Source organism: Tyto alba, unplaced genomic scaffold, assembly GCF_018691265.1.
Source record: "Tyto alba isolate M040663 unplaced genomic scaffold, T.alba_DEE_v4.0 Super-Scaffold_27, whole genome shotgun sequence".
Lineage (NCBI taxonomy): Eukaryota > Metazoa > Chordata > Aves > Strigiformes > Tytonidae > Tyto > Tyto alba.
The window spans coordinates 7,727,483-7,849,545 of NW_024881301.1; the positions used below are offsets into that span (position 1 = coordinate 7,727,483).

Genomic DNA, 122,063 nt, shown 5'->3' on the forward strand with positions numbered 1-122,063 from the left:
CCGCTCCTTCCTCAACAGAGGGAGGACTCTTCACACTCTTCCCCTGCGCCAGTGTGGGGTCCCTCTCACAGGAGACAGTGAGACAGTCCTCCGTGAACTTTCTCCAGCATGAGCCCTTCCCACAGGCTGCAGCTCTTCATAAACTGCTCCAGCGTGGGTCCTTCCCATGGACCGCAGTCCTCCCAGCAACAGACTGCTCCAGCGCAGGCTTCCCTCAGAGTCCCGGCCTTCTTTGGGTTCAGCCACCTGCTCCACCGGCTGCAGGTGGGCATTTGCTACACCGTGGACCTCCATGGGCTGCAGAGGGATAGCCTGCCCTCTCACCATGGGCTGCAGGGCAGTCTCTGCTCAGCCGTACCACCCCCTCCTCCTTTTCTTCCACTGACCTTGATGTTTGCATGGGTATTTCCCTCACAATTTCCCCTCCTCTCAAGTTTGCCCTCTTAAATATGTTATCGCAGAGGCACAGCCACTGTCACTAATTGGCTCAGTCTTGGAGCAGAGGCAGGTCCGACTTGGACCCATGGGAGCTTCAAGATGCTCCTCACAGGAGCCACCTCTGTAGACCCCCTCCCCTGCTACCAAAACCTGCCACACACAAACCCAACACACCTGCCTGGAAGGAAGGAATTAACTTTAAGATGACACAGTCAATAGTGCCAACTTTATCATCCATAACACTCATGCAACAACACTTAAATGCCTGGGAGCTTCTAGAGATACCTCTTGCATCCTCACCCCCTGAACATGGCAAGCAGCCGTGACGAAGGCCGAAGGCTGCAGCAGGACTGAAGGAATGAATACCCTGCTCTGGTCTGCTGGTTGCCAGTGTACAGAGGCAACATAAAAGCAGATATGTGTTTGAGTTCCCGAATCTGCCATTATGCGAGATTTCCAAAGTCTCTATGACCAAAGATATGCTTAGTCTGATTAGCATTTGATAATCAGTCTTCATACCTATACCACTTCGCTATAGCTGGTGAGTGCAAAAAGGCAGCACCTTCTGAGACAGTGTCTGAGACACTGGAATAAGAGTGTGAATTTAGACAGCCATATAAATATAGATATCAATCAGAGATTTAGATAAATATTAAAATACTACCTCTTCTCTCTGTTTATACTGTAGGTGGTAGACAAGTGTGATGTTATGGACTTCATTAGTTTATGGCAGAAGTTGTCACTGCAATAGATTCCCTTTTGCTTGTTTTGCAACGTTATAAATTGGTTCTCTCTCACCTATGATTCTTAAATCACTCCTTCTCTATGTAATTCATTCATAAATGAAATGCCATTTCTGTTATCAATTTTGCTATCCTTCACCTTTTTCACAAGCACTGAAACAAGGTTCTTACATTTTTTTAAACTTGTAGCTATGCAAGCTATGCCCACTGCATCCTCTGCTTACGTGGAGTGCCTAGAAAATGGGGCAACTTGGTCCCCTGCTTTTGGGATCACACTGCATAGTGCTGAATAGTTTTTTATTTGTTTGTTTGTTTGTTTGTTTGTTTTCTGACATCAAAATCAAAACACAGTATTACTTTAGCTACTCTAGCTTTGTTTAGCACTTGTCAAATGCCAAATCCTGAACCTAGGATGGAATAATCCCATGGAAAAGCACAAGCTGGGCAGCAACTAGATGGAAAGCAGTTTGGCAGAAATGAGCGGGGTGGTGGGGCTGGGCAAAATGCTGAACATGAGTCAGAGGGCTGTGTCAGCAGGAGGGTAGCCAGAGTTAAGTTTATTCCTCTCTCTTTGGGACTTGTAAGATCACATCTGGAGTACTGTGTCCAGGTTTGGGCTCCCTAGAATAATAAGAATAAAAAAAGACACTGACTTACCGGAGCACGTTCAGTTCAGTGCCACCACGATGGCTGGGGCTGCTGGAGCATGTGAGCTGTGTTTGCTCAGCCCTAAGCAGAAATCTGGCTCTGGAGACATCTCACCGCTCTCTGCAGCTACCAAACGGGAGGGTGCGGAGAAGGGGGAGCCATGGTTTCCTCAGGCAGGCACAATGACGGCACAAGAGGCAACAGGCTCAAGCTGGAACATGGGAAAATCTTTTCAGATGCAGGCAAAAAAAAAAAACAAAAAAAAACAAAAACACAACAAGAAACCTGTAAGCGTGGTCAAAGAGTGGAACGGTTTGTGCAAAGAAGCTGTGAAATCTCCACCTCTGAAGCTATTCAAAACACAACAGGACAATTCCCTGAGCGCCGTGATCTACCCGGATTGTGCTTTCAGCAGAAAGTCAGACCGTGTGACCCCTCCGGAGGTCCCCGGCCAGCGTGTTAGCCCGTGATGCTATGACACCACGACTAGCCTGCATTTTTGTCAGCAGATGGCAATATCAGCTAAATTACATGTTTTATTACAGCAGCGCAATGTGTACTACCGGACCGGGACAGCAGTAAAGTGGAAGGGAAATGACAGAGAGGCTGCGTGGGAATGCATCGCGCCCCGCTTCCAGCGTGCCTCCTCACAGCCAGACCCCCAACTGATCCCCCCCAAAACAAACAGATCCCAAACAGAGGGGCAGAGTGCAGCCAAGCCCTTCCAAAACTGCCGATTGCAACATCGCTCAGGCCGCCTGATGCCAACGGCTGAGGAGCGGCAAACGCAGCGGCCTCGGCCCAACGCCCCGGGAGGGCGCTTTTGTAGCGGGCAGCCTGACCCGCCTCGCTTGGGGGTCGTGTCGATTGCGGCTGCACGGAAACAGCGCACGGGATTGCGAGGCGAACGCTCGGAAGTGATGAACGAGTAACTTTTTGAAGCAAAAATAAGACGCTTCTGTCAACGCCAGGATTTTTTTTTTTTTTTAAGGCGACTTTGACGCTTCTAAGATGCGTGATTAACATTTCGGCGCCCGTGCGAAGCCGCCGACCGGCTAGGCGGGGTTTTGCGCTCCGCAGAGCCTGACCCCGACAGCGGGCCGCGCAGCCCCCCGCCGTCCCCCTCTCCCCTCAGCGCCGCCGCCTGAGGCGCGGCCCGCCCGTGGCGTGAGGCGAAGCCCCGCCCCGCCGGCGGTTGGGGGGCGGGGCCGGGGGGCGGGGCGTTGGCGGCGGTTGGTGGCGGCGCGCGGGCGCGGCCGCCCCCCTTCCCGCCGCTCCTCGAAGGGGCAGGCGGCGGGGTCGGTAGCGCCGCCCGGCCTGGCGGCAGCGGCCCTTCCGGACCTGCGCGGGCGCGGCTGCCGCTCTGCCCGCCGCCTCCCGGTGCTGTGCCCGAGAGCCCTGCCGGCCCCCCTGCCCCCCGCGCAGCCATGGGGAGCCCGCACGGCAGCCCCGGCTGGGGTGGCCTCGGCCTGCTCGTCCTCTTCCTCCTTCTGTCGCCCGTGCGGGTGAGTCCCTCGCGGGGCGGGCGCCGTGGGGCGGCCGTGGCCGCCTCGGGGGCGGCCGGACCTCCTGGCACCGTCGGGAGGAGAAGGAGCGGCGGGTGCCCGCCGTGGGAAGCGGGATCCCCCCCCCGCCTTAACTCCGAGTGTTGCTTCAGGGCGGGGGGCTCCCGGGTGGGAAAACTGCGAGGGAGGCGGCTGTCCCGGCAGCCGCCAGCTGTGGGTTAGGCCGCTGGGCTCGGGGCGGCGCGAACCTGAAGCATCGTACCGGGGGGGGGGGGTGATCCCTCTCCTCGTCCGCCGGCGGGGTTTTCCCTCTCCTTTCCCTCCCTCCTCGCTTCGGGACGGAGGCGAGCGCCGGGGTGAGGCGGGACAGCCCGGTGACACAGCAGGCCCGCCCGGGAGCTCCTGCGGCGCCGAAGCCGGCGTGCTCGGGTTTAGCAAACTGCAACTTCTGCCCGGTCCCGGCCGGCGGGCATTGCGTCCCCCGGCAGCTGCTGCCGCGGCCGTGCCCGCCTTATGCAACGCCCGGGGCATGTGAGTAGCCGCGCAGTCACATGTCCGTGCGGAGGCTTGCCTGTGTCCCTCGGGGTCTGGCTCGGTTTGCTTCGCGTGTTTCTGATGCGAGGTGGCAGCTTCCTGGAAGTAATAGTCTGTCTGTGTCTGCTACTTACTGATGTGCCGATATTAAAACTATGCGTTTCCTTAAAATGAAGGAGTAGAATGTATTGGACTTCTTGATATGTTAGGAAAAAATATGGTAAAACATTTGCTCTTCTCAGACATGTTTTGTTTATGTTGTAGTCCAAGATAGGAATGAGATAGTCCACATTCCTCCGGAGAAACAAGGAGTGTCTTGAAACCTTAGTGTTGTTTGTTTTTCCTCTCTAACCAACATGGAAACATACTTTCCTGGGTCAAGTTTTATGCTTAATCCTTTTTGAACTCCCAAGTTTATCATCATGTGTGTGTCCTGAGGCTCTACTGTTCTTGTATCCTCTTCAAACAACATTTAAAGAGCTTGAACAGAAAACTAGGAACTCATTTACCTGTTACCACTGGAGAAGCTGATTGCTTAGTAATGACTCATGATCTTCAGGTGGGTAGGTATGGACTTCATACCTCACCAAAGTTTTTGGAGAGAGATACCATCTTGTAGCAGTGAGATGTCCTAGGATGGTAAGGAAAGGACAGGATATTTTCCTTTCGGTGACAAAAGCATACTGAGCTACAGGAGCTTGAAACAAATTCCTCTGAGATTTAGGGGAATCCTTGCAGAGGTTGTGGCTTTGTGGTCCATGAGAAGTAAACATTGCAAAATTACTTTAAGCATGCAGGTTTCAGTTTTATAATGTAAGAAGGCCAAATTGGATTACGGTGGGGTTTTTTGCCATTAGCTCTTATTTACAGCCTAACACTCCACAAAGTGGACCTTGGTATCTTTCAAATAGAAGCTGGTCCTACAGTTAGAATGAGCCTATAGAGTGTTAGGTGCTTGCAGAAGAGAAGCACTGTGAAGGTGAACCTGTTCTCTCCCTCACATATACTGGTAGTGTGCTTTTGGTTGTGGTGTGTATAAACCAAAGTGCCATATGTCATGTTTCTTCTTTTTAAAGAAGTCAGTGGACTAGAGTGGCATTTCAGTTTGCAATCTTTCGATTACATACACTTTCACAGTGAACTTGAAGTGTTCAGCCTGTATAGGATGTATCTTTCACTCCAAACAGTGCATGGTACAATACTTGTGCCCGCTAACCTCTTACTAGTTGATAGTTAACTACCCATTAAAACCATCCAAGAACTACATTGAAAATCTTGGCTCCTTTACTTCTGTTTCTGAATGTGGACTTACAGGAGGATGAAACCTTGAAACTCTTACTGTTCTCTTATGAACAGTCTAATGTACTGGATGGCATCTTGTGTGCTGAGTGGCAGCTGTTTCTGTTGATCCTTGTATAATTATACTAAAACACAAGCTGTCAAATTAGTGACTAAGCAAGGTTAGACACAGGTTTCCTATCAGCAGCTGAGATCCCAAGCTGTAGGATATATCTGAGTTTCTGAAATCCTGTGGGAAGATGTTAATGGCAGGTGCTGCTCTGCCTCAGACTTGCCAAGTGGCCTGCAGTGTGCTGTTACCTGACCATGGGCCGAAGTTCCAAAATGCCTGTGTGGAGCAGCTTGCTTGGCAGGGATGGCAACGTAGCTTCAGAACAAGACAGTAACCACTTTAAGCTACTTCCTGGAAAATCAGGAGTGACTTGTTCATAGTCTTTCTGGATGGAAAGTGAGGAAGCCTTCTTACAAGGGGAAAGGTGACTGAAGGGAATGACTGGTAGAACTGAGTAGTACTTTGCTGGGCAGCAGACAAAACAATCTGAGTGCTTTGCAGTATTATTACTGCTCCCCTGCAGGGCATCAGATGTATTTTGGTACAGATGGCCTTAGCTGCAGACGGCTGCTGGTTAGGGCACTGTGCTTTCTGATCACGCACGCAGTAAGTGTGTATTTTCCCAGGAAATCATTGCCAGCTAACACCAGCTTGCTCCTACAGATATTGAACTATTACCATTGCAGCTTCCTCTTTGTGCTTGACCTTGACTTTCCTGTGACATGTGAAATGTGTATGGATAACTCCAGAACTGGGGCTTGCTTTGCCTGACCAGGAGGAGCTAAAGATTTTTCTGTCTGAAATGAAACAATCCCTTACCTATGAGCAAAAGAGCAAGAGGAGCTTGGCAGACAAAGCTTGCCTCTGAATTGGGTGCCTTAGAACAAGTTACTGAAAGAAACAAAATAAGAGTAAGAATTAAACCTGTAAAGTTTTCTTTAGTCCATGGACCACCTCCTCTTCACGGGGAGGGCTGTGAGGTAACGTGCAACTTCTGGGATAGATCTGCAAATTTGACCTGGTCACCCGTTTCCATAAACCAGTCTTGCCACTTAAGGGTAATGTGGTATTGTGTTTCTGCAGACGGCAATTTCTCAACCTAGTGGGCAATATCAGCTATTAAGTGTGGTGTGGACTAGATATTGAGGGGATGTGGGCGACAGAGTATGTTGTTTCCTGGAATCTTTCTTCTTGCCCTGCAAGATCCCAGATGAAGGAAGGGGAAACAGCTATGTCTGATGCTGTTGCCTTTTCCATACACCAGTAATCTTAATTTGGAGAGCCAAACAGTGTTCACTTGTCATCTGGTATTTGCAAGGCTACAAATAGTTGCTGTTTCTGTATACAACATCATCATTGTTCTTTGTCTGCTCAACAGCTACATATTTGTTGTTGGTGATGGCCAGTGTTGCTGGAAGTGTTGAAGATTATTGATTTGTTTCAACATGCAGTTGAAGAAATTTAGACTGAAGTAAATGTGTTTATGATCTGTTGGAACACTAGTTTTATTACAGACAAATGATAATGCCCGGGAACCAGAAAGCTGTAACAGAAGCGTTGTAGAATGTTAATAGTCATGAAATGCCCATACTTGCTCATGTGCAAGTTCTTTATTAGGGCTCCTGGAGCTCTGAGCTGAGGTGAAATTTCTCTTTAGAGTAGGCCTATCAGAGGTAGGAATACACTTTTCTGAACTCTGGGTATGTACTGAAGGGTGCTGTTAGTGCACTTCCAGTTGGTTTCTAAGATGTTTTGGGGGCAGGAAGGCACAGCCTTAATCTAAGGTTATGTTGCTATTGCTTTGTAAACTACATAAGAAAGTCCCCTTTTAAAATACAGAGAACTTAGTCATGTGTTCTTTTTTATTTAAAAAAAAAACCCAAACCAAACAAAAAACCACCACCAACAACAAAAAACTCCCAACAACAAAAACAAACAAAAAACAAACAAAACACAACCCTGTCTTATTCTTATGGAGTATCTTGCCACATTTAGAAGGCAGTTGGTTTCACCACATCATTTCTCCGTTCATTTTGAGGCTAGGAGGGCTTCTACCCTTTTAAGATTTGGGTGAACAATCATCTTTCCTAAGTGCCTTAAAAGTCTGACTCTTCAAGCAGAAGCTTTGTTAAGTATGACTTATTTACAACCACACTTACTCATCCCTATCTCTTCCTACCAGTGTAGCAATGTTCTGCAAGAATGGAAAGAGCAAAGTACTTGTCTTACTCTGTAACTGAATCGAGCTTTTACTAGAGGGAGGGTTTTTGGGTGAAGAACTTCCAGCTATATCTTATCCGTGGTACTGGAGTAGTTACTTAGTTACTTGTAGTATCCCTGAATACTGTCTGAATGCTGGGAGACCAGCCCTCTGCGGTATTTTGTGGCTGACTCTGTGATGAGCATCCTGTTAACTTCTTAATGTCCAAGAGCACTATTGGTGACTTTGGGCTGCTGACTTCAAATAATTTGGTGATTTTTAGGCTTACTGATTTGCTTCAACCAACTGTAAACCAAGAATCACCAAAGCTTACTGTTTCAGGGAACAAATTCAGACTCTTATTAGTGAGATCCTGCAAGGTCATGGCATGAATATCTAATCTTAGACTGTCTCTGAAATTACATTCTTACTGTTAATACTGAAATAGAGTATTAAAACTTGCAGTTCTAGGTCTAAGTGCTCTTCTAGTAGTTAAAAGTAACTGATCTGTTGAGCTTTTCTGAATAGGCTGAAAGTTTTAGTGATAAACGTGTTGGGTTTTACATTGTAGGTTTTGCCGATGTGGAACTTGAGTAATATGGTTCTAAATTCTTTATTCAAATTACAAGTGTAAACAAATACTAGGCCAAAACATCTCAGCTTTATTTTCTTGTCTGTTCAGCTGAATACTTTTTGGTGCACAACCGAGTGTCATGTGTAAGTAAGTTGCCTTATGTTCTGTCCTGCAAATGATGGCAAAAAGCCTTTCAGATAAATTTATAGACATAATACAGCTTATATTTGATGTTGTATCTGTGTATCTATAACCAAGTAAGTGTTACCTTGAAATACAGATAACAGTTTTAAAACGATAGAACTATTGGTTAGCCTGACACAGTAGCTGAAATTTACTTCAAGTTTTTCTATGTAAGGAGTGCCCTGACAAGTTTTTTGTAGCTGGTAACTACATTACCAGTTTTCCTATGCTTTCTACTCTGGAAGAAGCTAAGTCTTTCTGAAAAGAGTAGGTTGATAACTTTGTGGATTTTAAACAAATAAGGATTAGGTAACCCACTTTCTATGCTTCATTAAGTCTTGGGGGTTTTTGTGTTGTTGGTTTGTTTTTTGTTTTTTGTTTTTTTTTTTAAAAAAAGTGTTCATGGAAATTATGATTACAAACCATTCTAAACATTGACGCCAGCCTGATATTGAAGAAATACCCAATTCTGTTCTCACAGGCAGTAGTAAGCAGCTCAAAATTTTTTGCCCTTTTGCAAAAAGAACAGTGAATCTGTGCTTCCTCTTGGAGGTGATTAATTCACTTCTGGCACCGGTACATATGAACAATAAACCATCCTCTTTCTTCAGTAGTAGATTATTTGCTATTAAAACTGGGGTATACAGGTGTGAGGGAGCAGAGGTGAAGATAGTGAATTCTAAATGTGCATCTAAGTGTTGACTTCTTAGATTAATTTGATGCACAAATTTACAATGTAGTTTCTGTAAATAGTCTCTGCGTTATGGGAACTTAGCTTTGGCTTATGCTCATGTCAAGCATCCAGTGTTTACAAGTGTAGTCTTAAGGCTGCTTTCCAAGTTGTATGTAAGAATATAGTGATACTTAGCATCTGGTTACAGGTTTAGCTAGAAGAAATTACAGTGTAGACAAATGAAATAACGATCTGGATGAGTGGTACTTAAATTCACTTTTGGACCTGGCTTATAGTAAGTAACTTTGAATTGTGCATGTTGCCTAGGTTAAGTTAAAGGCAAAACAGTTCTAACAGGGTCAGGTAAACTGGTGATGGTTGTCCCTGATAAAAAACAATTACTGATGTACTTTTTGAAGAATTGTCAGTGTTCAGCACAAAAATGGATGTTGTGGAGCCACTGTAACTCTGGGTACCTCTTGGGTAATACAAATACAGCCTTTCAGGGGCCTCTTGATCAGTAAACAATATTCATGGTCAAGCACAAAGCACAGCAGTCTGTCCTTGCAGTGTAAGCATATGGTGTTTCTACAAATGCTAGGTCAAGGTTGTTCAGGAGATAAAAATAGGTCAGTTGTCTCTCAAACTGTACCATGCAAACTTTTGATTAGCTGTGGTAGAAGTGTAGCAAATGTTTGTGCAGTCTGCTTTCCTCTTGCAGCTCAGGTGCATAAGAAGACCTTGGAGTTGTCTTAAAGCTTTTGCTGTAGATAACTTGTTATTGCATTAAATGTTTTAATTTTCAGAGTAAATATTTTGGTTTAGTATTACAGATGTCTCCCTGTCAGTACCCCTGAACAAAAATACAAGGCTTGCAAGGTGCTCTTGTCCTTTTTCAATTTCCTTTATGAGCATAATAAAGAACCATTTTCTGAGTTTTTCCATAGTCTCTTAAATCGAAACATCTTTAAAATGAAACTTGAAGCTTTTTACCTAGCACTGTAAGCCCATTTAAATGTTGCATGCTTAGTCTTGAAAGTGGTGATGGAGAGCATCCTTTGAGGTTGTGACAATACATGGCATTCTATGGTGAGTGCAGAGCTGTGGAGGTCAGTTTAACAATCCTCTTTATGCTGCTGCTTCCTCAGTCTGTCACTGTAAGTGACTGAGTTTGCAAGAAGGATTAAAAGGTGGCAGGAAGAACTGAAATATTGCATATAAGCAATACACTTCTCTCCATGTACTTTACACTCATGTGCTCTAAAGTGACAATTTAACCCACTAATCGTACATTGTCTTGTATGAATGAATTATATGTTAAACCACCTTATATTTGGAGGTGCTTTTTCAGTTGATTTAGATTTTTAAGTAACTACGCTACTGCGTCTTAACTACATTGAGTGCACATCCTGCTTCTAGACTGAGCAAGGAAGGATGGGGAGCTGAGCCAGAGATCAGTGGTGATGTGCACCATGTCAAAAACACATGCATTTTTTAATGGCTGTTTTATGTAGTACATGCTGATATTTAAATTTTCAGGAAGTTATATAATTTGGATTGTAAGTGACTTTTGGAATGGTATAACATAAACTCTGCAGTAGTTGAGAAATTTGGCAACTATTCCTTGCAGCTAATCAGTTATCTCATATTGATTAGGTACTTCCACAATTGTGTGTCTGGTATGGGGAATGTGGAATTGCTTCTGGAGACAAGAGATACAACTGTGCTTATGATGGACCACCAATAGCACTACCAGAGGATGGCTATGACTTAATGCAGGTGAGCTTCTTTTGGAGGTCTGCTGCTAACAAATAATTCTCCTAACTTTAGAGTTCTGTGTTGGATTCTGTTGGACCTGCTTTATGACTTTTACTTTTATCATCCTAACTTGATGAGAAAGTGAACAGATTATCTCTCATTTCTCAGGTATAGCTTGTGGCTTCAACTGTGTGAAGGTAATATACCTCAGTTTCTGTTCAGAGATATGAGAAGTCTCCAAAACATGTGATTACAGGCTTTCACAAACATAACCTTGACTATGGGATCGGTTTGCTTTCCTGCATGTTTTCCTCACTGATTTGAGCACTCTGTCAGACTGTTTTTTTAGGACTCTTCCAAACTATGATATATTTGGCAATTATGCCCTTCTGATCTCTAAAGAACAAGACTAAACTGTGTTTTCCAGCAGATGGTCATTCTTGATCCCTTCTTTAAATAGGAAGGCAGTAATTGACACTTGTTCACAAGGAGCAAACTTGAACAAAGTTCAGCCTCCTTAGCTGTGCCTATTGTGAGACCATTATTTCCTTATCTGGGATTTAGCTGTCAAAGTGAACAAAGCCACAGTCAAAAGAGAGTTTATTTGATGCACAATATAGGATAATATAGACAGACTTGCCTTCTGGCAGATCATAGTTCAAAGCTTTAAAGTGTGACATAGCTCTAGAGTTAAACAATGATTTGGCTGTTGGCAGGAGCGACTTAAATATGTAGTTGAGTTAACTACTGTTTTGTAATGTTTCTGAAGACTTCATGTACAGTTCTTTTGTGTTACTATCAGTTTTACTTGTATTAAATGCATTTGTCTCTTCTATAAACTGAGCATGAAATAGTTCTTTCAGGTCATCAATGATTTTGTGGTTAGTGTCTTGTCTTCCGAGACTTTAGTATCCGATACTATTTAGAAGGTATACTAGAGGGTAAGCTGCAGGAGTATTTTCAACTTGGATAAACATGTGCTGTCCTCTTACTAATAGCCTCTCAAATACCATTATCATTCTATATATAGACCCTGGTGACTAAAGATGATCTGAAGGAGCTTTTTAAGAGGAAGTGGTGCCTTGAATAAAAGAAGTGATTCTTCTCCCTATTTTCTAAAGAATCTCATTGGCTAGACTACCTTTTTTTTACTATGCATCTCCCAGAGCAACAGCTACTGTCTTCTGAAATATGCTTAAGCAGAACCCATAAATATAATGAGTTTAAGTCTTAAACATGCTTTTCCTTCATTTCCCCCTGATCTCAATACTGTTTTTATTGAAGGAACTCTGTCCAGGTTTATTCTTCGGCAATGTTAGTACTTGCTGTGATGTTCTTCAGCTTCAGACTTTGAAAAACAACTTGCAGCTGCCTCTGCAGTTTCTCTCCAGGTATGCTAATGAATAGTAAAGCAACTAGAGCTTTTTAACATAATAAGAAAGCACATTAAGACTCTTCTGTTCAAGTAAACTGTAGAAGAGATGGTAGTTTCATTTAAAGGCTTATTGGAGCAAGCTCTTGGAGAGACTTCCTCATCCATATTGGGACACTTTAATTTCATGAAACAACTGGTTGCAGTTTGGATTGAGCTAGTTGATAGAATAAACATTACCTTAGTTTGTCTCGAGCTGCTGTATTTGTAATGAAGCCTTCAGAAGAGGGTGGCATAAAATACTGTTCAGTCTTCTTGTTCTAACAGAAGTCTTCCTGCTAGCAGCAGCTAAGTTTTCCATCAAATTCTACTTACCTGTTATTTGAGGTAGGCAATTTTGCTAGCGTATGAAGTTGATGCTACTGATGAGTATTAAGTGATTTTAAGCACTGAATAATGTTGTATTGCTGAATGAAAACTTGCAGAATTTAAATACTTTTGTTCTGTGACTGAGTAGAATGTTTACACTTGCTGTGTAGGTCAAATAAGATATACCTTGCATCTTTACCTCTTAATCCAATTGCTGTTTATTGACTTTCCTACCCAGATGTCCATCGTGTTTTTACAACTTGATAAACCTCTTCTGTGAACTGACTTGCAGTCCAAATCAGTCTGACTTTTTGAATGTTACAAGCACCATACCTTATTATGATCCAGTTTTAAAAGAGAACAAAAGTAGCATCACAGAGCTGCAGTACTTTATTGGAGAACGCTTTGCAAATGGTGAGTAAATGGTGTGTTAGTTTACCTAGGTTTTTGTCAAGGTAACAAGACCAGTGCTTTCTCAGGAAGAATTGGAAGGGTGAAACAACTCTTTGACTATCTTCTGAAGTTCAAGGCATCAAACAGGTACCAGTAGGTCCCCCTTGAAACTGCTGGAACACTAACTTCTGCATGGGTGTAGGGAACACTACACTGACACTGTTAATAGTGTTTTTTAAGGCTCAGATGAGTCAGGACATCTATAGAAAGGGTTACTAGCTGATAACCCTGATTACTTTAACTTCAGAAAAACAAAGTTGTTGCCAAATGCTGAATGTCCAAAGCCTACCTGATACCTTTCCCTGAAGGGAACTTTAAGTACTGTTGTCTTTCAAACAGTAAAGTAGGTTCTAGCATAATGCGGATTCAGGTGGCCCACTCCAAGTAAGATAGCTGTAACAAAGCATTGCAACCTTGAATACTCTAAGTACAACTGAAATTATTATCTCACTATCTTAAGATGTTCTCTCTTGAAAGCTATAAGCATGTTCTTTGAACTTGGTGAGTCTGTAATTATTGGAAATACTCGGAATGCTCACTCAAATAATAATGCTGGCTTAATGATTCTTCTGTCTTCGTGCACTCTCTTAGCAATGTATAATGCCTGCAAAGATGTGGAGGCTCCATCAAGTAATGTTAAAGCACTGGGTCTGCTGTGTGGGAAGGATGTCAAGGACTGCAATGCAACCAACTGGATTGAGTACATGTTTAGTAAAGACAATGGACAAACTCCTTTCAGCATTATTCCTATCTTTTCAGGTAAGAAACTGAATAGTCCGTGCCCTTGAAGCTTCTGTCAAAGGCTGTGTGCTATAGCTAGTATACTGATTTGTTTAACAGCTGCCCAGCAATGAATGCCTGCAGTCAGAAACTTTCAAAGCAATGTAAGATAAACTGATTATCTTTTTTGATTTCTGCTTGGAAATCATACTTTGTGCCTGCTTTGTATGCAGTTTCTTGTTGTATAGATCTGCAAAACCCATTAAAGGATGGACTGAGCTTAGGCAACTGGATAGCTTGTATTCTTTGGGAAACTAGGGCAGCACCCTGATCCTTTAGGATTTCTCTGTAAGGAAATGTTACACGTTTCACAGTCTGAACAGATGAGGGGGATGACAAATCATTGCTGGGATGACAGAAGTATGTGCTTATTAGTTTTAGAACACTTCAGTCTGTAAAACATGATCGGTCATTTAATTAGTACACAACTGTAAATAGTAAGTACTTGCTGTGGAAAAGGTAGTGGCTTTGTCAGCTGTAAGACCAAGAAAAGCTACTCTATGTAGAGGCTAGAGGCTTTCATATAAAGGGTTAACTCATTTAACTGGGAAGCTTGTGTTGTGAAGGTCTGAATTTTTACCTGGTAGTAAACTGGCTCTGCAACTTGTGATTTGTCATAGATGTTCCTGTCCATGGAATGAATCCTATGAACAATGCTACCAAAGGCTGTAATGAATCTGTGGATGATTCAACAGGACCATGCAGCTGTCAGGACTGTTCAATTGTGTGTGGTCCAAAACCTCAACCCCCACCATTGCCTGCTCCTTGGCTTTTGTTTGGTTTGGATGCTATGTATGTCATCATGTGGATCTCCTACATGGGATTTCTACTCATATTTTTTGCAATAGTTTTTGGAGTCTGGTGTTACAGGTAAAGCATTCAAAATGCTCTGCTCTGAAGGTCACTTGCATTTTCCTAAAAACTTCCTTTGCCCAGGACAGAATGCTTATGTCTACTTCTTCACCCAGCCAAGAGTCATGTTCTGTGGTGGGTGCTTATACTTACGGGGGAATGTTTTAAAACCTAAAACCATGTGGTAGAAAGTGAGTGCAAAAGACAGTTTAGTTGCTGTGTGACTCATAGCATCCCTAGCTACAGGATCAAATACATAAATCTACAACTTTCATAAGCAGGAACCTGAGAGTATGCAGAAGTCTAGGGAAGTGCATATATTTGCTTCATCTGTTTGACATTACCCTTTAGCACAAAGGCTTAAAGTCTCAGAACTGTGTCTGTTCTTGCATGGTATGCGTTAAGACAGCAGACCACTGCCTGCCAGGAGCAGTGACCTGACTTCATGCTTAAATGTCAAACTTCTCTGGAAGTTGTGGGGTTTTACAATGCTTAAGAGTAAGTCAATGCACTACTAAACTAATATCTTAGAGAACCCATATGACTAAGTAAAAATGCAATCCTGATCTTTTCCTCAAATCACTTTTTCCTTAAGCTGAAACTGGAATGAGTTGGAAAATTCCAGTGATGGAGAGGCTTGTTTACCACATGCAGTGTTTCATTGAAACCTCCATTACTTCTGGCTGTTGTTACATGTGCAACAATGTGTTAACACACCGTACTTAGTTAGGAGATGTGGTTGAGGGGTTAAAAATCACTGAAAGATTACCTTATGGGATTGTAGGAACTCAATTCAGGATTGTTGGGAGAGAGCAAGATCCAGTGTTGGCAGCCATATGCAATCATAACAGTTTTTCTGCAGACTAATACTTAAAACAATCACTGTCCTATTGCAAATTAATTCATAAATACTTTTCCTTAGTCTCAAGTTCTGAAATAAAACTAAACAGAAGCTGAGCTTCCAGTGATTATAGGATCTTGTAAAGTAAGGGGCAGCAAGCCAGCTTCTATTTGGTGTGTGATACTCACTATTAAAGTGCACAAGTAGCTGTAGCTATAAATGCTTTGGTTAGATATGCTAGCAATCTGGAGCAGTGAAAACCTAATAATATTTCTTAATAATATTTTCCAGAGGCTTACATAATCTAATATCCTTAAATATGGTGGTACTTCTCAATGCAACTTTAATGTTGATCAGTTATGGCCAGGAATCTGAAATGCTATATAATAACTAAATCTGTGTGGAAAAGAATAGTGGGTACAACAAACTTATGACATGCTTAGCAGCCTTATCTTACTGGGCGACACACAGAGTAAACTATATTAAATAGTAAGGGTATTTGAGATGTCTGGTTCGTAGCCCCTGCTGTAATTGGAGAACTGATTAGATTACCATGAGGAAGCTGTTGAACTTATCCAGAGCAGGAGATACCAGGAATGAGTTTAAGTAATGTAGGTCTATCATAAATGTTCAGTGCTACAACTTCCCTGTCTATAGGACAGGAAGACAGTACCTTTTTTCCTTGCTTCTCCATTTCTTCAGGCTTAGTAGGTATGACTTAAGCAGTTTGATTAATGAAGTGAAATGTTTCTAACATAGAAATCTCTTCCAAATATTATCACTCTGTTATAATCAATTTAAAGAGATCCTCTGTTTTGTTAATGCTACAGATCATCTAAATATGCATAAAGAACATGTGCTTGATCCAGGCTGGAAAAGTTTATCAAGACAGCCAACATGACTGTAGGTTCCAAAGGATCATAAAACTGGAGATTGCTGTTCTTGAGTGGATGGGTGTAGGGGAAACGTGGTGTCTATAGTTTCTGGAGGAGTCAAATAATGAAATTTATTCCTAGCATTGGACCCTACTCTTACTGTACAAACCCCAGAAGATACCTTTTGGGGGGAGCAGGGTAACACAGCTTTTTGTCTTGCAGGAGGCGGCACTTTGTCTCAGAGTACACACCAATTGACAGTAATGTAGCCTTTTCTGTGAATTCCCATCGTGACAATGGTAAGTCTTAGATAGGAGCAATTAATTTATTAAATACTCAATAGCATCCCCTTCCTGTGGATGGGCTCTGGAATTTTAGCTTTGTTAGGCCATATAATCTGTTCTTACAGAGATTTGCTTCAGTCTTGTGGCCAGTATGCCTCTTCTTTTACAGTAGTACTTAACCCTCTTTAGCTGGATGCTGAGAGCCCTGGGTGCATAGTTTATAGATCTGGCTAAACTTATGGGAAGTTCTGGGGTGTTTTAATATCTGGGGCAGAGGGGGCAACATGATGCTAAAATCAATTTGATCATGTTCTGCATCCATTCAAAACACACCATGAATGTGTGGTTTAATTTGTGTAGCAGCTGAGGTAGCTCACTTTAATGCTTATGTATCTTTCAGCTGCCTCCTGCCTTTATTTGCTGTGCCTACTGCTGTCAGACAATCTTACCTTAGAAGGAGTAGTGCTAGGTACGAGCTGGTTTCTGCCCCATTGACATCAGTCAAGGATTGGTCCCTGGGTCTGACCATAAGCATAGACAGAGCTTCTGGTGCTTACTACGAACAGAACTAGAATACAATTTCATCTTTCCTCTTGGATTTCAAGAAAATGCCACTTCACTGACTTCTCATTTACTGTTTATTTCTTGTTCTTACAGGGAAAATTACCTGTGGTGAAAGGCTGGGTGAAAGATTTGAGAATGGCCTAAGGATGACATTCACATCATGGGGGGCTTTCTGTGTCAGAAATCCACGCCCTGTTATCCTTTTCTCTGTGGTCTTCATTGCAATGTGCTGCTCAGGCTTCGTATATATTAAAGCAACTACAAATCCTGTAGATCTGTGGTCAGCCCCAAGCAGCCAAGCTCGCAAGGAGAAGGAGTACTTTGACACACACTTTGGGCCTTTCTTTCGTACTGAACAACTTATTATTCAAGCGCCAAACAGCCATCCAGACACCTATTCGCCTTACCCATCAGGAGCGGATGTACCTTTTGGGCCTCCACTTACCAAAGAGATTCTCCATCAGGTAATTGGGACTTTCCAAGATCAAAGACCTAAGCGTACCTAACAGGTATAACCATATGGAGTTGGCTTCCATCTGTAACGGTACATGTCCCTCAAAACAATCACTAGATATTCATATTAAAAATCCTAGTCTTTTATAAAAGCTTTTTGCTGAAAACTTTTATGTTAGAGGTAGATTTGCAAGCTAAGTCCCAGTAAGCATTCTTAGCATGAACATGGGAATAATAGGTTTAATAATGCGCTTCTATTGACATGTGCCACTGTCACTGGAAACTTACAGGAATATAGCATGCACTTAAGTCCTACCTTGTAAGGAAAATGCTTTCTTGTGCTGCTCTTAAACTATGGTTTGGTTTTTTTAAAGGTACTGGATTTGCAGGATGCTATTGTCAACATAACTGCTTCTTTTGACAATGAGACTGTAATGCTGAAAGACATTTGCCTGGCTCCTCTTGCTCCCTACAACAGCAACTGCACTATACTGAGTGTACTCAACTACTTTCAGAACAGTCATTCTGTTCTAGATCACACTATTGGGGATGAGTTCTTTGTCTATGCTGACTACCACACTCACTTCTTATATTGTGTTCGGTAAGTAGTATGATTGTGTGCTTTTTCAAACTGTAGGCCACCTAGGTCTTTGTCGTGCTGGCAAACAAAACTACCTAGTTCTTACTGCCCCCTTGAACCTTTTTTTGCCCCCTTTTAAACTCTCAATACTGCGTGGAACTGCAGATTGGTATAGGTTGCTTGTGTGTCTGTGTCTTAGTACTTCAGAATGAGTTAACTGAAAACCTCATGAAAGTGTAAGCTTGGTTTGCAGACACTGGCTCTGGCTTACCTTAAAACATGTTTCAAACAGTTCTGAGAAGTAGAGTTCTGTAACAGAAGATGGTTTTTAAGCTTTCACTTCAGTTTATAGTTCAGTTTGGTAGAAGCTACTCCTTGTCTTAAAAGCTGTAAGGAAGACACCTTTAAAACTTTATTTAAATTCAGAACAAACAGCACAAGGACAATATGTCACTAGCAATCATATCTAATTTCTCTCTTGATAATCAGTTATAACACTACAGCTTTTTACTTTGTTCTGTGCCTCAGTTGTTAAGCAGGACCTCACAATTATTGCTGATTTCTTTAGGGCCCCAGCATCACTGAATGACACAAGCTTGCTTCATGATCCCTGCTTAGGAACATTTGGTGGACCTGTATTTCCATGGCTGGTGTTGGGAGGATATGATGGTAAGTGGCAAAACAGTACTGTAGTTTATGTCTTGAGAGTACGTACTTGTGTGCTGGTTTTGGCACTAAAGTTGCATTCTCATTTGACACAGATGATTAAATGCACTCCAGAGAAACTGGGGTTTTGTTAAACTTTCAGTAAGTAAGGATATTTTAAATAACTTCTCAGTAGATCAGTGCTGAGATTGAAGGCAGATTGCTCTGGAAGTGTGAAATGCAAGCAATTACTGAACATACTTGTCCTGTTGACAAGTATACAAATATTCAGTCTTCCTTGGGCCTGCTAAAGGATCTCTAATTTCTGGACACTAGATACACGTAAAGTATCTCAAGCTGATATGCTGATATGTGCATATATTTTGCATTTGAGTTAAAAGAAAATTTTGTCACTCATCTGACAAAACAGGTAAGTATAGACTAAGGTGTTCACAAAGGAAATCCTTCCATCATTACTTTAAAGCCAGACTTTTGCTCAAGCAATTTATCCAATTAAACATAACTTAATAGATGTATCAAACTCTCATGTACTAAAACAGCCTTTGAAGGCAAACACTTCTTGATTGAACTGTGTGGGTTTTGTACTTGCTCTGAGTAAAATCGTAAGTACACAAGATGCACGGTGTTTAGGAAACCACATCCTCTTTCTCTTTAAATGGAAAGTCATAAGCACTGGTTCTGTAGTAGGCCCTTGTCTAACCATGCAGCAAGTTAATGTTAGGGTGTCACAAACATGGTAAATAATTGCTTTTTAATACAATCTAGAGTGCTTATCAGTTTCTATTCTTATTTCAGTAGTGTGTTTGAGAACTCAGTGTTGTTAAACAGATTGAATGTAATGGAGTTGTGGGATGTGATTGTTTTGTACAATACTCATTTTAAATTTAATTGTACAAGCCTATATTGAAATACAAGCTCTATTTCATAATGCCTGACATCTTAATTTTTTTTCCTCCTCTATAGATGATAACTATAATAATGCTACAGCTCTTGTTATTACGTTTCCTGTCAACAACTACTACAATGATTCAAGAAAGCTAATGAAAGCCTTGGCATGGGAAAAAGAGTAAGTAGGCTTACTGTATGCTGAACTGCATACAGTAGAGAAGCTTTAAATGTAGACACATGAAAAACACCTGTAGTGTACTGACTGTGTCTCGGTATAACTACAGGGATGTTTTGAGAGGCAGCAGAACTGGTTACGGACAGACTATACTGGCCATAAGACTTTCACTTTATCTGGCATACTTCATTTGCTTTAGAGAGATAGGTTCTAGTCTTGTTAGTGACCATCTAGTCTAGTAGTCCTTGCTGATAAGTAACTTTAGAAAAAAATTGATATATCTTACTTTGGCTAGAATTACACAGGTAGACTCTTCAATCTGCTGGACCATTAACCACCAGTGGAAAGGTCCAGCATTATCCCGTAATTCTTAAGCTTTAATTTTTAAAAACTTCTTCCAGATGAGGACCTAAAGCTTTAGTACCTTTCACCATCTTGAAGAGCTGATGTTGGCTTACACAGGCCAACTGCTCTGGCTAACAATTCGGATAAAAACTACTGTACTAGAAAGTCTGAGACTAAGTACAACTAGTGTGTACCTGTGTCACGAGCACCTCTGTTCAGTTAGGGAAACTGAAATAAGGGCTAATAAATTGTTCAAGTACTGTAAGGAAGCTGTAGTTATATTTCACGTGTGTACTTCTGTGTTTAGCTTTGAGGAAAATTGCACTTACACTTTGAAGTAGCTTATGCTTATGCAAGATATCTGGTTGTCCTCAAACTTTGGAGAGAACATGGAAAGTATTTCAGCATAGTGTATTTCAAGTGCTTGGAGTGGAGATCCTAGGTCCCTCAAAATACTGTCTGGCCACAGTGCACTCTTGTACCACACAGATAACTTAAATTTGCCTTCAGCTGACTTTCAAGTATTTCTAATGCAAGATATTTTATCCTTTAAAGTGTGACTGACCTGGGGTTTTTTTTTGTTTTGGTGGTTTTTTTAGGTTTATTAACTTTTTGAAGAACTATGATAATCCAAACTTAACTCTATCATTTTCTGCTGAACGAAGTATTGAAGATGAAATCAATCGCGAAAGCAAGAGTGATGTTAGCACTGTGTTGATAAGCTATATTGTAATGTTTGTGTACATCTCCATAGCTTTGGGACATATCCAGAGCTGTAGAAGACTGTTGGTACGTGTGTAGTTCTCATTGCTATAAACACTGAAGCTACAGCTTGCTAACTAGTTTTTATTAGCTTTATGTGACTTAAATGTTGTAGAATGCTCATATTCAATCTTGTCTTAAAGCATTGAGTTCTCCTTGGGCAGGAGCTACTGCCCTTCTTGTCATACTTGATAATTCATGTGTACTTCATATCCTCAGCTAAATATTTTCACTTAAGATGTGCAGTTAACTTCAGCTTTAAGGCTTGTAGCTTCAATTTTTTTTTAAATATCTGGATCTTCTAAAGAACCAGAAGAGTAAGCTTTCTACTAACTACACTAAATGTAAGAATATGGCTTTTTACCTTTGCTATAATCTGTCCTATGTGATGATGCTGGTTTGGTTGACAGTTGTTGCAACTTTTTCAGGTGGATTCAAAGATCTCCCTGGGCATTGCAGGCATCCTGATTGTACTGAGCTCAGTGGCTTGTTCTATAGGCATTTTCAGCTACTTCGGAATCCCACTGACACTGATTGTGATAGAAGTAATTCCCTTCTTGGTGCTGGCTATTGGCGTGGACAACATTTTCATTATAGTCCAGACACTTCAGGTATTTATTCTTTCATACAGACTCTTCTAAACGTGCCTGCTGTCTGTGAACTTGGAACAGAAAGTTTTCCTGCATTCCAGTGCTCAGCCCAGTCTGAGCAGCTCTGAACTCTTACAGGATATCTAGTGGTTTTGAAGAGAGCCAAGGTTATAGGTACATTCAACCTCCACAAAAAAAAAAAAAAATTTTAGAAATCTCTGCTTTTTCTTATTGCTGGTTAACATCAAGCTCATTTAACATAGTTTCTGGTCCACATACTAATAATGTCCAAATTAATAATATTCTTAACATACTTATAGTAGTTGAAGAACTTGACGACTATTTTCATCACTTGTAATTTTGGTGTATTGTGAGCAGTAATCATGGACTAAATGACATGCGTAAGACCAGGGACTTCTGACACTAAGTCTTAGTGGGTAATCAGCTTTCTAGCTTGACAGGCTCAATAACCCACTGAAACTGGCACTGCCTTTGGCAAGTATGGAGATTTTACTGAAGTAGTGAACTTAGTATTGTATTTTAAGCTAGTTTTGAAGCAAGGCAACAGGGGATGTTCATGCTGCTTTTGTATTGGCAAATCTCTGCTTTTTTTTCATGTAACTCATGTTAGTTAATGAAGTGAAAACAACAAAATATAGTCTTGGATGTTTGAAAGGGGTGTTTTTTTGTTAAGCTATATGAAATGACTTTCTAAATTGCATGATTCCTAATTATAATAAATCACTGTCTTAAAATAGAGAGATGAGCGCCTTCAGGGTGAAACTCTGGATAAACAGATTGGCAGAGTCTTGGGAGATGTGGCACCCAGTATGTTTCTCTCCTCTGTTTCGGAGACTGTAGCATTCTTTCTTGGTAAGACAACTTTAATATTTGAAGATAAGAGCCTTATCATACCTTTGCGTTGCAAGAATAAATGCAAAATTAAAATATAAAAACAAAGCAAGAATTTGTAGAGGAAGTTTAGCATAGTTGTTCATTGCTATAATCAAGTTTAACTTGACCTCTGTGGGGATAGGCATTGCAGTACTTTAAGAGACTGGCACAGGTAAAAAGATACAATTTTTGAATCTGTCAAGCTCTTCAGCTTGAAAGGTTGGAGCTTTTTACTGATTTTTTTTTTTTCAGTGACTGACAAGTCTAAATTTGACCTTAGTGCATCCTGACATTTGATGTATTTCTAATTCCTGTATTGCATTCAGTCATCTTGACACTTCTCAGAAAAATGCCCCTATGACAGATTATGTTTGAGGTTCACTCTTACAGTATGTGTTAAAGGCATGTCTTATGTTGTTACCTTTCAAGTATAAATTGGCCTCCTTTCATAATGAATATGTTTACTTGGAGCGTAACTTGGAGTTCAACTTACTTCAGGAGTAAGGCACTCAATGTAAGATTTTGCTTGACATTACTCCTTAACTACTGTCTTACACATCTTGCACAAGACGAGTAACTTTGGCATTGAGAAATGTCTTAAAGCTAGTCACTCCTTTCCACAGCCCTTAATGCTGTCAAACAGGTCAAAGACAGCAGCCATAGCCAGGCTTATATCAGCAGTTTTCTTTACTCTGAAACGAAAGGCTCTTTTGTCCTGCTGTAAGGCTAGCACTTGCGTGGGATATCTGTCTAGAAAATGCTCGTGCATTTCTAAGAGAAGGGAGCTTGCTTAACAAACTGGGTCACTTCCTTCAGGGACACTGTCTACGATGCCAGCGGTTCGCACATTCTCCCTTTTTGCTGGAATGGCTGTGCTCATAGACTTTATTCTTCAAGTCACTTGCTTTGTAAGTCTCCTGGGCTTGGATATTAAGCGTCAAGAGGTGAGTATAAGTGCACCTGTAACTGCAGTGTAATAAGGATGGTTCTGCAGAACATTCCATACTAAATCTGGCATTTAATCCATATTTTCAGAGGAATAGACTGGATATTTTGTGTTGCATCAAAAGCAATGAAGAAATGAGTGGAGTCCAGCATTCTGAGAGCATCTTATTTCTGTTCTTCAAAAATTTGTATTCTCCATATCTGCTTAAGGATTGGATGAGACCAATAGTAGTACGTATACTCTGTTTAAAGTAAGCAGTCATCTAATCTTGAGCAAAAGTGTAGTGAGCTCAAGGTCTAAATACTGAAGAAAAAAAAAAAAGGTCAACACAGTGAAACAAGCTTCTAGTATTTTTGCTTTCAGCGTAAATATTGGAATAAGCATTTGTAACTGCAAGAGTGTTTCTAGTAAATAGAGGCTTGACCTTGGATTGTCCAAAGCCCAGATTTAAGAGTAGCATTACTGACAATCAGATCATTCTAGGCATGTGTCAAAAATCAGCACATTGGCTCCTACACTGCATTAATCTAGAGCGTTGTTGCTGAATCCATGATTCAGTTTGAAGCTACTGTGCTTATTTACAGGAGGTGTTTGGTATATTTTTCACTACTGCCTTCTAAATATAAATTTTCCCTTATGGCTCTAAAGGGAACTCTGAGTAGCTAGGATTTACTGCCACTGTTGTCGTAAGTCTGGGTAGCATACTTAAACTAGAGCCTCTTTGCATGGTTCCTATTAACTTCTCTTGCTTGTTGTTTCTGTGTAGTTTTCACTTCCATGAATTTGCTTGTTTGCAGATAGCAGTGTTTGTGGGTGTTCTGTCGTTCAGTACAGCAGTTATGCACAATGTAGAGATTGGACTGGATCAGTCTCTCTCAATGCCAGATGTGAGTCTTAAGATCATGTTGCTCTTCAGTAACTTGTGGCTGAAATGAAACCTTGATACCTTGTTGTGCTACCTCAACATTGTGTGATAGTAACTCAAAACTTTCCCCTTAAGGACTCCTACGTAATGGATTACTTCAGCCAACTCAGCAAGTACCTGCATGCAGGTCCTCCCGTCTACTTCGTCCTAGAAGAAGGGCACAACTACACCTCTTTGGAAGGGCAGAACATGGTGTGTGGTGGAATGGGATGTAATAACGATTCACTTGTCCAGCAAGTCTTCAATGCTGCGGAAATTGGTAGCTAGTAAGTTTTTGGTGCTTTTCTCTGCATAGTCACGTGGAAGAGATGTAGCTGATCAGTGTGTCCTTTTAACATGTTTCAAGCTCATCAGCTGATTGTACAACTGACACTATCGTACTTGCACTATACTGTCATTTTGGGAGCAGGGAGGAAGGGAAGAAGCTGTGGAAATATCCTAGAACAAGGATGAAACCTGTCTGGATTGGTGGGATAATACTGATGTACTTGGTTTTGGAAAAGGGATCCTTCAAGGAATCTGGGAATGGTAGGAAGAAAACCTCTCAGTATGGTTAAGCTCTCCTAGAAAATGACTTGTGTGTTCAGTTTCTAAACTTGTTGGATAAACTAACCTAGCCAAGGCTAAGCAGGAACTGTATCTGGAGTTCAGTAGCTAACAACTGAAGAAAGTCTCTTCCTGATTCCTTTTTCTGTAGTTTGGTGGGTTTACTTCAACCTAGCTGAAGGAGGAGCCTTGCTTGAAAACTGAGGCAACAATATCTGGAATAGGATGGGGCAGAGAGTGAACAGGGGAATGGAAAGCTGAGCTTAACAGTGGGACTTGAATGCAGGGAAGAAGCTCCTGCAGTTTGCTAGCTGCAGTGTTATGAGCAAGACTGGCTCTTGGATGGGGTTCTGGAGCAGGGTACTACATGGAGAGCTAAGTAGCTTGGACCAGAATTAGTTGACGTGGCATAAGTCAGCACTGGAGAGATCAAGGCGTGTGTTCTGGAATGAAACATAAATTTACTAATGATGCTTATGTTACATTATTTTTATTAGCACAAGGATAGGCTATGCCCCATCATCCTGGATTGATGACTACTTTGACTGGGTGAAGCCACAGTCATCCTGTTGCAGAGTCTACAATACCACTGGACAGTTTTGCAATGCTTCAGGTATTAGCATCTATCTTGTTGCTATGGGATTTGCTTGGTGTAAGTTTCACAGGCAAAACATTTCATCATGGTATGAGTCAGGTGAATTGCTGCTCTTATGTGAGCAGGCACCTCTTGAGTTGCCCTCTAATTTGTTTGAACTGCTGTTTGAGTGAATGTAAATATTCTACTGGAATGCTGCAGGTTGAAGACTGCCTATCTATACAGCCAATGTAATGACTATTCCATAAATAGTTGTAAAAACTTTGATCCTTCTGCTGGTTTCATTTGAGCACACAAACTTAGTGCTCTGTTTGTGTTCAGGTCCTTCAATCTGGTATAATTCTCATCAGGTCTAATGTAGATAGTGCACAAGTAACTGTTCTGATAGCCCTTTCTTTAGTAGTAATAAAGGGCTACAAATTTTATACAGAAGTTCAGTGCTGATCTGTTATTTAACCAGTGAAAATGCTTTTTATGGAATTGTTATCCTGTAGTATTGCAAGTCAGAAGTTGCTAGTGTTATGACAAAGAACACTCGATTCTGTAACTCACCTTCTTCCTGTATTTCTTCAGTCACTGATCCATCCTGCACACGTTGTCGACCACTGACTCAAGAAGGCAAGCAGAGACCACAGGGCAAAGACTTCATGACATTTTTGCCAATGTTCCTGTCAGACAACCCTAATCCTAAATGTGGTAAAGGGTAAGAGCCATATTCTATAGATCTTGTTTAGACGAGTATGTCAAAGATACTTGCTCTGCAAGTGTGACTTTTTCGTATGCAGGGTTGGATATCTAATGTCCTTCTAAAAGTCATTCAAACATTGACGTCTCACCTGTTCTATAGTGTTTTCTGAAACAAAACTGGGAGAACAAATACATCGTCAACTAAATGGAACAGCAGCTTTCCCCTGTGCAAAGAGAAACAACTTGTATAGTATGCCTGTTCTAGTATATCCTATGCAGTCTTGAAATATATTGTGCTCTGAAGCTTTTAGCAGTTTTGGAAACTGTTAGGAACAAGATTATAACTTATAAAAGCTAAGAAATTTAAAGGGTGCTCACTGACATCTAAAATGTTATTATTTTTATATAGAGGACATGCTGCTTATAACTCTGCTGTCAACTTTATAAACAACAAATCTGATGTTGGAGCTACTTACTTTATGACTTACCATACTGTACTGAAAACATCATCTGATTTTATTGATGCTATGAAGAAAGCTCGGGTCATAGCAGATAACATTACTGAAACCATGGGCATCAAAGAGAAGAACTACCGGGTATTTCCCTACAGGTATGCTTAGATATTTCTTGACTTAGTGACAAATACTCAACTTGCAACAACTGAGGAAAGGTACTGGCTAATAATATCTTAGAGACTTGAGTCTTGAGTTTTGTCTGACAGAAGGTACTACAGAGATTCTAGAACATCTAGTAAAACCACAAAAATATGAGTAAGATTCACAGCACTAACTTCTTTTTACTGTGGTTGGTAACTAACTAAAAATCACAAAACCTGTCCTTCACTGTAAAGGTAGTCCTGGCTTCAGCTTGGGCACTTCTATCTTTCACTGTAGTTTAATAATTTTAACTTAAGCAGATACATTGACCTGGGTCATTGCAAGCTGTAGTGTGAATGTATTGACTTCAAACTTAAGTTATTTAAACCTAAAGCAAAGGCAGCAGTGATGTCAGGTACTGCTTATCTAATGCTTGCATGATTAACATACTAAAGGCTCTATAAGAGTACCACAATGAAATTGAGCCAAAATTAGTATCTGTATGGCTGAAATACTAATCTCTCTGCTTCAGAGGATCCTGTCCATCCTTATGGTCTCACTGCAGAATCACAGAATACCAGCTTGGAATGGACCTCAAGGATCAAATAATGAATCAGTTCAGACCCTCTGCAGTAGTTCCTCCAGTTGCCACCATCGATCTGAGGAACTACCTTCTGGCAGCTGCTGTAGCTGCTTACATAGAAGTGAGGGAATTACCCTGACTTCCAGCTACAACCTTTATTAGAAGTGTTAGTGACGAGTTGTCATCTAACAGCCAGTGTTCCGCAGAAGTTGTTCTACTGATGCTAGGAAGCCAGTTCCTGTTGGTGACTCCTATGAGGAGGGAACTACTTTATCCTTAGCACAGAAGCTAATCTAACATTAGCATGTAGCAAGGAAGATGTCTAACTATACCTTCTCTTCTTTCCAGTGTGTTCTATGTCTTCTATGAACAATACCTGACAATTGTGCATGATGCTATCTTTAACCTCTGCATCTCCTTGGGATCAATATTTTTGGTGACAACTGTGCTGCTCGGTTTTGAAGTATGGGCTGCTGTTGTAGTTTCAATAACTATTGCTATGATAATCATCAACATGTTTGGAGTGATGTGGCTCTGGGGCATCAGCTTGAATGCAGTTTCATTAGTAAATCTTGTCATGGTAAGTAAATGAGATCCCTCTGCTTCTGTTTCCGAGTCTTGAACAGTTCTGTGTGCTTTCTGTATTCATGATAGAGTAATATTTTCTACTAAATGATGGGCACTTGAACAGTAATGGAACTATGTTAATACATCTAGGCAGTGTGTAGAAATCAGATTTATTCTGACAACTAGTCCCAGTACTGATAAGATACAGAAATTGAAGTGTAAGCTATATTGCATCTGGTAGTGGTCTCTTGTGTTCTGCAGCAACAGTTGCATGGCGATTACATAGGCTAGGTGCTGGTGTGCAGCAACAGAGGTTGCTCATGCCTACTGTAAGGATACATAGGTTACTGTTAAGGCTTCTGCTGTATTGATGTTCTGCAGAGCAGATCTGTGATGCGCTAGCACCAGTATTGTTCCCGTATAAAAGGGTGAAATGCTTGGGCAGAGAACGCCTTGGTGAAACACTCCAGCACTTGGGGACTAATAGAGGAGTGTGGGAGCCCTGGCCTACCTTGCTCTCTAGAGACTTGTGGCAGATCTGCAAAAGTTATGAGAGAGTAAACTGTTGCCCCGTGTTACAGCTGGGCATATGTTCATGCAAATCTACTTGCTAGATAAGTCTAAGACTTGCCAACTGTTCAGTCAGTGTTGTGAATGACTAATCTGCTGAACTCTTTTGGTATCAAATCAGAATGTATATTCAGTGTTATTTTAAAGCAATGTTATTGCTTTAATCTGTAAACTGATTTTAGTGTTCAGTATTCACTGCATGTGCTGTATTGAAGCCAGCTTTCTTCAACAAGAAACTTTTGTCCTCTAGAATGATCTCATATTCCAATTCCTGTTTAATCAAGTTGTCCATTAGTAATAACTAGCGGTAAAATGCTGTACAGTGCCTGCAACAGCCCCTAGAAAGCAAGTCATACCGACCTGGTAACTTCCAGTGGCACTTTAACTTGGGAACTGATCACAGCTGCTAGAGAACCTCTCTAGCCTGTCTGGAATTCTGAGTAGAGCCCTTACTGTCAAAGTGCTCATTTAAATGATGGTTTTGTGTATGTTTATTTCCTATTTGTTAGAGTTGTGGCATTGCTGTGGAATTCTGCAGTCACGTGACGAGAGCGTTCACTGTTAGTACGAAGGGCAGCAGAGTAGAGCGTGCGGAAGAAGCTCTGTCTCACATGGGCAGTTCAGTAAGTACCCACTGTATGGGGGGGAAATGAGTAGCCAAGTTACAACTGTACAGATTGTGCCAGTATCCTTAAGTCATAAGGCTGGTCTTGCCTTTTTCTCTTGGGAATATTGTATGAAAACTCTTAAAGGTCAACCTAGGCTTCTGTTAGTAATAGAGGTGGTGTTACTACTACCTAATAATAGGGAACAGATCTAAAAGCTTTAGCTGAACTAGTAGTTTGGATTAACCTTGATTTGTCCCATTAAAATTTAAGTGCTTCTCCCTTCCAAATACTCAGAGGTGACTAGGAAAGGTGGTGCTGAATATGGGATGCAATTGGAGCTTTGGGAATGCAGGCAGGGCTCGGTATTTAGCTAGTACTGTCATGTCACTTAGATAAGTGACCTGGATGGGGTTGGAATACGACTGTTCTGGCAATGTATGTACTGGACCCAGGTAAGGAACGTCCCTGGAATCTGAGTTACTTCAAGTAATGGTTTTAATCCGTGTCTGCCCGAAGTAAAAATTAAACTAAAACTAGATGGCTGTAGAGATGAGAGTGGGCCTTTAATCATACTGAGCCTGGCCTATGGTGCCAGGTTGTAGCGGGACTAAGTTGAACTCTTGTCTGTCCTGAGTAGGTGCTGGATTTGGATCTAAGGACTAACAGGGAAGGAAGTATACTACATATGGGAGCCTCAAATTACATGAGAATTGTAGCAAGTCTTCAATACTTAAAGCAAATAGATTACATGAAGCCCTATTTGTCCCTTAAACACTTTTTTTATTGACAGGTTTTCAGTGGTATTACACTGACCAAATTTGGAGGAATTGTAGTGCTGGCTTTCTCCAAATCTCAAATCTTCAAGATATTCTATTTCAGGATGTACTTAGCTATGGTTCTGCTGGGAGCAACACACGGACTAATCTTTCTTCCAGTTCTGCTTAGTTATATAGGTAAGATGTGACAGTCTGCTGTAAAACGTACTTCCAGAAAAAATAGCTGGCTACTTGTGGACACTTGCTCTCCATTAAATGGAAAGGATTGCAAGGGTAAACAGCACTGTGTGAACAAGCCCCTGTCATTCAGCTAGCCAGTCTGTTGGAGAGCAAGGGCTGACTGATGGCAGTGTGGGCTCAGTGATCAGTGTCTCTCAGACTGGGGACAGGATGGTGGGTGGAAACAACTGTGCTGTGGGACACTTCTGCATTTGCAGAAGTGGTTTTGCTTTGCAGTAAGGATGGTCCAAACACTGTCCTCCTGAATTGGGGAATTTATGCCAGTGGTGTAGTTCTTAAAGGTAGGCTTTAACTGAGCCTTACTAAGGGGGTTAAAGACTGATGGGGACTTGCCTGCTGCCCTTGCTGCTACTAGCAGCTATTAACAGCTGAGCAGAAATGTGTTTCAAGTCTCATCAGTGTTAAGCTGGACCTAAACAACTAAGATCATGCATGCTTCAATGACTGATTGTCACGTGATGTTGAGACTTTGGAATAACTGTTTTCTCTCACTTAGGCCCATCAATAAATAAAGCTAAAACTCGTGCTGTGCAAGAGAGGACCAGAGGTACAGAACGGGAGAGACTCCTCTACTTCTAGTTTTTAACAGTGTTCAGTGGGTTCCATGAACTGTGGCTTAGGCCCAACTCTTCGTAAGAACTGAAGCGCAGCGATGTTCTATGACTATCACACTGTAACCACCACTGACTTGACTCCTGCACAGATTCAACTAGAAGATATCAGCTGCAGCTTTGGACATAGCTTTACACTCAGGAAATGCTACGTGTGGCTCATGTAACAGTGTTACTAAAACTAAGTGTTAACAAGATTACTAAACCACTTCTGTTTTCAAGAGGTTGCATCTTTTTCTTCTAGAAACCTAAACCAGCTGTATTGCAAGTTGAATAGCTTTTTGTCAATGAAACAGAGGTGATGTGTATGAGAATGGACTGCTAAACCACTGACACTAATTTTAAATGCAGGTCAATGCAATTTTTGTCTCTATTTTTAGGGGGAAGCCATCACAAGTTGTAATATTTTTAGAAGTATTTGCCAAAATGTCTTGTATATACTTTATTATAAAATAGCAATTTTGTAGTTCAAAAATCTACTTAAATGCAATAAATTAAGTTTATACATTTCAGTGGAAGTCTTTCAGAATGTTGTGGGCTTCATGAGAGCTTGTTCGCCAAAAACTTGTTTGAAGAAGGTGACGTGTTCTTCACAGTGCTCACCTAGGAGGGGCAAAATAAAAGCTAATGTTAACTTTAAGACTCAGAAACCGAGAGGCCAGATTGTGTAGTTTCACTTACTTCAATTTTTAACTACCAGTAAGTACCAGTTCTTATCTTTAATGCCTTTAAGTAAAGAAGTTTAAGTTTTAAAGCTCTGGAATACTGAGGTATCCAGTCCTGTGACAAGCAGTCTTGTGGCGAAGCAGATGTCTGACCTAGTTCCTGTATCTAACCAGCACATTCACATCCACGAGAGTTCTTTACAGCTTGACAGTAAGGTCTTGGAGTGGGATTCTTTGCCTATAGCCTATCTGGTGATGAACATGGTGCTGGTGCAAGCAGTTTAGCCTGGTTTTTAAAGTGACAGGAACTGTGGTATAAAACAGGCCTTGAATTTTTGTAATCTGTGGAAACACAACTGAACTCAAAGGTTTCTTGACCCACTTCTTGGCTTCATGAGAAACCACTAATTGGAGATAATGGCTTTGCTAAACTAAGCAGTGCAAGCAACTGCAAACCAAACATGTTGGCTTAATCAGCAAGCTCCTGTTTGGCTCAGCCTCTCTCTACACCTGGGTACAGTATACACAGGGGCAAGAGAAGTTAAGTTTGGAACTGAGTTGAAAGGTAAGTCTAAAATGCAGGCTAAAATGCAGAAAGCAGCTTTCTCTTATAAAACAGACTTAGCTGGATGGGAAGTGAAACAACTCTTAGTTCTGTTTGTGCAACTGAGTATCTTGGTCTTACTGCTTACCTGGTGTGAAACTAGGGTTTCCCCGTAACCGCTGATTTCTTTGTTCAAAGAATCTGAATATAGTATAGAAAAGCATGTCATCTTCTGCTTGTTTTGCTGCATCAAGGAATTTGCGGGCTGAAATGCTGTCATGTCCTCCAATACCCCTGATGAATCTCAAGGCAGCCAAAACTTGGTGTTTGGACAACAGAACTTCCACTATTTCATCATTTGCTGTGGAAAGTCTCTGTGAAGTCAATCACAGCTGTAAGACTATGCTTCTACCAAATGACTGAGATGCTAGCTAGTCACTTCAAGCTTGGTCAGGTAAGCTGTTTGACAAGTCTAACCCACATGTAACATGGAGTTACTATAGTCTGAAATGCTTACTTTTAACATGTCCAGAGAGAGCTGATGTGCAGGAGGGTAAATGCTTTCCAGGGACAGTAACAGACAAGCCTAGGGCAGAAGTAGAAATAACCTTAAAATTCTGAAGCCTTCCCACCTCCATCACTAGAGCTTACTGAAGCAACTGGTCTTACATACCAAAGGCTTTGAGTCACTGAGCACATGGTACTGCAGAAACTGATGGAGCATGTAGAACAAGTTATGTTGAACAAGGGTTTTGATGACCAGCTCATACAAGTAGTGCTGTGAATGCAGGAGGAAGACCATCAAAGGTATGTCTCAATACCAGTTTTTACAATCTAGAAGGTAGTATTGCATAGGACTTAGAGACATGACTGTGACTGGTCTGAAACTCCATGTGATTTCATGGAGTGAGGTGATACACTTGGCACATAAGTACTTTACCTGAACTGCAATCTGGAACTGGTTAAGAGAGCGAATGTATTCCATCAAGACTGCTATAGTGAACTTATGAGGTGCTTCCTGGACAAGAAAAAAGTATTAGGTGGAACTTGCATAGCTTTCCTTGTTAATGATAACCCCGTAAGAACAGAAATCAAAATACCCAATCCTGACAATAAAGCCTTCAGCAGGCTACTTCAAGCAGTCAGCTTAAGTTTGCTGCTCTGAGACTACTGCCAAACTAGCACTTAAAATTAACTTACCTTCTTCTCTGTAAATACAGATAAAACGTGTGTGTACATGTCAGACTGGTCAATAACTGCTTGAGTGCGGACTGGACGTTTCAGGAGTGGATTACTTCTACTCAGGCCTGCTTCTACCACCTACAAGAAGAAAGCCTTTTTAAAAGAAAACTGTGGTGCTTTTTCCACAGGGAACGTAGTGAAAATGTATTTTGCTACTAAGCCAGTTCATATCTGTGGTCATGTTTCACTGGATGCATTCTGTTCAGTGTGGCTTTTGTATTAAATTTAACTGCTTCTAAAAATTATATAAATGTAGCTGCTATTACATGCTTCAAACCCAGGAGATGACTCAAACTTACTACACTGACATGGGCCCTCAGCTTTAGAAGGATGTTCCTTAGTACAGGGCTGTACTATGTGAGTTAGTGCTTGAAGTCACTAGTTCAACAGAAAAATCTGTGATGCAGCACTGATGTGTATGTTGTGCAGGGGTATAGTGCACTTTGAAAGCAGTGGTTTGGAAACTCCTTTGATAGCTTTGAATTCCAAGTTGCTCTTTGAGCTTCTACCTTCTCTGCTTTCAAGCACTAGGGTGTGTTACTTGTCATGTGGGAGATGAGCTATGGCAGCATCTGCCACAACAGAGTGCTAAGTGGGAGGCTTGCTGCACCTTGCACAGTAAACCTACTGTGAGCCTGAGGCAGCCACGACCTTGGAGTAAGCCTCAATTTCCTAAGTAGAAAAGAACAGGTATGCTGCAGCCTAAAATGCAAATAGCATCATCCTATTGCTGTAAGCTGCTGTAGCTGACATGGTTTACCATAGTATAGCTTTGCTCAGCTTCCAAGTACTTCTTATATTCATGATTCAGTTTGTCAAAAACAGTTGCAATCACAGATAGTGATCCCCTTTCTGGCTCACTGAGCACTGAAAGATAAAAAGAAAAAAGAACTATGAGGAGAAATAACCCGGGGCCTTAATGTTGCCTTTTTCAAAAGCTGATCTCTACTATAAACTTGATTCTAGACTTTAAAAGAAACACTCTCAGTTATGTCAGATGTATTTTAATTAAATGGGGGGGAGAGGGTAGGGTGTCAGATTCTTTCATGCTGTTAAGTAATTCCTTTAGAACAGTGACTGAGGTAGTTTAGGTAAGTGATGTTTTACAGGACTAAGCTATTTTCAGTAGGTGATCTCAAATCTAAGAACAGTCCAACTAACTTGCGCAAGTATTTATGAATAAGCAGAATTGTACTTTCAAGAGACGGGCAAAGCATGTGAACTTACTTTGGGAACATACAGACAGGATAACCATTTTGCATTCTTTCCTTTGCAGAAGGAAATCCATTAGTTTTCCTTTATCTAGCAAGAGGTTAACTACAGGTTCAAGTTTCACTTGAAGACTCCAGAGGTAACCTTGATTAGAAGGAATAAAAGTTAATTGCTTTATATAGTATAGCCTAGATATCCAACTTTTCTACCTTAAATAAGAACACATCTAGATTATGATGTATTTGCCTTCCTCAGTATGTTTTAGAGCAACATTACCCTGAAAAGCCGTAGTAAAGAGATGGAAGCAGTCTTCACTTACTACTGTCAAAAGTCATCATCTTACTAGGTACATCTGCTTACTTGCTTTGTTTAAAGCTGCTTTGTGTACTGAAGGTATAAACTAGCCCCGTTTACACTGAGTGTAGTAGTTAAACAGCTCACCACTTACCTTCACTTGCACTGATGATAATATCAGGTTGAAAGACAATCCAAGAAGAAGAATCTAAATGTTAAGGTTCTAACTTCCGTATTAACACTGATTCTAAATTGTTGCTACTCAATCCACATTACTGTACTGAAACAGACCCTGTTAATATACTTCAACCATTTACTGTCACAGCTCTCTTCTACACTGGGTATTGAACCATGTTCTTGGAATTGTGTCTTCAGTTTCATGGTGCACCCATTCAGTAATTCCATGCGAGCATCTCAAATGACCAAGAAATCCTGATGTAATATACTAGATTTTCATATTTATAACTATGAAAACATTAATCTCTTATGAAGAAACTATTTTGTCTTGAAGTAAATATAGCTGGACTTAATGGGTCAAGGTAACAAATGCTAGCTGCTTCCACACTTGATACACATAAGGAGGCTTCAGTAAGACTCTTACTGTTGTAAAGTACTTAAAGGATACAGAGTTTACATGGAACAGGAGACTGACTTGTCACAGAGGCTGGACCTGCAGAAAAATTAACATCAGGTAAAGAAGAGCAGGAGTCTAGCAGCTCTTCAACACCAACACTAACGAAGTATAAGCTTACACTGAGAAGGCAAGTATGGATTGTAAGAAGTCTAGCAGTTCTGCAACACACAGGCAAGAGAGATACACCCTCGCATATAGCCAGATCACCTACAAAGAAAATCTGATGCTGGGGAAGGCAAACATTCTTTAAAACGTGATTGTTTTGTTTTTCACTCCAGTGAAATCATGCATGCAGGATTACTCTATCTCTAGTACTATAATTCTAAATACACAATTTGCTGTATTTATATGTAATCACTTTAGTTCCTTAAAAAGCAAGACTGGTTTGTACTTTCTGATCCTAACCTTTAATACAAACTGCAACCCAAAGATGTTATACTTTATTAGTGGCTTCAAAATTAAGATTTTAAAGAGCAATTGTTCCTATAGAAGACAGTATTTCTTTTCTATAGGTAGCAGCGCTGCTTTGCCATATGCTGTCAGAACTATGCTCAGACTATTTCTAGCTACTTCCAGCTGGAAGGTATCTGCTACACTTCTAGGACAGGAAGACAGAAAGATAATCCAAGAAGAATCTTTAAGTACTGAAGTCCTAACATTGATCTTAGTATTGCCTCTAAGCTGATCCATGCTTGATTCTAAGCTTGGATTCATAACTTAGTAGGTTAAATAGTCATGACTTAAGCCAGAGAGCCATAAGTGCTTTCAAGTACGCACAAGTGTTTATAGCTATAACCCCTTTGTTTTTACACTTCAAAGTACTATGGGAACTATGGATCTTAAACAGCAATTCTTACTTTTCTATAGCATATACAAATTTGGGACAAAAAGTTGTTCTGAATTCCTTGTCTTTTTTCTTCCCTTACCCTCTCAAATGTGTATAATAAAAATACTAATAACCAGCATCCTAAAAACTGAAGCAGTCCTGTATGACAGCTGTTACATTTAGAGAACAGCATTAAGACACTTTTTATATTGCAGCTTTACCTGCTACAGGTATTTGATATGGTTGTATCGATCGAGGAGGAAGTACAAACTGATGGATGGTAGTAGACCCATCAAATTCTCCTTTTAGCTTGATGTCAAATATAACTGAAGTCTGCAATTGAGAGGAGGACATTAGTATTCAAACATGAATTACCACCCCTTCACATGTATTCAGGCTGCTTTTCACCTTTCCATCTTATGGTCTCCATTAAAATCAGAGAATGGTTTGGGGTGGAAGGGAAGATCAGGTTGCTCAAAGCCCCATCCAACCTGACCTTGAACACTTCCAATGATGGGGCTTCCACAACTTCCCTGGGCAACCCGTGCCAGGGTCTCACCACCTTCCTTGTAAAAAAACTTCCTCATGTACAGTCTAAACCTATCCTCCTTCAACTTAACACCACTGCCCCTTGACCTGTCACTACAGGCCTTGGTAAATGTCTCCCTGGGTCTGTTATACACTCCCTTGTAAGAGATTCATGTCAAATTCACTGCTTAGTTATGGACACTGGAAACTGTGAGGAAAATTCTGCATCTTCCTATGATACTCTCATACTTCTACCCTTCAGTCTTGTTCAACTCAAGTCACTAATGCTTCTGCCCAGTAAGGACAACATTCCTGGCTTTGCACAGTGGAAATGTGCTTTGCTTTCAGTGCTAATGAAGCATGACTTCCCTTATCATTATCTACCCAATTCTGTCTGATTTTTTTCAGTGTTTACATAGTTACATGTTTATAACTTGACTGAAATACCAGAAGGTTGATTGCTAATGTGTAGTATCAACATGAGTTATAATTGAAACAAACTAATCATCCTAATGAGATGGTACATGTCCCAGTTCTTGAAGCTGCCCAAGAGAAGATAATACAAGAAGCCAAAGCCTTTCCACATAGTAAGAGCAAAGTATGACTTTAGCTTTACCACTGATCATCCAAATGTTTGTGATATAGGAGGTACCCAGAATTAATAATTTAGCATCCAGTTTCACTCTATGACTTTGTATAATGTCTTAAAAGCCTACACAGTGCAGCAGCAAAATATCACAGGAAACTAATAAGGGGAAAAAAGTAACTTTGAATCTCTTATATGGTTTTGTTCCTGCAAATACTCTGGCTTTTGGCTAAGCTAAGCACATACAAAAGTATTTTCTAGAGCTAACAGGGACTGTTATTAAAATCTGCCTATCACTTTTAAAAGATAAGGCACAACATAGCATAAATCACACCTCAGTATCCTGATGATGTACTACCACCAAGTTATCCACAACATTCAGTGCAAACTTTCCAGTTCTGTTCAGCTTTAAAATATGTGTCTTCTTACAGGAGCCCTCCCTAGGGAAATAGAGATGAGACCTGGTCAGTAAGTCCGTTCAAACTAGAAGAGCAGAAGTCTCTTACGTACCTGTGAACTGTCACTAATGTTCTTCATTCTGCTCTTACCTTGGTAAGTGATAGAGGACTACTTCTGCTCCTGTACTGTTGGAAGTCCTTGAGTGATGCCTCAAGTAGAGAACATAAAGCTGCCCGTATCTGACAAGACAACAGAATTAAAGCATTATTTTCAACTAAGAGCTCTACCAGTCTGTTAGAGCCATACATTTTATCCTAAAAGAACAAATGTGAGATTACCCAAGTCAAGCGATCAATTAATTAGAAGTGAAAGAGGAAAACAGCACTTGATAAATCACAATATACAGTCCATGCTCATGCAAGTTAGGCCCCTAAGAACAACTCTACCAACACGTCGGTTCAAAATTGAAACATTCTCAAAATTTCTATACTGATCAGGAACAATTTCAGGTAAGACTCCTCAGGTAGCTTCCCCTCCCCACCGTGCCCCAACAGAGTTTTTTAGATGCTCCATTCTGGGCAGTAGCTGAAGCATTTTAAAGCAGTAGTACTACTAAAACAAGAAACAAGCACAACCATGTTAATGTTCTTGTCTTTTCCCAGCATCCCCAAACGGTCATACTTTTCCAAGAAAGGCTTGATGAGTTAGATACATACATTGTAGCCATAGCAATATCTCTTTCAGAAAGGCTGAGTTTGGAGGACTTGGGTGCTGCAGGTAACTCGATTTCAAATTTTGATAGTTTTGACATTGTTCCGCTCTGTTGAACAGCAAAAAACCCAAAGAAAGCCATTGTTAAGATGTAACAGAAAGGTCTCAAGTAACTTTTAATCGAACACTGCATCGATAGCACCCCCACGAGGTGAAGGATGGTTATAGCCAAAAAGAAAAAAATGTTTGACACTTTTTCCTACTGTGATCCTGAACTACTACTGGGAATTTTAGCAGCTTTAGCATCCTGATTTTGTAACATCAGCTAGCAAAACATTTACATTTTAATTAAGACAAGTTTGTATACAGATCCCATTTACAATTGGCCTGGAGATCTCAAACAGCAGTTCACTTCCTTTCTTTTTCCCAGCAAAATGTATGCTCCAACTTTTTAATAACTGCTTACTGGGAAGAGGACAATATCAGTCCTTCTTACCAGTCACAGTCTCCTTTTGCTCCTGCTAACTCCAGAACCTGCCTTATACTCAGAGCATATTCCTGGTCCTACCCAAGATTTCCTCTCCTTGCTCTTTTCCTATAGAATTTATATTTAATCAAGTTTTCAGAGTATCCAAAGTTCCTACTGAAATTCACTTCCCATTCTTATCAACTCATTCTTGAGTGCGAAATGTGAACACTACAGAAATACATCCTTTGCTGGAGCTCTGTTTTCAAAGATTATATTAGTACAGTACCTTTCTCAAGAAATCTTTAAAGATCACCTTCTGAACACAAAAACTATTTAGCTTCAAGCTACAGCTTGACCCAAAAAGTTAAAGGAGGGGAAGCATGACCCAAGTCCTTAAAAAAAAAAAAAAAAAAAAAAAACACAACTGAGAGCCTAGTAAGTTCCACCTAGCCACCTGTCATTTCAGGATCCAGTACAGACCCTACACAAGATCAAACCAGGAAACACATCTGAATAAGCTTCTTGTTAATCTCTTCCGTTAGACTACCAGAGAAATCTTCCTAATCCTTTGAGAGAAGCAAGATGAATTCTCTAGTTCTTTTCCTCATTTTCTAAATCATCTTCCATGATTAACTTCAAGCAGATTCTAGTTTTCACTACACACTTTTTCCAAGCCAAAAAGAAAATTATTTTCGCAGTAACCTTGAGTATCATCTACAGGGAAGAACACTAAGAGAAAAAAATACTGTAAACAAAGCCCTCTCATGCTTGGGACAATAGTAGTTTAAGCGCTACCTTTTTTCTTTCCTTTTCAAATTCATCCACTCACATTTGGAAGGCTGCAGTTATAATCACAAGTGAAAGGCCCTCAATTTTTCTTTATTACTGCACTACAGAGTGCAAATGCCCATATCAAAAGTAAGTAATATGTACTTACTGAAGTGAAAAAATACCTATCAAAAGGTATTTCAGTTATCAAATATTGGGCCACTAATTCTTTTTTTCCTTTCTCAAGTTCAACTGTCCAACATTACCTGGACACACTTCCTTCCAAAGAGGACATAAGGAAGAGATAATTACTTAATTTTAAGCCATCAGCTAGGAACTACCTTATAGATTTTTGCTTTGTCCTTTGATAATTGTCATACAAGGTTGTGAACACACACACCTCTTGGAAGAAATCCAGGAAAAGCAGTAAAATATTCAAGTGGAGAAGAAGCCTAGAAAGCACAGAAGCACACAAAATGCAAAGTTTGGAACATACCCCTTTACCTTGAAATAGAACGGCTGCAGGACATTGCCAAGGACAGTGGTCGACAGAAGAATAACAGAGCTCTCTGGACAATACATGTACCAGTTGACATTAATACTCTGATTCTTCAGAAGTTTTAAACTTCGTTTCTCTGGTAATACCTGGGAACACAGGATATTAGCATTCTATTGCCATCAGGATTGCAAGAGCGTAAATGGTACTGCACAGGAGCTAGGAATGTTAAGTAAGAAACAGTTAAACGTAAGGGTATTTACAGTGCTAGAATTAAAAATGAGAAACCTGACAATTACAGCTTAGGCCCCATTTCACTGTAGCTAAGGAAACGCAGATCAAATCCTCCTCAAATTCTGATGAGCTGAAAGGTGCTGTCTCTTCCCCCTAATCCAGGTCTGGGTGTAAATTCTGTCCGTAATGGAGAAAACACTTAGCTTGACACAACTAGTGAAGTTTTATTAATAAGTTATTACAGTATCTTTGCTGCCTTCACTCCACATCTTCCTTAATCTTTTATTTTAAGAACTAAGACAGTATATAAACTGATTATTTCTAAGGGCTTAAATATCTTCAAAAACACACTTACTTGATTTGGTCCTTTTACCTGCATGGTTGACATTCATAATCCTTTTAGGTGCTAAATATAATTTTCCCCCTCAATCAGCAGGAAATAATACTGCTTTTTCAGTTACTTTCTTTAATTACTGTTGCTGATTACTAGTACTATGTAAAACACTGTGTCTTAGCTCTAGGACTGGAGCTCCTGGAAAGTACACAACTTTGGAGGAAGATTATAATATCCCTCATCAGGAATGTCAGAAAGGGCTATGGATTCATTAGATTTCTTCAAAAACATACGCAAAGGTAATTACACATAACACAGAAGAACTCACACAATGAGGTCAACACAGGAGAAAGCTGCCAATCTGCAGAAGGGTATCACCATCTAGTCAATTATTTGTTCGTTGCTGGATTATAAGCATGCACATATCCTTCCCAATGCTGATTTGTTTTGCATGAAGTGATATTTCACATTAGATTTAAATACTCATTTCCATACAAGCCAAGAGCATGTATTCATTTAGAGATCCCAAGGCTTAAAACAGTTCTGCTATATACAGGGTGTTTGTTAGCTGTGCTAAACAAACTGTTAATGATAAATTCCCTCTGCCCCAATAACATATACCTCTCACAGAAAATATACTTGTAGTCTGCAGTCAAAATGGCAGAATTTATTTTTTTAGTAGTGCGCTTTCTCAATTAGAGAGCTAGAAGAAAGGAATTCAAAGATAATGTCACAAATTTACATTTTCAAATCTCTAAATATGTCCTATGGGATTTATTTGTATTACCTGGTAGAATTCAATTCCTTGATCTGTGATGAAGACTATTTCTGTAGAACTTGTCCAGCAGAATCCTAGAATATTGGCATTCTTTGTCTTTTAACAAACAAGCAAACAAACACTCTTTTACTTGGAAAAATCAACTATTCAGATAAGCTAGTATTACTAAAGGAAGAACGCGAGACCAAAGGCAATTTAGTTATCCAATCACTAGGGTTAATACTTTGGCCAACTAGATACCCAACGTGTATCAGCTACTTTTGTAAAGAATTCCAAAACTATGTATGAACACAACTACTGTATGACCTGAATTTTTGGCAGCATGTAAGATTTACAAGTTTATTACAGAGTCAAATTTCTTTTTGTCCTAAATACAACCAAGTTCTTCTGGTTCAAACCATACTGCCAATTCAACCAATTCCTGACATGAAAAGCAGGTTCCTCCTGTTGACAGAAATTAAGAACTAAGTGGAAATATTTGCCATGACTCCACTCAGAACACCACCATAAATGCTTTCCTAGAATGGTTTACTCAAACGCATAATCCTAAATAATGAAGCAGAGAGTGCTTCAGCTTTGAACCCTACAGGAATAAAGGGATCTGTGCAAATCAGGTGTTTAAAAATTTACTTTAGCCTTCTATTACCTTAAAATGTAATTTATCTTAGTTAAAAGTTGGAAAGTACCAAACAACGACAATGGTACTTGTTTCTGGTAAAATAATCATCAAAAAACTAGAAGGGTTGTTGAAAAATACCAAACACAGAATGCAAACCTAGTAATAGCTTACTATCGTTGAGCAGTGAAATTAGGGTAAAAGATCCACATTAACATATCTGCCATTAGTATAATTACTGTCCACTATTTCTGTATCATCTGCACTTTGTCTCTTCTCCTTCCCAAACCTCGACATTTGTTGCCCCGACAGCATTTCCAGTCCTGTCTAGGAAATAATTAAAGTGACTGGACCAGGAAGTCTTTGATGGTATTGTTAATACCTGTTCATTTACCTTAACTTAGATAGGTAGTAGTGATTACATATTTAATTTACTTCATGTTAGTGTTTTGGAAGGTATCTTGATTAGTTCTCTTGTAGAGTAGAGGCCACCAGTGTAAGTATCATTAGAGTTTCACTTAAGCATATAAGCTTGGGACATTTAACTTACCTTACATTCCTGGGTATATTCTAGCTGAGTGCTATCTGGAATAAAATTCAAAAAATCCTGCAAAAATGCCCATGAAGTATATTAGCAATTACGAAGCACAGACAGGATACATACACAGATACAAGAGAATAGATAATAGTTTATGAAGTTATTTTGGATGAGATATGTAGAAGAAAAACTTGACTTACTATATTCCATTTCATCCCTGCCATGGAATTATTTATAGGAGTTGGCTCCCCCCACACTTTTTCTTAAATGATGATACTAGCAAAACAACGTCGCCTGTTCAGCCTCTCAGTATGATAAGAGGAATTTTCACTACAGCTGTTGTTAGCTACCAGACCTCTTGAACTTTTGTCTCAGAGGCCTCTACTCTGGTACTGTAAGTAAAAGATTTCCAGCTCCAATTCCCTATCTGCAGGGTGTAGGTTTCTTACCACACTCTTCAAAGTTCTCTGCACAGCCAGTATCTTGTTCCCCAAGGAAAATTTGATGCACTTCACTTCTCCTTTGTCTTCCATCCTACACAGAAATAAGAAGTTATAGAAACAGCATCTAAAAATGTTTTTTATGGAACTCTCTAATATACCCTCAAAAAGACAATGAGAGGAAAAAAGTGTAATGCAAATTGAATATGTCAGGAGCGTTGCCTGACAAGTACAGAATTCAAAATTCAGACTGGACGATAATGGCAGTTCACTCTTCACAAGTCCTAAACAGATCTGTTACAGAAACATGGCTAAGGTCACACGAATTAGCACCTGAAGTTACTACAGATGTTCAACTCTGTTGGCCTATGATGTGGAACTATTCCAACCTGCATTCTCAGTTCTGTCCCAATGAGTCTGAAGTTCTGCAACACTCAGCAGCATCCTGCAACCAGCTCCTTCCAGAATTTCTGCTAAGTGACCCAAGCCTACTCGCTTCCCCAGTAGGGCATATCCTTAAGAATTTCTGATGCTAAAGGGAGAGTGAGGCTGTTTTCACATCATTTGGGGAAGAAAAAAAAAAAAAAAAAAAAAAAAAAAAAAGGCATTCTTACCAAACAAGCATCAATACAATTGACATGAATAAGGTAGTTCTACTTCCAGTATGTGCTATTCAGTCCAGACAAAGAGAGCATGAGAAAGTCAAGCTGGAAAACTCTGGAACCTCATGAAGTTCACTGAGTATTTTCAGCTCACTCAGGATTTGTGACAGGGGTAGTCAAAAAGTCTAATAGAAATAGCAATTTTCAGGACAGGCCCTGTGTAATACCTGACAGATCACAGTAAACACACCTCGACTGCAAATTGTTTCATCCATATCTGGATTGAAGCAACCTTCGAGCAAAGAATACTTCCTTACATATGGACAGCAGAGTGCAAAGAGCCATTGCTCTTAAAAGAGGCATATATAAAATAGCTTTCTAAAGACAAAGGGGTTTCATTGAAAGTATTGTTGTCGGATCCCACAAAAGAACATTTCAACAAAAAACAGAAGATAGAAGGCAATTGAGATTAAACAAAAAACAGAATGCAAGAAACCTACATGTAGGAAACACTGTGCTTGAATCACAGGCATGAAATTCAGGAATTACAATTCTTCACACATTTAAGTTTACTTCGTTTTGTTTAATTTGCTACACTGTATCCTTCGATAAGTCGCTGCTGTTGTAGGAATCACAAATTTGAATCTCTACACTCAGATATATAACGTGTTTTAACAAAACATTGTTGTTTGGAACAAAAAAGCCAGTCTACTAACTTTTTTCCCCCAAAAGACAATAAATTCACAAAGGAAAAGCATGCCATCTTAATTGCAAGATTACATCTAATAACCAAATCATCACAACTACTTATAAGTTTTATAACTGAATTACAGTAGATCAGGACCGAGTACCACATAATTTCAAGATTACAGAATTCTATCCCAAGACACAGATGAAGGTGCCTTACCTGAAGGAAATGGGATTTCTATCCTCCAAACCTTTAACAACAACTCCTGTAGCTCCACCAGATCGAACAGCAAAAACCTATATAAAAAAATTTTAACATATTTGTAGCTTATTCAAATTCATAACCTTAACATGCTTTCTTTTCAATAAGCCATACCTTTAATTCTTTTACTAGACACAGTTTTTGTTTTTACACAGCTCACACTGAGATTCAGTAAATAATCAATTCCTTCCTCTGGAGCTCCAGGTTCACTTAGAGTTGACAGATTTCCAACTGTACTGTAACAGTCCTGTAGGCATATTCTGAACTACTAGGCAAGTTAAAACTGTAAATCTGTATAAGCTATTTTTAATACTCTAATTTTCCTAAGTCAGGTACCAGTAAAAGTATCTCAGACATCAGGGCACTGTTTTGAAACAAAAAGGAAATCAGCCTGAGGATTGGGAAGAGATGCAACTGATCCTGTCAGAACATGTTATTAGATAGGAATAGTGTAATAGTAATCTGTAGTTTTGCCTGTACCTAAGAAGTTTCAGCCGACTTGCACAAACAACGTAGAGACTTCCTTTAGCACAACTGCACAGATGTATGTATATGTGTACAAAACCTGCTAGAGCTATGCTGTTTGTTAAGTTGGAATAAGAGAACATAAACCAGAAGTCATGCTGCTACAAACTTTAACTGGCTTAGAAAAAGAAAGCCAGATGCTTTATTTGTTCTTGTACACGTAGAAGCACTAAACACACAAATGAGGCCTCAGAATAACGTATATTGCTTTGGAATAATAGCCATGCTACTGGTGTGGTGTGCTCATGCAGAAATAGAGGTGGCAAGACTATAAACTGCAAGCAAGTCCACAGCCTTACTAGAATGATACCTAGTTTAACTACTTTTATTATCGATGTAGACAGGAAATTAAGGTGACACTCTCTTAATCTTTGCAAGATGAGCAGATACCAAGGACAGATGTCCCAGAAGGCCACTGATGTGGGAAACTGTCACTGAATTGGTTACAAATGATTTAGAGACACACTGGAAACTAAACAACTTTAGAGTAGCAAGAAAACACAAAGAATTAAATTTACAGTTGAAAGTAAGTTTCAAGTGAGGTCTTAAAAAAGTTTCTTCATAATTATATCACATCCACAGAAACGACATGAATAATTCTGTGCAGAATGCAACTGCAAGAGACACATCCCAGAAACACTCCTCCCTCCCCAAGCAGGCCACTGCTCATGTCCACACTGCACGTGGCAAACCATGCCATTTATATGGGAAGGAAAGTTTGAACATTTCAATTCTGTAAACGCTGCGCTCACAGAAAGGCTACAGGAATTAGACAGCGTAATGCATCTATGTCTCTGTAAGCCCTGGGGCAGGGTCGATCTTTTAGCTATATTGAGTCAAATACTCAGAAGCCCATGGGAATATTAAGGGGAAACACACTTAAAAGAACTAAAGCCAAGAAATTAAAAGCAAAGCATCCACTCGGGTCCGAGCCACAAGGAAAGCTACAAGTAATAATTTTTACGAATACAGTGAACTTTAGAGATCGGAATGGGAAAAGTCTGAGAAATTAAGCTAACAGTGAAGTGACAAAGTTTGCCAGTAACGGTGGGGTATCTTGCATAGAAAGTAAGAGTGGTGACTCTGAGGAATTCTAGAAAGACCTTACAGCAGTGAGAGTAAAGGCAGGTGAATTCAACCTGGCAAACCTAGGTTGATGCATTTGACCCCGAAAGGTTCGACCATCTCTAGCAAGATGACAGGTCCCGCGCCAGCCACCCAGCAGCAAGACCTCGCACCGTAACAGCCCCCCAGAAGGGCAACCGCCAGGCTCGTGCTCAGCAGCCGAGGGGAGGGGAGGGGAGCGAACCCCGGGAAGGAGCCTCGCAGCGCTCCCTCTCCTCGGAGAGGCAACAGCGGGCAGGGCTGAGGCGAGAGGGCCGGGAGGCGCCAGCCCAGCCGGCAGGGCCGGGCGAGGCACGGAGGGGGCGCCCGGGACCCGCCGCCGCGCCCACCTGCTTGTTGGCCTCGTCGAAGAAGACGCAGTTGACGGGGTTGGCCTTCTCGAAGTGCACGGGCCGCGCGCACAGCGCCAGGTAGTAGCCGCCCTCCCCGCCTCTCGCTCGCCCTTCTCCTCCTCCTCCTCCTCCTCCTCCTCCGCCCGGCGCCTCTGCCTCCGCCGGCGGCTCGCGGCTCATGGCGGCGGCTCACGCGGCGCCCCAGCCACCCGGCAAAAACGGTCCCTTAACGAACCCACCCCACCTCCCCCCGGCCGGCCACTTCCTGTTTACACTCCCCCCACACGTGACGCGGGAGCCGGCCCCGCCTTAAAGGCGCAGGGCGCCGGGTGGGGGGGGGGGGTGGGAGGGATGCCCCGCCCCCCCCGCCGCGCTCTCCGCAGCCGCGGTTTCGTCCCCTCCCCGCTGACCGCCCACGGGCGGGAAGGCCCTGCGTGGGGCGGGGTCCCGCCGCGGCCGCGACCGTCCCGGCGCCTTCCCGCGCCCCGCCGGGGCCGCAGCCGGCGGTGGCGGGGGAGCCCGTCCCGCAGGTGGCCCGGCGGCCGCCCCGCTGGCCTCCTGGAGGGAAAAGACGCCGAGCCGAGACGTGGCACGTGGGAGAGAAACACGCCTGGCCCAACCGACCACAGCGCTTTCTCTAAAATAAACCCGAAGCTTTTAGGTGGGGATGAAAAGGAGCCAACCGCTCCAGAGCTCCGCCTTGGCGCGCCCGGCCTTACCGCGTGGGCGCGGAGCGGCCGCCGCTGCCCGTGTCCGCTTTGGGGCTCGAAACGGCTTTTTAGGGGCCAGTTGTAAAATCGATGAGAAAGGGAAGATACTCGGAAAACAGACGTTAGCTCAGGAACAATGTTGGTAATGCATTATTGAAGTTAAAATCTGGATTGTTTCTCAGCGTTTATGCTTACCTGTATTTTAGTTTGGACAACAAAATCGCAACAGGTCTTGGGCTTTTTTGCGTTTTTGGGGTTTTTTTTTTGTTTTTTTGTTTTTTTGTTGATGCACTGGCTAGTGGTTTAGGTTACTCATTGCAAAACCTATGGTGTAATTTAGAAATTATGAGATACCATCATCAATTGCATATTTGCTTATCAGTTTAGAAAGGGAAATAAATAAAGGACGTTAAAAATAGAGGGGAAAAAAAAAAGATTGAGATAATACCAATTTAAAATTTTTGAGATTAGACTGGAGTGGCACAATTTGGTACAGGAGAAATACAAATGTAAGTACCAGATACAGCATCACACGAAAAATTGCTTGCTGACTTGTGACCCAATTAGTCCAACTGCAGTAATTTCACATCAGCCTAGAGAAACTAAAGTCACATCTAGGAATTACAACAAAGCTAACTGTGCTGTAGAACCTTCCTGTGTGGTCAAACAATTCTGCGTTAATGAGAGAGGAAGCACAAGTATTTTCAGAGCATTTAAACTACCTTAAAGTTTATTATTTTTTACAAAATAAAAAATTCATTGCATGTTAGTAAAAAGTTTAGTTAGTCCAAGGTCAAAATTTAAGAAATTCTCCTGTTTAACCTTCTCCAGCTTCCCTACAGGACAGCAAACACTTTCTACAACTGTAATAGGAATGTTAAGATAGTAGAAACTGAGGTGCATGGTGGGGGTGAAATCAGCAGACAGGTGTATAAACACAAAACTTGAAACTATTGTGATAATTTTAGAATTGGCCATTAAAATAGTCATCATGTCATTGGCTTGATTAACTATGAAAAACCTAGGTTTACTTCTAAGATTCTAGTTGCTTAATAATAATCCTAGAACCTTTGATTTCAAAGGAGTCTGGGAAAATGCTTGTTTTAAAAACTTCTCATTTTCAACTACTTGACAATGGGCCCAGATGTCTTAAAATCTCAAAACAAATTCCTGAGCCAGTTCTACTACTGGAAGTAAAAAGATATTCAAACAATATAATCAGGTTTAGTAGCTTTAAATCACAGGCTTAAGGACCATTGCTTCTTTTATTGGGGTAGGGGTGTTAAAAATCTCTGCTAGACGGATTTTAGAAAGAAATTAAAAATTACATTAGCAACTGAGGCTTCGGTCTAAGCACAATGATACAAGCAAGTTCCTCTGTTTCAGATGACAGCTCTAAACAACCTCCTCTCACTTCCCCTGTCTGCTCACTCTCTTCTCACCTGATGCAAATATCATTAACAATCAGCATGCTTCCTAGACAAGCACATCAGAAGGTATCAACACCTGTTTTTTTTTTTTTTCCTCTAAGAAATTGAGTTCTGACACCTGTAAGAAGTGCTCTGAAGGTTCGGTTATATTTGACAATAGAAGCTTTTAGTCTTTCTAAAGGGGCTAGATAAGTGTAGTGCCTCCTCAGTACCTAGTCTGTTTTTCTCCCCGATACTATTAGTTTGGACAAACATTTCACTGAGCAATTAGGAACAGACTTCAGTCTCTGCAAGACGCAAGTTCCTTTATTTCAAAAGTAAAGGTTAAATGCAAGACAATTGTCTAATTTAGAAAAGGAAGGAGGATTCAAGTACTGGGATGAAACTGGCAAAAGCATCAAGGTTGTTGGCTGCTTATGTAGTACCCACCAAAGTAGTAATTTTTCTCTTGTTGTAATGATCTAGGGTAGTCATAGCCTAACGCTGCTTTAGTGCAGCACTGAGGATCAACAAACACCGGTACGATGCAAAGAATCACGCAAGAATGCAACCACAAGATCTTAGGTTTTTACTTCACCACTGGTTTTCCAACACACGAAAATAGAAAAAATAATAAATCACTTTCACAGCACACTGTGAGAATGTCACATGTAGCAACACTATATTCTGCTTGATAAAGAGCAGCATCAGAAACAACAATCAGTTAAAAAGTTGATCAGAATTTTTTAATTCCAAACCATCCCACTACATCAGTGCATCTTTAAAGCTGTTTTGGAGAGAAACATTGCTAGATTTTTAGAAATTACTAGAAGACTGATATTACAAATAAAACTATGAGAAAAGTACAAATTTGAGTATTCTCTTTGCACTTGTAAGCAAAACGGTTCATTTAAAAATGGTGATGATCAATATTTAGTTTTCATAGACTTATGACTATCTTTGGGGTGAGCAAGAATGATGTTCTACCCAGAATTTCAGTTTAGAGACAGGATTATTATAGAGAAGTTCTTTTTTTTTTTGGCTTGCACTGAGTTCTTGGAATCACTTGTATATTAAGAGTGAAGCTAACTCAATCTATTCTTTGTTACCTAACTTGGATGCAGCCCTCAGGATTCCCTAGCATGTCACCAAAGAAGTCCTCTGCTGGTTGGATTCAAATCTGTTTCTCATGTAATACCCAACTGTATTTACAGAGATAGAGCCACGCTCCAAGTACTTCAAATGAAAAGGTCCAGATTCTGCGTATATAAAGGTCATCAGTTTGTTAAATTTATGTTTTCATACAATTGCAGCACATAGTTTAATTTTTCATTTTGCCCTTGGTGGGTGGCATGAAAGGTTCACTGACATTATGTCCATACACAATTTTTAATTAGTTTTTCCAAGTAAAAATAGGAAAAAAAGAGGGTGCTTTCCCACTAAATACTTTAGATGATCTAGATGATTTTTTTTTTTTTTTTAACTAGAACATATAAGCCCTGAATCATGCAAAATATGACCACCACAGCTACATTAGACTAATGTAGCTGGGCAATTGGTGAAGTTGTCAGACCATCTGAAGAGGTAGTGACAGTCCATTCTCACAGTGCCAGCCTGATGTGTGGGCTAAGTTAAAAAACAAACAAACACTGAGGCATCACCGTATGCTTGCTGTGTTTCCCATTTTGGTATTCCCAGTCAACCACTCTTTCTTGACGTTGGTAGTTGACATTTACCACTGCACCAACATAGTTAGAAGCAGCAAATTTATGTTTCATTTTGTTAGCAGCTATACACTCAGTGCTATTCATCATATATAGGTGGGTCTCCATCACTTGAAAACACTGACAGTTTCTTTCCATGATTCTGCACATGATCTTCATTCATCTTCTCCAAAGCTTCGATCTAGAGAGCCAAAAATAAATCCATGCTGAAATCATAAAGCCATGCCTGCACCAGAATGTCCCTAAACAGTGTTAAACAGTAGCTTCAGAGGAGCAATCAGATAGGAATCACTGGAACAGCAATAGTGTACCGTCACGTGTAGGGAGCAACACACGCTGGAAGTACAGCTTGAAATACCTGTTCTCAACAAGTCAGTAGAACGAGTAGCACTCCTTTATAGTTTCATGCTGTGTAACTGAGACACACAAGTTGCAGGGAGGACTCTTAAGACTTCAGCTGTATTCCCCAAAAGGACAGAAGTGTCCCTTTCTCCAACTCTGAACACCTCTACTGTAACTCAGCCCATCCATCAGCATTGGAGAAATTCCAAACAATACTAAGATTACAAATCCACTGCAACCATTTTTAACGGTGAAAGTTGAAGACAGTTATAATACTTCCATGCTTCACGCAAAGTATAACACAGTACAGTAGTTTATTTTGATCTTCAGGTTGTTACGTTTGGATTATTTCCTCTTGTACTCCAGGGGAGATAATTTTAGTTCCTAGTGACTAAAGTCAGAGTCTTAAGTTTACGGACAGGCTGCTGAAATTCACCTCTATGTAAACAGCAATGCAAGTCTTTCCCATAAAACTTCAAGGAACAGAAGATGACATAAAAGAACAACAAACCGCACACCACACCCCAACGCTCACACCGCAGTGAGGGAGGGAACTGGGTTTTGATTAACTGACACATAAAGATCATGGAACAGTGACACTGTGTTCCCTTTATCTCTTCCTCATTTTGAAGACCTACCCCAGGAGTTAAGTAGTTTCAAGCTCTCACCTATTACATGTTGGACTAGCATACAACTACACTGTCATTAGGAATCAATTAGAGTAGAACTGCCATATTGCCCTTTCTTTGATTAGTAAATATTGAATGTTTGGCAACTTATTTTTATAAACATCTGATACCAGGATGCACGCCTTGAGGAGTTATAGCCAAAATTTGAAAATTAAAAGCCAAAAGGTGACCAGATTCCTAGTCCATACATACATTAGCATGATTTTAAGCCTGAAAGTTGAAAATGCTAGCCTAAACTTTTAATTCAAATAAGTTAAAATCCAAACCATGAAAAATAAGCAGTTGAACAATTACTATTTTTAATTCAGCCTTCCTTTCTCTGCACAACCTTTAACATACATAGGGAAATACAACAAAGCTAGATTTTAAACTAAAAACAATCACTAAATTTTCCTTAACACTGAAAGAAGCAACATGAAGCCTTTTAGACTTGGGAGCAGGACAATCAGGAAAGGGGGTAGAGAGGTCTGTCAATCTGAGTTTCTGAAAACATTTGTACTAGGCTGAAATAATCAAGTTTTGAAAAAGAGATGCAGAATGATTGCTGAAATTACACTCACACAGTAATCATACAAACTAAACATGAAAAGTTACAGCACTACAGTAGCTACCATAGCTAACCAAATTAAAACGGTAAGAGACAGAAAAAGCTGTACCTCTGCTTGGAAGTCTACTTCATTGTCAGCTGTAATATTTAAACCTGAGACAGCGTTGAAGAGTTCACGTTCATTAAGTGCTTCTGCCACACCTCCTTTCTGGAAGAACTAGTCAATAGAAAAAGCACACATCAAACACTTTGCTGCACAAACCAAAACACTCCTTTTCCTTCCCCAAGTTGCAACTATAATATTTAGTCAAAATAACATTTTTGCTTTTGTTGACCTACAGATACAAATAACTGAAAGAAGTTTTAAGTTCTAGTGGTACCATTTGATTTTTCCACGCTTTTTTCCACTTTTGGAGAACACCCTCAGTATGGGCAACACACAAAAGTTATCAACAGGCAGCAGTAATAATTTTTTACAGTGTTATATCAGTTGACTTTTAGTTAGCTCTGAATTGATTTTATCTTGAAAAATGTTCAGCGTAACAGAGGATTGTCAGATGCAGAGGTCCTACCTGTGAAACATTCTTACAGTCTCTGAACAAAAACTCAAGTCCGTGAGGATGGGTTGGCTCCACAGACTGACTGACATCAATAAGCCAGACCTGTAGTCACAGAGACAGCGATTCATTCTGTATTAACGTTTCACATTAGATGAAACATTTCTTTCCTACACTAAGAAGAATCTCACCTTCCCACCATGCCAAAGCATGTTGTATTCACTCAAATCTGCATGGACCAGGTTACACTCCTTATATAACTGTTGCATCATCTGCAAGGAACCAAATGAATTAATGAATTATGCTATACTCCTAATATTTGCATGACTACAACAACAACAAAAAAAGCCTTTCCCTAATCACCCACCCAATTTAAATATTTTTTTTCCAAGTCTTCAATAAAGTTTCATATAGGGAAAAGCAGCTCTGGTAAACTGCCAGCAAACTAAGCTTTTATCAGTGAGCTTAGCTTTGGCAAGTCAGAATCAGTCTGGTAAACTCCTGTCAGCTCTCTCAACCAGTCCAAGTGCATGAGACAGATAAACACATTCTCTAAATATATCTGTCATTCTCACCCCTATCACGCAGCAAAGAAGTCTCACAGTTTTAGATACTGAACCCCAACTAGTATGCATATTTATTGAAAACATGGTTGTGTTGCTCTACTGGTCTCAAGCTCTCAGGCACAGATCATTCATATTATTATTATGCTGGGTTGGTTGTGTTTTTTGTTTTGTTTTTTCCATGTTTTTTTGTTTTGGTTTGGTTTTTTCATGTCTGTAGGAAGCTAACAGTGAGTGGACAGTTAGCAGGTACATGTTTGAACCAATTACAGCAGATAATAGGAAAGTAAAGTACCCACCACGAGAAATTCTAATTCATTCTCTGATTTCCAAACTTATTAAAATGGGGGTAGGGAGGGGATTATCCACTGGAAAGTGCTTAAGCATTGTTAATTAAGTATTCAGTAAACCCAGAAAGACTTCAGGGAACTTACTAAAACACATACTGCTTTTCTAAAATGCATACTGCTTGGTCATTATTCCTCTGATGCTAAGTATCTCTGTGTCATCAAGTTCCAGCATGTTTTCCACTCAGATTAAAATTCAATTTATTATTTTTTTTAAGTGTGTAATTTCTTATTTATTCTAAGTCACACATTAAACAGCAGCAAAATAAGCCTTTGGACTCCGTATCTTGAAAGTGATGCAAGCATCCTGACAAATAAATAAATGCTGATTTATCCTTTAAGTCATTCCCTTAACAGAAAACACAACCCAGAATTGGAGGAGAAATCAGCATTGTCTTACATTAAGAATCTGATGGTAGGCTTTTTTCATATCTTCACTACTAAGTATTACATCCTTTAGTTTAGGAGCTGGGACTTGATCCTGGCCAATGAAAGACATAACCAAGACGTGTTTCTTAAGGATAACCACTTGAGGACAAGGAATTCCTGCATTTTGCATTCTGTGGATCAGAAAAGATACCAATTAAGAAAAACAAAACAAAAACCCCCAAACCCTACCTACAGTTCTAGTTTCTGCTTGCCCATTTTCAATCTTAGAGAGCTGTGGAAATCTTGATCCAGAGTCAAAAAGACTTTGGAATAAACCAAACTGAAGACTAAGTATATATATATATATATATATATATATATATATTTATTTATTTATTTATTTATTTATTTATTTCACAAAAGAAAATTCAGATCTTAAAGTCATAAGTGGATCTAGAAATGCTCACTGAAAACCAATCACTTTTACAGCTAGAGACTGTTAACTTCATGGGCTTGTAAATCGTGCTGCCAAATCACTGAAGATGCTGACAATTCACTAAACTGTAAGAAACCAGAGGCTTATTTAATCTGTGCCAGGTTGTCTATTATTTAGCTTAAAAATCAAATCTAAACTTCTATGCAGAGGTAGTGTATCTTCCTTAAATAGAGAATAGGAAACTGACAGACATTTGGCAACTACGCTTTTTTTGGTTTTCTTTACCTTGTTAAGTTATGCATTTCTTTCTCAGCCCACATACGAATAACCTTTCGTGGATTCAATTTACTGAAGCGGTCTTTAAATCTGTAGTCATCCTTAATGTATTTGTCACGGTTCTTGAATTCATTAAGAGTAGTTTTAAATACTTTGATGGCACATTCTGGAGGTATGACTTTATCTTCAGTTTCACTCCTCATGGAAAAAGTCAAATATATAACAAAGTTAGCTATTCACATCTTTACAAGCAAATGCATGGGGTCTTGGTTTTGTTTTTTTTTTTTTTGTGTTTTTTTTTGTTTGTTTTTTTTTTTTTGTTTTGTTTTTTTTTTTTTTTTTTTTTTTAATACTGCAAGATACAGCGATTTTTAATGTATGAGAGGAAAAGGTCTGATTTTCTCTCAAATTTGGAAGCCTTTGAGTTAAGTTTGTAAGAGTTCTATGATTAAGCTTATATATGAATGTTTGGGTTCTGGCATTTAGATTACATGTTGCTTATCAAATAGGTTCCATCTCCCAATCTGTTAATATTTTAATTAAATGTCATAGCTAATAACAGCCCTGTTAATGGATATACTCACTTAAAGAAATTACAAGTGAAAAAAAAAAAAGGTCTTGCATTAGAATAATAATGGTAGTATCACAACATTTTGTTAAGCACCACAAAGATGTTGCCCATTGGATAATACTAAGCAAAAGAACACTCCTGAACATCATTCAAGCAGAGGTCAATTTAAAAAAAAAAAAAAAAAAAGTACACCTTTTCACCCTACCCCCATCTTATCTCTCCCTCAACATCTAAACAGGATTATCTGTATCTGGGCTTTATTAATTCATTCTTAACTCACTTTAAAGTAGTGGTGTTTCAACACCCTTCAATCACTACTAACGTACTACAATCCTTCCAGCATGAGTCTTTAAAACTGGACTCTTGCATGACTTGCAAAGTGAACAGCATCCCAACACTATTCTCAAGGTAACCCAAAAGTAACAAAAGGCGCCTCCACTGAACTGCACAGCTGGAGCTGATAATGCACAGTGATCTGTATGGAAAGACAATCTTCAGGTAGCTGACGATCATCATGACAGGTCTGTAGCCTGGGGCAGGTAAGTGGAAGAAGTTCCTCAAAACCTCAAGACTTTTTTATAAAAGTAGTACATATTTTTCTGCAGAAAGCTTTAGTAGATTTAGTCCCTGTTCATGAAGCAGTCTTAAAGTGGGGATTTTTTTTACTTTCTGATTTTACTATTTTCTGCATACACATGAATACAAACTTTAAGTCTTGGGAATGAGAAAAGTATAGCTTGTTTAAGTATTGTTGTGGTTTCTGCTTTTTGAACCATCTCTGGTACTTAAAGCTGCTGTCAGCAACAAACAAGATACTTACTTTCCTCCATATGCATGAAAAACAACAGATTCTTTTCCTGTGCTGATGCAGCCTGTGATAGTCTCCAGCATCCCAGCATTGACCATCTTATACAGAAGTAAACGGGTTTTAGGATCCACTGCTTTCTCCTACAGGCAAGAAATGAATACCGAATACTCAATTCATTAAAATAATTCTTTGCTTTACAGTGAGTTTAGAGCGTACCACAAATTTTCAAATAGGTGGAAAGAATAATGTATTCAATTGATATAAAGAAAAAAAACCCCAAACAGATGAAGCAAAGCCAAACTGCTCCAGCACTGTCAACTTTAAGACTTAATACTCAGGTACCTTACCAGCTGGGTAGCACGTACAGCATTTTACCAATTCTGCATAAAGTCCAGACTGTGGCTCAAGAGCACTTTCTACAGTGTTTTCAAGTCTTTCAAAAATCATGTATCATAATATCCAAAATATTATATTCCTTTTGTATCAGTAACAATAAAGTGAAACACCCAACTTTGAACAAGTCCACAGCAGGAATTACCAGAGGCTCTGCTCTAAACCCACCCATAAAGCGTACCAACCGACTTCCTAAATTATTAAGTCAGTTTACCTGGTCACCTCATCTTCCTGAAACTTGTCAGGAAGACAGATATTTGGAGTCACATTGTTCAAAGGCAGGGGCTTAGTCCCCTGGATGGTTTCTATAAATAATTTCTAGGGAGTTTATCCACTGTAGCTGATTAAGAGACAAGCTGAGAAAGACAAAAGGAGGTAAAGAAATGGAAGCTGCTTGCTCTTATTTTGATATGGCTCTCACAGTAATGCAGCTCAAATAAAGAGAGCCTTTTGGCTGATACCATCTCCTTCAGCAATGTTAACATAATATTGCTTAACTGGTTTACTAAAAATGGAACGTTTCAAGGAATTACCAAAACAGTGTTCAGCTGTAACACAAGATAAAAAGTATATAGAGAGACTTTATCAAAAACATACAGCAGTGGAGTGCTCCTTCTTTTCATGGAGCCTTGCACTTCGACGTTCCTCCGAGTACGCGTGTTGCTTTAAGGCATTGAAGACTTGATTTGACAGTTTTAAATCCATCCCAATTCCATCCCCAACTTGGAATTCGGGTGCAAACTACAAGTAGAAATAATAGAAATTTAAGCACTGTTAGTAACCGACACCAAAAGTTGTCACAAGCAGAAATTTCTCACTCACTCTGATTTGCAAAAACCCAGGGTAGATTAGGACCTATGTGAAACCCACTTTGTGTCACACTGTCACTATGTTAAAAAACATATTGCTCTACACTCAGAACTCGAAGTTCTGCCCAAGTTGATATGGGATTACCTAACATCCTGTAAAAATAGCACTTGCAGCATTTCCTTATCTGCAGAAGTTACACCAGCTACATTAAAGAAAACAGAAGGTATGTACTATGGATAAACAGACTGAAAAGCCGTAAATCAAAAACTGACTGAAAGTAAGTTACTTGGCTTATCAGGCAAAATCATTATAAAAAATAAAGTTACACAGTAGCTATGCTTTTCAAAAATAGCTTTAGTGTATTCTTTGACTGTGTACCAAACTTGCCGATAGTTTTGTTTACCCAACACAGTTCAGTGCAAATTCTTGAATCGTGGTCATTAATAAACTATTATTAAACAAAAAACCTGCACAACTCTAACTGCCAATTTCAATAACTAATCCAAACACTGCATTGCTTTCAATAAATGGGAAAAAAAAAAAAAATCAGCACCATATACAGTAGCACAAATGGTTGACTTACAGTTGTACATACAAAATAAGTTTGCCTAAGTTTTCACTTACATTTTCCATGCGAGCAGTGTTCTTTCTTCCACATACCACTTCATCATGTTTAGTGGTAATGTCTTTTCCTTTTCCTATGAAGCCCTTTCTCGGTGTAGTAGTGGGTTTATCTACCAGCCGTGAGAAAAATAAATCAAGCTTTACATCTAAACAAACATAACTAATGCTCATAAAAGTTCCACAATGCCCACAAAAGTAACGATTTTATTTATTAAGCAGAATAAAATACCTTAATTGTATAATCTTAATGCAGTCTTCTCTTACCCTAACATAACAGCTTCTTTTGCTATGTTATGACTTACTTCCATGTCTTCTCTAAGGTGTCATGCACACTTTTGGTGTGTTAGATAGAGGAATATTCAGTATCATGTGCAGATGCTCCTAGCCAAATGCAGATGTCAGATATGCATATCCCACAACACTTCCCACATACGATAGTTATTTTGCCAGATTCAGCCACCGAAGCCAATATACTGGCAGACAGAAGCCTGACGTTACCTGCTCAGCTTCCACCTCCCAATTAGGTGACCTGATTTTACAAACAACTGATATGTCTCCTTACATACGAAGAACGCCTAATTTAACTATGTCATATTCCAAGGTCTATTAAACGAAGAAATTGTATTGTTTAAAACTGCCAGATACCTGCTCTGTAAGGATCATGACGAGTATCCTGCCAATCAACCTCATCCTCTGAGCTGTCACTGTCATAGGGATGCACCTTCCGATAATTTTCAAAGGATATGGAGACTTGAGAAACAAAATAAAGAAGCATATCCATGATTATCAGGGATTTGCTACTTCCTCACAGTTCTGTCAACTTAAGCAGAGTCTCAAGAATTTCTCCAAAGCAAAAATATTTCTTCTGATGAGGGTACCTTTGCTATCTCCATTGATCTTCTTCTCTTCACGACGAAGTTGTGCATCATATTCCCTGTCAAATTCCATCTGCAGCATCTGAGCTAGCATGAGGTCACTAGAAGTGTCAATATTTTCTCCTGTAATAAATGGTCCTTCAGCAACACTATATGAAAGGAAAACAGAAATTTATTAAACACGGTAATCTAAGCAGAAACACCGCTTTATACCATTTCATCACTCTATATAAAAGACCTCATGCAGACATGCATAGAAACTAATGGACCTCAACTGTCCACGCTTCCTCCAAGCCAACACTAAATATTAATAGAGCATGACTTCATTTCTTTTTGCCACTCCCTTACAATGCAAATATTACTTATACTTTTACTTGTATACCATTTTGTAAGAAATATTAGGGTCTACTTTTAAGATGTCCTTCACCAAAGAGAAGGAAGGCATGCAGGTGTATGTGTGTATATATATATTTATATATTTTTATAAACAAACAAACACAAATTTAGAAAAACAAACAATGAATGTTGCTTTGCTCTGCTTCACAAAAAAGACTGCAGGCAAAATTTGTGTGAGTTTAAAACTAGTAAGCTCTTGGCCTATGTTTAGAGCTTCCAAGCATTAGAAGGATACAGGTGATACACTTGACAGTTCTCAAAATAACATCGTTAACAACAGTTAACGATGAATCTCTAAAAGGGAAGAAAAAACCTGTTTCTGACAACATTTCTCAAAACGCATCTTACAGACTGGCTTAAAGCACCCAAAGCAATGCAAATAAATTATCAAGAAAAAAGGAAGGGTGACAGAGAAGAAAATCTAAGGAAGAGTTTTAACTGGTGAAGCCATCTTCACTGAAAAAGACCTGAAAAAGCAGAGTTGGGAGGCAATAGGCAAAGCATTTACTATATCGCTACACCTTAAGCACATTGTAAGGAAACGCACAAGAGATGGAAGATGGTTTCACAACTATGGAGATCACTAATCCAGGATTTAAACTTACGCAACCACTTCAGGAAAAGCAGCATTTTCTTCTTCCAGCTGTAGCTCCTTCGCTAGCTGTTCACTCATTACATCAGCAAGGGAACATGATATTGATGTTGTGTTAGGGGATCCCCACGGACACTGTAAATAAACATTTTACTCAAGTCAGCAAGAAATGAAGTGGCAACACAATAACCAGGATAACTAGCTATCACTGGCTCTAAAGTAAGCTCATGTAATCTTATAAGAGCTTGTCTTCTACGGATACTTAGGGAAGCACGATGAATTGAAGTACAGAAAATACCTCAAGGAATAGTTTCATTAATTCGACAGGGAGAACCGGGATTGAAAGGATGCTGATGGTCACTTACTAAAGGAGGGGGAAAAAAAGACTAAGTTTGTCAGCACCCTCTGAAGACAGGGGCAATCTTCCCAGGAAATCTGCTTTCAAGTGTACACACGGACTATGTAAAACTTCTCCTGGAATAACAACAGTATTAATGGCTTATGCACAACTTCCTCCCCGGTTTCTACAGCCCTGCAATGACAGCCATCCCTTCAAAACCGCAGAATCACGCACACAACTTTGCTTGGGGAGGCGGGGGCTGGGGAACGATGAATCCAACCGAGTTGTGACTCACTGACCCGACCGCCAAAGTCGCTTAGCGTCCATTCCCCGCTCACCGGCTGCGCTCGGAGAGAAGCGACTCGTTCGTCGGGGTCTAACAGCAGCTCTCTCCACCGAGAAGATAACCGCTAGCAGCGGCGAACCGCGCCATGCCCTGCCCGGCGCGGCTCGTTACTCACTTCAGCCGCCCGAATTGAGTTTATTCGTCAAATAACTGCGCCCCTCGGTTTGCCGACACCACTTCGCTGCCTCCTCTCGTCGGCCTCGGCCCGCTCGGAGGGAGCCGGGCGGGAGGGGGGCAGCCGCGGCCCGCGGCCACCTCCGCGCCCGCCCCGCTGCAGCCAGCGGGGGCCACTGCCCGCGCCCCGACACGCCTCTGCCCTCCTCCTCCTCCTCCTCCTCCTCCTCCTCCCGGGAGCCGGGCCGGCGGCCGCACCGCCGCGGCCCCCAAGCGCGGAGATGGCGGAGGCGGCCGGGCGCAGCACCGCGGGCCGCCGCCCAGGCCCGGCGGCGCCCAGCCCGCGATCACCTTGCTCTGCCAGGCGGCGCCCGGCCCGGCGTCGGGGGCGGCGGCGACTTCGACCGGGTCCATCTGCTCATGCACAGGCGGGCGGGGGGCGGCGGCGGGGCCCTCTCCTCGGGGCAGCGACGGTCCGAATGCGAAACCTTCCGGGTTCTCCCCCGTGCCGTCACCCACCGTCAGGCTCCCCCATTGGCCGGCGGCCCGCGGCCACGCCCGCCTTTCCGGTGATGTCACGGCGGGGTCAGCGGCGGCGTCGGTGAGGGAGGTGCTGGGTGTGAGGGCGGTGGCGGCAAAACGGGGTGACGTTTGCTTTTGTCTAAGCGAGTAACCGAGGGAAGCGGGGAAAATAAAGAAACCTGTAGGCGGGCAAAGTCATTTCATCCTGCTCCCCTACCTTGCTGCAAATACAAAATCAAATACTTCCTATGTCACCTGGCAGCTGTTACGCCTCAATTTCACAGGTAACGTTTACCTGGAAAACAGCACTGCGATTCAAATGCCGCATTTCCAGGACAGAGGCACGGGGGTACCGCGTTGCGGCAACGCGGTTGCAGTTTCCCATCTGCTCCAGCAGGCAGGGAGCGATGCCTAGAACCCCCCGCAGGCCGCAGCTGCGCTGATAATTGGGAAACCAGCCTGGCCGAGCTGGCTGGCTGCAGGAGCGGGAGCAGCGCTCAGGGGTCTCACAGCACCCCCCGGCCCGCTCGGGGCATTACACCCCCAGCAAAGCCGGCGTAGGCCCAGCAAAAGCCGTTCTCGTCGACTCTTGGGCGTACAAGAAGCAGCTTTGTCGGCCAAAGTTCACCTCGTTTGTCTCCAACAACCTGTAGTGATGTTAAGGCATCACAATCTCCCAAGACAAACTGTTCCGGCGTCCGTCGCTGCAGGAAGCGCCCAGCTCGAAGGCAGAGGGTTTGGAAGAGGGTAAGGGCCCCCGTCACAACGCACAGCCTGAAGGCGCGACACAGGCGTGTGCCTCGGAGGCGCCGGGGTGGCTTTGGCAATGCGGTGCCAGTGTGGTTCCTACCCACGCAGCCCTTAGCCCTGGCAGAAAGAGATTATTTCTTTCCCTTTGCAGCTGCCTTTTGGGGTGTGAAGATTGCTGCCGTGCCCCCTTAATCTTCTTCGGCTAAATTTATCAGTTTTATAAAGGAGCAGAATGTCAAAGCAATGTGCTGCCCCAAGAAAATCATTACTCTAGCACAGTTGTACAAGCACTGATTAAGGAAACAGGGTTTTGTAGTTTTTGATTCAAAAAGACATCAATGACTTAATAGTCCTATGTCTTTTTATCTTCAGAAATGTCTTCTATATTAGTCTCTTAAATATTACCCGATTAGGCCTTGATCCCATGACCTCTTCTATGAATGGATCAAACTTTGAACTGAATTGTATTAAGAAGAAATGATCTGTGAAATGACATGTAAACAAAATCATTTGCCATGCATTCACGTCTCCTAAAAAAAAAAGAAATCTAGATAGAACAGAAACTTCTCTTCATATCGCTCATAATTCAAGTTAGTCATGATGAACAATATTGTCAGAAATTTCTATCTTCATTCTTAATCCCTCACTGTAAGTGGCTTACAAAAAATCAAACCTGCCTTGGCATTTGGGTGTAGAAAGATGTGTCATCTTTGCCCGAGTCCCCCACTTTTAATAAGAAATACTACAAGAAAGAGAGATATCACTGTAATATTTTGCATGAAAATGATACTCCACCAGAAGTATTCTTATCACACGCTTACCTTAGACTTTGTAGATACCTGTAAACTTTTCTTAATATTTTTTTTAAAGCTTTACAGGCCGAATTTTTGGCACCCAATACAAAGTATACCTCTGTTTGCAAAATACACATTTGATGTGTTTACAGAAACACATGCTCCAAAGTGGAAATGCTGTATCACCTACCCTGCCATCTCTATTGCATCCACTGCAGTGGCATGTCAGTGATCTCTGTAGGCCTGGATGGACTAAACTTCTCAGTGCTGGAAATCTGATGTCTGTGTTGTGTCTGATGGAGCAAAATTTTTAAATTTGTCTTGGTGCTGTGGAGACCTTCAGCTGTTGTGCCCTGCTGACTTTGTCTTTTGAGGCTAAACATCGCAGTTTAGACAGGCTCATTTTATGGGCTGCATTTGGCCTCTGGTCCACCAGTTAGTGCCCCCCTCACTCCCCAGTTTAGGTCACAGTTCCTTATTTATAACAGCTTTGCTCTGTCCTCTAAAAATAGGGTGTACCTGTACAGAGAGAGCCCTGTGCTTTGCATTACCTGAGCAAAGTCAAACTGAGAACTGCAGAGACATGGCCTTGCTCACACCAGAAGTGGGAAGAATGAGGCTTACCTAGGGCATAATAAAAGAACGCCCAGTAACCGTGACTAGGTAGGGCACATCTTTCACTGATTCTTTATCTCCCTGGCATATTTATAGTTTACACATCACTGATGAATCATAGAATCACAGAACGGTTTGGGTTAGAACGGGCCTTTACAGGTCATCTAGTTCCAAGCCCCCTGCGATGGGCAAGGCCATCTTCAACTAAATCGGGTTGCTCAGAGCCCCATCTAACCTTGAATGTTTGCAGGGAGGGGGGCACCCACAACTTATGTGGGCACAACCTGTTCCAGCGTCTCATCGCCCTCATTGTAAAAAACTTCTCCCTAATATCTAGTCTAAATCTACTCTCCTTTAGTTTAAAACCATTGCCCCTTGTCATATCGCAACAGGCCCCACCAAAGAGTCCCTCCCCTCCTTTCCTGTAGCCCTTTACATACTGGCAGGCCACTATCAGGTCTCCCCGGAGGCTCCTCTCCTCCAGGCTGAACCCCCCCAACTCTCTCAGCCTGGCCTCCCAGGGGAGCTGCTCCAGCCCCCTGCTCATCTTGGTGGCCCCCTCTGGACCCACTCGAGCAGGTCCGTGTCCTTCTCATTCTGGGGGCCCCAGAGCTGGCCCCAGCACTGCAGGGGGGGTGAATCCCCTCCCTCGCGCTGCTGCCCACCCTCCTCCGGACGCAGCCCAGGGCACGGTGGCCCTTCTGGGCTGCGAGCGCCCGCTGCCGGCTCAGGCCCAGCTTCTCCCCCTGCGCCCCCCAGCGCCCCCGGCCGCAGCGGCCCTTTAAGGAGGCGGCGCCCGGCGGCGGGAGCCCGGTGCCGTTGGGGCGGCCGCGGCGCTGCGTGTCGCTGCCATGGCGGCCGCCGGCCGGGCCCGCGCACCCGGGCGTTGGCGGCGGGGCCCGCGGTGACAGATGTATTTGAAGAGGCCGGCGGGCGGCCTCGCCTTCTGCCTTTTCTACCTGGCGTCCTGCTTCACCAACAAGGTGAGGGCGGGCGCGGAGCCACCCCAGGCTCGGAGGGGCCGGGCGGGGCGGGGGGGGACGTGTGGGGGCTGCGCCCGAGGGGCGAGGTGACCGCAGGGACCCAGGAGGAGGAACGGCGATGTCCTCTGTTCGCCCAGCTCTGCTCAGGGAGAGCCGGCGGCTCAGGCCCTCCCGGAGGAGGGAGGGCTACCCCACGAGTGAAAACCCCCACCCAGCATTTCAGCCCGAAGGCCCACTGCCGCTCCTCCGCGTGTGCGCTCGAAATTGAGACCATGGCTGTCTTCTCCCGGTCTCGTTTTTCTCAGTCTGTGACATCTGTACCTTTCCACGGCACATACGTTTCACTGCTGGCATGTTTAGGAGAGCGAGGGTGTAACATCATATTATTCAAATTAATTATAGAGCTGTTATAGAGCCAGAAATTATGCTGCTTTGAAAGCACCAGTGATGCTGAATGTATTTGTTATTTGGTATCCAGCAACCACTGAATGCGCAGTCATTCCCAAAAGATCTGTTAGCTGGCACAAATACCAACTATCCAAGGGAAAAATATTAAATACTCAAAGCACTATAGTAGCAGTGAAGCAAGTATTAACCTCTGTGGACCCTTTGACAGCTTAATTAACCTGCAAATTAAGGACATGAAGTTGCTTTCTCACTGTGCAACTCAGTTGCCTGTTGATATGGCTGAAGGGCCTATGCAGAAGGAGAAGTAGGCTGAAGATGGCCACATTGTGAATAAAATTGTAGTTTAAACACAGTTTGATGTAGTTTGTTCCCTCTAGGAGGAGGAGATAGAGTAACTACTCCTTGCAGTACTATTTATCAGAGAGTATGTCCGTGTTTCTGGTGCAGATTTCTGAAAGAAAAGATGTTTTGAAGCAACTAGGATATGGATTTCCAGAGGGAGAGCTAGAGAAAAGCAGCATTTTGGAGGTGAAAATGAAATAAATCTCTTCTCAGCATCAGCCGCTGATTTCTGTTCAAAGGCACATTTGCCATTAAGGATGCCCAGAAATAGACTGAAGTCTAGATGTGAAGCAAAGTTCGTAGGGAGAGGTAATGCACTTGATTTGAGAGATGGCTGGGAGCAGTGATTAGTTAAACAGAAAGGAGCTAGAAGAGCTGCTGGATTGTATTATGCATTGGAAAAAGTACTTAACTGTACTTGAGAGGAAGTTGATACAGGGTCTCCATTTTCAAACCTGAATGCAGGTTTTAATGTAATAAAGTTAAAAATAACCAGAATATAGAGGTTTCAGCTGTTGCAGGTGGCTTGTAAATGCAAATGAAGGTACGGACATGTGCAGGTGTACTGTCCTGATTTAAAACCCATGTGGCAGTTCAGACAAGTGTATGTGTAACATGACCCGTTGTGAATCAGCATGCCTTGTCTCTGTATATTGATGCCAGCTTCTTAGTGACATCCCACACAGCATAAAAACTGGACCTTGCAAAGTGCTCAGTAGAGTTTCCTCTCTGTTGAAAGCCTTCAGCTCCTCCTTTTACCACTGACAACTGCTGGCTCCTGGAAGAAATGGCAAGTACCTTTCCTTTCCTCTGAGGAAGCTCCAGTCATTCTTTTCCTTTACAGAAATAGTATTCATATACTTCATTATGGAAAGTTGTTAGATCCTGATACACACCTTGAAAGACACACATATTTCTGCCCCATATTGGCATATACACATATATAGTGGGAAAAGACACTAGCATCCATATGTGCAGACCCTGACAAAGCATACTAAAGCAATAACCTGGAGGCTTTGCTCCTCTTCCCCCCCCCCCCCCCCCCCCGTATATTTCATCTCCAACAGGCTTTATGGACTGCTTAATGTTTTACATTAAGTGTAAATGGTGTGTGAACAGAACGTTAGGTCTGTAAGATGAGTTAATCATCCAGAGGCAATTAAGTTTATTGGTCTTGATTCTGCCGAAAGTTGCCTCTGTGGTATGGTATGACTGTAACTGACAAGTGCTTGTGTCTTTTTGTTCCTATTAATCCTGTTCCCATTCAGTGCAATGCATGGAGTGTGCTCAGAAATTGAAAGAGCAATTCAGAAGGTAGCCTTCTCTCCATTGTTCAGTATGTCCACTCACGTACTTTACTGTCTGCTACCTTCCACAGTGACTGGGGCAGCATCCAGCAGTTCTGGCACGGGAAGAGAAATTACTGAAATTTTTTTTTTGCTTTTTGCTTTTCTTTATTTTGGTAGAAACTTTTTGTGTTTTGTTGCTCTCATGATTGTTAATGTTATAACGCTGTAGGTGTTTGATGTCCATTAATTTGGTATTTGTTTTCCAGTATGTCCTGTCTGTCCTGAAATTTACCTACCCTACCCTTTTTCAAGGGTAAGTACCATTTTAAGAATACAGCTGTTTAAAAAATTACTTTCATCAGTAAATGTCTTGCTGTTCTATGCTGAAGCTAACTTTAATACCTCTTGTCATTACTGGCTTTTGCTGTCTAGAGAACATACTTCAAGAAGCCTTAGTAAAGCATTCATTAATGTGTATTGGTTATTTTTTAAACATCATTATGGTGATGTAATTAAGATATATAGACTCCATAATTTCCCATTTTTCTGAAAGTTTTACACTTCATCATAGAAAAGTAGCAATTATAGTACAGTCTGTCTTCTTTGGAAATGCCATTCATGGATAATGTGCAGGTGTGGTGTATTCTTTCGCTATGCTAATGGAAACCAACCTTAAACCCATCTTCAGGCATATACAAATACCATGTTGCTTATTTTCATGCTTAGCCTTTGTTGTAGCTCTGCATCACAAGTCACTATCATATCTTAATGATGAAATGATAAATTTAATGTTTTGTTAAGTATCCATATAACATCAGTGCTGTTAATAATTTGTGAGACATTTAGTGGAAATCTGGCCTCTTAGAGTGAAGACTTCCCCCATTTGTTCTTTTGAGATAATGGTAAAATCTGCAGACACTGGATATCTTTAATTCCTTTACTACTGCTTAGCATGACTTACATTTTTGCCTGACTTGCAGCCCCAAGGCTGCAATCAACTCTAAGAATAATTGTCTCGGGAAACTCCATTTTCTTTGAGTGTACTGAGCTTTATTAAATATGCAATGAATGCTTTCTTCAGTTTCGACAGACACACAGAGACTGTCTCTTGGACAAGGCTTTTATCATATGGGGAAGGGGTTTTGAGTAAAGTATGTGAAATACAAGTGTGGTAAATCAACAGCAAAAAAGCATATTTCAGTGGCAGTCTTATGGCACCCGTGTTACCACAGTTATTTCCTTTTTCTATTATTTGGAAGTGCATCTCAGCATCTTAACATTTTTCCATAAGTTCTGGCTTTTAAAAGTGACCTTTCCTTGAAAATTAAGTGGCTCAGATGCACTTTCATTTAGAGCTATGACAGATGAGCAAAGAGGGAAAATAATATTATTCTCAGTTCATGCTGTTACTGTTCATTGTCATTGGTTTTGTTCCCTATATAATCTAATACTATATTGCATTGTGCTAAGCATCTGGAACTAACTTCAACTTCTGTCCTTAAAACCTGAGACAAGAGGAAATTCTTCACAATAAAGTTGATGGGAATTATCACTGGCTTGGAATAGAGCATGGCCAAGCCTGCAGCAAACATCAGGGATACCTGGCTTTTAAGCTCTCGTATGCACCTCATCTAAAAAAGGTGAAGTGAGCTGGGATAGTAGCATTTAATAATCATTACACTCATGTGGACAATGAACTGGCTTTTCTCTGATGCTGTCCAACTGTATGTAATACTGCATAGAGTGGATATTTGTTTATTTTTGTATGTGTGAAAGAGACTTTAAATAATTGCTTAAATGCATTGCAATGAATGGGAATAATAAATAAACCCACTTCTATACCTGTTACAGATGTTAATGTGATTTAACACTATAATGCATTATCTCTGTCTGAACTACACTAGGTGTTCAAGGATTTTCACCCAGGAAACATGAAACACCTCTGTGAAAACCACTAGTTAAAGGAAGAAGGAACCTAATAACTTATTTTAAAGCTTAAAAAAAAATCATTGTTCATCACTACTCATTTTAAGTTACCTGCAAGAATTTGTAAGGGCTTATGTACTATTCCATAATAAACTAAGGAATGCCTTTATGGTAGGACAAGTCAATGCAAAATGTATATAATTGTTATATACCTTTTCAGTGAGAAAACTGCAGTATGGTGGTTTATATGCAAGGTTATCTGGCTGTGAAGATGTTCTCTCTAGAGGCTCTGAATCAGAGGCTTGTGCAGTGTAATGATGTTATTGTTGATGACACTTCACTTGGTGCTTGCTACACAAGCAATCTGAGTTTGAGGGAGTTTGTAATCTAAGCCCAGCATGAATAACCATGAGAAGTCATAGAGCTAATGTTTGAAACTGGTAGGACTACATATATCATCACTGGATCTTATTGCTTCAGCTGAAGCGAGTCTTTGAATCCTGAAATCATGTTTATTTGTTCTAATAGTAATGGTTTATGTATGAAAAGATATTAATCTCTTGTCACAAACCTTGCCTCACTTGCATCTTCAGATCATTGTGTCTGTAACATCGCTGTTATTATTGGATGATAAAATGAGGATTCAGTAACATGACTAAGGTAATTATGGTAGATGGTAATATACAAAGCATCTGAAACAGGAGGTGAAAGTACCAGAGCATTAGAAAACTTGGAGGAAATGAAGGCCCACAAAAATGAAGTATTCAAAGGGGGATAGTGTCATTCCTGGTAACCTAGAGAAACAGTAGATAACTAGTCATGGTTGTGCTGTGAGAAATCCTGTGGGGTCTAAGTCCATGCTCCAGATAATTTAAAAGCACAAAAGATTCAGAGGTGCTGTTTTGCTTCTATTTCAGGTGGCAGACATTAGTGGGTGGACTTCTGCTTCATGTCTCCTGGAAGCTGGGCTGGGTAGAGATAAACTTGTGTTCAAGGTACTGTGGGCTTTTCAGTATCTGCTAAATACTTATTTTCTGTAGATGGGTTATGACATAGTCAAGTTGGTTGTAGAAGTTACTGATTTGCTAAAATATAAGTCAGGGGATGTGTGTGTGTGTGTGTGGTTTGCTTCACAGGTGCAAGAGAGATCTTGTGTTCTAGTCTAATGAAAGTTCAATGACACACACTTCAACTGATTACTAATATAAAGCGAATTCAATTTAACCTTGGTAAGACAATCAAAAAAGCATCACACTTTTTCAACTGACTGTCCATGGTTCTTCCCTGGATTATTTTATAGTATTATAAAAGAAACCTTGCGTTAAGAGCATTGATACACCCTTCCCCAAAGATCATCTGCTTGGACTGAGTGTGACAGCAACTCAGAAAAGTCATCCAACGTACTGCACTCTGCTCAGGTGAATCCATTCTGCATTATGGAATGTGGCCTATCGTTTTTATTTTGCAAAATGGTATAATTTAGAAGATGTATGCCCACAGCAATTGTTGAATCTCCATCTCTGGAGATACTCAAAACTTTACTGGACAGTGAGCTGAGTAATGTGACTTGACTCTGAAACTGGGGGGAATTGAACTACACTGCCAGAGTTCCCTTATAATGTAACCTTTTTCAGTGATTCTGTATTAGCAAGTGGCAACTGATCAATTTTCTGTTTGGGATTCAAACAGTTGTCTTGCAAAACTGAATCTCCTAATTTGGAATGAAATCCTGTGTGTATGTCAGAAGAACCAGGCTATGTTCTTTTTTCATGTCCATGCAAGTCACTACATCACCACTGAAACTTAAGTGAAGTTGTAAATGGAAACACAATTTAACTTCCCGTCTTTTGCCTACAGTGTAGATAAAATGAAGAGATTGGTATAAAAGCTGTTAGTGATATGATAGTTAGAGGCGGGATTAGGGTCTAAACCTTGCTTTAGTGGCAGCCACTGGAATATATATATTATTATCAAATGTATATTGTTTATGCAGATTTTGTCTTCACAAAACAGTCTAAAGGAATACAGCAATCAATAATATCTTTTTCAGTTCAGCTTGTTGTCATTAGAGGAGTACTTTTGCTTTAAATCATGAAATGAAAGAAGTTGAATCTTTTTTTCCGTCTTGGAAAAGATATTTTATTTTTTTCAAAGATTGGAAGACATTAAAGAAAATACTGGACAAGAACCATTTTCTGCTATTGAAGAGGATGTTTTTATCTAAGAAAAATTCATGAAAAATGAGCTTGTGTTTTGACGAGGGAGACTTCAGGCCACTAGATGTCAGCACACTCTAGGAAAAGTGATTAAATACATCCTGAGAAACTTTGTTTCACTAGTACAGAATGACTGTTCTACAAGAGAGTGAAATAATTCATGTGTTTTGGCTATAATTCAACTAACTACTTAAGCATGAGTTTAAACCTGTATTTCTTCAGAAGAATTAGCCACATGCTTCAATGGTTTGCTGAGCTAGACTTGGAGGATATATCTCCTGTATTTTTAAAAAAAAAAAACCAAAAAACCAACAAAACTCCCAAAACATAACCAAACAAAAAAATTCCCAACAAACAAACATAATGTCTCAAAGCTTCTGTTTACTGATTCCTCTCAAGCTCCTTCCCCCTCCAAAGATGATTTTTCTTATTACTGGCACTGGGACACGGACATTTCCACACTCCACACCTCTCCTTACAGAATACTGGTCTCTGAATCTATCTGTTGGCTTAATTGTTTGGGGTTTGGTTTGGTTAGTTTGTTTTGGGTTTTTTTATGTGTCTGTAGGATACTTAAGAATACTGTATCCAGTCCCCAGTCTTGTCTTGCTTCACATAATACACTGCTACCCATTCATTTACTTATTTCCACAAAGTCTCAGTATTCTTCTCATGTGGACTGTTCTTACATGCTTTCTGAGCCAGTTCAGGTTATCCCAAAGTATCTCAGCGGAATTATTTTATTACAGAGATCACCACCCTTTGTCTAAAGTCCAGAATACTAGCTTCCCAATAAAGACCAAATAAAAACACATTACTTAGAGTAATTTCTCTTAGGTTTTGTGGACATGCTGGTTTTCATCTGCTTCCCCTCCCCGTACTCCCAGCTGTAAGGGACTCTGTTACCATCACTGTTGCTTCTAAAGGGTGGTGACTGTCTGCAAAACTTGTATCCAAAACAAGGGCTCTTGGAGCGCAGAGGAATATGCAAAGCATCTGCATAATGTTTCCAGCACTGCAATCTGCTGCCCAGCTTATGCCTAACACTTGTAGGCACATAAGTCCTTTCTGTTCTGGTTGGCATTTCTTATAGTGCTGAATTTTCCTCACAGCTAAGCAGCAGCTCTGAGCCTTGGTTAAACCAAAGTTCAAAAATGTGGTTTAGGGGAAGCTGCCCTTTAGTGACTTTAGTGGGCTTTGGATCTAGCTCTGCAAACACAACCTTATCAGTTCCTGTTTTGCATGTACATCACTATTGCCAACATAAGAAGCTACTAATTGGTTTACATACAAGACAGATTGTTGGTTCTGACACATTACATCAAACATCCATGCATTCTTTTTCAGTCCTAAAGTTCCCACTTGGCAACATAAAATTCTCCCCTTACATCATTGATCAGAAGTCCTTTCTGATTGCATTGGAGATTAAAGTATCTTTGGGATTCTTAGAATTTAGTGGTGGGGAACATGAAAGAGTGTTAAATTCGAAATGAAAATTCAGTTTTCATCGTGTGTTCCTTTCATCTTCCCAGTCCTCCTTTCTTTTCTTCCCTCCCCTTTCTTCCATTTGTTGCAGTTCAAATAGGATGGGGGTATTTTTGTTGGTGTCTGATGTGAACTTGTTGGTAATGAGGTATGACAGTTTCAAATCCTGGTGTTGGTGAAATTCCAGTTGAAGTAAATAATCTTAAAAGGAACAGTGTTTTTATAGGAAATCATGGTGACTACCCCAAAAAACAGAGAAAATATTTATGACGTTGAAAGGATCTAAAGATTACTCTATTTTTGTTACCCTGGGTTGTTGATTAAGTATCTTAGAAAATTATGTATTGAAAAAAAAAAAAAAAAGAGGAAATGTGATGTTTAGGTTTTTTTCTTTGTCTGTTTTTACATGAATCTTTGGGCATGTTTTATCTTCATTCAGACTGTTCTGATTTCATCATTTAGTGGTCTATTTCACCTGTCTTCCATGAAGTGTGGTAGTGTAGCAGTATCTATAATTAAGTTTTAAGTATAAATGCTAGTCGGAAGTATAATCCAAATTAAGGAACTACAAGGAGTTTGGTTTCATTTTGAGAGCCAGTATTATTCATTAACATTTTCTTGACTTTAGTTCAAAGCTTGGGAAGAGTGAATGGAGGTAGCAGTGTCTTAAGTCCTGGGAAATCTTTGGATCGGGCCTTTAGATCACTGCTACTCCTTTTCTCCCTTGCTCAAAATCTTATGTTATTCTCTCTGAAATCTACCACCTACCTGATCCCTTTTTCCCTTTAAGTATCAAGATCAAAAAAGGAAAAGTGCAAATTCTGAAGCCCCTTCTCAGAACCGAAACCTGACCCTACTGCAGTAACCATGGCTAAAAAAAAATATCAGATCAATCTGTGATGACTTCATTCCTCCATTAGTTGTCAAACTGCCTCTAGGAGCTTGGCTTAGTCAAAGGAGTATCATTAGGAAATCTCAAGAGACAGGCTCCCACAGAGACAATCTGATCTTTAGGAAGAATCTCTTTGTAAATCTGGCTGAGAAACGAATGTGTGGGTGGCCAAGTGTGTTTGTACATAGTGAAAATGTGTGCTGTCTGTGCAAGTACACCATTTTATGCCTTCATTTGTCAGTTTTTCTTCCTTTTACAGCACATCAAGGAAATTAGTTGAAATTTCTCTTCCGTAAAACCAGTAAGAGTAATTGCTATGAAACAAATGATTCTGCAAGGAGAGGAGCCAGGGAAAGAGTAAAAGAAAGAAAATATATCTGCAGATAGCTCCTTTCTGGGATTAGATGAAGTGATTCATTTCTGTCTCAGACTTCTTTACTACATGGGAGGAATACTGACCAATCAGACAATGAATTTAATATGCACACCTTTGAAATATATGTACATATATACATGTTATTATAATCCTTGCAAGCAACTGTTGCTGACTGTATGTAAACAGAATGTGGTGAAGTAATGGGATTTTAATTGTTTTCACAGGTCTGAAATCCTGTCATGGCTTCCTGCTTCAGTGCTGTTTGTTGGCATTATTTATGCTGGCTCTAGGGCACTGTCTAGATTGGTAAGAAACGCGCAAGTAGAAGTCAGTTCCTTATTACCTCTACTTTATGAGCAAAGAACATTCCCTTCATTCAAGATGTTTAATGCTGTTCCTGGGTTGGGAAAGAAGGGAAGAGGGGCTTAAATAGTACATATGTTATTAATGGTGCTAGAGCAGCAGTCCAGTCCTACAAAGAGTAGAGCAGTATCAAAAAGCCTCTCTGTGACAGTCCAAAGCACTCAGCATCTCTCCAGAGTACTCGGTGTCTCGCAGAACAGATCCTCAGTGGTCTGAATTGTGCAAGGAGGGAAGAAGCTGAAGAAGTTACTACTGGTAGCTTTGCGAAGAGGGGAGTAGGGCTGTGGGTTCTGTGGGAAATCCTTCTAGGAAAAGGATGAAGACCACTTCAGTGAGAAGCTTCTGATGCTTAACAGGATTTGAAAAAATAAATTGAAAGTTGGAAAGAGATTACGGAAAGAGTTAGGTTAATCAGTCTTATGATTCATTTGAATCACAACACCTACCAAATGTTTAGAGGATATCAGATCTGCTTTCATTAAAGTTCAATGCCTTTTACTTAAATAATACAGTCTTTCTTAAAAAAAAAAAAAAAGGCAGACATGAATTTTTAAAAAATGTTTTACTGCTGTTATGCAGTCTACGAGGCGAGATTCTGCACTAGTTCCTTTCTACATTCTGTCAATACATCCTAATCTTAATTCCAGAGCCAGCTCCCTTCTGCCAGCTCCTAAACCTCAAGAAGGATCAAAAGGGAATTTTTGACAAGATTCTGCTTGTAGTGATCCCTTGAACATCCCAGGGGAAAGGTAGGGCAGAAAAGGACAGGAGGTCCATGTCCACACAACCAAGGCTGGGTGCCTCATCTCAGACCCAAGGGACCTTTGGAAAGCACAGGCATGTGCTCAGAAGCTGCATGCCTCCAGATTAGCTCTGTGTCAGGGTGATTGCATTTACCTCCTCTTGGTTCCTTGTCAAAGCAAGTTCCACTGGGCTTCCTTGGTGTAAACTGAGCAAAGATCCCGAAGGAGAGCCCTGTTTGGAAACAGCAGTAAAGCCTTGGCAGCAGCATCTTTGCTGCCTGCTCACCTGGGATTTGGAGGAGATATGAATCACATCCTCTCTGCTATTCTTACTTCCTAGTCATCCTGTAAATCACCTCCTTTCCCTTCTGTCCTTGCTCTGGTCATTCAGGAGTGAGATGCACTGGAGTGGCAGAGGGGCTGTGAATGGTTTTGGTTTGTATCCCAAACCTTTCTTAAGGAGCATCTCGAATTTCTGAATGGCTTTTTGTTGTACATGAATGGGGATTTAGAGGCCTAATTCTGTGGCCATTTTAGGAGGAAAGACAAAAGGACAAGTAGTCTTAGGCCATAGTTACTCTGTAATGCCTTGTACTGGGGCTAAATTAAATTCTACATAGAAGCTTTACTTACAGTAACTTTGCATACAATAATTTTATGACACAATGAGAAGGAAAATGGACTCTCCCAAACTTGTACCTCAATTGGCTCACCTCAGCAGTGTATTTGAATTAAGTGGGTTTATTCCTAAAGCAGAAATCACGTGCACTTTTTTGATCAAAGCCAGGGAGATCCACTTTCAAACAATCCTGTATACTGGCAGGGCTACAATCTTAACCTCTATTTGTGCCTCTCCCTAGAGGTGCTGGCAGTTTCCAGTGCCCAGGAGTTCAGGGCTGGAACTGGAGGAGGGCTGCTGAGGTCTGGGCTGTGATGCATTAACTAAAGTATGCAAAGCTTCGAGGGGAGGTTTGTACGGAGTCTATTCCCCCTGCCTGCCCAACCAGTAAACCTTTCTTTTCGTAAGCATTAAGTCCACTCACAAATTTAAGAAATACTCACATCAAAGACAGTAGACATATGGAGAAGGTTAACTGGTCTAGGCAAACTGGAGCCACTGTTGGCTTCAAAACACATTTGGAAGAGCCAAAAGCAGAGGAGGAGGAAAGAAAAACCCAGTAAGTTGGCTTCACAAAAGGAAGAATGTAAATTCTGCTGTCAGCTTTCCTTGTGTATGGTTATTTCTTGTATTTCCTATTATTGCGTCAGGCTCAGGATGCTTATGTTAAATACTTCTGGTTTTATGTTCTCAGTTGTCCAGCAACAGGGTTGAGAATTGGTTTTCAGAATCGATGAAGCTGGGGCTGACAACTTTATGTTGGTTGTGTTTGTGTGATTTTCATTCCTTGCTAATTTAGAGGTGTTAAAAGTTATCTTGGTGTAACTGTTGTGTTTATGGATCCACCCAAGTTGTCAGTCATTATGACTTAAGATGTTTAATTAGTGATGTTTATCCAGCTTCATGGGAATGAAAAGAAAAATCCAGAAAATACAGATTTCTGAATACAAAGTCATATTTAAGAGATATTTGCTGTTTATATCACCTGATCCATCACTGAGAAGTTAACTCATTTGCTACTTGTGTGATTTAAATACTATACAAAAGTTGGGAAGTGCTACTTCCTAAAACTGCCTTAGTCTTTAGATTATCTTAATCGGAGCAGAGAATTGCTTCTGTTTCAACTGTCTGAGAGACCATGGATCTGATTTGAAGGAAGTATGATGAACCACTAATTCTGGTTGGGTTTGCCTGGGGCAGTGGGTGTTTGATTCATTATTGTTATCATTGGGGTTTGATTCTTAATGATTTCATGTTGGGATGGTATCCAGATACCTCAGTGGGTATAATTTCAACATCACTTATGTATGAACTATTACATTTCTACCCTAATTTCGGGCAGCTCTTCCTAGCAGTAACTGAAAGCAATCACCTAAAATCATCTCGCCCATAATTTTGTTGCTAGGAGTCAGACTGTATTCTTAGTAGCAGTAGACAGAGATGGGAAAAATAATGAGAACTATGTACTGTGGAGGCTGCAGATACCTGAGTAGAGATGTAAAACTAGAGGCAGAAGCCTAGGGCAAATCTCACCAAGGTAGCTGTGTACAAACAAACCACCTGAGCTCTAGGAAGTAGGAGAAAAAGCAAGCAGGGTCTGCATTTAAAGATGGCTGTGCCATGTAATGGTGATTGGAATGGGTCTGAGTCCTTTTTAGGAAACGTAACATGGATTTACAGCTTAAAAACCAAAACCACAAACATGTGGGACAGCTGTCCCTAAGAGGAGTGCCTCTTCCTCTGTGTGTGACTGTTCTGGGTTGATTTGGGCATTTTTGTTCTCTCCCAATGGCAGGCAATCCCGGTGTTCCTCACCATGCACAATGCATCAGAAGTTATAACCTGTGGGTTCCAGAAGTTTGTGCAGAAAGAGGTAATTGATCTATTAATTGACATATTTAAGGTACCTTCTGTGATATAATTGCCCTATAACAAGACACCTGATTTCTTTTAATATGGGCATTAGTGCCGTGTGCTTTTCTAGTCTTGCTGTGATAGCTAGTCATTAATGAGACCCAGAGAGAGCTTTGCTGTTGACAAGTGTCTGTATTGATGTTCTTTTCCTCTTTAGTTGATGAAACAGTACAAATGCATATTGACAGTTTGATCTGCATTTTTCAGACTGGCTTGGTCCTGCTTGTTTTTTCCTTTTGAAAATTAGTATTACCTTTCTCTCATGCCCCACGTAAGAATCTCATTGCTTGAGCTCAGAGGGAGAAGGACTGGGTCCTTAGATCTAACCAGTATAATATATCTAGTATTTGATATATTGTATGATTATAGAGAAATCACATCTCCACATGAAATGCAGGAAGAACAGTGCATTTTTGGATTTGTATTGAATGCTTGAGAATCTGTCCCAAGACCTATTAAAGTCAAGAGAGTAATTCTCGCTCTCCTTAGTAAGAGCTGGGTTTGTTTCTCATGAACTTCTTCTTTTTAGGCTATGAAATGCTTTTTTAATTGACCAGAGAGCTGCTGTGTGAGGTAACACTGGGAAATCATTCGTCACAAAGTCTTTTCTACAGTGGTCCCTGGCTTGCTGTGGGAGGGATCATCCATTCATTACCTCTGTTGTGTATATAGAAGATAAATAAATGGCCCATGTTTGCCACTCCTAACTAACCAAAGAGGTCGCTAAGGTTATGCCTGAGGGACGGAGCAGTGTGTACCATGGCATGTCCCTGTGGCATTGTCTTCTGATTAGTGTCCCTATCAAAGTGTTTCGTATTTTCCTTCTAGCTCACATGTTCATGTCTTCTCTCTTGGAAGACAAAAGCACTGTGGATGAGGATAATGCAAACACGGGTCTTGCTGGGAAGCTTCTGGAGAATAATTTTGGAGCAGAGGATTGGGAAACTCTGATGAATTTAGACCAAGACTGATTTGGCTGGAGTAGAACCTAATTAATCAGGAATACTCAATACCTGAGTACATGTAATATATGGTGTAGTTCAAGTGAAGTTTGAGGACCAGGTATAAAGTGCATGTCTGGTTTTAGGTTTACCTGCTGGTAAGTAATCTGAAAATATAAATCAAGTTGAAGTAGGTTAATCTGTATTCCTGGTTATTTTTTTAAATGAAATTTGCTAAGCAGTGCTCAAATATAATGGGCTGTTGAATGTTGCTCATAGGTTTTTTAATGTGTTTGTTTCAGTAATATCATCTATCATCACTTTCCTGTTTTTGCAAGGAGAAAACACTATTTCACCATTTTTATTTTTAAATTTTATTTTTTTTAATCATACTTTCTTTTTTACAGCAGACCTCTCATCTGAAAGTCTGTAGGTAAGCTTTTAAAATTTCTCAGATTCAGACTTGCTTTGGCTCCAGCTTCTCTATTTGCTTCAGATAATGGCACACCAAAACAATAAAGAATGTAAGGCACGTTCCTATGGGCGGTGAGCCTATATTGCAACATATGAGTAATTAATTTTTTTTTTTTACAATTGCTTAAATAGATAATTTTTTTTCTCCTTATAAAAATAAAAAAAGCCAGAAGGCCAGTCTTCCTGAATAACAAAGCAGTGCTTGTAAGTATGTTTTTGGAAAGGAGATAGAAATCAGGTTTGAAGTTCCAGTGAGTAATCTTAAACAGTAAGAGAAAGATTATTAATGTGATAGAAAAATAGCTAAAAATGCCTTTCCTGAGAAAGAAAAGGTGAGTGTTAGCCAGTTCTGCTAGAGTCATTCATATTAAGCTACACAAACTACCAAGACTTGTTGGCCCTAGTTATTTAGGCTTCAGAAAGGACATAGAAAGGGACAAACAGAAGTTGGCCAGTCATGTATTAAAAGTTTCATTCTTCCCCCCCAATCCCCTTGAAGAATGCATATTTGCTGTCCCCCATGTTTAATCTTTTAGCTGTACTTACAGTGGATAATGTTGTTTAGTGTACTTGGAGGCACCATCTTCTGAATTTCTTCCCGTTGTTTCCATTATCTGACTTACTGTGGCCTTGTTTTCACCACTGGATTATTGTCAAGGATACCAGGGGTTTTATCATCTTTATTCTGTCTTTTCCTATGCCCCTAGAGAGTGGGAAAAGACGGGAGTTTTTGCTGCAAAAGCAAATGTTTGTTATTATTAATAGTGACGGTCCACAGAAACTCCACAGCAGTGTATTCAGTGTAGCCTGTAGAAATACTGACTCAGCCACAGGTTAAGAATTTATTTAGTCCAAGTCGGTGGACTAAATAAGTTACACTAAATAGTGTAATACCACTACCACTTTGCCCTGTGTTCTGGACTTACACCATAACTTTTAATGGAGTCACCTCTGCTGGGATTGTATTATGAAACTTTAATGAAATAACTTTTTGGTAGCAATTCACAGCCAGAAATTGGTTGATTTTGGCTTTCTGGGGTAGCCTGGGGAAGCAGGATGGCAGATGAAGAATAGTATTCCCTACCAAAAAGCTTGTTTTCACCACTGCTGAGATGTTTTGTGCTGCTTCTCTTCTCATACAACTTTGCTGTGTATGAGTTATAACAAATACATGATGTAAAACAGTTTTGGTGGCAGAAATTACTTTTTAAATATGGGATAAAAATTAAAGAAATTAAATGTCAGTGTAAGATTGAGTAGAATTGCCTATACTTTGCTGAGCATAAAAATCCAGTTTATGAGATTTTGATCTCGTTTGGTTTTTTCCCCTTCTCCACAGTGTGCTGTTCCTCCTGGTAGCAGCAGTGTGCCTTCCCTTATGTGACATACAGGTGAGATCTGTTTTGTAAAGTAGCTCTAGTTAGATGTTGATATTTGACATCCTGTTAGCATATCACAGATGCAGCTTTTAGTTGTAAGCTAGGGTGGGATTCCTGTGAAGGAATTGTAAATGTTGCCTATTGCAGTGTTGTAGTCTTGCTGGTTTTAATGTGTTTGGACCATGGTAAAACCTCTGAGCAGTGCAGACACACAGGTCTTTCATGAGGGTGGTGGCTGGGGGAACAACAATTGTACTTCTTATAGGGCTTAGAGCAAATAATTTAGTTTGAATTAATAGCATGTACTTTCAGGAGATTCCTAAATCAGCTTTGTAATCATTCTACATGCTTTCTGTAGCTACTGGAGAAAGAGAGGAAGTACCCAGTCTAGTAAAAATCTATTCCTTAGAGGTGCTTTTCTCTTTTGGAGACTTAGGAAGGCTGCTTCCTTCTTTCAGATACTTAGTTAATGTCTGGAGTGAGGTGGGATGAATCTGGGAACTTGTGTGGATGCATCTGATCAAATGTAGCCGTGAGAAGTGTTGCATCTGCACGAGCTCCCTCGACAGTCCATGGTGCAGAGTGGGAACAATTCATCTCCCCTGAAAGCAGACATCTAAAATATGCCGGGTGACTTCCTCTCAAAAATGTTGATTTTTCCCCACTGATTGTGAAGAGACCCTACCTTGCTCAGAGACAGGTGTCTGTTTAAAGCATTCTTTTGGATACTCTGTGGTGAGTTGGAGCCTTGGGGCGAGAGACTGCTTAGCTGCTGCAGGGGCTGAGAGGGGAAAGGAGGCAAGACAAAAACCTTGGTGATGTTCCTCTGATATGCCTGCCCCTCCCTGACTGCCAGTACAAGACTAAACACACTGGGGTCCGTATGCTCAGATTGTTTAAAATGGTGCACCTGTCTGAAAGAAATGGAGCTACTCTCACCAAGAGTAGCAGAGAGCCTGGGTAACTGCCATATGCCAGGTCTCTAGGTGGGACAGGAGAAACTTTAGTCTTCCTAGTCTTCTTTAGTCATCTTTTATTGCTTGGTAGCATAGCTCACACTTGCTCTGCTTGTTCTGTGAAGCTAGCTGCAGGGAAATAGCAATATGTAAGTTTACATGAATGTGCTTTTATTTATGTAGATGTTCTTTATTTCAGTTTGATCCAAACGGTTATTTATGGGCTCTAATTCATTTGATCTGTGTTGGTAAGTAATTTTCTTTTGGAAAAAGGATTAGGAAGAGTAAATGTGTTGGAGAAGTGATCTTTATTATGAAGTTGCTGATATTTAAGGTTCTTGATGTTAGAAACACTCAGAAAGGATGAAGGGTCTCAGCAAATATAACAAAGTGCATTCTTGTATAGCTTTTACATTGAAAATAACAACAGAATAAATAGATATTGCAGTCAGTTAACAGTGGATGAGAAAATGCACATACAATTTTAATCAGCACTAAGCTTTGCTGGGAGTTTTTTATGGTTGCCTACTAAGAGACACTTCTTTCTGAGGGAGAAGAAACATGAAAAAAATCAAACAGTAACTTGTAGTTGGAGCTTTATTGCAGTCACTGATTTTATTTAAAAACTGACAAAAATACTCTAAAATATCATGGAATATTCTCCCAGAGGAAGGATGTTGAAATATTGGGGAGTTTTATGCAATCTTACGCATTTTTAAAAAATTTTAATGAGTTGCATAACCTGTCAGGTTTTCTTTTGTCTTTTTCAGACTAAACATTGATTTGGATAAATCATAATTCTTCCCTGAAAACCTAGAAACAGACCCAGAAAATCTGAAGAAAACAAGAGTAGTAATTTTTAACCAGGAGATTTGTGTCTTTTGGAGCATTAGACTGGATAATAAGGGACTTACATTTGGTTCTTAGCTGTCCTATAGACTTAGTGAGTGACTCATTCATATGTTAAATCTTGTCTGCAAAGTAGGGATGATTCCTTCTTTATTTTGTCTATTCATACAGTAAAAATTTCAGGGCAGAGGTAATGTGTTTGTGTGTATTTGTGTCTAGGGAGGTCTAGAGATCTCATTTTATATGTATGTTGTTAACATACATATAAGAAATAGTGTATATATATATATATATGCATATATATATGTATATATTTTTTTTTTTCCTTTAGGAAACGTTATATGGTAAACATTTGCTCAGTTAGGGAAAACAAAAAGCCAAGGATTTTTCACTTCAAATACTTGTTTGCTGTAACGAGTGATGTTACTGCTTTCTCAAAGCCAAGAGGTCTCATTTGTAAAGCAGCTCTAGGCCACGGAGGTGGAAAACTGCTTAGAGAGTCTTCAGGAGGCCTCTTCTGTGTGCTTGAAACATGTAGGAAGTGCCAACATAATGTTTATGCTCAAAATATAGCTTCTTTCAATTTCTCTTGGTTTTGAGCGAAAGTTGTGGATATGACTGTTGGGTTTTTTTTGTGTAATTAGATTTCCTATCAACTGACACAGAATAAAGATGCTACAAGAAGGGGCAAAGAGATGAACTAACTTATCACACAGTTAATCAACACAGAGCATTAGAGAAAGGACATATGTTTTACCCTTCAGCTTGTCTAACGGAGGCAGAATTGAGGACATCTATTACATAGTGTTCTACTGAATTTGCTTTTCATGTTCGGGTCTTCTTTGTGAATCAAAAAAAAAAAGCCTTGAAGAAAGGGTCTGAAAAAATAGGGTCTGAAGCCGTATTGTTCCTTCCGTGAGTGCTTAAAGCTTTTCCCAGAATAGAAATTGGAGCTCACCAAGAGGTTGGTAGGTCAAGAATGTAAAGAACCTGGAGACCCTAGAGCTGTGCGAACTCTAAACAGGAAAGACAGCTCAGAGCCAACAGTTGTAGAGGTCTATGTAGATGAACACATCCTTGAAGTTACCTCAAAAATGGGGTGGGCTGAAGAACCCATTCTGTGACACTTTTCTGTATGTATTTACACACATACACACTCCTTTATAGTTGCTGTGAGCTAGGGGTTGTCTCTTCTTCAGAGGACTAGCAGAAACACAGCATGACAGTACTCTGAGATAACTCTTTGAAAACCATTAATTTGAAGCGATAGGTTAATTTTACTCAGGGTTTAGGCATCCTTTGTGCGGTGTTGCTAAACTGTAATTCAGAGGGGTTCCATGTCTGCTGGTGCCATGGCCAAACAAGCTGTTGTCTGTCAGAATGATTGCATGTTTTGGCAATTACACATGTCATTTCAATTACAGGGGCTTACAAAGTATTTCACAAGTTATGGAAACCTAGCTCTTTAAGGTAATGTGTTTTCATATTCTTTTAAAAAGAAAGAGATTGCTGTCAAAGAGGGTTAGAGACACATCTGTGTAGCAGTTAGGTAAACTGTAGGGATCTCTGTGTTATCAGCATGTGGTGGGCCATTCTTGGTTAATCATTAGTGACTTCTCTTGCAAGAAAAGCCGTTTTTATTGTTGATTACAATAGCCTGTGGTTATTGGTAGTTACACTGCTAACTCAAACGCTGAATTAGTTTTAAACAGTGTATTCTCAAAGGGTGATGACTGAGTCCTGGGAAAAGAACCCCTAATTACAGACATTAAGAGGAAATGTTAGTGTTAGCTTTGAAATCTGCATGGTTGGAATCTGCCAGTATCTCCCTTTGCGATCCAGTCTCAAAAGTGTTTAGCAGCTGGTGACTTGCTGCAGGACTGGAATGGCTGAGTACCTTAAAAACCTTGACACCTTGCAGTAATCCCATGTCCGTGTTAGAACTTCAGCCAGACAATAGTTGTTTTGAAAGCAGGTGGCATTACATGTCCACAGTGTCTATAATCTGCAGTTGTCTGTATGGATGGGAATGGATATGTTGCCTCTGCATATTATGTATATGTACATAATACATGCGTGTATAGAATATGGATAAGCATTTATTTCAAAACCATTTTCCATCTCTGGTTAAAGGGTCTAAATTGTACTCAGTCTCATTTTATCTCCACTTTAAATGAGATTCCCACTGACATAGTAACAACAGAAATAATGTGCAAATGATGTGTAAATTAATATGCCGATTAATATATTCATATTGTTATAATATTAATAGATTATTGTTGTAATATATATAATTATAATATAGTGTTAGCATTACCTAATCATAACATTGTGTCATATATTATATAATATTAACATTATGTAATATTACAGTGTTATAATGCTACTTACTATACTGATCTCTTATACCAAATGAACTGCATTACTAAAAGAACACCTTTTTTTTCTTTCCCTCCTCTCCCAGTGATCTGGACCAACAGTACATCAACTATGTATTCAGGTAAAATGAATAAGCCTTTGGTACACCATAGCCGGTTTTATGTGGTATATGTTTTCATTTTCAACTGTGACTTGTTTAGGGAACTCAGAGCTACCACTACTTAAATGGATTTATTTAACAGAATATTCTCTGAAAGAACGGTGCTAAACTGAATGGCTTAGCAGCTGAATTTTTTTGGCTCTGGTTATAGGTGGACATGCCAATATACACCTGGGGAGGTAACGAGGTGTTAATTATGAATTTTTTAATCACCATGTGCACAAGTGATGTATCATTTCCAGAAATAATATTTACAGAGTAACTCCCTGGCAATAGCCCACTTCAGAAAATAAAACTTGTACAAAATTGCCAGAAGGGGAGGTAGTGATTACAAAAGTACGATGTGCAAAGAACATGAGCAGTAACTGATTGTTCAGAGTGCGGTTAGTGGGATTGAGTAATTCAGACTTTCAGTTGTTTTTCTGATTTGGAGATATAAAAGTGGCTTGTTATTTTGTAGTTAGGGAAAGAGCCTGAGTCACTCACTGACCAGACTCCCTTGCATTTTTTTATTTAAAAAAAATAATAAAATTCAGTCCTTTCCTCAGAGTGCCATATAAGCCAGAACGTTCAGTGTGCATGGCTTCCACTAGATTTTTGTGAGTCTTTATTTGAAGTAAGGCATATAGAGACTTTACTAGATTCTCCTCCATCCATAATCACATCTTGTATATGTTGACTTATTTTCTTGGAATGGTATCTGAAGTATGGGACCACTATGGAGTACAGATACTAAGTTCTAAGAAAGGATAGTCAAATGGAATGACAGAGTAGAAGTTAGGAATAAGCATAACGGAAGTGAAATTGTGTGTGTCCATTTGATTAGATGGATGTGTGCTCTTGTCTGACCACATTAAAGTTCCTTGATAGGAACACATCAGTGACAATGTAGAACAGTTACTTCACTTGAATTCCCTTTTATCTTGGGACCATCATCAACATGATAACACTGTGTATCTCCTTTTATCTTAGTTCAATCAAGTCCCCTATTTCCATAAGTAAATAATACAGGCCTTTCATTGTGTATTTGTATCATTCCAGTGTCTATTTACCAGGGTCCCGTGTGTTGACAATATCTGAATATCAGTTTGCTTGAAGTAGGCTCTTGTTTAAGTCAGTTGTTGTTTACCGTCTACTATGAAGTACAAAACAAATCAGTTTTACTCAAATAAAGTAGTTGTGCTTATTGAAACTGTTTTGAAGAATTAGTCACAGAACTGGCAAATATGCTGCTGTGTGCAGAAATAACCCATGAATTCTTGGATGAGCTGTAGCTATTTGTCTGTGGTGAAGGGAGAACCATGAAACAAGCAGTAAAATCAGTTGATTTTTCATTTGGCACCTGCTTGGCTATGGCTTTTAGTTGTCATTTTAGATGAAAACTGCATCTGGACCTGAACGTTTAAATTCAGATTTTGGCTGAAGGTCTTAATTTTGCAGCTTTGATTGAAAAGTCAGGGCTGTGTTCCTGCTACGTTAGTTGATGGTATCCTTTGAAGTCTGTGAAGTTGTGTCCAGCAGAGAGCAGGAGTTCCACACTACATGGAAAGTATGATTATTGATACAGAGGCTTTTGAAAGTGAGAAACTTCTCACTAAGGAACTTTGAGGTGCAGTGATATGTATCTTAAAACTGTTATTTAAAAAAATCCACAACAAAACAAAACAACAAACAAAACAAAACAAAACAAAACAACAGTGGAATTGTGCAAATTGGAAGATGGCTTTTTTTAGCATCTGCTTAAAAGCAAAAATGTGTTATCAAAGCTTGCAAAGATTTTCACTATTAAGAGGCTTAAAGGTCAGTGTAGCTTGCAAGATGATGGTGCAAAGCAATTTCTGGAAAACAGGTAGATTAGAGGAGGTAGAAGACTGAATGCTTATTTGTTTGGCTTGGGTCTGTGGATATTTATATGTCTATGTATGTATGTATATATCTCTATGTGTTAGAAAAGCTCAGAGTCCATAGCATTTGGACCTCATCTTGTCTGGGGAAAACAAACAGTACTGTGGGCAATGGGATAAATGACATCTGATTTCTTTTAGAGTTTTGTTTTGTTTTGTCATAATAGCTGATGACGTTTGAAAGGGTGTGAAGTTTGGTAGAAGTTCTCACCTTGTTTGTGACCTCCATGATATGCCGCTGCCACGAAGGTCCTCCAGTGTCTAATGGGGCTGAAATCTTTCTGCTGCAGAAGGCACTGGCAGGGTAGGTCTCTTTGTGAGACATCTGCACATGTAGTTATCTTGGAGATGACTGCCATTTCCCAAATTTGGATGAATCTGGTCATCATGTTTGAGAGCTATGTAGAGCTATGTATGTATGTGTACACACAGCTTTCTTGCAGAAGCTTAATTTCTGTAGAAAACGGTCAAAAGGTATTTTTAAATCACACTGAGTAGAGGGCATTTTACTCTGAATGTTCTCTGAATGACCACTATCTCCTCACAGGCAGTTCTGGGTCAGAATTACTGGAAATGTGTGCTTATGTCTGTCAGAGGGTGCCCAGCCCTGAATTTTGTGATTTAGCAGGCATTAAGGTGCATGCTGCTGCCTCTACTCGTGGCTTCTCAAGGACTGTTTCGGCCATGACAGGATCCCAATTCCACCTCCAAAACAGGACAGTCCAACGTGTACTGGTGGCCTTGTCTGTATAAGCATGATTCTATGATTCTGTGATCTATGAAGGAACATGCTAGTGTGGTATCAGTGCAACTTTCTCCTCTTAGTGCTACTATCAGTAGGCCTTTATAGCTCATCAGACAGCTGACATGCGGCTGTGTGGGGAAAAGGCAGCAGCTGTGTGGGCACAGCCAGATAATGTTTAGAATCACAGAATCATTTAGGTTGGAAATGACCCTCAAGATCACCGAGTCCAACTGTAAACCTAACACTACCAAGCCCACCACTGAACCATGTCCTAGGGTGCCATGTCCACGCATCTTTTAAATACCTCCAGGGATAGGGACTCAACCACCTCCTTGGACAGCCTGTTCCAGTGCTTGACAACTCTTTTGGTGAAGAAATCTTTCATAATATATAGGAAAATATCTAGGTTTGTTTCAATAGAGGCTGTTCAAAGAATGTCTCTTCACTGTGAAAACACAGCTGTACTGTGAGTGTGGAGACTGCCTCCATAGAGCAGATTAAAAGTTCTTCCCCAAGCTACTGGATGTTAGAATGTAGCAATATGTTAGATTTCAAAAATATATGTTTAGATTAAAAGAAGCATTAACTGTATTAACTCTGTTGGACACTTCCAGAGGTGCAACTGAAATTAGGAAAGTCTCCTAACATATGTTGTCCCTACATGCCATGCACTGTTTCTTGTTTTAAAATCTGGAACAGTTTGGGAGGTGAGAACTTCTTAAGCAAATGTACATGAACGGGAACTTTCTAGATCCAAACAGATCTGAAGAAATATCCACTGATGTTGAAAGTGTGGTATTCTTCTCCCTTCATCACTTTACATCAAGGTTACTTAGTGGCTTTTAAAAAGGGAGCCAGATCAGGAACAAGCATAGGATGGAAAGCAGAGCTGTGCTATGCAGGGAAGTTGCTTCTCAGTGCCCAACCCCATCCTGTTCATCCATCTCCTTTGTGTTTAAGCGTGTGGGGCAAGGAGGGGAAGGAAGAAGAGAGGGGAAATGCACTTCTGGGAACCTCCCTCTAATCCTCCAGTCTTGTTCTCACCTCCTTTTTTTGGTGTAGTACTGTATTTCCTTGCCCTCTAGCGTCCTACTTCCTAGTGACTTTTCCAGTAATCTTGCATTTTATTATGTCATACATAAAATTTTCTTTTATTCCTTTCCAGTCCCCCACTTTTTATTGAAGAGGGAGCCAGATATCTCCCCCTTAGCTAGCTGGCAAGGGGTAGCATGAGGGGAGGGGGTAGTAATGTCTACCTGGCATTTTGAGGGATACATAATATGTCTTAGAAGTGTCTTGCAGCTCATCTTGGGCTTTCTCCAATACAGTGGCAGGTAGAGATATGTTACTTCTTGTAGAGACCCTGGAAGAAAGTTTCAGTAAACCACAGTATCTGTCACTGTCTGATATTTGTTCACAAAGACATGCCAGATAGCCTAGCAGTCACTGGTGTGGAAAAAAGAAAAACTTATAGCGGGAAAGTTTCAAATGGTGAATAAATGACACTGACAAAGGAGTGAGGTAAAGGCTTTATGCAGCTAAACTACATCTGGCTTCTGGAAGAGCTGCTGCAGTAGATTTTCTGCAATAGGGAGAGTCAGCTTTGCAGGCATAAATTGCTGTTCTTGCTGACAAAACCTCTTTTTAGCCAGAAAGAAAACCACGGGCAACCCAGCCCTCAATATTGAGTGCAGGGGGAAAAGAGAGCAGACAGATTTGGCACAAGGATTTTGGTTTTGCTGCAGCCTGATGTCCAGGCTGCCCTGCTGGATGGAAACCTCTGAATCCCTAATGGGTTTACAACATCATCGTGTCTTTTCTACCAATGTTCTGTTCAGAGCAGAGTTACAATACAGCTTTAATGCCATATAATTCATTTGCCTTAACTTGCCCCACGCTTCATAAAGAAGGTTTTGTTTTCCTCCTATGTTTTCCTTGGATTGAGGCCTGGGATGCCTGGTAGGGTTATCAATTCCTCTTGGTTGCAGAAGGAAGTTTCTTTCTGAGCATTTCCCAGTCTCAGTTATTTTTTTGTGTAAAAATGAATAATGAAAAAAGCAAAAGTGCAGAAACACGGCTCAGTCATAATTCTCATCACTGTTGATACAGTTTCACTTGCCCTGCCAGTCTCCTGTTTTCTGTGTTATTCAGTCAAAAGCAATAGGCCTTCATTTCCTTTCCTCTCTTTACCAGGAAACTGAGGAATTGGGCCTTTTTATTGTGAATTCCTCTTGGCATCTTGTGTGTGGAGAACATACATGTGTGGGGAGGAGGGTCAGGGTAGAATTACCTACTGTAAGTCATCTGCTTTGCCTTGTTTAATATCTTTGTGACGACCACGTCTTTTAAAAGCATGCGTAAATGTTGACAATATGAACATACTGTACCAGCTGATGTCTTCCAAAGTTATTGTATAAAATGTTAAGCCTGAAATACCTTCCTGCCTCTCACTCATGAACTGTTTCCTCCTTCAGCCTGTTGTCTTCCATGGCTGATTTCAGTGACAAGCTTTCCCCCCAAGGCTTCCTTGGCCATGGGATCTCCATGCTCTTTGCAGTTCCTTTTGCTACTGGTGCCTTTGCAAATGATGCTGGGATTCACCAAAGCATGCCAAGGGCAAGCCACCAAGTGCAGTAGCCTGGTCATGTAGAGAGCTGGGACCAGCTGAGAGCAGTCTTGGAAATGGTACCTGTGTCAGCACTGGAAAAGGGAGTTGGACTGGTATAAGCACGACGCTGATGATATTGTACTGCTGCAGGTACTGGAGGTAGCTCATTTACAGAAAGTTGAGTTTTCTAGCCTTAACCTTGTGCGTTGGGAACCACTTCCAGCTCTTTCTCTGCCTTAATTTTTCATTGTGCAGGCTTCCATTCCTCTGCTGACTGTGTTGGCACTTTACTGCCATTACTGGGCCTAGTGGACTGTAAGAATCACTGGTAATTAGCCAGGGAAAACTGGCCTCGCTTTAGCATTCATAACATTAATGAATGACTTTTTACCTAAGTGCAGTGCTTGCTGCTTATCAAGAAGCAACCTCTCTAGATACTCTTTTCTCCTTCTCCCTCTTGTCCTTTGTGTTTGTCAGGAATGTATGCGGTTGGTAACTGGAGGAAGCTGTAGCTCTGCTTTGGAGACATGCATGCTTCTCCCATCTTAACAATGCTCCAGAATATGTTTCTGTAGCCTTCTAACCTTAGAAACGACATGGAATGAAAACATTTGGAAAAAAGTCAGAAATTTACAGGAAGAATCAGTAGCACTGAAAAGGGTTCTGTACAGCCTATACTGCAAACTCAGAGGAATGAAGTCTTTACAGGACCTCAGAAATCTTACGTGATACTCCAAGTGAAAAATTGGTCATAGCTGATTTTTTTGTTCACTTCTATCTTTCTGAAAAGTGTGCATCATTTGAATGGTACTCGGTTTTATTTTCATGCATTTTCTTTAAACTTGTTTGCAGCATTTGTTCTTTCTCTAACTGACATTTTGGGCATGAATGTGCTGTGCATGCACAGTCACACGCATAAGACTCTATATTTGACTCTTATGTTCAGTATATGCTCATCCCTATAAAGTAGACATCAATACACACACAGCTGCTATTAACCTTTGGACAAAGAGACAGTCAAATCTAGACACGACTACAGTTTTCTGTAGATTCTGTCGCAGTGGTGTTACTAGCTGGCTGAATAGCAGGTCTGTTGAAAAGGACTTGGGGGTAACAGTGAATGCTGAGATCTGTATGAGGCAGTAGTGCATGCTCATGGCAAATTAAAGCAAACCATGTATTGGGCTACGTTAGAAGGAGCATGGCTGTCAGATTGAGAGAAGTTACTATGAGCATTGCTGAGGCTACAGCTGAAATAGTCTATTCAGTTTTAGGCCTCCCAGTTCAGGAAAGATGTTGGGAAATTGAAGATCTAGCAGAGGGCCACTGACATGGTTAGGGACCTAGAGCACACGTGGCCTGCTGCAAGGAGAGCTTGAAGGAGCGGGTGCTGTTGAGTCTGGGAAGGTGGAGACCAAGGTGCAACCTAACAGCTGCCTATACCTTTTTGAAAGGGAGTTACAAAGATGACAGAGCCAAACTCTTCTAAGGAGTTACAGATGGTATAATATGGAACAACAACCATAAATTGCAGCTTTGGTGGTTTAGAGATGGGACATCAGGAAAAACTTCTTCACAAGGAGAGTAAGATGGCCCAGGGACAAGTTACCCAAAGAGGTGTGGAATCTCCATGCTGGGAGGTTTTTATGACCTGGCTTTTTGAGACGGAGCCACAGAGGACATGATCAAATATTGGTGATAATCCTGCTTCAGGTGAGAGGTTGTATTAGGTGACCCTGAAGATTTCTTCCCAACCATCTTTTTCTTTTTTTTTTTAATTGGTACTTATGCCTCAGTTATTCTACTTAACTGCAATAAGTTTCACCATGAAAAAACAAACACAAATCTGTCGATTTATAATGTTCAGGCTGTGTCATAAATTCTGTAATATAAAATTAATCTTTTTTTATTTTTTAGTGTGGTGCTGTTGGCCTCTGCATCCCATCCAGCAGGTAAAGTGGATTGAGTTGTTCCTTCTTTAGGTTTTCATATTGCCTTTGTCTTCCATGAATGTCTTCAGAGGCCAAACCCTGTAGCATTTTAGCTCTGGAATTCAACAGGAATATGACCAATAATACGATACCTTGTAGGAAGAGGAGAGGAGGGTATGCGACACTGTGTAATTTGCATTATATTTACTAATATGTTTCTTAACTGCTTTTTGCAAAGAAGCAGCATGGGACAGACAACAAAGAACAGTGTTTGAGGTGGTGCATGGTAAAGAACAAGGATTCCCTAGGTGAATATGTCCTTTTCAGAGCAGCATCCCAGCATTCCATATAGAACTGAGTTTCCTTCTCTGCACTTCCCTCAATGCTATGCAGAAATTTCATTTTGTTGCTTTCATAAGATGTATCTCATCACTTGAGCCCATGCCAGGATTTGAAGTAGCAAAAGATCAAAGGCTAAAAATGGAGAAATTGAGTATTTGATGGTGGCTAATATTCCTGTCATACCGGTGTTTAAATAGTTAGGCTAAAGAAGATCCATCTTGTTGCTTTTACCAGATATTTGCTCAGGGATAAAAACAAAGGAACAAGCATTGAAATAAACATAAATTCCCCCTTTTGCCTGGTGGTCCATATCGTGTATATAGCATTCCCCAACCAGGGTAGACAAACATGTTAAGCAAAATAGTCCTGCATTTCAAAAAGTTAAAGATGGAGCTTCTTCTGAATCTGTAGAGCCTGAAAGCTGGAGGACAACTGGGAATTGTTGTTACCAAGAGCAACCAAGTCCCAGGTTCCTGGAAATGCAAGTACTTCAGAGCTCTGCTTGGACCTGGGAGAACTTTTTTAAACCTCTCAATATACTCTGTGTGACAGAGTTAAAATGCCAGAGGGGGAAGCAGCCAATGTATGTTGGTGTTTCCTGTTGCTTCAGTAGGAACTATCATGAGCTCTGTAATAACAGAAGTAGATATGATGCATGTCTATCCACTGGCAAATGTTGCTAAAGCAGGATCTTCTGTATACTAGCAAAGAATACTCTTAGGTATCCCTTTCCCCTTTTTCAGACAAAGGCAGGAACTGGCTAGAAGCAAGGTCAGAGAGAAATCATTAAACACACTAGAAATGTGGAAAGCATCATAAATGTAAAGTCAGCCAGCTGTAAAGGCTCAAAGGAATGTTAAACTAGTAATGTTAATATAATTGCTGTTCCCCTGCTTGTAACAGCAGGTAATTTTTTTCGCCTGTGTTCCACTGAGAATATTGCTTTGTCCCTCAGGTGATCTCTTCAGTGCCTTGGACTTTCCATTCCTGTACTTCTACAGGTTTCACAGCAGCTGCTGTGCCAGGTAACCTCTCTATAACAGGACATGCGAATGTTTTCAAAATAAGAGATCCCATTGACTGTCAACCTTGACTCTCAGTTAAAATTTTTGGAGCATATAAAACCTTAGTTGTACTAGTTTCTGCTGGCATGAGCCAGTAAAACTGCAGAGAATATGTATCTGGGTGTATCTGTGGACATGCATTTGGAGGCGTGAGATTCAAATGGGCTGGAAGTATATGTGTTTATTTGAGTGAGTGCATTCTGCTCAGAAGAGTTCCCAGTCACCAGTAAAATAATTTTTACTTATTGTAGCACAGCTTTGATAAGTAGCATGTCTCAAATACTTCTCAAGTTGGATTAGCCCTTTTAAAACTTGCTGTTTACAGTGCTTACAGAGTATTAGTCTTCAGCAGTATATGGGTGTACATGGATTTATTTACCTGTACATCATGTTATTTGGCAGAATGCTTTTTTGGGGTAAAAGGAAAAAGCTTTAACAAGTGTTCCTGTATTTTGAGTAGCGAAAGTTCACTGCCAGTAGTGTAATACTTGCAGAGAAATGTAAATATGTTTCCTATAGGTTTTAATTATCTCCAAAAAAATTATTCCTCTCTTTCCCCTCCAGTCTTCTGCCAAATGGAAGTATTTTCTTTTTAGAGGGGAAAAAATATTTTCATGCTAACTGATGGCAAAAATATTTCCTGATTGTTAGGGATTTTCTTACTTGTATCCAGATATTCCATTAAGAGGGGATATTAAAAATGGTTGTTAAATGATTTCCCTATGTACATAGATTTTTGGTATGAAAGTAGCTTTATTTCAAGCATGAACTATCCACACTACAAGTAACTTGCAATTAGGTATTAATTAATAAGTTATTCCGTAGTAGGTAGGTGAATTCTATTTCTTCCTGAAGACAAGGTCTAACTGCAGGCACTAATGGATATCTGTCTAGCCCAGATACTCTTGTTCACTTCATTAGAATTTTACCACTGTTGTAGCCTCCCGTTTCTGTTTCCATTGCCCCAGCTTCAGTACATGTATAGTAGATAGTGCTATACAATACACCAAGTGGAAAGGAGTAGTTAGGTGAAGAAACAAGCATCTCAGTTGCTCTGCTACATCCTGTAATCTAGTGTCTTTGTAGACATAAAGGATTTGGAGGAAAACCTATACAAAGTAAACTAAGGGTAACTGATGCAGCTAAATCTACTACCCGTGGAGAATGTCTGAAGAATTAGTAGTAAGATGCAAAGTGCTCCTTTTATATAACGAAATAAATTGGTGTTGTCACATCAATAATTCAGGTATTATAATTAGCTGTTTCACTTTTTACCTCTAAATTACACCAAGCTTCAAATTACTGACTAAAAGCCCTTCTCATCAGGGCAGAAGATGTGGAACAAACTTAAGCCACCTACTGGACTTTCAAAAGTTTGGGCAGTTCTGCTTCATTGAACTTACTGATTTCTCAGGGCAGAATGCTCTACTGCTCAGCACTTCATCCTGGGCAACAAGGAGCTCAGTTTGGGCCTATCTTTTATCATCAAAGCAGCATCTGCTTTCTTGGCTCCAGGCACAGCAGATAGTCCTTTGGGGTCTGTGTTATGGCTCAGTATAAGAAATCCTAGTACCTCCTACTCCTGGGCAGCTATCTTACCCTACTGTTTGGTGTATCAAAGACACCTATACTGACATGTGGCTGAGATGCAGCTTTGCCACATGTACTGAGCAGGGAACAGCACTTGGCTGATGTGCTGGAGCCTGGCATGGAACTTCTGACCTGGGGAGCCACCATCTTCCAACTTTTCTGCCATTGCAGAGAGGGACCCAACTGCATTGCATCACTACCCAGAACAGCATACCGTCTTCAAATTCCAAGGCACTTTTTGCCTCATCAATTGTGTGCTGTGTTGATCCTATTTCCTTTCCCATGCAGCTTCCCACAGTACTTTATAATCTCTAATGTCTCTCAACCAGCCACACAGTAATTTGTGCTCTACATATTTTGAAGTCCTTTTCTATTCCCTGCTTGCTGATTTACAGTATTTCTGGTTCACAACCAGTGGGTTATAAGTATGTCACAAGTGAAACAAAATCCAGAGCCAAAGCTTATAAGCTATGTGAGGTCCAGTGAGATGTGGAACAGTTTCCTTAAGAGTAGTCTTGGCTACAGGAGCACTGGGGACTACTGCCTTATATGACTTGAGAATCAAAATTGCCTTAATCTTCAGCAGAGACCTTTGGAGTATTCTGTTCCCAGCACTACTGACTCATCTGTCTGTTTGTTATACAGTAGAGATGTATTTGACTTCCTAATTGGAATTTAGGCTTCATGAAATTTAAACAGCTTGAAAGCTTCAGGCAGAAACTTTCCAGTGGTTATTTTTTCAGTTCAGGGCTCTGTGGAGGTTAAAGTGAGTTAGTTGCCAAACATGTGTGGCTCCTGTTGAAATTAGCATTGCCTTTATTCAGAGTCATTTCAGTGCCTGAAGTTAATATTTCACCTCATGTTTCCAATAATCTCTACTTTGCTGATTATGCAAGTGCATTAGAGACCAGCCATAAAAGCGTCAGACTTACTTTACTCAGACTAGTCACTGACTGAACAAAACCCAAGATGTACTGGACCATAATGTAAGCTCTTTGTCCACCAGCTTTCTTCCTCCAAATGGGAGTAGCACTGCAGTTCTGCATTAGGAAAACCAAGATGCCTGTAAGAGGTTGCTTAGTTGAAATTAAGAGACTTTATTAACAAGCTTTCCCCATCCCTTGCAGTGGACTGTTGGGATTCTTTCTGATGTTGCACACAGTGAAGCTAAAAAGCAGCACAACCTCAGGGCAATATGCAGCATGGAGTTTCCTTGCAAAGGTAAGAGAAAGACTGTCACAGGAACACAGTGGATCTGTGCATTTCCCAGGAGAAATGAGGAATTTCTGCATCTCTCTAGTTTTCTTTGCTATTCCTATTTGATCCTCCTAGAGCCTGTCTGTGCAACCTGAATGTAGAGCTGATGCAACAAATATCAGGTGCATAATAAACCAGGATTGTTAGCTGAGATGAAATACTGTATATAGACTTAAGTTTAATGGAACTGGGCTGATTATTGCAGCTAAGGATTTGGCCTAATGAATCCCAGTAATACAAATCTCTACTTTCCAAAGGTGTTTTGGAGAAGAATACTCTTTCTGAGAGCTTGTGCACCAGCTGTTGCTTCCAGTGTGTCTTCCCCAGGCCAGGAGTTAAAACTAGTTCCCTGAAGTTCAGTACCAGAACTCCCACTGTTACTGTTGCAGGGGAGAGCAGTGGATGTAATTTCCCTTGACACTAACAAGACTTTTGACAGTATCTCCCACAATGTTCATATATGCAAATTAAACTGTTACTGTCTAGATGGGCAGACAATTAGATGAGTAAAGAAATGGTTGAATGATCAGTCTCGGAAGGTAGCAGTTAATGATTCCTACTCTAACTGGAGGCTTGTGACAACTGGAGTAGCAAAGGGGTCTGTCTTGGAACCCATCCTGTTTAACATCTTTATCAGAGTATCAGAGGTGATAGAATGCACTCATGTTTGCAAACAACACTGAACTAGGAGGACCAGTCAATAATGCTGAAGGACAGGGTTGCCTTCTGGAGGGACCTGGACAGCCTGGAGGAATGGGCCAACATAAATCTTACAAAATTCATCAAGGACAGATGTGAAGCCCTGCACATGAGAAGGAAGAGCCCCTGGCAGTAATACAGGCTGGGGACTGGATGGCTGGGAAGCGGCTCTGTGGAAAAGGACCTGGGGATTTTGGTAGACAGCAAACTGAACATGAGCTAGCAGTGTGCCCTGGCAGCTAAGAAGGCCAAAAATATCCTGGGTTGTACTAACAGTAGCACAGGCAGTAAATTAATGGAAGTGATCATACCCCTTGACTCAGCACTTGTTAGACCACATCTGGAATAGGGAGCCTTGTTTTAGACACCTCAATACAGGGAAGACATTGATAAGCTGGAGCAATTTTGGCAGAGGGCTGCCAAGAAAGTCAGGGGGCTGGAGCACTTGCCTTGTGAGGAGTGGCTGCTGGACCAGGCTTGTTCAGCCTGGAAGAGGGAGCTTTGGGAGCACCTAACAAACAGCAACTGCCTAGGACCTATGGAGAAATTATCAAGAAGACAAATCCAGGCTATTCAGTGGTGCATGGTGGAGGGCAGGGGGGATGTGAGATAACAAGCGTAAGTTGAAACAAGAGAGGTTCAGACTGGATATAAGGAAAAAACTTTTTCACCCCAAGGACAAGTCAGGCAGGGGCACAGGTTGCCTGGGGAGGCTGTTCAGTCTCTGTCTTTGAAGGTTTTCAAGACCCAACTGGACAAAGCCCTGAGCAACCCAGTCTGACCTCCTGAGGTCTATTACTACTGGAGTTATCCTATGACCTGTGGATCTAGGCTCTGGCTGTACTTGGTTTAAGTTATTAGCAGCTCATTTGTTAAATTATCAGTGGTAAATGCAGTCAGAAGAGCTTGTCAGACTCCTTTTCCCTGGTTAGATTTTACATAGTTTCATCACTCTCAGCTAGCTCATCTGAAAACCACAGCCTTCCTGCGCGGTTTGTGATTACAGCTTTCCTACTGCAGTGAATGAAGCTGTTACTTTATGAAAAAAAAAAAAAAGCAGACTTGCATCATACGCTTGTTTAGAAACTGCAGTCAGATGAGTCTTTGGTTTTACAGGGGATAACAAGAAAGGAGTGATATGGCTCATTTTGTGCTTTGCAAGCTGTTCCACACTGTACAAGTCAGACAGTTTCTCATCAGTGTGAATTTCTTCCAAACATTCTGACTATGCAGATTTTAGTACCTTAGTTTTCTTTTCTTGCTTCTTGGTAGCAGGTCAACTGATTTACAGCTTGCTCTTGCATTTTTTTTTTTTTTATTTTTTGACATTCTGGGTTGGAGATGAGAATAGCTGCCTCTGCTAGTAGGTGTTGTGAATGAGGAGAAATGGTTCTACATGTGGTATTTATGACCTAGCTGAAAAAAATGCAGGCAAAGATGTGTTGTGAAATATATTTTAAGCATATTTGGGTCCTTCCCAGCTGAAGGGGATCAGAGCCACAAAGTCTGGACTGGATCAAAGCTTTCCCAAAGTTCAAGGATTTCTAGATTTCTGGGGTTTTGGCCAACTCTAGACATAAGTTAGACAAAGTTTGTTGTATGAAATTACTTACCTTTACATCAACTAGAAATTTGGTCCTCTGTCACTGTGATAATTTAGTGTGTTCTTCAGCCTTAAAAGTCCGTGTTTGTTAATGTGCATGGTTTAATAATCTTGCTTAGGAAGGATTTTCTAAGATAGCAAATTAGTTCTTTTCCTGTTGTAGCTTCTAACGCAGTCCTCATATGTCTTGTCTTGAGTTCAAAGAGGGGAGTTAAGTAATAGGGACGTGAGATCTGTCTGTAGCACTAATAATTTTATCAAATTTAGCAGTTTCCATAATGTTTTAAAGCTTGCTATAAGAATGATTTTAGGGCTCATTCATACCCATCTGAGGCAGCATGAGGAGCATGGAGGGACTGCTGCTCCAAGTGCTGAAATGCAACTGATTTGGGGTTAGAAGTCAGTGAATGTTGAGAAAACTTGGGAACACTATACATCAGTTTTAGAACAGGAATCAAAAGAGACTGCAAAGACAGACACAGATAGGCAGAAAGCAAGAGCTGAACTGGAGCTTGCCTACAAGGGTAGGGGCTGATCTACCAGCTCATATAAAATTCGCACAAGGTATCTTATAACTATAAGCAACTATAAATTTACATATGGGGTAGTTAGGAACAGTCCTATCCATCTGATCACTAATGCTGCTTCCTTCAGGTGTTTGGAAGCATTAAAACTACATACTGATCCAGCCCGACATTGCCTGGGTATGAGTGCTGTCTCAGTCACATCTTAAGTCATCATAAGTGCAGAAGAGCAGTATTAATGAGTACTGTAAAAATCTGTTTAAATCCAAGTGTGTCACTCCCTTTTTTTTTTTTTTTAGAAAAAAAAAGAAAAAAAGGGGTGGGGAAGGAAGTTAATGTGGATAAAGAATAAAGATAGAAAGTATTTGGATCTGGACTTGCAGAATGAGATCCAGTGGAAAAAAAAAACTCTGGTCACAACAACAGCTTTGCGTTCCCACATGAGCATTTTTCTTGGATTGAGTAGTGCCCTAGATCCTCTTAATCTCTCAGACTGACTAGAGTTTTCACCAGCAGTTAGAAGGGAGCAGCATTTGAGGCCAGAATATGTTTATCTTGTAAATGAGCCGAGAAAGGAGAATTCTGTAGTCCTCAGGCAGCAGCACAGGCCTCTAGGGAGGTGCAGAGAATCAGAAAATCTGTTTTCCATTTGGATGCTTTGTACCTATGTGACTGATGAGCTGAAGCTGAGATCGTCACCACCGCTGCATTTCTTGTTAAGTGCCAATAGACCAATAAACTCACCATGAGTTCTGATCAGGCCTGCTTTGCAGATTCACAGAGATACTCTTTGTGAAGCCCACATATTTGGCCTCCCTGCCCTCTAATTTTACATTCAGTTAAAAACTGGAGCTGGGTCATAACTTGTTTTTCTGATACTTTGACTGTGGCCACTTAATCAGTGTATGAGGTTTTTAAATTCTTCCCTATAACAATTTCTGATAGCTTTCATGCCAAAGCATTGCTTTGTGCAGAGACAGACGAAGCACGGGTTTCATCTGTGTATATACAGTCCTGTGTGATATTTACGGTGACAAATGCTCTCTGCACTTTTGCTGTGAAAGCAAATCGTGTGCGTGTTAGTCAGTCTGTATAGATTCTTGAGAAATGCCAAAAAAAATCACTGAAATGATCTGTAAAACAAACAAAAAAATGCTTTTAAGAAGCCCAAGAATTATGGAATGCTTTGTCATAGCCTTGCACAGATTTAATCCCCAGAAGAGCAAGGATTTGAAGCTGTAATGAGATTTCTTGTTTTAATTTGAAAGCTATGCTGGTATCTTGGGTTACATATTGGAAAGGAAAGCTGGAGACGCTCATATATACAGACAGAAGCATCTGGTGAGAACGCTAATGAGCTCTAACAGTGCTGTCAATGAGTTTGTTTAGATTAAGGCTGCCAATCTGTATCTGGTGATGAAACCTGTTAGGGTCTCTATAAATTAAGCACCAGAAATAAATTAAATCATGAATAGAAGGGAAAAATGGTATTTCAGAACTTTTCTTCAGCAAGATACTGGTTACTTATGAATTCATATTCCCCTATCATGTTTAGTATTATCCCAATAAACTTGTAGTAGGGAATTCAGCTTGTTTTCGATAGGAACCTGTTGAGACAGCTTGGTATAAAGAGGAAGAATAAATGGGAAGGTCAATGGATTTTGGATTCTCTCTTTCTTCCTCATCTGAAGAAATTAAGTTGGATAACTGAAATCAGGTTGCAGTGAGTTTTACACTGGTTTGGTATTATGCATTGGTTGGAAGAAAATTTAGAATAATCTGATCAGAATTATGCAACTCTCTTCTATATGGCCATCCCATGCACCGTTATGTAACCTCTAGTGTATCTGAGCAGTGCTGGAGGCTCCCTGATACATAAAAGCATCCCCTCACAGCTGCTTCCTTGTTTGTTAACTTTAGAAGTGGTTGCCCCAGGTCACCTTATATTTAATGCTGGTCTGCCAGACATTGCAAAAGTAATTTTGCAGGAGCATCTGAAAGAGTATCTTATCCGTGGGTCCTATGTACCTAACTATAGCCCACTGTACTTAACCTCCAGCAGTTTTAGTCTTCCCCCAAAATATATAACAGCTGTTCAGAAAGTGTCCTCTAGTCTTTAATTTTATATTTTGTGCCCATGTATCTGCCTCTTTGGTCACCATGGTTTCCTGAAGAAAATGAGTAGACTAGATCCATCTTCATGTTAGTGCAAAAAAATTGATAGTATCCCTCTTAAATATTGGAAACGTACTGATTTTTTTTTTTTTTTTAATTAAATCAGAAATTCTGGTTTTCCTGCTTCTCATAAAATGGAGAGACCACAACTGAAAGTCTTCTGGGGCTCCTAGCCTGGTTACGCGCACTGCACCTTTCTTCACAGATAGCAGTTCACATGAGAATTTTATCAGCTTTAATTCCAGGGGCAAACCAGCCAAGAGAAATAAAACAAATTAATGCTTTTCCACATTTTTTGCAGGCTTAAAGCCTCTGCTGAAGCATGCGCTCCTATTTGTATACCTCTTAATTCCTCTCTCACTGCTGCTTAGCACACAAGTGCTATAAAATATTCTGGTCTAGAATGTCAGTTCTTGTGCTGAGGGCTATTTACTAGCAGAAATAAGTGTCACTCTAAAAGAATCTAGTCACTGGTACCTTCTGAAGCAAATGGCTCTCCTTGTTCATCTCTGCCCTCGTGGGAAAGGATTCTGGATTAAAAAATCTGTTTAAAAATTTTATATGTATATCATAACCAGAACAAGAATGTGTTTGGTTATTTGGCACTCGCCCACTTGGCTATATTGTAGACTGAAGTAGCGTCTTCTTTGCGTGCTGCTGTGCTCAGGCAAAAGTGACAGTGAGATTCTTGGCTGAAAATCACATTGCTTTTTTGGCTTGGACCTCATAAAGCTTTATGCAAAAATGTCATAAACTCCCACTGGAGTTGCATAAACACAGTGCATTTTCATTCGGCTAAGATCCTGCACTGTGTGCAAGGCTGTGTCAAGACCTCTGTTTGCCCAACCTGGAAAATCTGTGCAGCTGCAAACCAGAGCCCTGGGAGAGAGGGAGAACTGTGTGCTAGACTTGGCTGGACTTTGCTGGTAGGTGCTCTCCGTGGCCCCAGTGTGGTTTGAAGTGTGTCTCCAATCTGAGAGGGAGAGTTTCCATCACCCTAAAGCTTTCAAGTATGCCAAGAGGGCGTTCATAAGAGTAGAAGTATGCTTCTTCCATCTATGCACCTTGTGTACTCTCATGTATATGGATATGCACACACATATGCATAAAGATAATTAAAAATGGGAAAAATCCTTACTGATTTGTGGTTGGCCCTCACTGTATGGAATATGTACATTTATTCTTCACACACATATTTGATTCCTGTGAGTCACCATGGGGACTATGCAAATACCTTGGAAAAGAAAATGTGTTTCTCAGCTAAGCCTGATGAGCAGATAAGGCAATCGTGCTCTTAACTGCATCTTAAGGGTCTATAAAAAAGACCAGTTGCTGAAACCTTGAAAGTATAGGTTTTAGGGTAGTTTCTATGGAGACAACTTGATAGTTACCTTGTAGCATCCAACACTAATTACACCATATAATTGTTGGGAAGACATCAGTCTCCATAACAACTCCTTTGTGTGCTACATGACCACTAAGCTAAGTGGCACGGGCTCCCTGGGGCAATAATGCAATGTAAGGAAACTGTCTTGTAAGAATAGCTAAGACTTGTTGGAGATTTTGAATCTCCAGGTAATGGAAAAATTTAGTATGTACATTAAGAGGTGTTGTGTAGGGCTGCAGGTGTGTATCCATTGAAAATGGCAGCTACGCAGCTTTTGGGCATGACATGGTCACACAAAGAAGTACATAAAGTTACGTGTTACAACTTGGGGGTGGTATCACAGGACAATTTTCATCTGTGCTTGATATAATAAATCCAGTCTCAGCATACATTAATTGATAGCTTGAGCCCTAAGAGATCCTCTGAATTTGTTTGTTTCCTTTTATCCATTATGATATCCACTTGAAGTGCATCATGTACATTTAGTATTGCCATTCTCTCGATCACAAAGCTAATTACAGAATCACTAGCTTGGAGTATGTCTTTGGAAGGTACTTTTTCACCTCTACCTTTGACAAACTGTCTGTATATACTTGACAGTAGAAAATGACAATTTAAAAGTAGATTTTGTCAAATTAACAGAATTATGAATTGCAGAGGAGGCAGGTTCATTGCTTCTCTGTATAATAGATTCTTAGTCTCCCATGTTTTTATGTGGTCTCCTGGAGTTACTTACATATGGAGAGCTGAGGCTGGGAAATGAATCATAAGTGTGACAAAGAGAAGACAAAAGAATGAGAACTGTTTTGGAAATCATTTCCGTTGCTAATGTACTGATGTAGATGACAAAATTATATGGAAGAACCATGCAGTATGTGACATACCAATGTAGAAAGCTAGCTAAGGCTAGGCTTCCAAAAATGAGCAAAATTAGCCACATTCTTCTCTGTTGCCGGGTTTCCTGTTCTTTTCGGGATCTGGATTGCTAGCTGCCTTTCTGATTCTTAAAAACTTTCATGGGTGAAATGTCTCCAGACTGCCTCACAAATCTTGAGCCTGATCATTGACCTCTCTGATTGATAGGCACTTGGTGTCACACTCCAGGTTGCTTTCTTGAAACTTCTCATGTTAGTGAGCTGCTGCTGTCTGAAACGGGTCTCCCTGTCTTTCTCTTCCTCTCCCTCACCAACTCAGAAACAGTCTTTGTGCGTTCTCAAGTGTGCTCATGTCCCAATCCCACTCTGTACACCTGCTTAAGGATTAGATTTTGACTTTTGGCAAAAGTCAGCAAATGGCCACAGGGCTCTAGGGGAGGCAGACTGTGAACAGCTTATGTCCTGTCCCTGAAATATGTGATGCTCAGGGAAATCACACAGGCTTCAGACAATCCTAAGAGATGACTCTGAGTTGTTCTCGTCCTGTCCACAGCTAGCATGGAGAGGAAGAGGGCAGAGTCCAGCATTCTCTCCATGCGTGTTGCTATGGATGCTTGTCCTAAGGGGGCAGAAGGGAATGGGTCTTCTTGAAGAGACTTCCCCAGCCTTTCTGAGGCAACAGGAGGCCAAAGACTATAGTCAACTGCAGTCACTTCTGTCACTGTCTTCCCATGCATGGGACATGCAGGCACTCACAGAGCTAACTGTGTAACCTTGTGGCATTGCTCATAAAAGGCATTGCTCAAAATGGATTAGCTGTGTTAGTGTTTCAGAAAACATTTTTTCAAGTATCACATTTTTTAAGGTTTCTGATGGAATATTTTGACCTTTTGTAACAGCGGATGGTTAGAAAGCCCTGGAAAGACTGTTGGTTTTGAATGGAAAAATAAAACCTTAAAGAATATCAATTCTTCCTTGCAGTCCTTAGCGTAATAATAATAATAATAGCATGTCGATTTCTTTCCATTACATCATTACTAAAACAGCATAAACACACCAGAGAATGGCAACGCAGAGACTGTGTCTCTGTTATTATTGTTGGGTTGTACGGAAAGGGGTCAGCAGGGAGATTTAGTTATCTGGTTTGAGAATTGTTTGTTTATGAATTAGGTTTTCCCAAAGGGGTCGTGAGATAGGAAATACAATAGGAAATGGACTTTATACATGCACAGAAATACCAAATCTCTTAGTGTCATGCGGGAGAGAAGTTGATGGAAACTTGCTATTTTTGCTAACAGATTTAAAAAAAATACTTGATTACGCATCCTGAAGTTTCCTATGCTATTTTTGATACTAGTGATATCCTCTACAGAGTTCTGAGTTACTCATGACAGAAAAATGTTTTATATCTGATAATACTGACAAGGAACATAAACATTTCAGGTGTTTCTATAGATTTTAACAATGGAAAAATGCATTATATTGTTTTTCACTACAATATTCCGCTTAAGCTAAACATCCTCATTGGTTCTGACAATATCCTTTCAGCAACATTTGTTCTTTCCTTGTATAAGTAAAGCAGCATGTGTAGGATCTGTTTTCTTATAGCAGTGATACTGGGGGCAAGAAGAGGTTTGAAGATGCCTGCAGATACCACACAGGTCTTGAACTGACAGTGGCCTCAATCTGCAGTGTTCAGCCTGAGCAATCGAGCATGGAAAGAGCAGTCGCTGAGAATGTGTGCATCTTCCTACCCAGCACACCCCTCCACAGCAAATACTCCAGATATGATCAGTCTTGACACAGCAGAGACCAGTCCCCATCTGGGTCATTTGAGCCAGTTGTGGAGGTGGCTTCAGAGTTCACAGCTGGGTGGGTGTTCACTTACATGATGTCTCAGTGGAAAAGAAAATTTCGCTGTTGGCTTCCCAGGTTGCTCAGGGGATATTTTCTACTGTCAATCTTCTCATCTGCTTTGTGAAGGTGTTTTCTGGTACAGGGCAACAGCGAAGCACATAGCTTTGGACTGAATGTCCAGCTGACTTGAAAAGATGTTCAGTTCTTGTGATACATGGAAACACACTGATGTAGCCTGTAACATATCTGCCTTTGGCCCCATTTTTTTGCCTTAGTCGTCTCACTGTTGAAGTTCTCTTTCAGAAGTCATGGCCACTTGAGCTATGTTCTCTTGCACTTTGAGAGAGAACAAACTGATAGGAGTTGAAAGCATCAGCCTGGTTAATTCGGACTTTGGTAAGAATTATGAAATGGTGCACATAAAGTAGCTAAATGCTGAAGAATTATCACAGCTCCTAAGCAGTCTGTTCTTAAAAATATTGTCTTCCACCACAGTGCCAATGTATTCTGCCTCCAGGAAACTCAAGTCAATCTTCCTTTTCTTCATGGACCCCAACTGCCAGGAACTTTATACTCTGCCTGCTGGAACCAGCTTTTTTTCTTCTCTTGGATGCCAGCTGAGCTACCATTGAGCCACTGTTGTGGAAGGTCATGGTCTACCTTTGAGGAGTTTGGAATTGCCTTCTCTCCTGCCTTTAGTCAGAGGTCCTGATCCTGCAAGGCAGTTATAGTAACAGTTTCTGCCTGATCTGGCTACTGGCCCACTCACTGGCATCTAGCACTTGGAAGGAAGATAGACATAGGCAGATGCTGAGCTCGGTCCTTCCCAAGGAGCCAACTCCTTTTGTGCCAGATACACATAGCAAACTGTCAGTTTGCCTCTTAAATTCACCACTTAAGTGTGACAGTGAAAAGCATGGTCGTCTTCTCTGCGTTATCAGCCTTCTCTGTCTCTTGATAGTAATTTCTATTTCATGATCTCATAAGGGTTAGATGAGGTGAGGGATAATTTGGAATGCCAAAAGTCTAGCTCTTGCTGAGCTTAATGTAAGATAAAGTATATTTTATTGCAGGATTTTACAGCGGCAGAGCGTTAGAACAGCTGGCTGCTCCCCAAAACTGAAAAGCTATACTTCTCAAATCAGATAGCAAAAATAATTCTTTAACCCGGTATGCCATATTACTGATCAGTAAAATTCAGGGCATCAAACAGAAGATAATACTGAAACAATTGACTTTGTAAAAGTAAAGAGAGGTGTTTATTTTTTACAGGTTCAGATCTGCTCAAAAGATGTCAGTGGCTGGGGCACTAGTAATTTCAGCAGAAGCAGATGTTATATGGAAATCTTTCTAGGACAGAAGTGGAAAGATTAATAAACTGTATGCCATAGGATATAAGTTTTGTATCAACTAAGGTCAAGATGCAGATCCCTCCTTTTCTCTGATTGGCTGCAGACTTGCTGCATTAGGGGAGGATTGTAAAATCTCCTGAATTCTCTACCATCAACAGCTGTTGATTAAACAAACCCTTGGTTCACTCCAGTTGGTGTCCATGATCCTAACAGGTAGAACACATCACTGCTGTTGTTGCTGTTGCAGTGCTTACTCCATTACACAAATATTTAATAATTCATAAAATAAGAACATGATGATGAATCACATTGCTCTGTTAACTTCTGACCTCAGAGGTTTCAGAGGAGAGACTAAAAGGCAGGAGGAGTTTAAGGCCTTTGCAGTAATAGGGCAGCATATGAGGAAAAGAGACTCACTGACAGGCTGAAGCAACAGAGGAAAAGTACAGTTAACCATTATAATGCATGAAACATTTACAGGAAACAGGAGGTGTTGGCTTTTAAGTTTGGTATAATCTGGAAATACAAATATATTTCAGCTTTTGGTCAAATACATGTGCATCAACAGTCAGACTTGCAACAGCAAGAATGGACAAAGCACTTCCTGGCAAAGTCAAAGAAAATCTAAGTTATTTGGCCTAAAGAAGCTTTGTCGTATCCCTCATTAAATAACTTTTGTTATCCTTGCTTGACAGAGCTTTAGCTGCGTGGATTGTGCCTCTCATCTGCAGAACTGACCTAAACAGATGCTGTTAGTCTGGTGCATGTATGCATACCTGTTTGAATCACGATGTTTAGTGTTTCCGTATCAGCAAAGCATGCTTCGGGGAGAACGTACATGAGTTGTGCAGGGTTTCCCCTTTGTCCCCATAATACAGAACCAAACACTGAGGGTAGTAACAGTATCTGGATTGTGGTTTTAGTGGTCACATTTAAGAGAAATATTTAGATATGAACAGAGGAACTCTTAAAATTGAGTTCTGTACTATAATCGCTCTACACTTCATAGGCTGAAGATTGGTGGCACTTCACCAGCTATCTCATTAGCCATAGGAAGGGGAAATGTATGTTTTGGCCATTATCTCCAGTAGCAGAGGGCAAATGCTTCTTGTTTTGGCTTTCTCTTTATTATGACAGAAAGTCTGATGTTTGTGTTTGAGTGAAGGGAGGGTGGAGTGGCTACTTGATGTTCAAAAAGAAATAGCTACCATAATTTTCAACCCAATCTAGTATATTACAAGGGGCAAAGAGTTTTGGGTTTCTTTAAAAGTCTCAGGATTATCTTTCACTTTTTGTAGGAAAGCAAAATGAGTTATAATATGCTTCTAATAGTTCAGTCCTATCTCATCAGTGACTACTTATGTGTTTATATATGAATGCCTATATGGATATATGTTTATACATTGAAAGATGTAGCCCTTAGTGAAAAGAGTCTTGTCTGGTCATTGTGAATATGACCATGATAGCCTACTTGTCATAAGAGGAGAATTTTCTTACACAAATCCTATTAATTACTCAGTAACCTACGTATCCTTCTTTACTTTCTGTACTTAACAATTGTAAAGTTTTTCTGCAACAATAAGTAATTGCTGTATCTTTCTTTGTGGTGGCTTATGTAAGGTTTAAAAAAAGAAAGAGACAGTGCAGAACCAAGGAAATTAAGGTATTGCCAAGAATCAGAAAGGCTATCCATTGGCTATACAGCAAACCTCCATATGGCTGAGAGCTGTCAGACAGGTACCACGTACCTTAAAGAGGTGAAGGTAGAGGATTCTCTGGAAGTGATTCAGAGGCAAGAGACAGATGGGCTTTCTTCAGCCCTTTCTGCATTGTAGGATGGGGCTGGGCGCATGGCTGGCTTCCAGAATGACCTAGTAACCACAGCTTCAGTACTCCCTAACGGCTCATTTTCTCCCAGAGCCAAACTGCTAATGAGATGCATATGGTGCAAAACAATAGCATGGCCACCTTTGTCTTATGAGGAGTAAAAGAATGATGAAGTTAGATAACAATTCAGTAGTTCTTTTGGCATTTACATGATGCTGAGTGTTAAAAAATGGCTACTATGGCATATTAATCTTAAAGGATTATACATTAATCCTTGTCAATGTATTAATCTGATAAAACAGGATGCTGAGGACTTTAAGGAAGCTAATACAACCACCTATTGCTTCAATCTTGCACTTACAGGATCAGCATCTTGGTTGCATTAGTCATCACATCCTGGAAATTAAAAGATAAAAAACAGCACTGAGAAGAATCTTCATAAATATGATAGAAAGTAGAGAATGGGTACCTAATTCTCTAAATACTGGAACTGTGTATGAGCATCTAGCGTAGAAATGCAGAGGATTATCTGCCCTCTAAATGCATACTAGGGATAGTCAAGAAATCTACTTTCTTATAGCAGTTGAAAAGCTGATATATAGAAATACTCCTGTGCAATACAGAGACTATTGTTTTGGATATTGGTAAGGTAAAAAAAAAAAAAGCACCTGAAAATATCTGATGATTTTGCTAGAGGTGAGCATTTATATTGCTTCTGTCCTGAAAAGATTTTAGAGGGCAGGTTGCTGATTGTGTTTGTCATTTGAGCTACCCTCTCCCTCTGTTTTCTAGTATGTTTTATGTTTTAAATGCAACACGTAGATGATTTCAAGCTGGGTTAAAAGTTAATTGCTATGAAAACCAGATAGATTAATTTACATTAGAACTAAGTTTTAGCATTAGCATTAGGCGTTTGACTGCTAAGGCATGTTTAAACACTGGCTGCTTTTGGGTCACAATACATGGAGCTAATTGTGTTCTTAAAGAACCCCTGGAATTTACCATTATTGTTTTATAATGCTCAAAAAAATGAAGAGAAATAAAATATAAGGAAAAGGCAGAAGAGAGTGACCAAAAACTCCTTTGAGAAGAATGTGCTTTAGGGAAGCTGGAGATCTGTGCAGGCATTTAGGCAAATATGAAATAAAGGATCTCAAAGAAATTTACAGCAGCTTGTAAAACTTCTGTGGGGCTGGATGAAAGCTGTGAGGATCATGAAGTTGCTGGCTCTGTCACCGTTGCCACGGTGCCACTGTTGCCATGGTGCCAGCATCACCAGGCTACCCTTTAAGTAACCGCATGTGTGTCGGGGAGGGCTAAAGGGTTTTCTTTCTTCAGGAGAGCTGAATAGAGTCCACCTATGAGCAACACGCACCTAAATATGCTGTAATGCACAAACTCATTGCACTGTCTGCTGATTTCACAGACAGAGTCTCCACTGAAGTCAGTCAGGGAATGAAAACCCTTGGGGCACGTCCGCACTTTGGTCAGGCTGTGAGAGTAATGCAGTAGACATGCTCAAGTTAGCTTTAAGCTAATGAGCAGACTTGAGAGTGAAACCTGTTTTGCTTTCCCTCTTTCTCCACGGTACTTCACTTTGCATTTCCCGTTTCTTTCCCTTGTTTGGGCTGCTCAGCTTTTCAGGCAGGATCATGGCATTGCTGTTTCCTTTGGGAAGAGCCATTATTTTGGTGGTTCATGGCTAAAGGTTCATTGCTTTTCCTTGGAAAAAGCTGTGTCTCTGCTTAAAATCCTTCCTTGTCAGTGGATTTATTAGTAGTGCTCCTTCAGGGGACTTACATTATCACCTGAAGCCGTTAGGTTAAGCAGCATATTTTGTCTTGCCTTTTGATTGATAACAGCAGACCCTCAGAACGAAGTTGAAAACTCTCACAGGTCGTTTCAATGTGTTGATTAGTACAACTGAATCAATATCTAGGGGAAGGAGGCTTTACAGGAGAGTTGTTTGGAAAGCCTGCATTTGCTGTATCTCTTTTAACCAGAGATTGGCTTTGGCATTTTAAAGATGGTTTACAAGGAGTCTGCAAGCTTCTATAAATGATCCAGATTGCACAGAAAGCCACCTCACTGCAGTAGGCAATATGCTTGAGAGCTTCCAGGGAAGGTTTTATTCCTGTGGTAGATCATCCCCAAAACTGACCTGAAATTAAACAGTTAATGCTCGTTGAATTTGATCTCGTTCTGAATGCAGGATTCATTCAGATACTGTGCAGGATGGAGGAGATCTCCTGCAGCTGTTAACAGTGCTGTATTTTGATTGATGAACATGGGAGAAAAATAGTATAGTCTTTTTTTTTCCTCCATATTTTCTTTGTATTTAATTTTTCCCTGCCGTATTTACAAGCAATCTGGTTGTACTTGACTTCACTTCTAGTCCCATCCTGTCTTTCTTGTGAGGGAGAATGTGTACGACGTTTGTCACCTTTAGCAGGGATTTTTGCTGTCGACTTTATGGCAGGTTTATAGTGACTGTACCAGCCTTCCACAATCAGTGAGCTTCCTGGTGGTCATTGCTGCCTCTTGTTGTTCATTGCTGACTTTCTGCAGTTTGTGAAACTTCACAGTCAGCACCTGCTCTACGAAGATGTATCAAGTCTGGGTTGTTTCAAAAAGGCCTGTCAGTACACACTGGACCATTTTAATCAGGCTTTAGACAGGGGAAATCCAAGTCCTTCAGTGTTCTTCCATGTAGTTGGCTGTCCCAGTCAATGACTTGGTCATCTGTTTTTGTAGCTGCTGGATCTCTCTGAATCAACGTATTCTTGCTAAGGTGCAGAGAAGTTACCCATCTAGCAGTGCTTGGTTGCCTTAAATTTGGTTGTAGCAAAGCAGAGGAAAGCTAGGTAGAAATGGCTTGTAGTCCAGCTGAGATGAAAAATGTATGTAAAGAAGGAAGAATGGTGTTAATAGCTTAGAAAATTCATGTGAACTAATGAATACAGAAGCTGGCATTAAAAGATTAACTGTTCCTTTTTTCCTATTCTGAAGAATTTTGTTTCGTTTTTGCTAGATCTCCATACCTGACATAGCATTTTGTGTGCACATATGTACATACGCTTACTCTCAAGTAGACTTATATACAAAAGAGACATAACTGTGAAATCTGGGAAATTGTTGCAGTGGCTGTCCTTCAAGAAACAAAAGAGTATGTGTTGTTACTGATGTTTGCCTGCTGTAATTTTTGCCTTTTTGGTAGTGCTGGATTATCTTGATGTAGTTGTTTTCAGTGGCACTAACAGTGATCCATTTCCCTGGCGATTTTTGATGATTATCTTAGCAGCTGGTTAAAACATGCTGAAGAGGGACAAAACAAATATTATGTCTATAAAAAGCTTGACATTGCTTTAATTCCACCAGTAGAATGAAAACAAAGGTTACGTACATCAGAAGCTTTTTCCTGATGTTTTGAGAAGATGACCTGATGATAAATAGAATGATTTATTTTGAACAGTGAGTGAACTTGATGAGTCGTTTCAAAACACTGTCTTTGGAAAAAATATGTGTTTTTCTAAGGAACAGGGGTTTTGGCAGTTTGGGAAAGTGAGGTTACAAGGATTGGGTCTGTGTACACAAACTAAGGAAAACTTTTGTATAGTATTCTGTATTCACTTACAGCAAGAACTATGACATTTAACTTTCTGACAGTTTAACACCAAATCAGAGGAAACATACTTTTTATATGGTATGTACAAGTATAGTTGTAATATTAACAAATCATGGTCATGTCTGGACTAAATCCCCCATATCTTTCCATTCCAAATAGGAAGATTAAATCAGAATCTAAATTTTGAAAATGTCCTCATCCGTGTTCTTGGCTATATAAACAACATGTTCCTGAACACCTCAGAAATGCTAGATATTCAAGATCTACAGCCAGATTTTCCAGCTTGAAAATCTTTCTCTAAAGTAATTGTAAAGTCAGGGATGTAAGGGATCAGTGATAGCTTGGTCAAGAATGGCACATTTATTTAGCCAGTGCTGGCTGGTTTGAACTGATCGAGCATTGACATTGTAGAGGCAGTGGGATAACCACAGCTGGTCGGCAGAGAAGGCAAAGCAGCACAGAATGCAGAGTCCTGCATATCTGTATCTCCCAGCATCCAAGCTTCTGCTTTGTCAAGGACCAGGAACCCTTAGGATGCCATCTCCTATCTTCAAGCCACATGTCAGACTTACCAGAATTTTCTGATGTTATGTGGTCAAGAAATAGATCTAATAGGGAAGCTGGCTCAGCAGTGATCTTGCCTGTTCTTAAGGTCCTTCAGCAAAGAATTCTCTGAACAGTCTTTATTTTTTATTTCATTATCTATAAAACTAAATTAATTTCTAATTAGAAATTAATTTATAATTTTTTTCAAATTTTTTAAAAACAACTTTTATGAAACAAATTTTGCTTTCTCATTGGAACATTTTTTTCTTGTCCAACCATAATATGATTAGGAGAAAGAAGGGCATCATTCATGTCATAACTTTTGTAGTGGTCTGTATCAAAGTTCCTTGGGAGCTCTTTAAAGCTAGTGGTGATAGTGCTCCCCTCTACTCATGAATCACTAAAGCAAATTTATGAATGCAGATGCATAAGAGCACATTCTTTCTTAAGTCTTCTTTTTGCCCGTGCAAGTGTTATTTTATGTGCTGGATTTGTCCCTATGGTGCAACAAGTTCTTCCACACATTAGGATATTTCTGCTTTATAAATCTCTGTTAGTCAGCACTTCAGTGATGCCATTGTTTTTCTTGTTGCCGGTAATTCAGCCTGATAAGGAGCAAACTCTGGGCGGATGGAATTGACTCTCTTCTCTTTCAATCCTGAAGTTGGGCACTGTGTTGTCCTTCAGAGCAGCTTGTTAAGTGTAAATGAAAATGGAAGCAGTGTGGAGGATGTTGTATGGCATCTGGGCACCTCTTTGGTTCCCAGAATGAACTTGAAGTTTTCACCCTTTTTTGTGGGGAACTGAATCAGGGAATCTTTTCTAAGCAAGAAGTTTGAAACCTCTGACTGTCCCATTTATTGTGAGTTAATATTCTGGAGCCCCACATCCCTCTGCTTCGCCAGGCTGTGATGTACCAGTAGTCAAAGCTCAGCCTTTCAGACAGGCATTTTACCACTGAGGAAACAGAGACTTTTTTCCTCCTAAGTGATTCCTCATGATCCTTCCTTAATGCTTCACCATAGTTCATGCCTTACCGACTTCTGATGAGTTATCTTTGATGGTTACGATTTCTCTGATACACAAACCCTAGAGCTTTTGCATGTCCATGGTCGTTAGATACAATGAGTTCAGCATCATCTGTTTCTGTGTTACAATGGGCAGGTCTTTCCTATCACTGAATCTTTTTTTTTTTTTTTTTTGTGCAAAGAAGAGTTTGAAAGGATTTCTCAGGAACGATTTCAGCTCACATGGAAATGTTTTGTTAAATGATGCTACACTTGGATTTTTTTCCTAAAAAAAAACCTGATAGCTGTGTCAGAATTTTGTAGAAATGTTCATGATAAGAATGTTTTTAAAATTAGCTTTTGCAGTGCTGCCTGGTCACAGTTCCTTTAAGCAATTAAGTAGGCAGAGTCCATGGAGCTATTCCTGTTTCTAAAATTGTTGGGGTTCAACGATCCAGTCTGTATCACTTGGTAGAATTAGTGACTATATGTCAAAATCTTGGGGACCTTTGTTCAAAATGTGCTGGTTATAGCTAATTAAAATTTTCCTCTCTACCTCCTAGTTTTAAAGATTCAGCACCAAAATATATCTGGAAGTCATTAACTTTAGTTTGCCCTTTTACTTGCTTTCTTTTGTCTTGCAAGCTCACTTCTTTTCCTAAGTCACCTGAATGCGCAGGAGGACAACTGTGATCTTTAAAGTGAAGAGAGATTACTGCACTTAGTATGTTGTGGTTTTAGTTTTTTTAAAGGACATTCAGAACATTAGTGTAGGTGGTTTTTTTTTAAACTACATGTGTACTTAAAACACTTTGGAAAATGCTGAAATGTACTTAAAAGAAAATTACCTTCTGAACTATGTCCCTAGACTTTAGATTCTTCCCCTAGAACAAATTATATGGTTAGCTTCCCTGGAAACTTGTTTTTCATTTTTAAATGTATCCCTCTTTTAGATGGACATTTAAAGGTGGACATTTTAGCAACGTGTTTTCCTTTTGTTTTGGTTTGGGTTTTTTTTCTTACACACACTTACTTCATGTGCTCTTCCAACCCACATTTTGTTTCTCTTTGGCACCGAGAGACTGTTACATAATATTTCAAAAATACAACAGTGTTCTGCTGTAATAGTCCAAAAGGCTACAGCGTGCATTTTTGCAGAGGTTTAGGATGATTGCAGTAGAATGGTGTATTGTTTTTGATAAGGCCTGTTTTTGGAGAGTTCTTAAATGCCTGTTTCTCTGCTGTTGGCCTCTCCTCAAGTTTCTAATAAACAGGACTCTACAAGGGAGTGGGTGACACAGCTTTAACTTGTGTCACTTCTCAGATACAGCACTTCAGTTTCTTTGAGGAGAACAGCTTAAAGAAAAGAATGCTCTGGAGGTACCACAGCTGCATCATTCATTAGTTCCTGTTTACATGCTTGGTAATGATACGCTATATTTCTATGTAATAACTTAGCATTAGCCTAAGTGCAGTTAATTCTACAATCATTCACACTGATGTAAATGAGACATAGTTCCTTGTAGGTCAGTGTAGCTGCTGCAAGGTGTATAAGGGGAGAATCCAGCCTGCTAGAACAAGATGTGGATGTATTTTAGAGTGCTGCATTTTAACTGATGGATATCCAGCCTAGGAGCTGTATTTAGGTAAAGTGCATGAAAGATTCAGCTCCTGAATGGTTAGTTCCACTGTTTGGAGTAGGTGTCAGCACACTCTGACTGCAAATGACTATGAGACAGGCCAAGGTGTGACCTGAATGTGGACACTTGCAGTATCATCTTCTTGAGTTTTGAAGAGTAACTCTGAGCTCGTGACTTGTCCTTCTCTGTCAGTCTCTTTTGCGTGCATCTATTTAGTCATGTGTTTGCTTGTATGTATACATACCAGGCTGTAGGGATAAAGCTGATACGTGTCTTTGATTTTCCCCTGGTGTGGGAGCTCACTTTTTCTGTTAGCTTCAAGCTTTGCAACATTGCCTATGTGGTACACAGCCGTGGTAGACAGTGTGCAAATACTTAAGTCAGATGAATGAGTAGTTTGTATCGGGAGGTCTATCTGTGGTTATATTGATACCAACAATTTAATTGCTGTGCAGGAATCAAGTGGATCTGCAGTCTTGTGGTACCCTACCTGGATCAAGTCCATCTCCTGCCTCATTCCCTCTGCAAGGTGCCCGTGCTACAGGCAAATGGAGAACAGTCAGGGTGTGATTTATGGTAATGTCTAGGAAGCAAAAAATACATCTGCATGCCTGAGTCTCCCTGAAGTAAAGAACATCCCCAACCAGGCCAGAGAATGCACTCACTGTATAGTCCCTACTGAGCACCACTGCTCCTGTGTGGTGCCAGCTGCCACTGCTAGCTTTAGATTACTGTCCCCTCTCCAGCTAACTCTTGGAGCGGGGCTGGAGAAGTGACATACAACCAGCTCTTCTTCATCCGCTGCTGCTCGTGGTCCTGCGGTGATTATACTCCAGGCAGATTCAGAACCATGTCTCTTAAAATGCAGCCGTGGGTATTGACTAACAAACTGTTAGTGCAAGCTTTGGTGCACAGAGTCTACTCTAAAATGGCATTTGCTTCACTACTGCACGTGTAGTAGGGTTTTAACAAGTAATAGATTACAGAATAAAGTTTCTGCTGACTCTCCCCTGGGAGTCAGCTAGACAAACAACGATTGGGAAATCTTAGTTGATAATCATTTAAATGTTTTGTTTCTTCATTTCATCTTTTTCCTTGGGCAATTTTGCATTATCCCAAATAGTTCCTTTCATTCCTCAGTGCTTGTGTTTCCCAAGTATTTGTAAATCACTACCCAGTCTTCCTTTCCCACAGGCATTGCTTATCCTAACTGTTGACTGAAAATCAATCCCTCCATCTAATGACTCTGTCACTGTTCTCTGAACTCTTTCCATTTTACATTATCCATCTGGCAGCAAAATGTCCAAAACTGCGTGCAGGCTGCAGATGTGGTAGCTTCGTAGCTGTTGAGGCAGGGATCTGTTACAAACCATTTTATGTCAGGATCTAGCTGTTTCTGGGATCAGTGCTATGAAAGTATTAAGGTCATTTGCCCCTAGCTTCTCTGCCCGGGACACCTCAGTGTAATGAGAGATTTGTAATATAAGCCTACTGAAGTTGCGTTGTTTTCTTTACCCCACACCCTATACATTTTTTTGGCTTTTCTACACCCACAAACACTTTTCAGGCTCTCATTCTCCTCAGAAATATAAGGCTTTTCAGGCTCGGGATCTGACTGCTCTCCCCAGTCTGCTGTTGGCAAATAAAAGCTAGCAGGTTGCCAGGCCAGGCCAGCTGGGATGTGTGAGAAGGGACCCTCTGCTCTGGTTCCCTGCCCTGCCGCTGCTGTGTCCCCATTCTGTAGGAGTCAGAATGGAACGGTGATGCGTGACCGTCATACTATTTTCTCCCTCGGTTTCCCAGCGTAAGGAGCAGCACGTTTTGCTTGTGCTTTCCCAGCAATACCCCACAGTCAGGCTCCTGCCCTAAGCTGCCTGTGCAGCTCTTGTGTCCCTCTCTGCTGGGTCGTTTTCTGCTGTTTCTAGCCTGCCTCCCCCTGGCCCGAGGGGAGAGGAGGTGCCTGTGTATAGTCACTGTATTTACATCGGGAGGCTTGGGCAGGAGTGGAAGCTCTGTATGTAGCAATGTCTCACTGCCTAGCATAGACTCATTGGGTTTCTCCTGTCCATTGATGATCTATTTGAGATGCTGCATCTAGTGGTTATGAAAACAAAGAAAAAAAAGAAAATAAAATTGCAACTGCACTTGCAGAAATGTATTTTCAGGAAAAGTATTTCTGTTTTCATTTGTGATATCACAAGTTTACAAAGTGGTTTGTTTTTTGTTTTTTGTTTTTTTTTTTTTTCTTTCAATTTAACAGGTTATCACTGCTAGCTTATCACCGTTCTTCTTTGTCACGACTGCCAATGTACTAACAATTTCCTGGTAAGTGCCTATGTGAGCTTTTTTCTTAACAGTAAAAATCAGTTTCCACATAGTGCTTCATGTGGAAATACTTTTTAAATGTCAGGTTCTTTTAGTGCCAGTAATATTTTGCATGTAAGGAGAACCAGGTGTGCAGTGATGGCTGCGGTACAGTAATACAAATAGAAGAGTGTTTCTTCTTCCTCTGTGGGAGAACACAGACATTTTGGACATTAAGCCTCACCACAATTCACTCAGCATGTTTTACAGCTAGACAAATGGATGCAATAGGCAAATAAATGACCCATTCAAAGTCACACTATAAATTAGTGGTGGAATTGGAAATAAAACACAGGAGTCATGGTTTGGTGACAGCATCTTTTTAACCAATGGAATGCATTCAAGTTTCCCTAGCGCAGTATGTACTGTGAATGCATAAAATTAAAATAGTAGAAATATAACGATAATAAACTTTTTCCAAAGCTGCATCTGGATTTTGTAATGTGTGGCCACACATTACGAATCACATAACCTGAATTTCTTAGGTGGTAATATAAAGGACTGAGGTGCAAACTCCTTTGGTCAAAGACAATGGTTTTGGTCTGTGTTTGTATAGCACCCAGTGAAAGGGAACCCCAGCCCATGGCTGATGCTCCTAAATGCTTCTGCCATGCAAATAACTACTAAATACGGGGTTAGGCATGTATCTCTGAGGATGGATTTGTTATTGGAAATAAAAATCTGCTTGCTTTTGAAAAGCTTTGAGCTTCCTTTATTCTCCTTACAGTTTGATTGCCATCCTAAAGATTCAGCTCTGCACTGAATGGAATTAGTGTATTATTTTTCCAGGTGTGATAAATCTCAGGAAGAAGAATCTTAGTTTAAACTAGCCCCATATACATATGTGTGAATATGTATCCCTGTGTGTATGTTAGGTGCATGTAGTCTCAAATACTAAAATAAGTCATGTATTTTTTTGAGCTCTAGCAATACCTTTATGTGGCCTGTGTGTGTAAGAGGCTAAACTAATGTCAATGCAACTACAACACTCCTAGTCTAGGCCATTAACTTGCTGCTCTTCACCATGTTTTGCATGTGTTTGTGCAGGTCTATCATGTGCGTGCTAGAGGTAGGCTTTTATAATATGTATGTATTCACTGACATTTTTCCAAGAAGTCATGTGTACCTTTGTTAACGTGAGCACAGGGACCCGAATAGTTGCACACGCGACATGCCCTATATGCACTGCCTCTGAAAGTCATATAGATGATAAACACATCTGTATCTTTAAAAGAAACTTCGCTTTAGCCCTTGGGCCACTGTTATGCTTTGATTGTCATGATTCAAAAAAGGTAACCATTTCTTTTATTTACTTCTGTATTTGAGTTCTGTTATTGCTTGTGCATCAGTAGTGCTTTGGCTTATCAGCAAAGCTCTGGAAGTAGTTTGCTAGATGATAGCAGCTGCAAAGCACTCATGAGATCATTAATCACTTGAGTTTTTTAGTGTTGCTCCAGTGTTGTCATGGACAATATTGTATGTTAATATCTGAATGATGGGCAAACGCAGTTAGCTGTCACCCCACAATAAACAGAAGCTGGAATATTTGCCAGATGGTAAATTGAAGGTAAATCAAGGGTTGGCATTTAGCCATGTTTTTTGCTCTGCTTCATCTTGAAGTTACAACGATGGTTTCTGTTGGCCTAGTAATTTGAATTACATGAGCATGTGAATACCTGGGACTTCAAATGCTTCAGAAAGGGATTCCTCTTCTCTGACATAAGATATTAAAGAACAATTTAGATGCCGGCACCTTTCTACAGAACAGGGCTGTGCAGTTTACTATCTTTTGTACATAATTGCCAGTCTAATTTTTAGAGTGATACATCAGACGTAGGTTTCTTTTTTAAAGTCTCTGTTAAAAATGTTATAGAAAACACATCTGTACAAACGAAAAAAAAAAAAAGAAAAAAGAGTAATTTCTAAGGCTCTGTTGGTTTTAGGTCTTGCTATATGCACTTGATTTTTTTTTTTCCTTTAGGATAAAGAATACATTATCCAACCTTAACTTCCAAAGGAGTTAATGCAGAGGTTATGTTTGTAACTGGAGCTGAAATCTGGGCAAGACATGGGGGTTAACCTGCTCTAGAGAAAAATGCTCAGGGGCTGTTAGTGATTACAGGCGAACAGACTCACGTGTTTTAGATCTTTTTGAAAAGCTTGCAGCATTTGCAGCCCTTTGCTCCTCGCTGATAATTCCACACCCAAAGATATTCTGTCTCCACAGTCGACTGTCTACAGACTGTCTGTAGCACCTACTTTCCAGGGCTGTTCACTGTGTAACTGTAAGATTTTGTACTCTTGTTATACAATGTTTGTTCCTCTTGGGAACAGGGGCAATTATGTGATTTTTAAAACAGCTTACCAAAGCTAAGATTTAAGGGAATGTAATGCTATTAAAGACCAGAGATCCTTCAGCTTTACATGCTTTTTTTTTTTTCCCCAAGAAAAAAAAAAAGCACCCTCTTACAAATGAACTTAACAGACTGGTTTTTTTGTTTATAAAGTTCATTAAGGAGCTTTTCTGTTTCATAAGCTAAATAAGCCATGAGGCTAAGATGGAAGGTCAGTTCCCTTAGCTTTGCACTGTTGTAAAAGGGGAGAAGAGCCGGTATCCTACCATATTCCTGTCAACTACGAGAGGCAGCAGAGGAGATTTGGGGATTATTAACTATTGCATGGATTGAATGGGTCGACAGCCTTTTTTGATGAATGGTTTTGTTTGTAAAACCATTCATGCTGATTTGGAGCCCTGCTTCCAGCCTGGCTGCTGGGGAGAAGCGTTAGTGCCACCCCTGCGCTGTGAGCAGCACAGGGAGGGCGCGCGTGGGCACACGCGGCATTTCGGCTGGGACAGGTTCTTTCACCAGGTGCCTCACAAAGAGAGCAAACGGGAATTTCTACCAGCCTCACTACACCAGTGGGATCTCCCCAAAGCAAAATTCTTTTTCCCCATTTCCTCAGTCCCTAAAACCTAGGCTTTACATCTCCTCCCGACTTTGTCAAGAGGCAAGTTTTCAGGACAGAACACAAACAGAAATTGCAAGGGGGAATCATTAACCTAACGATGTTCAAACTCTCTTGCCTTTCCTATTCTTGCTAGCGGGTGTGCAGCTTCTCTATCTAGATTTCTGTCTGTATATTTTCACTTGAATGCCACCAGCCCTAAAATATAGGAAGGGTAGTTTCTGAGGAGATGAGTTAAATAAGACATTTCTGGTTTCAGCCTTTTCTTAGCAAGATGAATGAAAATGTCACCTGGGTTACTGTCTTTAGGTTGAAATGTATTTAGACAAAATAATAGCTTTCTCTTAATGTTGTGCTGTTTGGCATTGTATCAAATAGAGGGACTTGCCTGATGCTAAATTCGTGTTATACTTTGTTTACAGCCTTGTGATCAGCGGAGTTGGAGAAGCTTTGCTTGTTTACACAGAAAGGATGGGCACATAAAGAGGGACCAGATCTCACCAGCTGGAAAAAAGCTGACTTGCAGCCTAGAGACCCTATCATGAATAAAATGCGGCAGCAGGAATGAAGAAGTGCAACCAAACATGAGGAAAGAGACCTATTGTTTTTTTTTATTAAGAAAGAAAAATTACTCTATTAATAGTGCTGGTAAGTGAGCAGTGCATAGTTGGCAGGATGGTTAGGAGCCTTTGCCTCAAAGCACAAGACAAACTATTTCTGATTGATGTGGTAAAGGAAAAACTGCACTGTCTCATGCTGATGGCTCTGTGTGAGAACCTCGCAGTAGCAGCTTCTTGCACAGGGAGCTGAACTCAGGAAAAGCAGCATTCCCCACAGGATGCCCCCAGTTTTTTTGTTGGAAGCTGACAGCAGGTTGTACCAAACAATGTCAGTGCTGAAATCCTGCCATGAATTCAGGATCAGGAAGGATGGATTTTGTCTCCAACTGTTCCGTAAGCAGCAAGCTGCTGCACACAGGTCTCTAGTCACGTCATCTGAACTGGCACAGTGACTGAGGCCGTGGGGCTTCTGGAGATAATCCCCTTCTGGAACTGCGGCGATTTGACAGCTTTGCAGAATGAGAAAATCAGCAATAAATCTCAGTATCTGTAGTGATTGCTCTTTGTGTATTTTTTACCTCTCCCATTCTCTGAGATTTCTCTTGAAATCTGCAAATTTTTTCAGCTGGAGGGGGTGGAGGGACACATACTGTTCCCAGCAGTGCTTTGTCTCTTAAATTATTGCAAGAGGCAACAAAGATTATGAACCCTGAATGAGTGTCATAAAGAGTGTAAGGCAATTCATCTCAAGAATTCTTAAAATAATTTAATTTCTGGTTGCTTAGTGGCTATTAGAAATTAGTCTTGATATATTAGTGCCTGGGAAAGCAATCTATGTGAAAGTAATAATAAATGTAGAGTTGATAATATTGTGGGGAAGGTCTACATGGTAAAAGGAGCTTGATAACAAATCTTTGGTGAGGAGAAGGACTTGTCTCACAAGATATTAGATAGCTAAAGTTTAGTCCCTTAATCTAAGTTGACAAATTTTCCTTCACAGTCAGTGGAAGGAGAGGGGTGCCCTCACAGAGATAATTCTTATTTAATCAATTGCTGTGTTAATATGACGGAAGGACCCTCTGGAAGTGCTTATCTCTCTGTAGATGGAAACCAGGTGACTAGTCTAGACAAGACACATGGTTTTTAGAAGGCTACAGTTGGCAGAGGCATATCTGCTTCAGTCTAACAAATTCCACCAGCTGGGTTTTAAAGTATGGCTACATTTTAACTTCAAATAAACACCATAGTTTAACAAAGAAGGAAAATTTTGCAGAGGATTGCAGTCAGTTTCTATGACTGGAGAGTTCTAGGTAAAGATTAGTTGGTTTTCAGAAAAAAATGCTGTAGTTTAGAAAAGTACTCTGGCCTGTATTGTACCTAAGCTTACAGCAATTGCAAGGGGTCTGTTTATACTGGCATGTTGTCCATGTATGCTGGGTCACTCTCTGGCTTGAGTTTGGAGTGAGCTATTTTCTTGCCAGGTGGTAAAACTCAGGTTTGGGAAGAAATGTGGAGGGAGAAAGACGAGCATGAAAGAAACGCATGCTTGAACTTGAGCACCAGTCCTGAAGCCAACATGAGCCACATGGCACGGGGAGCTGAGCCCGTACTCAAGCCCAGTGGGCCAAGACACGGCCAGCCGTGGCCCCTCATGGCCTTCCAGCCTGTGAATTCAGACGGTGCTGGCAGTGCTGGCTGCAGCATGCTGGCTTTCCCCAGACAACTAGCTTTGCCAGCCAGCCATGGCAATATGGTAGGATCCTTGCCGTGCCACCTCTCTGCTGATTCTGAACAGACTGGTGACCCTGGGAGACCTCATGAAAGAGTCCCTGTGTGATAGCTGGGGTTTTGCAATTGTAGCTGGAACCTTTGCTGTGGGAAAAGATCATTGTGTACCTCTCTTCTTGCATAACTTCCAAGGGTAGGTTGCAGTCTGGATGTTTTTTTCTTCCTC

General features: G+C 40.6%; 4 protein-coding genes across 14 annotated transcripts; 2 read left to right on the top strand and 2 right to left on the bottom strand.

Moving 5' to 3' along the window:
• The first annotated feature begins 3,080 nt into the window (after positions 1 to 3,080).
• On the top strand, positions 3,081 to 30,821 carry NPC1 (NPC intracellular cholesterol transporter 1). The gene is made up of 25 exons (XM_033001076.2): positions 3,081 to 3,334; positions 10,506 to 10,628; positions 11,892 to 11,998; positions 12,587 to 12,762; positions 13,393 to 13,560; positions 14,202 to 14,451; positions 16,372 to 16,448; positions 17,091 to 17,461; positions 17,825 to 18,051; positions 18,599 to 18,699; positions 19,660 to 19,762; positions 20,704 to 20,893; positions 21,295 to 21,477; positions 22,215 to 22,329; positions 23,167 to 23,294; positions 23,386 to 23,526; positions 24,094 to 24,183; positions 24,297 to 24,487; positions 25,265 to 25,380; positions 25,936 to 26,065; positions 26,459 to 26,659; positions 27,577 to 27,808; positions 28,875 to 28,988; positions 29,764 to 29,926; positions 30,486 to 30,821. Exons 1-25 carry the CDS (start codon positions 3,257 to 3,259, stop codon positions 30,566 to 30,568), a joined length of 3,858 nt encoding a protein of 1,285 aa, XP_032856967.2. The 5' UTR covers positions 3,081 to 3,256; the 3' UTR covers positions 30,569 to 30,821.
• Positions 30,822 to 31,015: 194 nt separating this feature from the next.
• RMC1 (regulator of MON1-CCZ1) lies at positions 31,016 to 46,698 on the bottom strand. 3 transcript variants are annotated; one of them, XM_033001078.2, is made up of 20 exons: positions 46,445 to 46,698; positions 44,424 to 44,500; positions 42,924 to 43,008; positions 42,487 to 42,543; positions 41,330 to 41,416; positions 39,983 to 40,123; positions 38,247 to 38,350; positions 37,680 to 37,769; positions 37,466 to 37,571; positions 36,239 to 36,350; positions 35,183 to 35,227; positions 34,712 to 34,765; positions 34,279 to 34,407; positions 33,812 to 33,918; positions 33,010 to 33,129; positions 32,750 to 32,827; positions 32,483 to 32,587; positions 32,327 to 32,395; positions 31,958 to 32,183; positions 31,016 to 31,203 (listed from the first exon to the last, which is right to left on the bottom strand). In XM_033001078.2, exons 1-20 carry the CDS (start codon positions 46,625 to 46,627, stop codon positions 31,124 to 31,126), a joined length of 2,055 nt encoding a protein of 684 aa, XP_032856969.2. In that variant the 5' UTR covers positions 46,628 to 46,698; the 3' UTR covers positions 31,016 to 31,123. The 3 variants fall into 3 exon arrangements, with proteins under 3 accessions (XP_032856969.2, XP_042653861.1, XP_042653862.1); XM_042797927.1 differs by lacking the exon at positions 41,330 to 41,416 and having other exon boundaries at positions 46,445 to 46,696; XM_042797928.1 differs by lacking the exons at positions 42,924 to 43,008; positions 44,424 to 44,500; positions 46,445 to 46,698 and having other exon boundaries at positions 41,330 to 41,394.
• A 2,434-nt stretch (positions 46,699 to 49,132) lies between these two features.
• On the bottom strand, positions 49,133 to 60,809 carry RIOK3 (RIO kinase 3). Of its 3 annotated transcripts, none has more exons than XM_042798144.1 (13): positions 60,637 to 60,809; positions 59,499 to 59,620; positions 58,501 to 58,646; positions 58,268 to 58,372; positions 57,623 to 57,732; positions 56,786 to 56,929; positions 55,808 to 55,935; positions 54,426 to 54,611; positions 53,736 to 53,895; positions 52,617 to 52,697; positions 52,441 to 52,530; positions 51,978 to 52,085; positions 49,133 to 50,471 (listed from the first exon to the last, which is right to left on the bottom strand). In XM_042798144.1, exons 1-13 carry the CDS (start codon positions 60,697 to 60,699, stop codon positions 50,370 to 50,372), a joined length of 1,545 nt encoding a protein of 514 aa, XP_042654078.1. In that variant the 5' UTR covers positions 60,700 to 60,809; the 3' UTR covers positions 49,133 to 50,369. The 3 variants fall into 3 exon arrangements, with proteins under 3 accessions (XP_042654078.1, XP_032857014.2, XP_032857015.1); XM_033001123.2 differs by having other exon boundaries at positions 54,426 to 54,614; positions 60,637 to 60,808; XM_033001124.2 differs by lacking the exon at positions 60,637 to 60,809 and adding an exon at positions 60,164 to 60,511 and having other exon boundaries at positions 54,426 to 54,614.
• Positions 60,810 to 63,761: 2,952 nt separating this feature from the next.
• TMEM241 (transmembrane protein 241) lies at positions 63,762 to 120,661 on the top strand. 7 transcript variants are annotated; one of them, XR_004408341.2, is made up of 17 exons: positions 63,762 to 63,949; positions 66,255 to 66,301; positions 68,832 to 68,909; positions 73,108 to 73,189; positions 76,404 to 76,481; positions 77,871 to 77,896; positions 79,277 to 79,328; positions 80,472 to 80,520; positions 82,546 to 82,591; positions 83,586 to 83,621; positions 90,835 to 90,869; positions 92,146 to 92,215; positions 94,972 to 95,065; positions 114,674 to 114,794; positions 116,479 to 116,543; positions 117,630 to 117,651; positions 119,972 to 120,065. XR_004408341.2 is itself a non-coding variant. In XM_033001128.2 (16 exons), exons 1-16 carry the CDS (start codon positions 63,878 to 63,880, stop codon positions 120,092 to 120,094), a joined length of 975 nt encoding a protein of 324 aa, XP_032857019.2. In that variant the 5' UTR covers positions 63,762 to 63,877; the 3' UTR covers positions 120,095 to 120,661. The 7 variants fall into 7 exon arrangements, 5 of the variants coding, with proteins under 5 accessions (XP_032857019.2, XP_032857020.2, XP_032857021.2 ...); XR_004408340.2 differs by lacking the exon at positions 117,630 to 117,651 and having other exon boundaries at positions 119,972 to 120,077; XM_033001128.2 differs by lacking the exon at positions 114,674 to 114,794 and having other exon boundaries at positions 119,972 to 120,661.
• Positions 120,662 to 122,063: the final 1,402 nt, after the last annotated feature.

Bases quoted from the DNA above. Each gene is read 5' to 3' on its own strand.
- NPC1 (XM_033001076.2), top strand. From the start codon at position 3,257: ATGGGGAGCCCGCACGGCAGCCCCGGCTGGGGTGGCCTCGGCCTGCTC. The intron at 17,462-17,824 runs GTAATTGGGACT...GTTTTTTTAAAG, and splicing joins CCAAAGAGATTCTCCATCAG to GTACTGGATTTGCAGGATGC. The intron at 18,052-18,598 runs GTAAGTAGTATG...TGATTTCTTTAG, and splicing joins CACTTCTTATATTGTGTTCG to GGCCCCAGCATCACTGAATG.
- RMC1 (XM_033001078.2), bottom strand. From the start codon at position 46,627: ATGAGCCGCGAGCCGCCGGCGGAGGCAGAGGCGCCGGGCGGAGGAGGA. The intron at 42,544-42,923 runs GTAAGAAACCTA...GCATTTTTGCAG, and splicing joins AGAGAACTTTGAAGAGTGTG to GATTTTTTGAATTTTATTCC. The intron at 32,184-32,326 runs GTAAGCATTTCA...TTGACTTCACAG, and splicing joins TCTCTCTGGACATGTTAAAA to AGACTTTCCACAGCAAATGA.
- RIOK3 (XM_033001123.2), bottom strand. From the start codon at position 60,699: ATGGACCCGGTCGAAGTCGCCGCCGCCCCCGACGCCGGGCCGGGCGCC. The intron at 59,621-60,636 runs GTGATCGCGGGC...GTTTATTTACAG, and splicing joins GCGCCGCCTGGCAGAGCAAG to TGTCCGTGGGGATCCCCTAA. The intron at 54,615-55,807 runs GTAAGTATCTTG...TTTTTCCATGAG, and splicing joins TTTCATGCATATGGAGGAAA to GAGTGAAACTGAAGATAAAG.
- TMEM241 (XM_033001128.2), top strand. From the start codon at position 63,878: ATGTATTTGAAGAGGCCGGCGGGCGGCCTCGCCTTCTGCCTTTTCTAC. The intron at 66,302-68,831 runs GTAAGTACCATT...CTTCTATTTCAG, and splicing joins TACCCTACCCTTTTTCAAGG to GTGGCAGACATTAGTGGGTG. The intron at 77,897-79,276 runs GTAAGCTTTTAA...CCTTCTCCACAG, and splicing joins TCTCATCTGAAAGTCTGTAG to TGTGCTGTTCCTCCTGGTAG.